The sequence below is a fragment of the Vidua chalybeata genome, chromosome 1, assembly GCF_026979565.1.
Source record: "Vidua chalybeata isolate OUT-0048 chromosome 1, bVidCha1 merged haplotype, whole genome shotgun sequence".
Taxonomy (NCBI): Eukaryota; Metazoa; Chordata; class Aves; order Passeriformes; family Viduidae; genus Vidua; species Vidua chalybeata.
In genome coordinates this window covers 17,960,234-18,092,008 of record NC_071530.1, presented here as the reverse complement: position 1 = coordinate 18,092,008, position 131,775 = coordinate 17,960,234, and the positions used below count along the sequence as shown (strand labels likewise).

The 131,775-nt window shown below is 41.6% G+C and overlaps 3 protein-coding genes and 2 long non-coding RNA genes across 12 annotated transcripts; 3 read left to right on the top strand and 2 right to left on the bottom strand.

The window, feature by feature from the left end:
* Positions 1-10,136: 10,136 nt before the first annotated feature.
* LOC128801086 (uncharacterized) lies at positions 10,137-18,018 on the bottom strand. The gene is made up of 3 exons (XR_008435134.1): positions 17,755-18,018; positions 16,587-17,575; positions 10,137-10,286 (listed from the first exon to the last, which is right to left on the bottom strand). It is a non-coding gene; the product is annotated as an uncharacterized LOC128801086 (long non-coding RNA).
* A 91-nt stretch (positions 18,019-18,109) lies between these two features.
* On the top strand, positions 18,110-81,224 carry ARMC3 (armadillo repeat containing 3). Of its 6 annotated transcripts, none has more exons than XM_053964914.1 (20): positions 18,110-18,330; positions 24,807-24,850; positions 28,181-28,264; positions 29,271-29,319; positions 37,534-37,651; positions 39,651-39,776; positions 40,850-40,918; positions 41,248-41,423; positions 42,782-42,976; positions 43,630-43,813; positions 49,017-49,169; positions 49,298-49,403; positions 61,737-61,986; positions 63,141-63,277; positions 66,677-66,845; positions 67,720-67,820; positions 71,843-71,911; positions 76,712-76,909; positions 79,347-79,509; positions 80,983-81,224. In XM_053964914.1, the coding sequence occupies exons 4-20, from the start codon at positions 29,272-29,274 to the stop codon at positions 81,181-81,183; spliced, it is 2,463 nt and encodes an 820-aa protein (XP_053820889.1). In that variant the 5' UTR covers positions 18,110-18,330; positions 24,807-24,850; positions 28,181-28,264; position 29,271; the 3' UTR covers positions 81,184-81,224. The 6 variants fall into 6 exon arrangements, with proteins under 6 accessions (XP_053820889.1, XP_053820896.1, XP_053820883.1 ...); XM_053964921.1 differs by having other exon boundaries at positions 28,181-28,320; positions 42,782-42,892; XM_053964908.1 differs by having other exon boundaries at positions 28,181-28,320.
* Positions 58,471-62,748, bottom strand: LOC128800061 (uncharacterized). Of its 2 annotated transcripts, none has more exons than XR_008434906.1 (5): positions 62,660-62,748; positions 61,476-61,565; positions 58,991-59,100; positions 58,733-58,856; positions 58,471-58,622 (listed from the first exon to the last, which is right to left on the bottom strand). It is a non-coding gene; the product is annotated as an uncharacterized LOC128800061 (long non-coding RNA). The 2 variants fall into 2 exon arrangements; XR_008434905.1 differs by having other exon boundaries at positions 58,764-58,856.
* Positions 81,225-92,639: 11,415 nt separating the features above from the next.
* MSRB2 (methionine sulfoxide reductase B2) lies at positions 92,640-102,819 on the top strand. Of its 2 annotated transcripts, none has more exons than XM_053953320.1 (6): positions 92,640-92,813; positions 92,906-93,069; positions 94,056-94,162; positions 95,134-95,210; positions 99,160-99,307; positions 101,783-102,819. In XM_053953320.1, exons 2-6 carry the CDS (start codon positions 92,961-92,963, stop codon positions 101,888-101,890), a joined length of 549 nt encoding a protein of 182 aa, XP_053809295.1. In that variant the 5' UTR covers positions 92,640-92,813; positions 92,906-92,960; the 3' UTR covers positions 101,891-102,819. The 2 variants fall into 2 exon arrangements, with proteins under 2 accessions (XP_053809295.1, XP_053809297.1); XM_053953322.1 differs by having other exon boundaries at positions 92,892-93,069.
* Positions 102,820-124,894: 22,075 nt separating this feature from the next.
* Positions 124,895-125,988, top strand: PTF1A (pancreas associated transcription factor 1a). The gene is made up of 2 exons (XM_053952592.1): positions 124,895-125,592; positions 125,699-125,988. The coding sequence occupies exons 1-2, from the start codon at positions 124,971-124,973 to the stop codon at positions 125,899-125,901; spliced, it is 825 nt and encodes a 274-aa protein (XP_053808567.1). The 5' UTR covers positions 124,895-124,970; the 3' UTR covers positions 125,902-125,988.
* The last annotated feature ends 5,787 nt before the right edge of the window (positions 125,989-131,775 follow it).

Genomic DNA, 131,775 nt, shown 5'->3' with positions numbered 1-131,775 from the left:
TATGAAGCAGAACATTTGTTCCTCAGATTTGGACAGTGATAGCTTACCACATTTATGAATAATTCCTTAAATTTTTTATCATTTTCTGCCCCAGCAGCTAAATTAGTTTTACAACTATTAATTGAATTGTCTAACTTCACTATGCACTGGGTGATAGAAAGGATTATTAACTCCACTTTACAGATAAGGAAACTGAGACAGGGAGAGGAAATTATTAACTGGAGATCACACAGGGAATCAGAGACAGATAAATCCCAGATCTCTCCATCCAATGTGTTAAGCGCTGAACATTGCTACTTCTCCTCACAAACAGCCATCAGAAATGAGACACATTTCAAACAGAAACAATTAAAGCAACATTTCATCAAAGATAAAAGCTTCTGAAATTCATCCTATGCTGGTGATCCCAAATGTTGTTCTCTTTTGTCTCTGTCACATTGTTTTAAGCACAGATTATCCCTCCTTCCTTGCTTCCTGCACCATTAAATAGGCCAGGATGTGCAGCATGTGCACTTCCATCTCTCCTGTAGCCCCCCTGAAAATATCTGCTCTACCTACATACATACACTGCTGTGTATGCACATAAACACCATTTCTATTGTACAAAAGCTGATCATTCCTTAGCACTCTGGTACCTGAAGCACATCTGCCTCTCCAAAAGGGCAGACTCTATAGAGATGTAGGACATTCCTTCTATTAAGAAATTAATGGGCAAATTTAAGAGCAAGTTGTGCCAGGTTCAATTCTCTGAGAGGATGAGAAGTGAGGGGTAACAAACAAACAAACAAATAGCAATATACCTTATACATCAGAGATTTGCTTGGCCTGACCTCACTCACACTCTGGGTGACCAGGAGAGCTCTGGCATATTCAGCTTGTACAGCACTTGACAATTTCAGCTATCACTGCTCTAAATAAGGTTCACGATTAAACTAATTAAAGTGCTGCTTGTTAGCTGACAGCCATTAATAAGCAAGCTGGTTAAACACTTGCCACAATGTATCAATCAACAGATTAGAATTTTCTTTGTTTTACTGTAAGCCTACATGTCTTTGTTATAATTACCTTAGTACTTAGATCTAATCCTGAAATTCCATAAATCAACAGTATGTTGCCATTAATTTACACAGGAAAAACAATAGGATCTCTATTAAAAACTATTTATAAAGCACTGAATGTAAGCAAATCAGGTGTCTATATGATTATGGTTTTGAAGAACTTTCGTTTCTGGCTTTAGCACTTCTATGCACACTCTTGTCCCAAATTAATACTTGTACAAAAATTCTTTGCTCTGTTTCTAACAGAGTGAATGCTGTCTAATGACTTTCGTTTAATGGGTCAGGTCTATGCCACTGAAGAAGACAACAAAATTATTACATAGCAAACATTAGGCCAGGTGTGTTGATTCAAATAAAACAAAATATTCAAGAGATAGAATTAACTATTCAAAAAATCTTGTTTGAGCTACAGTATTTTGAAAACCATTCTTAAGTTTTGATGTGCAAGTTTGTAAAAATAGAGTTTCCAAATAGCAGCATGGATCAAAAATCATTGTATTTTTAAAATAATTCTTAATGATTGCTATTTTCGGGTGGAAATAGCCTTCCAAAATGTTCAAAGTTACAAAAAAGTATGTTTGTCTGGATTGGTTTCAGACAAACCAGATTGGATTCAGACTGGAATCACTGGGAATATGATCTGATCAACAACTTGCTTAGTACTTGAAGATTAAGCTTCAAAAAACTATCTGAAAATCAAGAAAATGCAGATAAAATTAGAACAACTTAGTAATCATTACTGACACTACAACAGTTGTCTTTGCCTATCGCTTTCCATAATTATAAGTAGTTTTCTACTGGATGGTCCTGATGTCTCATACAAGGCCCAGAACATGAACACATTCTAATTTACCTATTACATTACTTAGCTAAAAAGTATAATGCATTACATTTTAATATTTGGTCTAGATACATAAAAAATCTTTCTTTTGCTTGTGAGGTGAATATTACAGCTATTGACTTATAATTATTCTTGGGACCAGATATATTTTGTTGGAACAAACTATAGTGTGTAAAAAATGATAGATGAACACTTTTAAAAAAGCCAAAGTGAGTGTGGTTTATAATAAGATTTTTTCCGGCTATCTAGGAAAAAGAATTTGTAATTGAAGACTTGTCTTCTTCATAACAGCTGTAATAGTCCTTAAACTCAAAGCCACCTGTTTAGACTTTAGCTGTAGGCCATTACACATCTGTGACCTTCTCCCACCAGCGGTTTAAGAACTTTCATATTGAATCTTTACCTAATGGCAATTGTGTTTTCAAAAAAAAGCAACCCCAAAACAAAAAAAAAAAAAACAAAACAACAAATGCAACCAAGCAACCAAACAAAAACCCCCACCCCTGTACCCAGAATTCTGGAATGAAGCACTGCCCTGCTTCCAGAAGGCACTGCCCTTGTTCTTTCAGGCTAGAAGGGGCTCAGAACTCCAGGAAGTTCTTCCATCAGTGTTATTCTACAGAGGGAAAAATTCATGGTGTATGATCTCATTAAATGCCTAGGGCTGTGTCAAGGCACTGGATTGGCACATCTGGACACAGATTAATTTTCAAACCCATCTTCAGAAATCCTTCTCATCCTTGCCTCCCAAGTCCCAGTGCAGAGGCTTGGTCTGCTTCAGTTCCATTTTAGATGCCAAGAAGAATTGAATGTTCTGCTACAAAATCCAGGCTACAACTGCATCTCTATTAATGCTGTGTTTTGAGGCAATGCAATTCCTGCACACTGGTGCAATCCACAGAACAGTGTTTATGCTAACTGGGTTTCCTTTCAGGGATATCTAACCTGGTGATGGTGCTCCATATGGCCACCAGTTTCACTTCAGCCCTGCTGGGGACACATGAGACTGTAACAGTTCCTGCTTCTCCAAAGCACCATGACATTGCAGTGAGTCAGCTCCATCAAAAGTGTGTGTTTGAAGTGGATCTCCTGGCTGCCCCACTCTTTGATTTGCACCACAGAGGAGTCTCAGAGAGCCTAAACTGGATTCCTTGTAGGTGAAACTAAACTAGAAAATGTACCTCAGTTTCACCTGGGGCACTGCAGCTATTAATGGACATTCAATGTGTAAGATCAGATGAGATCCAGTTTGAAATACACCCTCTGAAACACATAGAGTGTGGTCCTCAGCACTAGCTACTTCCATCTGCAGGCCTGCTTTTCTTGCAGCACACAATCTGCTAACTTAGAGAGTTTCAGCCTCAGAGAGTTTCAGACTGCACCTGTGGTCATGATGATTATGGGGGTTTGGCAGCCCGACTTCAGTCAGCTGCACAGTAAAACCCCTGGACTGCACATAACGTAGATGTACAGGCCTCAGAACTGTTCTGCTCAATAACTCTTCCTTTTATTGCACCAAATTACTGGCTAATGTGGACATAGTAGAGAGCTTTTTGCCATTAGACAGTAGCCTCTGTCACGCAAACCAGAGGACAGGTATTTTAGACCTGTGAAAAAATATATGCCGTGTTATCACAATTGTTACACTTGAACACTTATGCTCATCTCTCTGTTGCTTTAACTGTATGGCACTACAGACAGTAGGGTTGCAAGCAGGGAGAGGGTGGAGACCTGCCATCATAGAGACCCTGAATAGGGTTGAGGACATTGCTTTTCATATCTCTGCTTAGTTAAGACTAAAATTCCATCATGCAGCTTTTACTGATGGTTTATTTAAATCCTGCAAATGCAGTTTTATTTTATTAATGTACTGTATATCAGATTAAATTTTGAGTGGTTTTTTTTTCCGCTTGGTATATCACCTAGAATTAAAAGTAGAGTCACTGAAATATAAATAAATACATAAGTGAACTCAAATCCACCATAATTCTGCTGGTCTAATTCTGATTTTATGCTAGCAGTAATCAGAACTAAAACAACTGAAAAGAAATACAGAGTGATATACTTCCAGAGCTGGTACTAGTGCACCTCACAGAATCAGAAGTGCACCTAGCAGCACAGCAACTTCTGCTGTTGTAGATTGCAAATACTAAATGAAGAAAGAAATCATGATGGAGCCTAAAATTAATCTGATGCAAAGCCCAAGAGAGATCCTCCATGGTACTTGTCAAAAGGGAACATGAAAGATTCAACAAAGTATTACTGGTCAGGAATTAAAAAGTGGAAATGAAGGTTTCCACATACCTCTGACTTCTGCCTTTTGATTTCAGTCTGCAATACAATCAACATACAAAAGAAAATAAATTATGACAGAACTACAGACAAAGACCAATTTAGATTAAGTTACATTAGGAATCTGCACCATCTGTTTTGTATTGAAAAAGAGCAATATTTTAAGGCATGTTTATTTCAATATACTAAGCATCTTAAAAGCTCACATAGTCCTTTAAAATATATATTGAAATTAAAGTCGAAGTCCAACAGTGGAAACTGAGGGTCCTCAGCATCTTTCAAGAGACATTCAACAATTTCACAATAGCACTGTAAATGGAAAACAAGCCTAATATATATGATTCTTGCCTGAATCCTGTCAAAATAAACACCATTAGTTATACTGTGCTACTCACATATTTTACATTCATATCCTCATATCTGGAGAATAATCTCCAGTCATAATATTTACAGATAAAGTTGTTATGCCATTTTATGGAGAATTTTATAAAACAAGATATTTGTTTCTTTTCTAGTCATGGATGGACCGACTGAATTTTCATACACTAGACTTTAGATAAACTGGATTTAAAATACATATGGCTTTTTATTTTTTCACTGGATAGAAAATTCACTGGTTTTGTTGGTTTATATAACTTTTCTCTTATTATTCAGACTTCACAATGTCCTTGCATTGTATGCCTTGGTGAATTCCCTAACTCCAGGATTTGTTAGCAAAAAAACAATTGATGTATCACCACATATTATCCTTGAGCACTGCAGTTACAGTTTCCTTTAGACAATTTAGGCAACTCAGCCATGCTAGGACAACTCTCAGTTGTCTTTTTAAATGAGTTATCCAACATCATGATAGATATAAAAGGGCTTTTTTTATCTGGGGCTTTTTTAAATGGTTCTCAGAAACTAGGGTTACAAAGATGACTTCTCTGCAGCTTCCCTCTTTCCAGGCTCTGGCTGTCAGTGCAGCAGCAGTGCTGATGCCATAGTGGCTGCATGAGCAGCAGTACAGCCTCCTGGCTCACAGAATGGAGCAGGCCCCTCTATTTGACACTCAGGTCCAATTTTGGCAACCATAGCACAAGGACAACACAGGCATACTGAACCAAGTCCTGCAGACAAATGTTTAAGGGACCAGAACACCAAGATGTTTAAGGGATCAGAAACACAACATACAAGAAAAAGCTGAGTATCTGGGTTTGTTCAGTCTGAAGGAGAGATTACTAAGTGGGAATCCAGTTTCTGCTTTCAACTGACTAACTGGGTTTACAGGAAAGATGAAACCAGGCTCTTCTCAGAGCTGCACAAGGAAAATACAACAGTCAGGTTGCAATAAAGGGAATTCTGAGTGAATACAGAAAAAAATTCCTCTGTGAGAGTACTAAAGGACAGGAACAGGTTTCCCAGAAAGAGCAGGAACCCATCCCTGAAGATACTCAGACTTCAGCAGGACTACCCACAGTGACCTAAAAGCCGATTCTGCTTTGAGCAAGGGGTTGTATGTGGTGCTATCACAGTAATACTTCCCATATCTAGCTTCTATATCTACATCTATACACTAAATCTGTCATCTAGATCCTCATAATCCTCCATCCTGATTAATTCAAAACTGCTGCTTTCAGGCCATCTGTTATACATATTCCTTCCTGCCCCCCCCTTCCATTGAGCATAGACAAGATACAGTGGTTATGGTATTCCCTGACCACAGTTCTGACATTACTGCGTTTTTGTGTCTCATCACAGCATTGCTTATCTTTCCCCCACAGCACAGCAGATTTGCTTGCCCATTTGTCAGATTCTGCCACTAGGTTCTGCTTGTGCTTGCAGATCTGCATGGCAAATCGCAGGCTATGACCAGTCCACTGAACTAGTGCATAAATGCCTTCCTGCCTTCCACATTCTTCTGCACAGAGTTTAATTATTGAGATTTTTTGAAGAAGCTGCCAGATGATGCATAACTTGAAGGGTCGCAGTGTTTGTCAGTAGCTTTCTTTAAAATTATGTGATACAGATTAGAAGATTAAGGAATGTGCAGAATATGCTATGTCAGAAATTACATTCAATTAAATAATTACATGGGTCTAGATAACAATATAAATAATCCCAGCAGTTTTTCAAAGTATATGAGTTCCCACAGATATGGGACCTTTTTGGCAAAGAGTCTAGGCAACAACAATAAAAATGCTGCAAAGTCTCTTAATTAATCTAAGCTCATTTTCAGTCCAGTATTCTTCAGGCATTTTGATGGTTGTGTTTCTGGAGAAGACTGCAGGATGTTGTGCTCTATATAAATGCATAATTCTGCAAAATAAAATCCATCACAAAGGTCTGATTCACTACTTGTACACAGGCACCTGGTGATCTCAAAGATGTCCTAGTTTCTTGCAAACCCACCAGGGCCTCTGTCCAGGTACTATAGAAAAAGAACTAATCATACACTACATTTGGCAGCTACCTGAGGATTCCTGAGATCCTCTGGGATGTCTGAAAAGATATGGAGTAACTTCAAATACAGGCAACTAAATTGGAGGCCTAAGTCCCCAGCTTGTATGTAGCTTGTAAAATAATAGAATAACCAAAGAAATAATTCAGCAAAATACACTGAAATTATTAAAAGAAAATTGCAAGGATTCCAATGGAAAAAAAAAATCACCATCAGGTATTCCGTTTCAAATGTTGGGTGTATTAGTACTTGGCATGCTGGAATGGAAAGTGCTTTCAGTGCTGGTGAGTTTGGTCCCTGCCATCATTGGCACAACCTATAATCCTCTCCAGACCCAAGAGTTTTGTCCTTGAGCACATATCACCTGCTCTGCCAACTAACAGCCAAACCTGGTAATCAGTTATAACCCCTAGATATATGTGATACAAATATGCATTATATTTTCCTGGAAAGATCTACATTTTGTTTGTTTCTCACACTCTTTGCATTCTTTTGGAGTGTGTTTAGACCATGATTTTAAAGAATTGTCAAGCTGGTTATCAAGCTGCAAATTATGGAATTATACTTGCTCCAACTATCTGACTATAATGTTATTAGAGAAAGTAGAAATACATTCTAGACAACAACCCTGTATTTTTCATGTCTTTTGGATAAAAACTACAAATAATGATCTCCTTTTGTACTGCCTCTGTCCATTTTGGACAGAGAATTATCTGTCTAAAAACTGATGTTTGGTTTATATTATTCCATATAAAAAGAGAATAATTAAATTCAGGACAGATCAACACAGAAAAACAAAATCCCCATTTTCAAAGTGGTCTGACAAGCAACAGCTTCTGTAAGGGAAGATTAGTAATGCAACTAATAAATTAGGATTTTACTGAACTCTCTACCTAATGGGAAGTTAGAAACGTTTGTGGCTGGACCTCAAACTACACAGTCAACAGAGGTCAAACACACTGACTGGAACTGAGATGTGGATTTGATTCACTTCACAAAGGAAGGGAGCACTGCTAACTTCCCGTATTTTGGTCATCTTTTTCCTTGAAACTCCTCACTGGAAAGTTCAAAATAATGTAGAGGAGGAGGACTACAAACTAAATGTTTCAACAAAATGAAGGTAGTGTTCATCAAAACTACAGAAAGCCTTGTCTACCAGACAACTATGAGGTCCTAGACCATAAATAACTGCATAACTCTGTGAATATAACTACAGGAAAAATCTTTAATAATACTGTCTACAGTGGTCAAAATATTTGCATATTAAATCCACCAAAATACCCCCAAATGCATCCACACAATCATTATTCAGCACAATATATTAATTACAGATTGAACTTGACAGCTATGACCAGTTTCATAAAAGCATTCTGACATGAAGTGTAACCTCTCATTTTACTTATAGTAAAAGATTCTTTTCTGGATTTAGGTGACTTGTTATAAGAATCTCTATCTTTTTTTTTTGGGATCTAATTACCATATGCTCTCTGTCCTTAGCAAGAAATTGAAAATATGTGATGGTGTTCATTTTCTTGCTGTATGTTGCTTCTGGCATAATAAACACAATGTGGTTACAGCCTTCTATCTCTTTTATCTAAAAGATGTGAATGAATGTACAAGATGCTAGTCTGTGGTAATCACATCCATTACATAACTGAATTTAGACTTCAGACCTGCCAAGTATTTCACACAGCTTGCAGGGCTCCCACAGTTGGCTCCTGCCTGGCCTTCTCTTGCAGCTGGGGATCCAACACACACATGTATTCAGCACTTACACAGATCCTTTGATTTGGTCCATGAGATCATGGAGCAGGAATGAAGCTGTCACAAGCCCATGCCATCTTAATGGAGCCTTCTTCTCACAGAGGTCCTTCTAGGGGATGTGCTCTCAGGGTGCTGCCCAGTTTCCCAGCTGCATGTTAGCACATCACTCAGCGCTCCCTCTGTCCCCTGGCCTCACACAGCATTCTCACAGGTACTGAAATAAATAGGACTGAAAGAACCGATATCTGATATCATGCAATGCACAGAACTTGCAGTTTATTATTAAGCAGATAGTGCAATAAATCCCTCTGTATTATATTTAGCAATGGTATGATTTGTGTCATTCAGGAAAGTGATCTGGATAGTTTTGTAAAACCCCACGGCTTTGAATAAATCACTTCCAGAGTGAAGTATTTGACTGATGAGACACTAACTGTCCTACAGTGAGAAAATTATTCAGGCTGGGAAGATGACAGGTTCAGAGCCTGAAAAACAATACGCCATAGAGAGGCTGGAAAGAACAACATGTACAAAAGACCAAAGGGCAATTGTCACTATCCCTGAGTAATGACCATAACAACAGGTGCTAAACATACAATACAACTATATAGTACTAGCCAATTTCTAAACTGGCAGAAAGCTGAATAGCCAAGTGAAACCCTTTTATAGGCAAGAGAGTCTCATTAGCACATTGAAAGGGACAAATAAAAATGACTAGGTTTTGTTTGCAATACCCATTACAGTCGCCTGCAATGTGAAAGAACTTCCTGTTTTCTACTTATATATGATCGCCCTATGCCATATCTAATATAATGGTTGCCAAGTGGAAAATAAGTAGAATCTGTTGTTAAAATTGTCTGTGGCCTTGTAATGGTTATATTTTTCCCCATCTTTCTTTCCAATGAGATCTCTGTCTTACAATATACAATATATATCTATTCCAATTTTCCTTCTCAAAGATGTTTATCCTTTCTTATCTAGCCTGCCTGTCATATCTTATTATAATTTACAGAAATCTGAAATACACTGTTCTGATAAACCTGTCAGAATAATAACAGAAACACATATAGTTAATCATTGTGATAGGGTTTTCATATTATTCTGGGAAAGACAGAACTCAATATTATGAATAATGCTAAATATAATTTATATGAATATATAAATCCTTACCAGTGGTTTCAATTTTCTAATAAACTTGAAATTTTATTAGATACTAATTGCTAATAAGCGTGATTCATTATGACTTACTCTGCACAGATTTACCATTTGTGACAGTGAAGTAAGACAGCAGACATGGGCACAGATTATTCCTGAAAATTTTTAAAAAAGTTATCTATCTATAAGTCTGCCTAAAAAAGTAGCTATCTATAAGTCTGCCTAATATAAAATACTTGTTCTAAAAAATGTCAATATGTCTGTGTTGGTCTTCAGTAACTACATTACTCTCAGCCTTTTTTTTTAATATAGAATGCAACCAGGCTGAGGTAGCTAGAGATAAGGATTGGCATCAAGCTGTCATTTGGGGAACTACTGCATCTAGATTCTTCAGGTCCAGTCAGGGAGACCTGAAGGGAGATTTATCTTTTCCCATAAATTGCTAATGACTTCAACATTTAATTCACAAATTCAGAGAACAGAAAATATAAACCCCAGAGAATGACTTTTTTTGTTTGAAAGGCACATTAGCTGTAATCCTAAGCAGATGACCCTGCCCCCTGCACAAATATAGGAAAATCCAACAGAACAAGCAAAACCATTCTTTGATTTATTTCTCTGACTGTTCATGCTCCAGCTTTGTCATCAAGCAATCCATTTCAGCCTCCTCTGTGCACCTTGCATGTTTTCTCATTTTGCTGTTTTTCACTGCAGCTCTTCTTGCTGCTACTGTCTCCTAAGTCACACACAAATAGATTTAGTCATGAGCATTTAATGGCAAAGGCCTTTGAAAATGATAGAACTAATTTTTTTTTTGTCTAGTTGCTAGCTTGCAGCACCAAACAAAACAGAATCATTAAATGGTTCAATGGACTAACATCAAAGCCAGACACCTGTAAGCAAAATCCTCTATTATCCTTTCACTGTCAAAAGTAATTGTTGCTAATTGAACAAGTTTGTTTAATTGTAATATAGCTCAAGAGACCATATCCTGAGCTGCTGGAAATAGATCTCGTTCTGCTGAAGTCAGCTCTGCTAATCTATAGCAACTGAGGAACTGTCACAAGGAAACAGTTAACCCATTGCTTAACTGCATGGGCTGCGTGACCAGCTGTTGCAACCAAAAATGTCTCAAAAGTTGGGCTGAACAAGAAAAAGTGGTCACATTAATCTTTGCCTAATTTGATGCGGGAAGCTATTAAATACACACACAGTAGAATGAAAAATGTCCAATAGAATTTTATGAAGGCCAAATTTAAAATATGCCAGCAAATCTGCAAGCAGACACCAGCAATCATTTTGTAAGTGCTTTTAAAATCTGATTTCCCTTTGCAAGCAAGTTTCTCTCCCACCTGCTCAGTTTAACACACCACCACAATAAATCAGCAAGCAATGAAAAGCAGTGCTAGTGTACAGATTTAAACCTTTAGAAAGCAAATAATCATAAATCCAACACATCTTCAAATTGGTAAAAAAGGGAATGCTTCTGAGTACCCTGTTTTGAGTGTGCTCAGCGTCATGTGTCTTGTGTCAGGAACTAAAACCCATGAACTCTCTGGCTTGCATCCTTCCCCTTCTCACTCCTGCTTTAATTCTGCAAGACAGTCCCTGAATGTGAATGGTGAAAAGAACAAGATCCTGGGGTACCACAAAGACAGACCTTATTCCATCTGGGTACATCATTTGTGTATCTCACTAATCATAAGGTAGGCAACAAAACACAATTATATATCTAAAAGCCTTTTCCAATGCCATTACTCTCTGCATTGGAAATCATATCCTCAAGCCTGAACTTCCCAAGTTCTTTGAAAAGTTTCTGCTCTGCTCTAAAAATGAACCATGTAAGGCAACTGACTTAGAATTATTGCTGTTCTGGACAACAGTGATTTTGCAAAACCACACAGCTTTTAGTCCTAGTCCCATTTAAGTATTGCAAAAGGTGCATTGGTACGTATCTACTCAGAAATTAGGAATGGGCAAGTACAAAAACTGCAATTCTTTTCGAGTCAAAGGGAGTGCCAGATCCAATGACACCTAACTGAACACAGGAAAAGCAGAAAACAAAGGAGGGCTGTATTGCAAGAAATGTTAGTTAGCATCTTATTCAATATCCTAAATGAAATGCAGCTCTGAAACAATTCTGTGCAGAAATCCTACCAAAACTCCTGAACGCACCCTGACAAACACCTCAAATGGCTGGGCTGATGACCAATTTCTTAACATACAGAAATATGGAGCATTTTGGTAGGCTGAAAATATGCCAAGGTAATTTTCAACACAAATAATGCCAAACCAAGAACTGGATAGTAATCAACACAGGAAATGTGTGAAATTCAAAATAATTTCAAATAAAAACGAGAGTCTCATGCCACTGACTAAAGCATGGCTTATCGTGCTTTTTGTGCTCCTCTTCCACTTTGTCTAGCATTTTTTGGGAATGAAAATATAAGAAGAACTTGGCTGATCTAAATCTATATCTAGATCTAATTGAAAATGTGAATGACACTATTCTAACAGTAAGGCCTGGCTCTGCAACCAGGTAGACAGCAGTGTTGGCTCCTTCCAAGTTACCCATTCGTTAAGCAGTTGGCCAGCAAGATGCTGGGCTCTCATACTGGTGGGAGTCTGGCAAAAGCTTTCCAAAACAAGTGTTTGTAGGGTGTGGGAACAAATAGGTGCACTGAATCTTACAAAAGTTCCACTAACTGAATGTGATGGGAAAAGGGAAGAAAGCAGCTTGAAGATATTTAGATATCCCTAAATACAGTATCTGACTTCTTGCAATAGTAGCAGACTGTTGATATACTCTCACAACTTAACATCAGAAAGGACAACAGAGAGATACATCCTAGGTAAAAGTAAAGAATGTAATAAATAATGATTAAAAGTAATATACAGACTGACAAATTATTTTAAATAATATTGGTTCATTTCTGAACCCATTTTCTAGACATAAAGGGAATTTCCAGTTTAAAAAAAAACCCAACACAACGGGACTTTCATCCAAAGTAGTATCTTTCTTGGGAAAATTTATTTTTATGACTCATGTGCATAACCTCAAGCTTTAAAATGTTTGTTTATTTCTGTCTTCTGAATTTAAAAATCCAAGCCCTATATAGGGGATTTTTTTTCCTCTCAGCTGCAGTGATATTTTGCTTTAAGATTTTAAAAGTTGCACAGTAAGAAAATATAAAATGCAACTGTAATTGTGTACTCTGCACTGTTTTTTGAGTTGAGAGAGTTATGTAAATTACAGAGCAGATTAATGAAGAGGAACTGAAGAAAAGTGAAAAATTTGCTCAATTTCCCCTATGAATCTGAAAGAAACGCAGGGAGAAAAAGAAAGGGACCAAACCCTCAAATTCTGAGAATTCTATATCTATAATTAAAAGAGCAAAGACTTTGATAATGAATAATTTTCATTCTGAATGCTGCAGTATTGAATCAACTTTAAAATATTCATTAAACTATCTTCTATATTTTGTGACTCTAACCTTCAAATGCAAGATAAGAACAGAAAACAACACAGCCTTGCTGAAACACAGCCTTTGGCAAGACTTCAGAGGATCAGTGATGCTACAAGAATGGAAACAATGCAGCACAATTTGTCCTGAGGACACTACAGAATATTTCATTTTGAAGAATGAAGCTGTACATTGAAATTTGGGCAAGAAAAGTCTTGGGCTTTTTAAACATAATCAGTGTATTTCTTCACTGGCACAGGAGATTGTGGTCTCTGAGAACACCTGATATCAAACAATCTGTCCAGGATGACACTTAACAGTATCCCTGAGAACTGATTCAGTTTAGCCTTTAAAAGGATCTATGTCTTGGGAAAACAAGGCTTAAAATATATTTGCTAAGAGATGTGAAAATATTTAGGCAGAATTATCTGATCTGTGTTAGATATAAGGTCAAAAGTTTCTTTAGTTTCTTCCCTTTTTTCAGTCATTCCTTGCAATCATCCTTCAACTTTTCTGATAATATCTACAGTTTTCAAATACCACTTTAGATAAAAACCATACTTGTACATGTTCCTTTATATTAGCTTACAGTGGTCACTCCTAACCTACTTTTACAAAAAAATATGAGTCATGGTGTCTCTTATTTTCTTGAGATACATATGCCCTAAGAAATAAGTGTGCTACATATTGATTTCCCAGGTAGCACTCAAGCATCTCCTTCCTGATTTTGTAATGTTTATGTGCTGCAGCAACAAGTTTTGAGGACCATAATGAATTTCGTCTCAAAACACTGTATATGATGAGACCTTCAAAAGTCCCCAGTTTCATTGGCAGAAATTCACCTACAGAAAGACTAAAGTATTTGGTCATTCCTGTTAAATAACTAAATTGTTTAATTTTATGCAGTTTATTCAAGATTACACAGAAAGTTCAGTGGTCACAACTCCTGGCTTAACGCTTTCACTGGTGAACCACCTGTCCCTCTCTGAGAGTCTCAAACTATTAAGTATACTATTAAGTATACTAATATAACTTTTAGCAAATAGCGTAACACTATCACCTAGAAACTGATGACCTGCAGCCATACCTTGTACCTAGTGCTGGTCATGCTATGTCACATCAGCGCATGTGTATACTTAACAGTACATTAATGTACTATTACTTGCTAAAAGTTATAATTCATGAATTTAATTTTATTGTTTTACAGAAACAATATACATTGGGGGAATATTTTTCAGTACTCCCATACCATACACTTGTTCAGGCAGGGTGCCTATGAAAAATGAAAATTTACAAATCTCACTTGCAAATTGAAAGAAGGAAAGGCTTGTTCTCCATTTTGATTTCTTTTTTTTTTTTCCTAGAGAAAGAGGTCCATTTACATTGATATTGAGTAATTTAATATGTGAAGTAATACAGAAAACTGAAATGCCAAGCTGATGTGTTGTAAATTCATCACTCCTTAAGCCAGCTGCTTCTTGACAGAAAAGGAAAGTTCCTTTTAAGTGTCTTTTGAGACTGATATGAAACATGTTATATGACAAGACTGTTTGTACTGTATGTCATCAGGTATTTCTAAAAGCATAAATTATGATTTTTTTTTAATGGAAAAAAAGAATTATTTCATACAAGCATTGCAGCAAATAGCAATTCTACTTCTGATGTTTCAGGAAATGAGAAATTACTCCCCCAGTGGCACTTCCAATAAAAGCAGAAAGATAACTTCGAACACTTTACCATGCAAACTTCCAACACTTAAATTCAACAAGTACTTTCATTTGGCAGTAGCTTATTCATTTAAATCCCTTTTGAAATTAAATATTTTAAATGTTTTAAAATGTTGTTCCCCAATATTCTTTCAACTATGTTTCTAATTCATACTTGAGGAGTGTTTTTTTCAGAACCTTTAAATTAATCAAACTGATTGGCTATGTCCCTTCATAGGACAGCACAAAAATTCTATAATGGCTTTATCAAAAGTTTAGTCACAATATTTCAGTAAAATGTGTAGCTAATAAAGCTCTTGTAGTTATAAGTCCTTTTTCACTCTATTAGGGATTGAGTTTCTAGGAAGTTCTTTTATTTCATAATCTCCTATCTTTAATACAATATGTATTATTTTGGTTTGTATATTTTTTTGCATTAGAATAAATTATATTTCAATAAAATATTGAGTTCAAGAAGTGTTTGGACAATGCTTTTAGGCCCATGCTGTTATTCTTGGGGCTTCTTGAGCAAGGCCAAGAGTTAGACTCAATGATACTTGTGAATCCCCTCCAACTCAGAATATTCTGTTATTCTGTGGATTCTGTCATTTCTGACTCTTTTCCTGTTGTGAGTTTTCATGGCATTTTGTAGCTGTTCTCATTTGTTCTCTCCCTTTGCTTCCTTATTAGTAAGTTGTTACTCAATGACACATTCAGAAAAATTTCACAAAACTAAATTTAAAGATCTTTTTCTTGATATATTTGTATAATTTTGCCAAAACACAGGTAAAAATGCTGCAATTATATGTCTGTCACACAGTGTTTGCCACTTCTCATGGCAAACACAGATGAAAGTAAAAATACCAAATCTTCATTCTGTCTCTGCAGGCTCAACTTTCTCCTGGTCATCTGCTGTTGTCCATCTTCCTTTCTGTTTCACGAAACAGACTCACATTCTTCACAAAATTTGTGAAAAGTCCTGGCTACGAGTCTGAGAGTACCTGTGCATTTCCTACCTGTAGAAGACACTTTAGTCTTCAAGGACAACTGAGCCCATGGTTCCATGTGAGTGTATTGAAATGCAGGGTGAACACGCACCTGAAAACCACATCCCTCCTCTTTCACATGGACTCTGCATCTGTATATCTTTTATGTGATCACTCATATGAAATACAGAAAATATCTAACCAGCTAGAAGTTGGCCAGAATTATGTTTAAAATAGCAATAAGAACTACCATTATTGATGACAATAAAAAGACAAGCTTTCCCCAGTAATGGATATTGTGTTTGGGATAAGGAGATCCCAAGCAGCAACTATGTACCAGTGGGCTGCTTGATCACTGTATCTCCACACCCACAGCAAGATGAGGGACAGAATTAGAAAAAGAGAAGTGAGAAAACAACAAATGGCTCAAGATAAAGACTGCGTAATAAATTAAGAAAAAGTTTTTAAAAACCCCAACGATCTGCAAAGACTTAGCACCTCCCACCAGCAGGTAAGTGCCCAATCCCCACACAACAGCTACCCTGAGAAAACCACCCTCTAGCTTTACTGCTGAGCCTAATGTGATTGGGCATAAAATCACCCCTTGGTCAGTTGGGGTCAGCTCTCCCAGCTGTGTCCCCTTCCCAAACTCCTGCCCACCCCCAGCCTACTCCCTGGCAGGGCAGCGTGAGAAACAGAGGTGGCCTTGACATTGTGCAAGCACTGCTTAGCAAAAGTGTAATTGGCACAGTTTTGGTCACAAACCTACAACGTGGCAACATACAAGCTGCTATGAAGAAAAGTATCTGCAGCCCAGCCACACCCAGCACAGAGTTAAACCCAAATTTTTGCCTTTACTAGTTACAATCATAGCACCTACCTGTTACTGTGGTGCCTGTTTAGAGAGAAGTACATGAAGAAGTTAGGGAAGCTGGTGACTTGCCTCTACCAAAAGGTTTTGCTTCCTTTCCTGCCAGGGTGAGACTCTACTAACCATTGTAAACCTGAGACATCCATTGGTCAGGCTTGATGGAAAGTCAGTCAGTCACAAAGTCTGTGAAAACAAAGTATGATTTCCTCTGTCTCCAGAGGTACAAGTTAGTATAAATTGCTCTTGACTTGTCATGGCAGTTGCTTTCCAAGGAAGATGACTATAAATCTCCATAAGTTTTCTATAGGCGTTGTGATGTTAAAAGTGGAAGGAGATGCCTTCATATGTGTCTTGCCTATGGCTGAAAATGTGCCACTGGCTCTTTTGTTATGATGGTACACATTTGTCATGGTGTGAGGCCAGAACATGTTTCTGCCATGATCTCAACAGAATAATATAGCTTACAGAAATAGAACTAAGTTTATACTTGCAGTGTAACATTGTAAGAAATCTGGGAAGAAAGCAATGATATTTGTGATTAAAAGGAATCACAGGAGAGAGATGGTAGCAGCTGTAATTTCTTTACCTATTGCTACCTGACTTTGAGGCCCCCAAATGATTATATTTGCCTGTTTTCTGTTACTCCTGCAGCTACTGATAGCAATTATGCTGCATTTCAAGTAGAAAATGTTATTTGATTTCAGAATTCATTCCTTCCAAAACAGCCCTGGCTGGCAAAAGAGAACACTGTAATGAATTATTATTCTGAGACTAGCAGAATTCTCCACACGGCACAGCGTCCTCCATCACCAGCCTAGAGCTGAGAAGAGGAGGTCGCCCCTCGGGCCCCTGCTGTGCCTCTGTGCTGATGTTCTGCCCACGGGGCTCTGCCAGAGCTTCGCCTGCGCCGTGCTCTACCTCGTGGAGAGGTTTTACCCATTTCTCCTGAAAACTGCTGGCTTCCACTTTTCTTTTTTCTTCTTTTCCCCATGAATGCTCTGAAAATAAACATTGAAACAGGGTAGAGAAAAATCACGAAAGTAAGGTGTGAACAAAGAAACTTGCAATTTTTTGACAGACTGCACGTTTGTTAATTTTCAGAAATTGTGTCTTTGGGTGAGTAAGTAGCCTTTTCCTTTAGTCTGCAAAAATAACTGATTCCTTTTTCCATCATTACCCAGGGCCCATCAGCAATAACGACTTGAAGTTTCCCTCAAAGCAGCGTCACCGGCACTTCGGAGTCGGGATAAACTGCGAAGAAATGGATTTGCATGTGCCACGGCGAAACGCTTCCCCGAAGGCCGCTGGGAATTCACATGAAACGCTCGAAGCCGTCGCCCAGGGACAACTGGGAGAGCGGAGGGAAGGAGGCGCGGGGGCGGCGGGCCCGGCTCCCTCAGGCCCGGCCCCCCTCAGGCGCGGCCGCCGCCGTCTCCCGGCAACGGCGAAACAGCGGCGCGGGCGGCGCGGCGCGATCGCCCCCGGGCGGCGCGGGGGGCGCGGGCGCTGCGCTCCGCTGGCTGCGGGGCAGGGGCGGGGAGCGGCGGCGGCGCTGAGGGCAGCTGGGCTCGGGGCAGTGAGCACAAATCACCGGGTACAGCCCCCGGGTCGCGGCGGTGCCGGGGCAGCATCGGCGGTATCGGGCGGGCGGTGCGTTACCGGCCGGAGTCCTCGGGCCGTGCCCCGCTGCCGGTGGGTCTGGCCCCTCGGCACTGCCAGTGAACTGAGGGCCACGTGTCTGTAGACCTTCAAAGTAAGTTAAAGTTTTAAAAGGTTTTGTGGGGTTTTTTTTTTGTTGTTGTTGTTGGTTTGTTTTTGGTTTTTTTTTTTTTTTTTTTTTGTGGTAGTATCCTTCCAAGTACCGGAAGAGAACTTAGTGACAGGATAGATAAGGTCAATGCAAGACTAATTGAAAGAGAGTAGGTTTAGATTAGATATTGGGAGAAAATTCTTGACTGTGAGGTTGCTGAGGCACCGGAACAGGTTGCCGAGGGAAGTTGTGGATGCCCCGTCACTGGAGGTGTTGAAGGCCGGTTTGGATGGGGCTCTGAGCCACCTGGTCTAGTGGAAAGTGTGCCCTGCCCACAGCAGGGAGGTTGGAACCAGATAATCGTCAAGATTGCCTTCAACCATCATTTTAAGATTCTATAATTTTTTAAAGGTGTACATTGAAGTTTCCTCCAACCACAACCAAAAAACCCACCAAAAATGGACTGTCTGCATGATAAGGATATCTACCCCTTTAAGAACAGAAGTGGCAATTGCAAGATTTATATTAAAGTTGTGGTGTTTAATAACAGCTGAAGTGTATCAGTATGAACATAAATAAAATTTAAACACAGATAGAGAATAGCCTGCACTGAAGGGCTTCTCACACTATTTCATATTAGAATCTGGGAGTTTAGGAGCTGGTGTCAGCAATTGGTGGACGCATTCAGCAGATCACTGTACAGTATTTTTAGATATGAATTGGGAAGCAAGAACTGAAAAAGAAATTTTATATAAAAATCTAGATAGATAATATGGAAAAAGAAAAATAACAGTTCACTTCAGGTGAGACATGGAATTTCTGTGTGACAGTAACATGAAAGGTGTGAAATCTAAAATTCTATGGATTGGAGATGAGAATAAAAAAAACTCAATACAGAAGTTTTCTCTGAAAGAACAGTAACAGGTGATTAGGCTATTAGGGGGAAAACCTCACCTTATTTATTAATATTTCGAAGGTTTTGGGACTTTTGTAGTTGGGAATTTCAAAGCAAAATATGGATCAGCTGGTAGAGAAGTATCATCTGTAGTACAGAACTCTAAATTTTAAAGTCTTGGTTATCTGAAATTATCATCTATATGAGATAGTCTGATACTTATGGTAAAGATATCTGCTTTCTATTGTTCATTGACAGACAGCAAGATCACTTTCATATTTATTGATGGAAGCAACATTTCCTTTTTTAACTTCCTTTCATTTTTGTGATTTTTATCATGTTGCCATTATCTAATATTCCTCTAACACAATGAATGCCAACATGGGCTTATATGTCCACTGTTGTCCTTAGGTTTGCAAATCTGCTACCGGCATATTTGTCTTAAACTGCAGCAAATGTCTTTTTTTTTTTTTTTTTTTTATTGTAAACATAATAGAGCCTGGTAAATGAGCAGTTAAAATGAAACAATTGGGCTACCCTTGCAGACATAACCATCAAAATCATGAACGTGATAGTAACACATCTGAGACAGTTCCCGTGTCAACAAAGAAGTATGAGTACAATTTTGTACAAGGCAGAAGAGGCTTCATGTGGGATGTTCAGCAGAGGTCATCCCACTTTCAAAAGGGATTTCATCCCATTTTCAAAAGGACTTAAAAATGCTTATGAGGATGATCTTTCTAAAGCAAAAATTCAGAAAAGGAAACAGCCAATACATTTCTTTGAAGATAAAATTATTAATAGAAGCAGTTTCCATATCCCTATATTCTTACCGGGTCTTGGAAAAGTAAGGGCTAAACTTAGAGTTTATCTCATTTCCTGGGGTTCTACTTATGTTGTGGCATTCTTTACTCATAATTCATGTGTGTGTGTGTGTTTTGTGGTTGCTGTCTTTTTTTTTTTTCTTTTAATTGAGTCCCCTTTACAGCTTGCAGAAACTCTTTTGTTGCCTTTGCTATGTTGCGTCACAGCCATTTTTCAGAGCCTATTTATACTGTTTAAAATAACTTCATTTTCTGAAAAATACTTCATACTCTTGAGCTATACTTTAGTTAACCGGATGGTGACATATGGCCATGTCTCTTCTTGCTCTTTTGGTTGTACATGCATAAACTACATATTTGCAGTGGTAAACTTTTTTACCAAGAAAGGAAAGAACATAGGATTTCAGTATGTGCAGTGTGAGAAATCCTTTGATTAAGAGTGCAGTTTTGCATCCTTCAAATAGACAGAGACTATTATATATGTAATATAGATATGGATGAAAAATTTATTATAGATAACATTATTATATATTTATTATGAATTAAATAGAGATGAGGAAAAACATTCTTTTTGTGTTTCATTTAGGATTTTTATTTGTTAAAAGCCTGACTAATCTATAAAATTTCACTATAAGATATAATCATTATAATGTTTTACAATTTTTATTAAAATGTTATTCAATAAATAACATGCTGCTGGGACATGATTTTTCTTTCTAAATCAATCTGAGCACTTCGGTCAACAGCACGTGTCTTCAGAAAGTTTGCAAGGCTTCTTTTTTGATCATCTTTTTATGTAGATAAATCTTTAAACATTCTAGTTGAATTTAGATACATGTTTCTGTAGTTATTTATATTAAAAGAGGCCCTGGGGAAAGATCTTGACTAATTAGAGGATTGGGAAATTACCAGATGTGAAATTTAACAGGGTCAGGTGTCAGGGATGGGACAACTCTGGATGTATGTACAGGAAAGGGACCTGGGGGTCCTGGTCAATGACAAGCTGAACATGAGCCAGCAGTGCCCTGGCAGCCAGGAAGGCCAGCCCTTTCCTGGGGGGCATCAGGCACAACATGGCCTGCAGGGCAAGGGAGGGGATTGTCCTGCTCTGCTCTGCTCTGCACTGGGTGGCCTCACATCAAGTGCTGGGGGCAGTTCTGGGTGCTACAATATAAAAAAGAGATTAAACTGTTAGAGTGTCCAAAGGAGGGCTGTGAGGATGGTGAAAGCCTGGAGAGGAAGCCGTGTGAGAAGCAGCTGAGGTCACTCCTCTTGTTCAGCCTGAAGGAGACCAAGAGGAACCCCGTCTCCCCTGCCCTCACAGGGAGAAGTGGAATGTCAGGCAGTGGTCTCTTCTCTACGCCAATCAGTGACAGGACTTGAGGGAATGGCCTCAAGGTGTGTGAAGGGGGGTTTAGATTGGATATTAAGAAAAATTTCTTCCCCCAGAGGGTGGTTGGGCAATGAAACAGTTCCCCAGGGAAGTGGTCAGAACACCAAACCTGACAGAGGTCAAGAAGTGTTTGGACTCTCAGGCACATGATGTGACTTTTGGGGATGGTGCTGTGCAGGGCCAGGAACTGGACTCAAAGATCCTGATGGGTCCCTTCCAACTCAGCATATTCTATGAGTCTGTGTGGGAAAAAATTATTCAATTTTTTGGAGGAAAGTAGAATTCTTCAGGCTAACAAAATGAAAACTGAATGGGGATAGGTTTGTTACCTTCAGATACAGGAAGGGCGTGATCAGAGGGCTGGAGTACCTGTCCTCTGCAGACAAGCTGAGAAGAGTTGGTCGTTTTCAGCCTGGAGAAGAGAAGGCTCTGGGGAGACCTTAGAGCACCGTCTAGTACCTAAAATGAGCCCACAGGAGAGCTGGAGAGGGATTTTTACAAGGCATGTAGGGATAGGGCATATGGGGGAATGGCTTTAAAAATCCAAGAGGGTAGGTTTAGGTTAGATAGTCACTCAGAGGTTGGTGAGACATTGGAACAAGTTGCCCAGAGAAGTTGTGGATCCATCACTAGAAGTGTTCAAGGCCTTCTTGCATGGTTACCATGGGGGTTTGAGCAACCTCGTCTGGTGGAAGGTATTCTTGCCCATGGCAGCAGGGTTGGAATGAGATGATCTTTAGGGGTCCTTCCAACCAAACCATTCTAGGATTCTAAATGTATTCTGATTCTAAATATGTAAATATATGTGGAATTTATATAATATACTATATAGTATGCATAGAATATAGTAAATATATATTGTATAGAATAAATATTTACTATAAATAATGTTTTCATACATGCCAACAAAGAAAGTAATTGAAGTAATGGAACAACTTTTTTTTAAAACAACTTTTTAATGAGAGAGGTGGGGAAAAAAATCTAAGGTTTTTAAGATATAGCGTGGTAAGTGGTCTGTGATGGGGAGGGGGACAAGTCCACTTGTTCAGAATGTCCCTTTCCCCCAGTGTCCCTCTGAAACTGACAGGAGGAAGCATTCATTTTAATTCATGTAGATTGTCACAGCTGGCTAAAATCTTAGGAGTCAGACCATCTTTGCCTTCTGAATGGGAAGTGTCCTGCTATTATAGCTCAGATAGTGGTTGTGTAACTACTGTCTCTCATTTGGTTTAGATTAAGTCAATTTTTCTTTAGTCCATTTCTCATGGGATGAGGGATTTCACTATGCATCTCAGACATTTAGAATCACACATGAAAATCTCCTTGATTCATCTTGTCACAGCTTGGATTCTCCAAGGATAGATCCCAGGTCTGATGTTATTTAATATGTTCATTATCATTTGGAAATTAGCAATAACATAGAGAAAAAATATTCTGGTGAGATTAAAATAATTTGTTACAACTAAGAAAGACTTGTAGAAACTTCTGAGAGATCTTCTGCAGTTGGGTAAACTAGTAACACCATGAAATAAGATCCATTTTTGATGAAAGCAGTGTAATTTATACTGCCAGGAATACTTGGAACAATATACTCTTCAGTAGTAAATCTAAATTAATTGTGGTTGACTGAGAAAAATGAGCTGTTTACCGTATGTGGATAACTTAGTGAAAATCTTCACTGAGGAAACTGGGTAAAAATAAATACCCTGAAAGTTACAATGTCACTTGAATAAGTCAGTAGTGTTCTAGAATTGATTATAGTATTTCTTGTTAGGTACATAATATCTGAGAAAGGTTTAACAGTCACAGAGGGACTCTGAGACAGGAAACATACATGTCTGGAAAAGCTATATGGAAAAAAATAATTAAGACAGCTTAGAAAGGAGGTAAATCAGAATGTGCAGTGACTTATAAAGGAAGGTAGAAAAGATCAAGTCAAAGCATCTGGTAACTAAGGTTGGAATATAAGAACGAAGGGTTATTATGTTGAATTGAATAACACACTTAAGCTATTTACATATTTTTAAATCTAAGGAATAGTTCCTTATACAGTACACTTGACAATTGAACCTGTGCTGTAGCATGTCTAAGAATGAGGAGTAAAAGGATTAGGCATTTATGTGGACAGTAAAAATAGCTACTATTGTTAGGAAGAACATAAAAACTTTAGGAGATCTAAACCATGGTACTTTAGGGAAATAGAGATCCTGTAACAGATGGAAGAAATCTGACTTTCAGGATTAGTTTCATGCATTTATCAGAAACACTTGTCTGTTGTCATTCTGGAGCCTGGATACTGATCAGCCATGTGGAAGACTGTTCTTATTCACAGAATCACAGTGTGGGTCAAGTTGGAAGAGGCCAAAGTGGGTCATCTGGTCCAACCTCCCAGAGCACATTGCACAGGATTGCATCCAGATGGTTCTTAAATATCTCCAGTGAGGGAGGCTCCACACCCTCTCTGGACAATCTGTCCCAGTGCTTGATCACCTGCAGAGTAAAGAAGCTTTTCCTCATATTCAGGTGGAACTTCCTCATCATTTTTTCAACAAATATACACATGCACACAGATAAAACAGTGGAAATTCAAAGGCCTTGACTTAATTGGTCCCCCATATAATGTATTATTTTCATATGGCACAAATATCTATATCTGCAGGAACTGAATATTAAATTGGACCTGCTATCTCTTTTTAACTCTCCTATTATATGAAGCCAAGTTTTTTAATAGTGTGGTAATGCTTGCACTGTCATGACAACACAGGGAAAGGGAAGTCTATTGATCCATATTTAAGGAGCTGGGCAGAAAAAAAGATGAAAGGAGAATTTGGGAGAAGGAAAGGAGTTTCAAGACTATTCCACATTATTCTCTTAATTAAGATGAAGCTATCTGAGAATGATGAGGATATTTAAGCTGGTATACAGAGGACATATTGTTTTATGGACTCAAGAAAGGAATGAGATTGTCTGCTGATAATATGATTATCTTTTAATTCCATTGGAGAACAGCAGCACTAATATGTCTATACAAAAATCAATTGAAATAATCAGTGATAATGACTGATTTATAGGCAATTTATAATGTTATCACAAGAAAAAAAAAGTTTCTCTGAGACAAAAATAAACAGCTATATTTCAATTAAACTTGCTCAACTAAATTGACATTATGTAATTATTACCTGTAAGGCAACAAGAATCTCACTTGTGCATCATTTTCAGTAAGAACCTGAAAATCGTGGCTAGGTTGTAGTAACATGTATTGAGACTATCTTAAAGTATTGGGCTGTTAATGTGAAAGTGGATCATGTAATAAACAACTGGTTAGAAGCTATTTCTGAAACCTTCTCCTTGCATTGCTTTTCCACAGGGGTAGTTGCTCTCAGCGCAGACCTCTGCTTCCTTGACTAAGAGGTAAGTTCCACTGCTGGCAGTGCTTTCAACTTATTCCTGTTCTTTGACTCAGCTCTTGCAGTATGTGCTGGGTCCTAGGTTTGCAACTGTTGTTTAAGGTTTTAGAAAACAGAGGATGCAAATGGAACAGGAAGTGTTTTCTAAATGTATTGTCTCATTTAAACCCAGGAAATACTATGTTCTTTAAGTGTATGCAACAGGACTCTAATAGGGCAAAGGAAGTATTTGTAAGACTTCAGTGTTTCAAAAAGAAAAACAATCAGAAATCTTTCCTCATATTTCAAAGTAGTATTTATAGATTCTTTCTTTGTTAAAAGTCACTTGCTAGCCATCATCTTGTGTTTTTAAAAAATAAAAAGTGTAGTGACTAGAAATAAGTGGGTATCTCAAATTTGCAATCTAAGAAACTATTCACATTGAGAAAAGCAGCTATTCACATTAAAGCATCACAGTAAAAATAAATAAGTACAGGGATCAGGGCCATCATTATCTTATGATCTAGTACTTGGAGTCTCCTCCTCTGAGCAGGCATCTGCAGCAACTCTTTCAAAAATGAAATAAATTTTCTGTATTTTATTTGACATGGCAGAGATGCCAGTTCCTGATAAAATAGTTAAGAAGTTAGAGGTTTCCACTTTGAACCAAAAAATCCACATTTGTGACCTTCAGCAAAATAATTTTCCACTCACAGGGTAAATATTCTGGTTATAGAAATATTACTGGAGATGTGCCTGTTCCTGCAGCCATTGCAAAAAAGACAAGGTGGCTGTGTTTGTATGCCTGGTTCTGCTAGTGTTCAGTCTGCTATGATAGTGTCTGCCAGACCTAGCCTGGCATGTGGATTCATGTGGAGAAATGGGGTAATAAACTTAGTTCACAAACTTAGATGTCAATGTAAATACATGAGCTAACAACTCTGGACTCTGGTCTTGGTCCAAGGAAAAAGTAGTTATTTTTAAGGTGCTATTCCATTTTAGATACCTCCTTTAAGATGAATCTGCCTTAAGAGCTATTGAATATGTTGACTAGATATCCATCAATTATCAAGCAGAGTGATTAACTTTAGTGCTGATACTTACTTTAGTTTAATGGACACTACTCATAGATTCTGGATATGGGTTTAGCTTAGGATGCTCACACCGGAGTGGTTCTGGTCCTGTGGGAAAGCTAATGAAGTTCAGAGTGAAACAGGGAAGTGCATACTGAACTAAGGCACTAAGAATAGCCAGAGCTGAGGGAGAGCTTTGGGGATTGTGGTTTTGGAATGAGGATTTAGTTAGACATAATGACTGTCCTACTGCTTGAAAGACACCACCTGATTGCACCACTGCACTAAAACTAGGTCGGAGAAAGAAAAGCAGGCTAGTTTGTCTACTACTGAGGCAATAAATTCCAGGTGAAGGACAGGAAGTAGCATAGAATGATAACTTCATGGATTGCTTGGCTATGTATTGGCTACATCTGTTAGGTCAAAGTACTTTATTACCTTGAGCTCTACATGATTTAAAACAATCAACCGTTTAATCTCAAAAAACATATGTAGAAAAGGCATGCTCCTATGATTCTAGAAATGTGCAGGGCATGAAGTAGAGGATATTACTCAAATGAGAATATTATTTTGTCTTTAAGATTTAGAATCATTTAGTTTGGAAAAGACCTTTAAGAACAAGTCCAACTGTTAACCTAACACTGCCCAGCCCACTACTAAACCAAATGTCTTAATACCTCCAGGACTGGTGACTCAGGCACTTCCCTGGGCAGCCTGTTCCAATGCTTGACAACCCTTTTGGTGAAGAAATATTTCCTAATATCCAATCTAAACCACCCCTGGCACAACTTGAGGCCATTTTGTCTTGCTGTATTACTTGTTATGTGAAAGAAGAGACCAGCCCCCACCTTGGTGCACCCTCCTTTCAGGCAGTTGCAGAGAGCAATAAGGTCCCCCTGGGTCTCCTCCAGGCAGTGTTAACCCATCCAAGCCATGAGCAGCAAGTTTGTCCAGGAATTAATTAATTTAATTACATTTACATGTAATTATTATTAACAATTTAAATTTTTATAAGTTTTACAGGTGACATTAAGCCAGCACTTCATAGATATAAAAATTTAAGTCCTACTACAATTGGTTTCCAAATTCTAAATATTTAGATTGGTAAACTGAGAATCAGAAATAGGCATACTGTAAACCTACTATAAAAAGACAGCATGCAGTTATCTTGGAGGGAAAGGGATTTGCATAAAGAAGCTCTTTTATGGGTCAGTAGCATTTCAATACCTGTACACGTTGATTATCTGTGATAATTACAGTTCAATGCAGAAGATACATTTTTAATTGTCCGTAAGCCAAAGAATTCCATGTCCATCATTCCCTCAAGTCAGAGAATGGCCACTGAGTACAGAGAGTGTTATGGAAACAAAGCTCACACCAACACTTGATGGCAGAGTGTATTGAAATCTGTATTAGTAACTGCAGCAAAATAGACTGAGGGGAATAACCGACAGTACAGTAATTGACCTGTTCTCTCTGCTTGTTGCCACAGATGACACTGCTTTTTTTTAATGAAATTTTTTAAGGGACCAAATATTTCTGAACACTAAGAAATATGTAAAAGTTTCTTAAAAATATGCTCAGAAATTGGATGTATTTATACAGAGTGAAGAAATATTTGCCATTAAAAGCCTTAGTTATTCTTGGTCTTGAAATATATATAATTTGAATCTGAGAACATTAATTATATAACATTATAAATAATTTTACATTAATTAATTTTTTAAATTAGTTGGTTTAAACTTAATTAAACTCACTCAGAATTAAAATTGCCTTTTATGACTGCAGCTTAATTTATATCTGAAATGAAATGAGCTGAACTGAATGATTCTGAATACGTGTCCATATCTCCATACCAGCATTTAGCACAATTTAAATAACCCAGGTTTCCTGAATGTCCATCTAAATCTGGTTCTTGCATGTGTGCATGATTCTTACTTTCTACAGTGACTGCATAATTCAGAGGGTAGTATGTCCATCACACCTGTTGAATATACTGTCAGTAATTTGTCCTTATGCTTTTTCTTATATAAATTAATTTGTCTCTGGCCAAATCTGTGCTTTCTGAAACACTGAATCTGTGTGTGTGTGGTTCATACATGTGTGTGTGTAGAGATGCAAAATGGTAAAGCAGATTGGAGCTGAAAAGTCTTTGGCTGTGTGGATCTTCCTCTCAAAACTGTAATTAGTGACCTGCCTATGAAATTTTAAATTTCAGATCTTTTTTTAGGATGTGCTTAATCAACTGCTTTCATTAGTGCTGTGTTACAATTTATTTGTAGAGATTGGTAGAGGAGCAGTACCTGGAAAATTCAAGAAGACCTGCAAATTTTTGTTGAAAACAACGAAGAATAGCCTTGACTTTTGTAAGCAGCCAGGCTACAGCTCATGTTGCACTAGAAAATAATCTCTTATACCAGAGGTAGGCTCTCAGTAAACTCTGGCTGAGGGTGAATGTGTGGTCTCCCTTTGAGAACTAACTGAGGAATTAACAAGGGGGACTAACAGTGCACATTTCACTTTTACACAGTGTTAAAACAAACTTGAGTTTGGCATAACTTGGATTATGTTCTATGCGTAGCTAGTGCTAGTGGCTCATGTTGCCCTTTACTTTTGCCTGTACCTTAACTGGAAGGCTCTGCTGAAGTTTTGCAAGCTACATGAAATTAGGTCCACATGAGGTATTACATCCATATGCTTCAGAAGCTGCTATTAGATGCAGCTGAGAAGGTCTTCTTGGTTATGTGCATGTGTGCTAATACAAAAAGAAAAATAAGACAAGCTGGATGGTGTGTAAATAAATGTAACTTTTTAAAATCAATACAATTTATACTGTACAGAACTGTTTCTTAATACCTGCAGATCTGATTTTTGTCTCCTGTGAAATATGAACAGAGAATTCAAATTGTATTTGAACCATGTTTTCAAGGTAGAACTTATTTGTACATTCTGCAGTTGTATGGAATGTTTGCCAACATAGGATGTATAGACAAACAAGGGGAAATACCCTAAAAGGACTTTCAAGTCCATATATGATTTATAGATGCAGATAAAACTAATTTACAGAAAGGGATGTTCTATGTATTTGTACCACATTACAACCTGAGCCTGTGCTGTCTGAGGCCTTTTTATCTATGTATGTTGTTGACATATGTATTTTACCAAATGTGTACAAATGTTAGAAAGAGGGACTACTTTCTCTACAGAAATTACTATGTCAAAGAAATTTTCAGACTGATTTGGTGGGTCAAATGAATAAGAAACTCTGTCTTACAAGGTTCCCTGAATCACTCGTAAACTGGTTCCTAAAACACAGAACAGGGAGTTTGTTTGCCTGTTTTTATTTTTGTTTGTTTATTTGTTTGTTTTTAGAATGGGTAAAAAAGTAAAGAAGGAAGCAGAGTCTCCACCCAAGGATGTGGTAAGTTTATAAACTGCTATGTGCTATAAAATAAACATTACACAATTACAGGCCCAGCTCTACCATCCTTACATAGTTCCTTATTCTCCTAGTTTACCCACTTTATTCTAAAAATGGCTTTTAAAGATGTCTCTGTTCCTGCTTTTCTTGGACAGCATACAAACCAGAGTGACTGGGCATGTGTAGTTCTTTGTAGAGATTGTTGTCTTTGGCAGGCATTGCAAACAGTTATGTATGAAACAATCCAGGCTTCTTTTTATTTGAAGAACAGTGTTAGCTTTCTCTTTGTAAAAATCAAAGGAGAATGGAGAAGAGCAATCTGAAATCTGCCTGTCTTTTAAACTGTGAATACATTCTCTTTCTTTAAGGATGAAAGAGTTAAAAGCCTAGATGGATCTGTGTTTTTTTTACTGAATACAAAATTTGACAAATATTTTGAATAATACTACATACTCTGTCTCTTTTGCAAATACATACAGTCTTAGGGGGCAGTTTATGTTTTTCTGTTGTCATTGGAAGTACAGTGAAAAGTACAACAGTTGAAGCCAAATATAGAATAATGGTGATAGGGAGACTTTTTTTTCCAAAATATGGAGGTTAAGGGTCTGACACTAGCACACTTTTCAAGAATTCCTATAAATTCACAAGGTATAAAGAGGCCCCCAAAAAGATATTTGTTCAAAACATAGATATTTTTTAAAGTTTAATTGTTTTCTTCAGAAAGAAGTAGAGGAAATACAGAAACATTGAAAAGAGTACAGTATAAATTTTGTGTTAAATAACAACCAAATTAATGAAAATGAGACCCTCAACGAGTCCCACAGAGGGAGTCCCATTCCCTCAATGAGTCCCACTAAATGCCATGTTCTGTACACTGTTTTAAAAAACCCAATGGATTTATGTCTAAAGAGTTGTGGTACTGCAAGAGCTTTTTCAAAGGTCACAGAAAAGTTAGCAAAAACTACATTGCAGTTTCAATATTAAATAAGCATAAATAGTTTTGACTAAGAGAGTAATATCCAATAGCCATGATGTCACTGAGACGCAGCAGTTGACATCAGGTTTACCCAGCTGTTCTGTGGAGAGGTGAATGTTACAAATGTAATTCATAACCTTCAATCAATAATAAATCCTTATGAAAGTAAATTATATAAAACCTCAACTTCTATCTGTATAAAATAACCTAGAAAACCAGGAGTCACAAAGAAGCTGTATGTGGGTAAGTCTAAAACAGGCCTGAAGAATTAAGACTAAGTATCTTTGCAGCCTAAGAAAAGGTTTGACATGACAACACATTTAAGTCATACAGATGAGCTGAAGTGATAAAAGTTGGCTTCTTCAGTAAATAGCTAGCAAATCAGTAGATGCAGCACCACAAGTTCTATATCCAAAATATACAACTAGATTTTCTGGAGAAAATGGTGGTACAGCATGCTGGGTACTACAATAAGCTGTGAATACACAGAAACAGTCAGTAAAACTATCAAAAGGAACGAATTGGAAAGAGTGAATTCCAGATGGCATCTACAGCTTTGGCTTAGTTTTTACCCTTATTGTACTTCAGGCTAGCATGTCTATTCTGACAGTCGTAGCAGGAGAAATGTTGCATATCAAGACAGTATTAAACATGAAAATAGATCATTGTAACGATTAATTAAGAAAATCTTACCATAATAAGAATTTTGTTTATAATGATGGTGTAAAATCAAATCTGAAAACTTTAAAATTCACCTGGGTGTTTCAGATGGCAGGAAATGAGATGCAGACAAAATAAAAGATGTATTAGCTATTATCTTGTGATTGATAATCTGTTTATGAAAATGTCAAGTCCAAGAAAAGAAGCCTTGAGATAATGTAGATGGGCTTATAAAAGAAGGCCTTTGTGCATGTGGAATGCTCTGAGAATATATGGTACTGCATATGACCACTAATTTTTTATAGATTTCTAGGAACAGGTGGGAAACACATCTCTTAGCCTAACCATTGTTTATGTGTTTCAGAACGTATTCTTGAGGACTCTGTTTTCACTGCCTTTCATAATTTGTGTTTTAGTATTCTCTGTTCTGAGAATTGGTCTCCAAGAAGAAAAACATTGCTTTGAGCCTCTATCTCTATATGAATGACCTAAGACAGTAATTCAGGCAGATAAAATATGCTAACTTTGACATAGATTGATAGAAACTTTTCACATGATATCTACGTTAGGTTTGGTCTAGACAATACTATTATTTGGTCATCACCTAGGTCATGGACATTGAAAGGGGAGCCTAAGATTATCCCTAGAGAAAATACTGAAGTGTTATCACTTGAAGAAAGCTATAGATACCTGAGTATTTTTGAAAATGGCTTCATTCACAAGACTGATGTTAAAAAAGTGGAATGTATCAGCTGGCAGGGTCAGCTCCTGCAATTGTCTCCACATAAACACTTTCTTTTGATTAATGCCTAAATATTAATTTGACTTGACTTTAGTGAGTCATTCAATACTGCCTCTTGTAACATCCTCATAGGTAAACTGGTGAAGTACAGATGAGATAAGCAGTGTAAATGAACCAAAAGGTAGCTGAACTGACAGGCTCAGAGAGTTGTGATCCTGTTAGAGCTCAGGCACTCGTGTTGTGCTCCAGGGGTTGATCCTGGAGCAGATGCTGTTCAACCTCTTCCTTAGTGACCTGAATGATGGGACAGAGTGCACCCCCAGCAAGTTTGCAGAAGATATGAAAGAGGAGTGATTGACAGACCAGATGGTTGTGCAGCCATTCAGGGTGACCTCAACAATTTCCTAGAGAAATAGGAAATTGGGAATTTAATTAAGTTCAATAAAGGGAAATGGCTAATTCCTGCACCTGGGGGAAGAGTATCCGGAACAGACTGGGTGAACACCAGCTGGAAAGCAGCTTTACAGGAAGGAACCTGTTGGTTCTGGTGGACATGCACCAGAAGTGGGAACTTGGGACAAAGAAAGCTAACAAAATCCTGGGCATTAGGCAGAGTGTTGCCAGGAACTTGAGAGAGGGGACTCTTGTCTTTCACTGAGTATTGGTGAGTGAGACCACACCTGGAGTGCTGTATCCTGTTCTGTGTTCTCTGGTTTGTGAGAGACAAAGCCTTACTGGAACAAAGTCTTGGAGCATTTGTCATAGGAGGAGAGACTGACAGTTGGGACTGCTCGGTCTTGAGAGAAGGCTTGGAGGGGTCTTGTCAGTGTAAAAATTGCTGATGGGAAGAAGTAAAGAAATCAGGCCAGGCTCTTCTCAGTGGTGTCCCATGAAAAGATGAGAGGCAGTAGGCACAAATGAAAATGCAGGAGGTTTCCATTTAAGCATAAGAAAAAAAAAATCCTCTTTTACCTTAACAATCATGGAGCATGGCATAGGTTGTCCAGGGAGCTTGTGGAGTCTCCATCCTTGGGGTTACTCAAAATCAGACTGGGCACTAGCCCTGAGCTCTAGCTCACCCTGCTCTGAACAGAGCAGTTGGGCCAGATCATCTTTGGAGGTGCCTTCTAATATCAACTGTTTGTGATTCAGTGGAATATATTGGGATTTATTGTTAGTACAGGAGATCAGACACTCACAAAACTGAAATAATTAGCATATCCAGGTATCTACTAAATCTGTTTTTCTAGGTAAAGGAAAAGGGATTAAGAATAGTGAAGATATCTGTAATGCTTCTGAAGATTCTATGAGAAGTTAAAAGTTGAAACTGACCTTAAATCAAATTTGAGGGATTAAAAAAAAAAAAAAAGAAAAACCAGCATGATTAAGCAATAGAATAAGTAGCAGATAAATACATTCTTCAAAAGGTAGAATTTTCATCCAAATGGAAAAAAAAAAAAAATGCTTCCACTCCCAAATGAGAAGTAAAAGCACTGTCACTCTGCATCAAAATATTTTGGGAGAGAACTAGCAAAGATACAAAAACTAGCAGTAAAGCTTTTTCATATTGACTAGATGCATGAAGCTTCTTAGGCGGGACACTATTAGGTGATTGCAGTCATGAAAGAAAAGCGAAATTACTTATTGTTGTGTCAAAAGGCAAAGCAACGTGGTAATCACTAAAATAAATGTGATAAAATTGCCCAAGTAGGAATAAATAGTGTTTGCCCAGGTCTTGTGCTAAATGAAAAATATCTAACATCTGAAAATATGTTACTAGAAGAATGGATAGAGGAAAATTTTGTTTTTGAGAGGAAATACAGCAATAATTACATGAAGTTTTTCTTCTGTGCTGTGTCAATTGGTAGAAACAGTTCTTGAAAAAAACAAAACCAAACCCATGGATAAATATGATAATAATGGGGAAGAATCAATAGCGCTTGTGTAGAGGAAAGTTCGAGCTATGAAATCTACTTGAATTCTTTAGAGGGGTCAGTGAGCAAATGGATAATGGTGTTCTGATTGATACAGTTGCTTAGCTTTTCCAAAAGTTTTCAGACCAGGCTTTTCACTCTCATAAACATGAACAGGTAAAAAGAAATTTGCATGCCCTGTACATGCACATGAATGCCATTAACAGTTCTGGTGTCCCATCTCAAAAATGTGGAGCTGAACTGTAGAAAGATAACAGAATGAACATGACAGAAAGATTTTTAGCTAAACTATAGAAAGACAAAAGAACTAAGAAAGACAATAAGAACAGACACGGTGGCCTCTGTTTTAGGAAAGATCAAAGGAAGTAGGTTTCTTCATTTCCAGAAGGAATCACTGTGAAGAGGTGTGGCAGGAGCTCTCTGGCCACAGAGAGCAGGCACAGACTTTCCCAGGCATTTTCCTGGGGAAGGCTGTGAGAAGATCAGAGGAAAGAATGAGGAACAATTCTTACCTCCACTTGCACCTGCTGTTGTGCACATGTGGAATGTGTCATGGACATTTGTTTACCAAAGGGTGATTTCTTAATTGGACACTGTTTGGATTAATTGACCAATTAGGTCAAAGCTGTATTGGACTGGCTGGAAGGGCTACTGAGTTTCTTAATAAGTATAGTATAATATAATATAGGATGAAATAATAAAGCAACTGATCAGCCTTCTGCAATCATGGAGTCAATGCTAATTATTACCCAGCTGGGGGCCTGCAGCGACAAAGAGTATCACAGAAACTTACAAAATTATGAATATACAGGGAAGGCAAATGAATGTAATTTATTTCACCTTTTGTTATAGTGAATTAACTGTGGAGGATAAATAAAATTATTAGGTGGTATTTTTAAATCAGAGACACAGTTATTTCATGACTCTTTAACTGTGATACATGTGTCTCAGAATATTAAGGATGTTAAAATACAGATGTCTTCAAGAATTATGTAACAAATTTTTCTTGGATTTTTTGAACACAGAGATAAAATCCCTAGGCTGTCCAGTTCTCTAGGTTGCAGAGCTGGTATCTGAGTGGGAACATAAGTAAAATTTAATAGTCTCTTTGCCCTTTTATGTGGCCCTTTTCAGAGACAGGATGTGGGACTAGGTGAGTCTTTGGTCTGACTGGAAACATATTTTGTATTAAAGTAAATTGCAACTAAATTAAGCGGATGGAATAAAAAAAAAAAAAAAAACAAAAACCCTAAAGCACCAAAACCAAAACACCCCCACCCCCCAAAAAAAACCCCTAAAACAAACAAACAAATAACCAAACAAAAACAAACAAAAACCCCAAACCAAAACCAAGCCCCAAATACTCTTCAGTTGCTAATGGCTTTGAGGTGAAACATATACAAAAGTCTAGATCTAAGACATGTTATAGCTTTCTTTTTCATTTAACTTGCTGTTTTCTTAATACAAACTGAATGATGGAAATGTTGTTGCTTATAAATTAGTTAAATTTCTGTGTTTTTGTCAAGGTTGTTTGTAACTTCAAGTATATTATTCTAGAACATAATGTCTTGTATGTGCCATTACAGGAAGAGTCTGCAATGATATATTAAGATTTAGATGCAAGTCTTGGATAAAAAAAAAAAACAAAACAAAAAGGTGGAACACTAGCTATGCTGGCATAAACATAAGGAGAAATCATAACCAGTTCTATGATAGTTTTGATGAACAGTGTTACCTCCCAGCAGATCACAGAGTGGGTCAGGTTGGAAGGGATCACAGTGGTCATCTAGTCTAACCTCTCTGCTCAAGTAGGGTCATCCTAGAGCACATTGCACAGGATTGCATCCAGATGGTTCTTGAGTATTTCCAGTCAGGGAGACTCCACACCCTCTCTGGGCAGCCTGTTCCAGTGCACAGTCACCACACAGTAAAGAAATTCTTCCTCAATCACTCACTTGCTCAGGCCTCTGATTCTTAAAGATACATTGATTTCAGTGACTATTTTCACTGTGTTTTAAGCACCAAAGTGCTTTTAATAGGAAAGTGCCTATTGAATATTGCATACAGTAATAGCAGATCTAATGTCTAATGAAATGGGTAGAGATTAGACTAATTTCACTGTGCTCATGTCAACCTGTCATTAAATCCCAGGAATTTTCATTGAGTTGGGGTTTATACAATTATTTGTAAACATGAGAAACGCTGAAAACGGAGCAATGCAATTCTGACTTTGGTATTACATCAGTGTGTAAATAACTGAGATTTGAAACTCTTATTTCATCTTTCATTTCTTATTGAACTTCATCTAAGATCAGTATTGGTGTTTATTTTTCTCTGAACTACCAGACTTTTTTAAAACTTGGAACTTTATCCCATCGCCAAGTATTTGATCAAACTCAGGAGCTATGTCTGTGTTTAAATAATAGCACTTACCTGGGGATCGTGTTCTGTCCATGCAAAGACCCAAATGTGAAGAAGTAGAGAAGTATGAAGAAGCTAAAGGGACTTTCTATCACCTCTAAATTCTCCCATAGGTAAAATGAGCAGTGATAAGCTGGATTGTTTTGCCTCGTTACAATCCAAAAAGAAAATTCCTATAAATGATTCCATCATTTTAGGTCCATCCTTGCACCTCTATGCTATTATTTGATTTAATTCCCATTGTGGAGTCATTATTAGGCAAAATGACTTAGGTACAGTAAGCAAGTCAGAGAAGGGAGAAGAAAAACCTTTCTCTGTGTTTATTTTTCTTCTAGCACACTCATAATTTTTTTAAGATTTGCTCCCCAAAATTTCCTTGCTGACAACTGATTTGTATGTATCTTCATACCTTGATTGTTCAGTATGTGCCTCTGATGTAGCTATTAGAAGTTTGATTAATGAAGTAAAACAAATTATTGACATTTGTAAATATATATGTATATATATTGTAATAATATTATAAATTAATTTGTATTGTGATCTTGTAATCTGCTGTATTTTAAAGATAAATACATTGGTTTTGAGAAACTGCATGACTCCAGTATCTAGTAGTTTCTGTATGTAACACAGATTACTGTATAGGCCTGAAGTGGGAGGATAGAAGACAGTTTTTCCATACTAAGCAATTACTTTAAATACAAGGAAGCTTAAAACTTTTTAATGAGTAAAATTTTCAGAATTCCTTGAGTCTTCTTAGGAAACAAAAGGCTTTTTAGAGGATTCCCTTGCTCAAGTGATGTTAGTCCTAAGGAGTCTATTAAGAGGGTGAAAACTGTCCCATTTGTTGGAAGATTTCTTTCTGCATGAGAGAGCTCAGAAATGGAAATGAAACCTTTGTATCATTTCTGGCTGGGTGAGCAGGAATTATATCTTGGAAGTACTTCATCTAGTACAGGATCATGGTGAGCTGGTGAACTGAGCTGACAAAGGCACAGAAAATGTTCTTTTATTTTTCAAGCAGCCGCAAAGTGATATTGCCACAGAGTAACCAAAACCTCTTCCTTGTACACCTGCTGAGTCCACGGGCTCTGTGTACAGCTGCTTAAAAAAGACTTCTCATGTCTGGTTCTGAAGTCTCAGAATGCTCTTACATGTATAACAACTACATAGCTTGTTATCTTCAAAACTTTCTAGATTTGCAGGGAAGCATGAAGGTTTTCCCAAAATCTTCATATGTGATAAAATAATGGTTATATTTATTTGGAAGTCAATTATTCTTTCTAATTTTGCAACAATGACTCTAATTATTATTTTAAAAATTGGGTTTTTCCAAGGAAACAGCAACTCATTAACATTTCTGATTCACTGTAGATATCAAACAAGATTTTATTTTATTTTTAATGAAATGTGGGAGTCTACTGCAGCACACAGGAAGACTCAGTATAAATCAAACTTTTCTTTCCCTTTTGTTTTGTTTTTAGTTTGATCCTTTATTGATTGAAAGCAAAACACCAGCAACAGTTGTGCTAATGCTTAGTTCTCCTGAAAATGAAGTTTTGGCCAAAGCATGTGATGCTCTATATAAATTTGCATCAAAAGGTTGGTATTTTTGCAATGAGCTTTGTTTTGCACTGCTTAGATTTTGATAGTAGTTCACAATTGTTTTGTTTCCTGGCATTGAAATCTTACTTTCTCCTCAAAGGCATCTGTTGAAGTTTGGGGGGTTTTTTGAAATTTCTGTCCAACATGTAGTTGCAGTAATAAAGAAGTCTTGTAGTTTGCATGAAGGAAACTTTTACAATTTTGTTGGAGAATTTTATATTTACTGTTTAATAGAGCTCGTTTTAAATATAAGACAGATAAGCATTTTTATAAGCAACAGATCTGCAGTTGAGAAAGAATTCTTTTATGTTCTTTTAATTCTTTATGTTGGAGTTTGAAACATCTGTACCAGTGTAGTAATTTTAATATTCAGTTTTCAGTAACAAGAACTTTGTAGCCTTTTTCTGTTATTTTTACACAAAGTTGATGTGTTAGTATTTCTGTGCAGGTGATTCATTGGAGCCTGCTCAGCCTCCTTTATCAAGCGTATTTCTGTATGAGTTGGGAATCTAACAAGTCTCCAAGATTCCAAATCTTCCAAAGGTCCCTGTATAATCTATAGCTAAACAGCATGTTCAAGGTGCTCAGGAGACAAACAACTGTGTAACAAAGGCTCAAATTTATGTAGCACGTAATTTCCTAAGTTGTCTCCTACTTATTCCATGTTATTTGATGTTAGCCACTCACATTGGCGTACACTGGTAGTATTCTTGCTCTGATTAATCTGGTTTAATTTTAATTTCCATTTAATTTGTCTTCTTTAAAAATTATGCATCTATATGCTGATTATTATACTGATGTAAGTTACCAACACTCATGAAGTTGTGAGAGAAGAGCTGAAGTCTTTGACAGCTGGCTAGGGGTCACTGGATTCTGAAAGATATTTAGTTTCTGCTTAATATGGCAAGCTTGGTTGAGAGCATGAGATCAAATTCTGAATATGTGAAGAAACAATGTGGACTGTTGGGAGACAGCTACAAACCATAAACTCTTGCTGGCTCCTTCCCTCCTATCCACAGTAAAATATGTCACACTGCATGAGGATAGATGTGTTACGTCTTTTATGTTTATACTAAAAGAATAATCCTTTAAATTATTTATGTAGATATTCCCATAATCTTCCAGAAGACTAGACTGTAACTTTGCGGTGTGGCACAAGAGAAGAAGTTGTTTTCAGTTCATTAAGTGCAGTTAATCTATCTTTTTGGAGTGATGCTAGTAAATAAAGTCCCATAATAAATAATACTTCCTCCATTTTAATCATGTCTTGGCCTGAGAATGAGTATAGATCTCCAGTTTCCTCTCACATTTCTCACTTGTAGCCAGGAAGGGCAGGCGTGGTTCATTAGAAAATTAATTATAAAGCTGTTGTGGAAACTGAGAATAGGAGTAGGATGGGATTTTGTTTCTTGGGGTTTGTGTGTGTTTTGTGTGAGCAGGAACAGAAGGCTGTAATCATACTAAACTCCTCTGTTCTTTGCACGTCCAGCACCTAATCAGCTACAAAGCACTTCATTCTCAGGTGGCAGAAATCTCAGGTAGGAATTAATGATACAAATCCTGATAGTTGCTTCCCTTGAGGCATAGTAAAGATTTACAGAATCAGTGAAATGTTATGTTGAGGAAAATGCAATTAGGAGGCAAGAAAGGAGGAAAATAAAATGCGTTCACCTGACACTTTTCACCTGTAGTTTGCTAAGTAGAAAGCTTTCCTTTGTACTTCCACTGCAGTCTCCAACAAATGAGTAGTGTGTCCAATAGACAGAAGCATCCTTTGCTTGAAAAATGTGAATTAATCTGAGATACTATTAATCCTTGGAACTATTTGACACATATTTATTAGGGGTGTAAATCAGATGATCTTCAAAGGACCTGTCAGGCCTCTGTTCTTTGATTCTTCTGTTCAATAAAAGATTGGTAGTGGTTTTACCTTGCTTCATTAGAACTGTGAGGTTGCTGGCCTTTTCCTTGGGCTTTTAACCCAGTTCCTTTTCAGGTGATGAAAACAAAGTGACACTTCTTGGTCTTGGAGCATTGGAACATCTGTATAAGCTCCTCTCACACGAAGATCCACTTGTACGCAGAAATGCCATCATGGTATTTGGCATCATGGCTTCTAATAGTAAGAGTCTCAAGGTTTTACTATTTTTCAGTGCGTGGTCATCAAAACAGGAGGTTGATCATGTGAAAAAGTCCTATATTAATGGCCCAGAATAAAGTGATGTAAAGTTGAGTTTCAGTGGCTGTTATTTTTATAGTGCTGTATAGACCTATATCTGAGTAATGTAATTAAACAGGTCTTCATTTAGTGAATATTTTACCCAGTTGTCTTCCATGAGGATATCCCAACCACACTCGAAGTCTTTTCAGCAGCTGCTACCTGCTTGTCATGCTGCACTGGACCTTACCCACTTAGATGACTTTTAATTTGGCATTAGCATATTGTCAATGGTGCTGCACAAACACGGATTTGAATGAACAAATATGTCCCTTTTATATTCACATCTTAATTGTTTTTTTATTTAAAAGTAAATTAAACTCATACCTTTTTTTCCTCACATTTCAACATATTGAATATGTTGATAATAGCAACACAGCCTGTAGAATCACATGAAGTCTGTCCCAAAAAATATTATTTGATTTTTCTGTCCAAGGGTTAGAGTTTTGCTACTTTGCCATTGACAACGTTAGAAATGCAATCTGAGAGACTTTACTGTGATTTTAGTAAGACCTGTGTAATTCATGTTTTCCATTTGCTGTGTGGACTAGTGTTAGCATAAAATTGTGAAGTGATGGCTTGAAAACTAAGTAACAGAAGGATTGCTTTTAATTTGATAATATTAACCACAAATAATTTTAACTATTGGGGTATGACTTCTTTGGCAACAAAAATCATGCAATATTTAATCAGAACTTGCTAGATGCAAGTATTTTGAATAAAGTTTCAATGAAATATAGAGGAACTTCATGTGTATCAAATGTCAAAGGATGTCATCTGCAACTTGAAAGTCTCTGCTTTTTTTCCTGGGCCCATTATGATCTTGGTCTAACTTTAGTTGTGTGCCTTTCACAGTCAGGTCTTTTTGTCACTCAGGGGATAACCATAAGTAAATTTTGGTTGGAGCAGATTCTTTTTCTTTACTCAGCCAACACCGCCAAATGGAAGACTACATGTTTGTATTTACTTCATTGTAGATGATGTCAGGAAGTTACTGAGGGAACTGGATGTCACAAATTCACTTATATCACAGCTGGCTCCAGAAGGTACCTTATAGTATTCATTCCTTGTGCAAAAGTATAGTCAGAAATAATTTATGATTGCCATTTTATCAGACAATTTAATAAAATCTACCCTGTAATGTGATTTTTCCTAGTACATGTTAAATAGGTAAATGCTTTTATAGGAGTAGCTCTGTAGCTCACTAAGTAGTGTTTTGTGTTGTACAGATGGAGCAAGATGTTTATGGGCACATTGGGTATGGTTAACAGCTATTATTTATTGACTTCAAATAATGCTTTAAACTACTGAATTAGTGAAAATATTCTGTGCTGAATAAAACTTAATTAAAATGTGTATTTTTTTTTCCCCACAGAAGACGTAGTTATCCATGAGTTTGCTACTCTTTGTCTAGCACATATGGCTGTTGAATATACTACTAAAGTAAAAATATTTGAGCAAGGTGGTTTAGAACCACTTATCAGACTGCTAGGTAGCCCTGATCCTGATGTTAAGAAGAATTCACTGGAGTGTATCTACCTTTTGGTACAGGTGAAGTTTGGTCTTGTTTGTTGTCCTAAACTTCAGAGGCAGATAAGCATTTGCACCCCCACCCCTGACATTCTCTGTGGATAATTTTAAAATATTGCTGTGTGTAATTTTAAAATATTTGCTTCCTTTACTCCACAGTGTTCATGGATGATTTTGGAACATTGAGTCCTTGCACCTGAGTCCCTGATTGTTAAATTAGTTATGAATATTACTGCTTTTTAATTCTGTTGAACTTAATGCAGTTGTCTTTGGTGTAGTGCAGTAAAAGTAAAATCAGTATGAGGTTCAGATTTTTAAAACTAAATAATAATTTGCATTCTGTCTTAGTTGAAAAATGTTAATCTCTTAGTAATGACAGTTGTAATCTGTCTATCCAAAAGGTTGGAATTAACCTGTAAATTAAAGAACTACCAATTGCATTGTTTTTTGTTTTGACTGGCAAGTCCATAGCACAATTTGGAACATCTTTTTAATGATAGGAGAATGCTGTCAACAGCTACTTTCCATACTGTGAGGAATAGATTTGTTATTGGCTACTTCCACTAATGTCATCCATATGCTTCTTAGCAAAAGAATGGTGCATTTGTGTGGCAGTTCTTTCCCATGGCTTAAGCGAATCAATTCAGTAATGAATTCAGTTTATAACTCTATCTCTTTTGGGGCATCAGAGCATGTCTATTCAGAATCACATTTTACTCTTTCTCCTTTTTTACTATCTCGCTGTCTTTGTTGCAGGGTATATCTGGATAACTGCACCTGGTGCTTGCTTATATTGATAAGGATAATTGCATGCTGCACATGTGCAATAAGCTATTTAAAAGGAAATTGTAATTTATTTATTTATTTTCTTTTTTAATTTAATCAACTACTGTCTTTTTATTAAGCTGCACATTCACTGTTTAAAGTTGAAATTTTAAATTGTCATTTTATAATTACTAAAACAAAAGAAGATATAACCAGGCAACAGCAGCAGAGTGCAAAAAACTGCTTTCCTCCCACTGAGGTAAATAAAAATTGTGAAACTAAATTTTAAAACTTTCTAAAAAAACATTTATGTTGAGGCAAACATGGCAAAATCAAGAATGAATAGGCTTTTTTTAGACAGGACTAGATTTTGTGATGTGTACTTCAATCATGAAAACCCCTAGAATTTCAGGTTCTTGGAGCTTGATTATATTCAGTTTGATTCTTAGCTTAAAAGAAAGAAGACGGCTGAAAGAACTGGAAGCTCTGCAGTATTGACTCATTTTTTAATGTCTGAAAACAGATTTTTGGTGGGGTTTTTTTGCAAAGTGAGAAATTGATGTATTGTTATATTCTCTATCACTAACATTCTTTGTTGGAATATTTTACTGCAGGATTTTCAAAACCGTGCTGCAGTTCGTGAACTGAATGTAATTCCACCCTTGCTGGGACTACTGGAATCTGAATATCCGGTCATTCAGTCATTGGCCCTTCAAACCTTGGAAGTAATTAGCAAAGACAGAGAAACCAGGATATTACTGGGAGAAAATAAGGGATTAGATTGCCTTCTGAATATACTGGAAAACAATGTATGGTTTACTTGCCCTAAAAGTTTTTTTGTTCTTGGTGCTGATGTTTGTATGACTAATGAGAAATAATACTTATTTTATGGAAGAGAGATATAAGAACAAAGAGTTACTTACTTGGAGGGATCTTTGGTAGAAATAGGATAAGCTAGCATATCTAGCTTACTAAGAAAAGAAGCAAAGACATTTCCCAAAGTGTTTATTATTCAATTTTTGAATTGAGTTTACTTTATATAATGGCTTTAGACACAATATCCTATCATGTTATGTTATTATGAGACTCAGTGCTTCTGGAGTTCAGGTGTCACAATGGAAAATATAATGCATAGAGATATTAGTGAAGTTTTTTAAGTATTAAGATCACAGGCTCATTCTGAGTACCTGTCTAGCCTGCTTTGATGTAAATTAAAAACTTCTGGGGGTTTTACTATTTTTAATAAATCATGTTGAATCCTAAGTCATCATCAAATAAATTATATGAAAATATGAATTTGTAAATATGTATTTTGCAGTATGGATAGAATGTCCAAAAGAAAGTTGCAACAATTATCCTACGAACTTAAAAGCCTAAGATATTTTAGTCCTGATTTCAAGGTTGTTTGGTTTTTTGTTTGTTTTTGTTTGTTTGTTTGTTTGTTTTTTAAAAAATTTATTAGGAACTCAGCAATCTACATATCGAAACTCTTGCTGTGTTGGGAAATTGCCTTGAAGATGTGCATACTCTGCAACAGATTCAGCTGACAGGAGGCCTTAAAAAACTAATTTCATTTTTAGAAGTCTCTACTGTTCCTGATATTCAGAAGAATGCAGCAAAGGCAATTACCAAGGCAGCTTATGACTGTATGTGACTTTTTCAAGAATCCATGGATATGAAATTGTTTATGAAGTAAATTTTTATCCAGAATCTTCTCTGGTTGAGGGTAGTACTTGTGTTGAGGAAAGCACTGGCAAGAATTAATTACAGTGATGAGTCTTGCCAATCAGAGCAGCAATTCGATGCTAGGAGATTTTTTATTTATATATATGTATATATGTATATGTATATATTTGGAAATATTATGGTTTTGCCTCAATTTCTTTTCAAATTATCTTTATTATTTTATTTTAGTATATTCTTGTAAAATGCTGTCCTCAAAGGGAAATGGAGCTCTGAAAATATGATCCTTGTCTTTTGTTTAGTGATGCCAGCTGACTGCCATCTTAAGCCACCTTTGCTGGCACTGTTTCTGCCTCTATCTGTTAAGACTTCATTGCAAGCTGACTTCCTTTTGCATTCAACTGCTCTTCTAAATGTCAGGCAATTTCAAATACAAATTCCTTTAACAGAGGCATGAAAGGAAACCTTTCAAATGGCTTGCAGATTAATATTCCCAGGGGAGTTAAATAGTTTCATTGTAATCTTTTTATAATTATTCATCCTATAGTTCTTTTTTATATACTTTTCTTTAATTCACTGAGGAATTCTGAATTAGGCAGAACATGCTCATCATTTATGCCCACAAGGATGCTCTTTTAATCAAACTACATTTGAAATTCCTTCCATACATTGGCTACTGAGTTGCAACATGTGCCAAAGTAGTGTTGTATAATAAAATGCAATGTAACTAATGACATACTTCTAACTATAGATTTTACTTCTGTGAAGGGATATTTATGACAGTAGAATTTAAATATTTCATTCATAATTCTGGCACCTTGTGGTTGAATTGTGGATTAATGTGTATTTTAAAAATAGGTCATTTAATTTAATACATGGATAAAATAATCTCTCCTTTCTGCCATATTTCAGACCTCCTTTCATCTCCCCCCATGCTATCTTTCTGATTCTTTTCTCACCTTGCTTAGTTTGATATCCTGAATATTTGTAATTATTTGGATTGAAAATGATACACAGAAAGACTGTCCAAGTATTCTGTGGGTTTTTCTTTGCTTTTGTCATTATCTATTGGAAGCTTGGCAAGTCACTGAAAATTGTTTTCATTAATGTTCAGGTATCAAAGGCAGGAAGGGACCTTCTTATGTCAGTATTTTCTTTGTGTATTTTCCTGTGTTGTTATTTTATTACGCTACTTAGGACTGTCAGTATCATTTTTATAGTCCTGTGACAGGCTTGTAAGTTGTATGCTAAGCAGATTTATATTTGCTCCCACTGCTTTCTACTGCATCTTCCTCCTTTATCATATTTATTTTCAAATAAGCATAGCCTTCTTTTCCTCTTTCACACTTTTTTTTCAGTTTTTGTGGCCTAATATTTTAGCAGCTGTTAGTAGAAGCATGTCTGAGCACATTTTTAAAGCGCGGTTGCAAGAACCACACATAATATATTACAGTACTGCCTATGATCTTATATCATGGGATGTTACCGTCAGTGAAGATGCATCTTCTTGTCATGCTTCTTTACAAATGGAGTCAATGAGGTTTCATTATAAAGGTTTGCTCTCTTCTTCAGCCTATGACAGCTAGTATGGATGGAGCAAGCTGGGAAAATACATCAAAAGGAGATTTAAAATATTTGCTTTCAAGCTGTAGGATTTTGGTGACACCCAGTTGACAATAGGAAACTTCTTGTCCTGGTGCAGTGGAAAACACCACAGTCCAGAAAACTTGCTGCTCAATGTAGTCCCCAAAAGCACTGAAAATTTTGCAGCTACCTAAAGATACTGGTCTAAAGTCAGCCTTGCAGTGAAAAGAAAAGGCCAGTATAAGAAACAGCCCAAGTGCAAAAAGAAAATGGAAATATATTCAGTTTTTGTTTTTTGATTGGATTCTGATTGTAAGCATACTAAACAGCCTATCCAAAATGCCACACTAAAGTATACTATACTAGTATTTGCCTTGATGTGAATCCAGTATAATACAAGACAGCTCTTAGTTCTATAGTGACTTTTTCATTAAATTTGCTATAGCTATACCCACATTCTTCAGGTTTGATAATCATGGTTGCAATTTACCACCATTTCCTATTTACTTGGGTAAAAAAATACTGCTTTTCATTGGAATGAAAAATGTACTTTTGCCATGACAGAACATGTATCTAGCTGTTTTTTAATCCTGGCAGCTGAGTATACAACAGTATCCGTTTTTGAAATTATTGTTGTTGACAGATGGAATTTGGTTTTGGATTGTTTTTTTCCCCTGATAGATGTGATCATAGCAAGCAGTTTTATGCCCCTTCCAACCCCTTGGAAAGGGACTCTTGTAACTGGGTGTTGTTGTTATAAGATATATTTATCCCTTAAGAGTTATTCTCAGTATCAGAATAAATTACATGGTATAAACATGATATTCAACTTTAAATAGCATCTTTAGGATGCTGCTTGGTTTAAGTACATTAAAATGGATCATATTTCTATGCATAATCATTATGCCTTTGTCCTAATTTTTTTTTTGTTCTGTAACATAATTTTGAATTTCATATATTAATTTATTGATTATTTTGTTTTGTGTGCTCAGAATTACAGTGGTGAATTGTACTGTGATTCCTGCCTTGCCTGCCAAATAATGCAGTCATTTCAGAATGCTAAATTGTAATGTAATGCTATAAATTATGGAATGTCTGTGAGTGGATTATCTGGACTGTTGATTAAGGAGAGCCTGATTTTCTCCTGACAATGCCAGACACACCAGCAACAACAAAACACTGTGGAGTGTATATGGAGAAAGTGATGATCACGCTTACTCTGCCAAACTTCTGGTTTGAAGCTCTCCACATTCTTTCTGTGTATCTCAATTCATCTCATGCTCAAAGGGAAGCACACTAAACATGCTCTGTAGCCTGATTAACAAATGCATTTCATAATACAGATCTTTTTTTTTTCTCAGCCCAAGATCAGTGGGAGGTTATGATACTATTTAACATTAACTTTTTTCATTTGAAATTGGTATAAATAATTCCATAAGGTGATGACAGTGACCTAAAAAGTAATCAGTAGAACTCAGATCATGATTTTGGGGTAAGAGGGGGAAGTAGGAAAATATATTGAAAAATAAAGATTGTCTCACCATGGGGTCAATCCATTAAAATCTGGACAGAACGGTTGATACTCCAAACTCTTTTAGTTGTGTGTGCTTGATTTTCCTTCATGTTAAATCAAATTACAATTAATTAGGGTTCAAGAAATGAATCACTGTATAATTGGTGTTGGCACTGACATACGAAGTACTTCAGCATAAACTATGCTTTTCAGTTGTGCATTCTAGTCTGTAGTAAAGGACACAACGCAAACAACTCATACAGAAAGAGAGAGGATCAGCAGAAAATGTTCATCCCTTAAATAGAATTGGCACCTGGATATTGAAATATTAATAATTTTCATTGATCTAGCTACATAAATATACATACATACATATATATACATTCAATTTCAATATGTTTTTCTACATTATTATAATTTTTTTTTCTGTTTAAAGTATTTTAAATTACTATTTTCGCTCATTCAAATTATTTATTCTTATTATTATTTAGTATAGGAATAAATTATCTTTAAAATAAATGCTTACCCATCGTCATAGCTGCTTTTAAAAGCAAGAATTATTTTTAAGAAAATCTGTAAACAACTAAGTAACTTGCTGTACAATAAACAAATTAATGAGGCATGAAGAACCTCTAGAGATCATTATTAGGGATTATGGACTACCTTGGCAAGTAATAGGCCAGCGACATACTTGACAACTTGTCAAAACAGTCTCTCATCCCAACTGAGGCCTTCTCTTGAGAGCTGGCTGATAGGCATCAAGGTTGTGGCCAAAGTTCTGCTGACACTTAAAATCCTCTCTGTTTTATTTGTTGCATCTTTGTTTTGAGATTCATTTGCGTATCTGAGGATTCTAAAAAAGTTTAAAACTGAGCTGAAGAGGAGAAATTGACTGCACCCATCTCATCTCTATGCTTTGAGTCATTTCTACTCTAATTACATTTTCAGTCAAACTTGCTTTTCATTGACTTTGCAGACATGTATTTGTTTACTTTTATTCACTCCAGAATCAGATTTATCTAAAAGAATACTTACAATATTTTTTTCCCTTTAAAATTTTTTTTTGGGGGGACAACAATCCAAACAAGGGACTGATCCCTCAGAATGGTAGCATGCAGTGGTAAAATTTCTAAATATTTTGAAGTCCTACTGACTTCTCAGTTCCTGAAATTCTTTAATACATTCCAAATTCTGCTATGTAGATATAATTTCCAGCATGCAATTACTCTGGTTTAAATTATGCATATGGTTAAATGTTTATTGACTCTCACTGTAGAGCTTCCGTGCTCTCCAGCGCCTTTCTGCATGAGAAAGTTTCTTTCAGGGATCTTTCTAAGAAACACCTGCATTTCTGAGCTCATCAGTTATTGGTATCTACATACAGATGTCTGTAGATATTTTGTGGGTGCTGTGTGTTGTTACTTGTTCAGAGGAAGGAGCATCTCTCCTTCCGCAGCTGCTGCTGGTCAGTGCAGTGTAGGTCAGCAGTGAACACTGTGCTAAACTACAAAATTCAAATTCTCTGCAAAGTGGGCGGAAATTTTTTTTTTGTAATGCTCCTTGCCTTTTTTTGGCTATTTTAATACATTGAGTGGTATTTCACCAAGTTCAGTTGTACCTTCACTGGTATGTTCTTCAGTTTTATGCATTTGGACTTTGTTAGCATAAACTGAAGTTCAGCACAATCCCGAATAAGTATGATCTCTTGCATTGGAAAAGCTGTTTCCATCAAGCCTGTATGCATTCTGTGGTTTTAAAGTCTTGCAGAGAACAAACTTTGCATTCTGTTGGGCTGTGTATGTTTATACTGTGTTTGTCATTATTTGGGCTTGGTTCAGAGTTCGGTGAAACCTAATCCAGGAGCTGGATTTTGGATGATCCTTGCGTATCCCTTCCAACTCAGGATATTTTATGAGGGGATTTGGCTCAGGTCTTTTGTGCATATTTCTTAGTGGCTGGTGCCTCTGTTACCAAAATATTTCCAACAACTAAATGAAATCAAATTAATGTCCTTTCACTGATTTGGAAAACAAATGCAGATTAATGCTATTGTTATTTCTCATTTAAAGCTGAAATACGAAAAATCTTACATTGGGAAGAGGTTGAGAAATTTCTCCTAAGCCTTTTGGAAACTAACAGTGATGAAGTTAAAATTGCTGCTTCCCAAGCCATTTCTGCCATGTGTGAGAATATGGACAGTAAATGTGTCCTTGGACTCCAGGGTAAGTAAGGTGGGAAAGGATGAAATGTGAATTTGTGGGGTTTTTTCTGTTTATAAGGAGAATATTACAGTTTTGCAGACTGCCATGGTTTATTTAAATGTTCATATATGTAATTATTTCTTTCAAAGGGATTCCTCAGCTAATACAGTTGCTAAGCAGTGATAATGAAGAGGTAAAAGAAGCTGTAGTGACAGCATTAACTAATTTGACAACAGCCAGTCCTAGAAATGCAAGGTGAGTCTGCAATAATTAAATTATTATTTTAAACTCTAATCTGAAGTGATAATATTTTGATTTTTAAAGGATGCCTCATCTTGTTCTTATCCTACAAGGCAGGTCTGTTTGAATTTGACTATAAGGCACTTTTTGGTGCTTATGAGTCACCTGGAATAGCTAGGTTCTCATCAGTGTTACAAGAGTTGTGCTGTCTCTACTAACATTAGCGTCATCAAGGAAAGGTATGAAGCAGATGTAATGGAAGCAGAGTTGTAAATCATGTTTTGAAGAGAACATATGAGCAAAATATGCCTTATAATCTAAAGCATTTGATGTGGAGCTCTTTTTTTATAATCCAAAATCATTGATACATTTTAAAACTTGATGATTCATACAACCTTTTTGACTGATCTAAATCCATTCTTTGAGGGAGATTGATCTTCTGAACATTGGCATTGTTTTGCTCTTCCTTTTTTAATTATTTCCCAAGTAATAGAGAAGGCTTATAGTGCATTCTCTGAAAGAAAAGAAGTGTACCTTCAGAATCCAAAATTACTAACAAAGGTAGCAATGATTAGCTCACTATATGTTCCAAAATAATTGTTCTTTTATCCCAACTCTATTAGAAGTCCTCTTCAGGAAAAAGTAACAGAACAGTGTGATGTATATGAGCAATCACATGTAACTTACAAACCAAAAAAAAAAAAAACCAAAAAACCTTCAAAGTTTTCTGGAATATACTTAAAGAAGTTGTAATAGAGTCACGGGCATTCTTTGAAGTGAAAAAGTAAAATAACTCACAAAACAAATTGTTTCAATTTATTCATTCAGCTCTAATAGTCACTTGTATTCACTTAATGTTACCAGATGGAGCAATAATTTGACACAAGAGAATAATACTCTGTTCTCAGATTCACATAGTACATTTTTTTTTTGTCTGATATTCTGTTCTCCTCATGTGCTGGACTCTTCAGTTGGTGTCAGTGGGAGTCACACACACATAAAACGAGCACAGTGCTGGAGTCCAGAGGTCAAACTTTCAGCTCCACTACAGCTGGTTTTCGTAGTGCAGCCCTTTGAGGTTTCATATTGTGAAAAGGGCATCTCTGGAGAGTTTTGAGTTGGTATAGCAGCTTTTGCCAACTCATTCCATTTCTTTTGCTAAGGAGATAGTCAGGACATTGTTTAGCTCAACTGCTGGAACAATTCTCTGAGACCTCAGGCAGGGAAATAGCTGTCTCTGTTCCTCTGCAATTATAATGAAGTCCGTATTTGTTTCTTGCTGGGCAGAGTCAGGAAATTGCAAAGGTGGCTTACATATACTTCTCTCTCCTCGCAATCCAGCTTCAAGTACAATATGGAAGCACCAGATAATCTAATCAGAGGTCTTCTGTGAAAATCAGGAAGCAATAATTTACATTAAATATGTATATTGGATGAATTCCATGTGACTATATAATTACTTCAAAGCTTCATTTCTAAATCAAAACCATTAATAAGTCACAGAAGGGTCTGAGTGTGACTAGGATCTATAAATGAATATATAGTGTTGAACCCTTAGCTGATACAAATTGGTATAGTTCCAGCTCACTGACTGACTATCAGACCCATATTTATTTTACATTCACATAATAGGAAAAAAAAATAGTTTGGAGAAAATTCATTCCATATTGAGTTACCATAATCATATTTCATACTAGAATGTTTCATTTGTATGTCCTGTAGACCACTGAAAATAAGTGTATAAATAATGAAGATGCTGATGCACTTTTATAATAATGTGACTTTGCTGTGTGATTATGTTGACAATATTCTGATCTCAAATGAAACTGATGAGACTAGTGCCCTTTTATCAGTTATGTATTAGATTCTTGTTATAAACCCTCCAAGAATATAAAATCAGAACGGTAGTAGCAGCAGGTGGACCTTATGTGGCAAGAACAAAATGGGTCCAGTGATAGGGAAGACAATTTGCTGTAAGTGCTTTCACTTTTTACTGGCCAGTCAAATATTCAGCCTTGTTGAACTCATATGCATGTGTTCTGCTGTATTTCATGTCATAAGCATTTTTCTATGTTACCTTGATTGAAGGATGTGTACCTTGTTCTTTTGTTTGGTACGGTATATATTTGAGGATATAAAATGAATACAAGATGTTACTATTTTTGCTGGAGATTTGTTGTTCTTGTTAGGAATATCAAAAAGTACTTCCACCTTTTCATATAGTACAGAAAAAAACTCAAAGCAATAGTGTAATTAAAACTCCCAACATAGGTAGCTCATAAAGTGTTTCACTGATTAATAGCACAAGAGCAGCATAGGCAGTGGGCAATACTACCCCCCACTAATGTATATTAACCTTGACCTTTAGGTGCTTCCCCACAGCAATGAAAGGCTAGTTCTATACCCCTACCCAATCAATCCTTTGTTCCTCAACTGAGACAGCTAATAACGGTGTCAAATATGGTGGAGGTTTGGTAATTAGAACACCTGTTCACGATGAACGGGACAGAGACCAGCTTGTCATTTGACACAAGTCATCAAGCAACCACAATTTGGCAAAAATTAATAAATTAATGAATTACTCTGCTTCCTGTAGTATTTTAACAAAAAATCTAGAGTAGAAGAGGACATGAATCCCATATAAGTGGTTTGAGTATTCAGGTTTGCTGGAGAACATGGATTTTCAACAGGATCTCCACCAGAACACATAGCAGTTAATATAAATAACTTCTAAAATATTTCAGCGTTTAAGTTTTTGCTGCAGAGCTGATGTTGTGTCCCAATAGCACAATAGCGCATAGGAAAAAATATGGTGGTCAAATGCCTCCTTAGTTTATAGACTGACATCTCAGAATATGCTTTTGTAAGAATTTTACCATAAAGGCAGTTCTAATCTGATCAATATTGATGATAAATTCTTGTTAATAATTAGGCTCAGTAAAAATAAAATTGCAAAGTACATTGCAGCTTAATATCTCATGTGCTTATTCTAACGTGTTATGTTACTATGTGTGCGTAGCTCTGAGGTCATCCTTGATAATACATATCAGAATTTGTTTCTGTGGTCTGCTTCTGGAAAAAAAGAGAATTATGTTCAGCTGGTTATTTGCATCCGTCTTATCTATCACATTTTTTTAATCCAGAGCAATAATTTGCTTTATTGAAAACAGATATTTGGGCAGCAGAATGCCATTTAAAGAATCCCTGAAGCTCTCTGGTTTTGCTGTGTCCAGGCACCGGGCAGTGTGGGTGCAGTCACTCCAGCAACGGATGTGATGCACGAATGGAACAATTGCACACGAACAAAGAAACAGCAGCGTCATCTGTTGGGCAGGAAAATAAGTGATTCTGTGCCACACATCTAATCCTGGAACAAATGGCTTACCTCAGCCTCTGCCTATTTTTTCTCATTTAAAGTATAATCAATTATTTTCACTTTTCATGTATTTAGGATTAGATAATCATGTTAAATATAAATACGATAAGAGAAGTAGCACATAGAAATAAGCTCTCACGTATACCAGTTAGTCAGACATGAATTTGACCAGTTCTTTCCTTCAGTATTGTCATAGCACAAATGCCATTTCTAATAGCTGCCTTCAAAAATCTGGCAATGTCTGAATTCTGGGCACCTAATGGATTTGCCACTAAAGGAAAACATATGCTCTGAAATTATTTAGAACTTCATGCTGGACATGAAAACTAATTTTTAGCCTCAATAATATTTGTCCTAAATTGTATATTTTAACATCAAAATTTATAGCATTCGCTTAGAATTTGGTCTGGGGGAAGAAGGAAGAGGATGGTTTTTCTTCATTTGTACCAAGGACTGCAGAAAGTTGTGGTACATGACAGACTTATGACAGGATATTTCTCCTGGGGTTTATAATAAGTGTCATGTGACAAAATTCTGTTTTATTTCTGGATTCAAGATAATAAAGTATCATCCCAAAATTTACAAAGTCAGCAAGCTTGATGTTATTTAATTTTCTAATTCTTAAATTCACAGGAATCAGAGAACCTATTTGAATTCACAAAGGTTATATCCATATAGGCAGTTCTATGCATTAGTGCAGCATCTGAATACATGCTTTCTCAAATGTATCAAGATTGTAAAGATTTGAGAGCAGTTTGGGATAGGAGGAGAGGTTGGGAACTCATTGGTTATGGACAGTGCCCAGTGAGGAGAAAGTGAGTTGTTCTCTTGACTTTAGTGGATGTTATATCTATTATTCCAAACTGAAATTCATACACTGATCTAATGACTCAAAATACATCCTCAATCTGTTTCACCTGTGGTGAGAGTGTCTCACCTTTTTCAACTGAGATTTTCAGTACACAATCTATTTTTTAATTGTTTATGAGTATGGCTGTCAAGGAATAAATTTGAAGAACATCCAGGTTTTTTTACATTTCAAATATTGTTATTATTAGGAAGTTGGGATTACTACCATTAGGTAGTAATGTCACTAGGTAGTAATCTTCTCTATTAGAAAATGGGAAACTTAGTAATAGCTTTTCTCTTTCAAGACTGTAGATAGAACCTAATTCACATAAATATTAAAGCGTCGATATTATGTAAGATAATACATTTGTATGAATATATGTATTAATTTATGAGAACAGGAACACAAATTTAATAGCATAAAAAGGTGACAATCCACTGTAGGTTTTGTCTTTTTTTGTGGTTTTAGTTCTTTATGACATAAGTTCGTTTTTCTGAAGGAGGAAATCAACAATAGAATGCTGACTGTATTGTGTAGCTGTAATATGTTTTAATACTGACCCCTAGTGACGGAATTGTACTTTTGAGCTGATGTGCTGCAAGGTAAAAGGATGTTTTTGAGTTTTTTGGGTTATGCAGTTACTTTTTTACATTAGCATCCACGTCTACACTCTGTAAAATACAGTTATCTCAGGCCAAGAACAGGTTCCTCTTTTTCCTTTCTCTTACTCTATATCCATATTGTGGGAGGAACTGTATTTAAAAAAAAACAAAAATACAACTAAGTCATTATCCACTACCTAAGAGCTCACAAGCTTTTCCCTGCAAGTTACATCTTGACTTCCATTGAAAACTGCAAAATATTTTATGACAAATTTTTCCCTTGGCAGAAAAGCTGAGTTAAGTCCTGTGCCTGGGTTGTCATTCAGAAATGGGTTCCCATTAAGACTTTAACATCACATCAGATGACTGATACACAACCCATGGGTCTGTGCCCTGCTGGCAGTCAAAAACCTTTAATACAGCCAGCTGTTGTATTTTTCTCTTAGATTGGGAAGGTGTGGCTGCATGGGAAAGTCCTTCTGTAGGCTCAGACACTCTTAACTGTTTTCTTTCCAGTAGACTTCTTCTTTCACAAAAAAAAAAAAAAAAAAAATTGTCATGCATTCTCCTAGGGTTTGGGTGTGGGTTTTTTTGGTTTGGTTTGGTTTGGTTTTATTTTTGTTTTGTTTTGGTGGTGGTGGTGTTTGTTTTTTTTTTTTTTCCCTTGGTTGTTGTTCTTTAACTTTGGGGTTATATTCAAGACAAAGACCAATATAGAACATTTATCTCTATCTAACACAGATCTCATGTCACCACATCTTAAAGTGCATGGAAACCTAAGTAGGTCCAAAATAGTTTCAGACAGAACACAGAACACTTGTGACCTGGGATGATGATAACTACATAGAAATTTTACTCCTTGTAGATACTGCAGAATCTTTTGACCTGTTTGTACAACCCTACTTTCAAAGCCTTGCAGTATGATCACTGTTTATCTTAGCTGTGGACAGCTGGCATTTCACTTAGAGCATGTTTGTTGTCACCTGTAACTTCCCATGATGGATTTCTATGGGATCAGGTGAAAACTTTTTCTTCCTGGATGGAAACTCCTAAGCCTGGGAGAGAAAACTTCCTTTTGCATAGTGGCACAAGTACTGTGATTACTCTTGAGTGTGTATCCTTGCAATGTCATTCAGTGATATGCACTGAGATAAAATATGCCTTTTATTAATTAAAAGTGGCAAGGGTTATTCTACGTATAAGTAAATATTTCAGACAAATGTATTGGTGCTTTTGCATGCACATTTTCTTTGTAGTAAATTTCTAAATCAAATTATTTAAGTATATATTTTAACTTTAAGTAAGTGAAGTTGTTTATTTGTTTATTTAAAGTGTGAAGTTGTTTATCTGAACTAAGGAAATTTTTCTGTGAGGAAATTTCAGGGTTATGACTGACCATGCAAGCTTAATTCTGCCCTGCTGTGAATTTAACCTGTGCACTGACTATGGCATGTTGGTCACTTGGACTGTCATCTGGTAAAAATAGGGTTTCACAAGTAACTTTAACATTTTGACATGCAACCTTAGTAATTTTATCATAATACAGTCATTTATGTGTATTTTCTTAGAGATGTAATTTAAAGAGACAAAGCTAAAAGCATAAATTTCTGCACCCTAAATCATCATAAGAGCTTGAGCTTGTAGCAAGGCAAAACAGACAGCTGCTGTTTGAGATATATTCCCAGTTGTCCAGAAAAGAGTTATCCAGAAGAGAAAGCTGAAGTTCACAATCCAAAGTACTGTGTTTAGAGACTGACTTGGCACAGCTCTGTTATCCTTCCTCAGCTGGTGCTTCCAAAGAAGAAGAACCACAGGATATTTCAGGAGCAAAAGGGGTTTCTATTGTTGAATTTTAAGCCTTCCACATAATAGTGGAAATACCAGAAATTCTTTAGAAAGGTTGCAAATATTATTATAACAGAAAGTCTCAGGCATCAGGAACAGATAGTTCATTACCAATTCTCATGTAATATTTTAAATTAGGTATACTACAGTTTTAGAACTGAGATCTCTGTAACTTTGCCAGATGAGTTCAATGAGAGACATTAAAAGATCTCTGTGAATTGCTAAATGAGAGTCAGGTATTACAGTCTCTGCTAACCCAGACAGTTTAAGATTTTATTGCATCCAGACTGTGAGGTTTATTAAGTTTTGGGTTTATTACAGTTTTAACAAGATACTTGTCATTAGAAAATAGGAATAGAGGCTTCAGTTCCTGAAATAAAAAATTAATATGGTTTGTTGATATTATCAATATTTTTATTGAAGCACAAAGGGCCCCCAGATTGTAGATCAGAGTCTCTTGTGCTAGATTCCCTTATTCAGAATAAACATACTGACATTAATCTCCCTTGACTAGTGAAGAAAACGGAAGTAATATTAGTCTTTAAATAAAATACGAGTGACTATTTACAACATTCAATTGCTTTTGAAAATAATTAAATCACAAAGTGAAATTTTTGATAAGTGCAGAAGACATTTATTGGATGTGATTATTCTGATGGCATGACAAGGCTAATGAAGAATATGAATACATTTAAGGAATAAAAAAGGAAGCTATTTCTTGACGCTTTTTCAAACTTCTGGTTATGATATTCTTTCTCAGACAGAAATTGCATAAGAGAGCTGGATCAAAAATGCCTTGTGTGAAAAAGAAGTCATACGATTTAACACAGATAGAGTTGATTTTAAAAAATGTGTGTAATTAGATGCATAATTCTTATGCATAATTTACATGCAATTATGTATGAAAATCAGCTATGCACAGGCATAAATGGCTAGCTAAGCACCTCACACACAATCACAGTAATTTTGCACAGAAATTAAACATGCAGTTGCAAACACATTTGAAAAAAATGAAGTCCAGTGAAGAGGAAAAATTTGAATTTTTTTTCTGAGCAGAAATTGTGTCAAATCCTCAGTCAGGAAGGGGGGGAGTAAACAGCATAGAAGTGAATAAAAATATAATTGATTATAAACCAGTTTATGTTCAGTCATGGTAGAAGAAACAAAACCAAACATACTTTACCATTTTTATGAAGTGTCAATCTCACTAGTGTAAATTTAGTACAATCCTGAGTAAACAGTGGTGTCAAGCTGTACAGCTCTTCTCCTCTCTCCCCCCTCCCCCAGAGGTTGTTTAGGTTGGGGGCTTGAGGGGCAATCTCAGTGTTTTCTGAAAGCTCTTTGAACACTCTTAGTTGCTTTCTCCCTTAGGCTAGATTTTCTCTTCAGGAAGAAAAGCTAGCTGGACCATTCCTGATGCTCTAAGTAAATAATCTGTTATTTTTCTTGCCAAGGCTAGAAGGTTTGGTCACAGAGCAGAGCTTTTACTGTCCTGTGATGCCAACAAAGAGGTGGTTCTTACTGCAGAGTGCTTATAGTACTAAAAGCAAAATGAAGTATAAAAACCCCACAGGATTTTAATCAAATTTTTACTGCTGATTGTTTTCACAACTCCCAATATCTGAGCTTTCCTCCTGCACCCCAGACAACTAAAGCAACAAAATACTCACTTCAGTGACATCCATACACATCTCCAAAATGTCTGTTAAAAAAAAAAGTTTGTATTGTGAAGTTTTTGGTAATGATTTTGTTGTCAAGTTTTAATTTATTTTTGCAGTAAAAGCAGTAAAGAAAATGTTTGGTTTTCCTCAGTCTCTCAGCATTTATTCTTTGAGTCTTGTATTATCTCTTAGAAAATTTTCAAGAAAATGTCTTAACATTACAATGTATATTTAAAATTAATAAATTAAATATTTATTATATAAACTTTTAATCCCAATGACGGCTGAAAAAAAAAATAGCTATTCTTAAATACAGTAATTTGAATCCAATTGTAATCAGAACTTTACTGTTTCAATAAAGAGCATGCTTAGGGTCCTTAGGGTACCTGAACTGTATATACCTTGATAAAGGTAAATGCCTAACCCTGTTAGGTTAGGCATTTTAAGGATCATAATATGTGCTTATAATTCATAACATTTCAAGTGTTTTAACTTTAATTTAAACTCTGCAATTCCTACACCTGTTTTGTCTTTTTGTTTCTTCCTGTTTGTTGTTCAGAATAGGCTGCTTCCACTTTTGAGGAAAAAAATGGTGATGTGGCAGATGTGACATCCTTTTTTTTTTCTTCACTTGTTGTCTTTCCTTTTTCCTAACCCCTTTTCTCTTTGTTTAGGAAAGTATGTACATTGAATATATACAAAACACAGAGGAAAAAACTTGTGAATTTATTTAATTTACTCCTTTTCCACATCAAAAAGTGTATACTTCTTTTCAGCTAAACCAAGGCTCACTTCTTCCTTGAAGATATAGTTCTGTAGTGGAAGCACTGATAAATTGCAGTCTCAGTAGGATGTGTCTGAAGCAGAGTCTTCTGGAGGCAGGGAGAGTCTAGTGCTGATCTGCATTAAGCAAAGACAGAGCTGGTAAAAGCATTCTCTGACTTTTGTTGCCTCATAATAAAAAATTTACACAGTGCATGTCTCTGCCCGAGATAAAAGGGAACAAGGACCTTCATACTTAGTGTTGTGGTATTTCAGCACCTTAAACTTAACCATGTTCATCCTCTCAGCTCCCTTCTGAGGTCAGGTTCTGTGGCCCAGGATGACAGTGCTATTCCTGTGTTCTCCAGAGGCCTGTGGAGTAGGAGTGAGTTGAACTATGGATTCCCCATTCTTCTTCTTCTGTGTGCATCTCTGTTACCAGGACACAGCACTGGCCTCAGATGTTCACGCCCTCTTAAGAACTTATTCTCAAAGGTATTGCTTACCTTCAACTCTTGTTACCAGCCATTGTCACTTGGAACAAATTCTTTTTGCCTTGTGCTCAGATGTGCTACTTGATTCAACTATGTGCATGAAACTGGCATTCAAAACGAGTCTGAGCAGAAGTAGAACACAGGATAGAAATAAATATGTATGATCTTCTAAATCAGTGGTTCTCAACCTGTTTGAAGTTGAGTGGCACTTGAGAAAATTGGCTGTGCTCTGTACCTTGCTGAGGTCAGCTCTGAGCTCATGAGGAGCTGTCACCTTGCTCTTTTGTTAAGTGCTTGTTTACTTGCTGGTTTTATGGAAATTATTGTAAATCTGCTTATGTTGTGTGCTACGTCATTCAGTGCTGTGTATCATTCTGTAGCCAGTCTGTTAGGGCCTATATGTTTACTAAGAGCTCCAGTGGGAGAATATGTGAATTCTTGGGTGTACTATAGGAATAGTAAGTCCTGTACTTACTGCAGAATTATTGGATATACTACACCTGTGAGATGCAGTGCTGCATTTTATGAGTAGTGAATCTGTCCCATAAATCCTGGAATTTCTGTGTATCCATCGTAAAGAAGAAACTGCTTGATTTTGCTTTTGGTTTTTTTTTTTTTTTTTTTTTCCTTCCTGGGTAAAGTGAGTGTGTATGCACTGCATGATGCAGTAAGTCTGATAGCTCATGGACACACCTCACTGTGTGTGTAGTGTGGGTCTCACCCAAGCTGTGCCAGCAGGTACCTCATGGCATTGTTACACATGCTGTTAATGTGATGTTTTCCAGCAAGCCTGTAATACATGTGGTGTACAGCTCATTCTTACATGTGCAATCAGCATGTCCAGAATTTCTTCACATACAGCAGCCTGGATAGAGCTACAACAGTCCTGAAGCTGAAAATTTGGATAAAATTTTCTTGGGCAAGATAAGACAGTATTAACCAAATAAGTATCGTGGCCTTACCTAAGTAAAAAAAAAAAAAACAAAACAAACACAGGGATAAAGCCACCCAGCAAATAAAACATTTTCAGCTCTTCTTGATCTGGTCAAGTAGGAAAGGGGAGGACACACAAAGGGAAATCCAGCTACTTGAATGAAGACAGAGGGGTGCAGTGTGGGACATCTGAAAACATGGGATTTACTTCTGAATGGAGACCAAAGTGCTTGCATTAAAGCTACTGGTGCTCCAGGAGGGTTAATTAGGCAACACCAAACTGACCCTGTATTTTAATGCTGCACCTTCCGTCCCTGGATTGCTACTTTTCCCCTGATTTTCTAAACAAGTAACTGTTGTCTGCATGAATTGTTACATTCATGCTCCAGCACTGCTTGTGAGCTGCCACTGTCTTGCACCTGAGGCAGAGATGAGAGTAACAAATCCCATTAGGCTCTGGTTGTTCATTTCAGGTATGCTCAGGAGCATCTGTATCCCCCTCTCTGACCATGTGGAGATACTTGCACTAAGATGAGTTCACAGTAAGACCTACATCACATTGCCCATGTATTGGGATTATTGTAATAATTATTATTAGTGGCACAGGTTGGCATGTATTCTACTTTCTGTCCTGTTTGCATAGAAGTGTGACTATCAGCATTCCTCATGGGTTTTTTTGTTTGATATCAATGCCAGCAGTCTTTGGTAGTATAGCGGTTTCTTTTATATGTGATACTTCTAAGCTTGGTTTATATTGTAACTGTGAAAGTTATCCAAATATTAGTCAAATTTTGGTACGGTACTGTTACAGTAAAGGATTTACACATACAGATGTCTTTTATTACTATGTTCACAGAAATTCAGCAGAACTTATAAAAAGTGTAAACTCTTTATTTGAAGATTTTTTAATGGTTTTGATGTAGACAAAATGTATTAATAGAGGGTATAAAAAGAAGTTGCAGTGAAAATTCAACTTGCCATCTGTGCATTCTCAATTCTAATAATATTGCCAACTTTTGTTTAACAAAGAGATTAGCCTTAAGTAAAATTATATATCCTCTAGTAGTACAGCTCCTTACACCTTCTGCTGTCTCATGCTCAAAGTTGCTATTTCATTAATAATGCTTCTTCAGCTGTTTTTTTTCCCTTGACTGTTCTCTAACTTAGATCTATGAGATTCTCCTTAGAAAAAAATCCCAACCATCTTCCCCAATATTATTTGAAATAACATTAACATATATTGAAATAACAATAAAATAATAGATTATTTTGCACGTCTATCTTAGGACTTGTCCACAGGAGCATTTGTTCCAGCACTGCTGAGGGGCAGCACCCTTCAGCCATGGATGCAATATCATCTGGTAACAGAGGAAATATGTAAACTGCATCTGCTGTTAATGCACTAGTTGATCTGGATACTCTGTTCACTATAATCCTCATTAGTAGTTCTAGAATGTTTATGGGGAGAGGTGGTAAGAGGCTGCAGAAGCATTTGCCTGGAACTAAAGATACTGAAATTCTGCACCTTTGAAAAGATGCAGAATTTAATTTACTTGTTAAATACCTCAGAAAGAATCCATGTCCTTGTAAGTTAAAGAATCCAGAAGTTTGTGACTTGATTTGTCTGCTGAGATTGTGCCTCTTGAACTTCTCACTGTGAGTCACATAGAAATCACGCACACACACAATTATATGTACAGATGACCACATATGTATATATGTAAATCTTGAATTGTAATACTAGTTTAGTTGGTAAAAACAGCATACTAAGAAGAAAAAATGGTCCTAAAATAACAAATATTTTTCCCCTTTTTCATTTTGCTAGTGTTGTAGCTGAGGCTGAAGGAATTGTGCCATTAATGAACACCTTGAATGCCCAGAGAGATGGAGCCATTTCCAATGCCATTGCAGTGCTAACAAATCTGTCCCTGCAAGAGCCATCCCGTGTCAGTATCCAGAGCCATGGCATCATGAGTGCCCTTGTGCGGCCACTGCGCTCAACCAACAGCCAAGTGCAGAGCAAAGCAGCATTTGCTGTGGCTGCCTTTGGTTGTGATGCTGATGCACGAACTGAGGTAAAACTACTCTTTGAGGTTGTGTTTATTGATGATGTTTCTAGATCTGAGGTGGGAGTTATATTAACCAGATTCTGAATTAATCAGAATCTGTTGTGTTTGACCTAGAAGTCCTGAGCTTTCTATGTAGTTACGTATTTTTTTGATATTTGTTCTGCTAAATATAGCTCAGTTTTTTAGATTTTGGAAAGGGTTTTCTTCAACTTGAATTTTCACTACTCTGTATGCTTGCACCAAATTACTGTTTTTCAGATTTTCAGTGACTTCAATGAGCTTTAACCAGGGCTATATCTCGATCTGTATATTTAGAAGCATTAAACATCAAGGTTTCTTTCAGCTGAACTTTGAAGATGGGAAGTTCAGTCCTCTTTACTCTCCCTCAGTGTTCTGTTGCCCATTTTCAAGGCCTGAACAGCAATGTCTGACCTTGATTAATGAGATACTGGATGTGCATGGAGTAAATGTATTTCAGACAAAACTCAAAATATAATTAATCCTTTCATCAGTGACATCCAGCAAGTTGAACTCTTTGCTGTTTATGAATTGGTCATAGTATTTTCTTCTCATAAATAAGAATGATGCTATGTGCATTCATAAATCATAAGCTGGGCTTTTCTCATGGGTCAAGGCTATTAATTAGGACATGAATAAGGGGCATAGATAATTAATCTACCTCTTTCAGTGTCCTTAAAATGTCTTTCTCTTCAAAAATCCAAATGAGCAATATTTCCTCCAGCATGTATAGGAAAGATACTGTAGCACACAAGAGAATAGGATGTTAATAAGATTGTCATACCTACAATACAAATTCAAATGTATTGTGATGTAAATTAGTTGCTAGGAGGCACCAGAACACAGAAAACGCTGTGTAACTCTCTGTGGCAGTCTTGGGTTGCATAGTCTCTTTGGGTTCCACACTGCAGCCTAATAACTGAAAAGCAGGGCAGAGCCAGAAGGGATGTCTGCCTTGTACCACTCTTAAAGCTCCAGCCTATGCAGGCTTCACAGAAACACAGAATTCCCATAAATGACCTTTATTCAGCCCAGTGTAGCTTTTATACAAAGCTTGAATGTTTTGGGAGGTGAATTTCACAGGCTATTCTTGCTGGGATAGGTGAAATATGTAAGTGGAAATGTTTTCGCTTTTTTAATAGTTAAGAAATGTAGGTGGGCTGGAACCACTCGTTGAATTGCTGCATTCTAAGAATGAAGAAGTCAGAAGAAATGCCTGTTGGGCTGTTATGGTCTGTGGAAGTGATGAGCTAACTGCTGTTGAACTGTGCAGGCTAGGGTGAGTACAAATGGTATCAAAAGTCCAAAGAAATTTTTTCTTGAGAGATCTCAATTTAAGTCAATCTTTGCATATTTATAACAGAGTAACAAAGTTTTCTGATAAGCTGAAACTACTTTTGCACCATGGTTGTTACAGATGAAATGGTATTGATTTTAAGGAACAGAATCTTCGGACAAAATATAAGCCTGTTGGGAGTACTGTCTAGAATTATAAAACATTTATTGTTTCTGTGACTGAATTAGGCTTTATATTGAAGATAGCTTGTATCAGTCAATATTAAGGACTACAGTGCCTCATACATTTGAAAGTGAAATAAAGGTTTCAGACTAAGTTTAATATACAGTAAATTGTACTCACTACACACAGGCTAGATTTGATTTAGAAGCTCTGGTTAACTGCAGGTATGCTGAAGTGTCATGGAAAAGTGGCTCTGTTTTATTCTTTCTTAGGAACTCCCAGGTCCATCTATTAATATCTGAATTACGAAAGCTGGTTTAGGTTATAAGAATTATGACACGGGACTTCTCAGGCAAGGCGACTCTTTAGTTACTGTTAAATTAAAATTTTTGTAATTGCCCTGCTCCCTCTGCTGGGCACTTCTCTGGTGACTGCACAGATACTTTAAATCCATCTATGAGGGAATTTCAGAGACTCTCAGAAATTCAGATCAGGAGGGGACCTCAAAGGTGATATTATCCAGGCTGTAAGGCTGATTAAGGTACACTGACATATTTTGGCTTGGGTAAATTTGGATAAATACTGATCCTGCGGGAGTTTCACAGCTTTCTGAGGTAACCTGTTGCAATACTGGAATATCCTTACACTTAGAAGGGGTTTCTCATTTTTAAATATCCCTTAAAACCAATCATGTTGTCCTGTTTCCAGTGAGATTGAATAACCACTTTTTATAGGAATTTAACTCACTGAATTTTCTCATTTTTCATGTCCTGCTTGTTTCTTTTTCATGACAAAGTAAAAATGTTAGACAAGTTTTGTTTGTATCATTTCATCACACATCTCTGAATTTCTCTAATTTTTTATGCCATTTTGAAGTACCATCTCCCAGCCTGGATGAGGTACTTCAGGTGAGGATATACCACCATCAAATAAAGCTCAGTAATTATTTTCTCTAGCCTGCATATGGCACTGTTCTTATTTAATCCCTTTTGTGACAGTATCCAAGCAGGACTCCAGTTTATGTGTCCTTCAAGTTTGACAGCACATTATTGACAGTAATACATTAAGCATAGTTTTTCATCTAGTCAGGCACTACTTCATGTTATTTTCACATAGATCATATTTCCCTAACCTGCTCATGAGTATCCAAGTATGAATAAGTGAAAAGACTTAAAAAAGTCAAAACATGTCTTAAATCAGCTCATATCTCACATCTACTTCTTCTGCCTATATGTTAAGTCAATTGCCCTGTTGCAGCAAGGATTAGATTGACTTTTCATGATTGATTCTTGACAAATATGTAATGGTCATTTCTCATCTCTTGTTGCTTGCCTACCGATAGTTTGATAATTTGATGTGGTGTTCTTTGGATGCTGAAATTTGGCTGAATCATCTCTATTTTGATTTCCTTTTTCATAGTTTTTTCAAAACTAGATAGTATCTTTGCCCTTCTCCACTCTCCAGCCATCTAGCCTAGAATTTTCCAATACAATTATAAATAGTTCCAGTGTTGCTTTTGCAAATTCACAGAGTGTTTGAGGTAAGTGTCCTCAGGGCCTGCTAACCTTTTCTCCTCAAACTTATCCTAGACATTTTAAGACTATTGTTTCTACCTCCTTGTTAATATTACTGCCAGGCATCTGCTTGAAACCTTGCTATGAAAACTGAAGCATCAGTTCAAACAAAAAAGGCATCAGACACTTCAGTCTTTTCTGTGCCATCTGTTATGAGTTTTCTTCCCACATTGAGTAATAGACCTACATTTTTCTCTCTTACTTGTAGCATGTGAAACATTTTTTTTTGTTTCAGTCCCTGAATAGTTGTGTCTCACTTTGCCTGTTCTTCTTTAAGGTTTGTTCCTTACTTTTTCATTTTGTTGGAAATGTCAGTGTTTCCATTTCTATTTGATTCCTGGCATTCTTTTTTTGCTTTTCAACTCTTCACAGAATTTTTTATGTAGCTGTTTTATTTGTCTGGTTTTGCCTTATCTTTCTTCCATATGAAGGTAATTGTGCCTGTAATGCCATTTGATTTAGACCCTGCTGTACATGCTTTTTTTACATGCTTTTCTTTATTCATTTTCCCCTTTAAAATTGTTCCCTGTGTTACTTGCTGATTATCTGCAATATGCTGTAGATATACAGCCTGAACTGCTCTTCCACTATTTTCTCCCACTTCTCTCTTCTGTAAGAAAAGGATGTCATTTGCCTTGCCTGTAAAACTTGTTCTCTGGAATTCATCTGAATTCGTCCCTTCAGAAATCTACATGGTAGATGTCAACAGCTGAGGCTCCCTGTGTAGCACACAGAAATACATATATATTGTGTATATATAAAATTGATTCCTTGGGACATGAAGAATATCTGCATGTGTGCATAGTCACACAAAGATATTTGAATATGTACTCTTAAGATACACATGAGAATATATAATCCTTTCTTCCTGGTGTTTTTTTTTTTCATTGCTGAACAGTCTTAGAACTGCAGTATGTAATGTTTTCCTGATTCAGTTTCCTTTATTTTCTTAGTGATGTTTTCCTAAGTTTTTCAGGTCAAAAGTTGTCACTTTGTGGGTTTCAGCACTAGAAAAAGCTTAGGAAATTAATTTCTATCCTCCCTTGTCCCCATGTTACTTTGTTTTTATGTCCACGTTGCAAAAATCCTGCCATTCTGGTGGTGTTGATACAACTCCTTGTGTTTCCATGCTTGTTCATGTTTAGCAAATATCTGCCAGCTGTGTTCCCCCAAACACAGGAACAGTGCTAGACCAGAAGGATTCACACATTGCATAATGCACAACTGAATCTGCAAATTGCCTTGCAGCTGAAAAGAGAGAGAGAGGGAGAGAGGCTGCCTGGACTGTATCATATGGTCAGCTCTGATAATTACTCCTTTTACATGTTTTTTCTCCCAAGTTCTCTATGGTGCTCTATAACATCCTTCTAGGTAAAAAGTTGTGGCATCTTGTCTGCATTTCTTTAGGTAGCATTTAACTACCTAAAGGAATTGCTTTTGCTTTTGAGCACTGCACGGTGTTTTCCTTCCCCAGAGAAGGAATTCTGTGTGGCACAGCCACTCCTTGCTGGCCCAGAGGGCACAAGATCAGCACTTGGAAATGAATCCATCTTGGCCTTGGTAATGCTGAAAACTAACTCTGAGCTGTATAATAACATTTAATTAGTATTTAATGACTAATTAGCCTTTGTATTTTATTTATCAGTGCTTTAGACATCCTAGAAGAAATTAATCTGTCAACAAAGCGTAAAAGTGAGTTTAGTGAAGCTGCTCTGGAAAAGCTACTTGATAACAACCTTTCCCAAAAGTACAGCCGGATGGGATATTTATCATCAAGTAATATCATTACTAACGGATTCTATGATTGTGGTCAGGTAAGCTATTCTAAACAAATTATTTAGAAAGAGTGACATTTTCCTCTTAATTTAGAAAAAGAACTGTAGCAACAGCCAAATTCTGGCTACAGAAAATACTTTGTTTTCTTGTCCTGAAATTTCACAGCTGTTATACAGATCTCTTTTGATTATCTTTCTTAATGGATGAAATCATCTTCATGGTATTCCCTAGTTGTGTTCTTCCCAATCCTATCTGAGCTGTTCAGACCCTTCCAGATTCTTTCTCAAACTTTAGTTCTTCTTTAGGTCTCTTTCCCTGCACTATACTTAATGCTAACTTGACATTGTATGACCTATGGACACTTTGTTTGTTAATTTTTACATAAGGAGGCAAAGAGTTCATATTTTTACCTTGGTCATGACCCTTTCTCTCACAAAAGAAGTGTTTGTGTATAAAGACTGACTCCAGTATCACTTATTAGTGCTGTGCTCAATTTAAATCTGAGAAGGACTTTTCAAAATACCCCTATAAATTAGAAATACCAGTCTTACTGACAATCAGTGAAATAATGCTCCTAAAGCACTTTGTTGCTTTTGAAAATTCCATCCTATGTTGTAAAGCCTTCAGAGGCAGGAACATTTCCTTATTCTGGAACTGTTTGGAATGCTTCAAACAAATAACTACAAGCTAAAATATTTATAAACAATCTTTTCTAAGAAAACTTGATGAAGAAAATGCAAATTGAGAAGAAAATAATTTCAGATATTTTGAATAGCTTTATAAGTTCTCACACAGTCTTTGGTTTAGGATTAGGAATTTTAAATTACTGTTTAAGTATCTTTTAAATATATTTTTTACTCTGCTTCTTTAACTGAACAGAAAACCTTATATTTTATGCTAATTTTCTTGTAGATAAAACATGGAGGGAAATTTTTGTCTTTGGAAGAGCTAAGCAAGCAAGAGCTTACTGACCGTCGGGCAATAATCTTCATTAATGCTAAACCCCAAGAAAAGTGAGTCATGTTAGATCTACTAGCATTTGTTGTAATAGCTCATCTTTTTAATGGTTTTCACTGTTCCAGTAAAAAATCTGTCTATCTGTCTATATATCTATCTATTCACACACACACATATAAAAGTAGAGACATCTATTTTATTCCCAGCACAGTGCTTTTATGTCCTAGGAGGCAAAACATTCATATTTTATAAAATAAGAATTTGGAAAATAGCTTATTCAGTTGAGTTGCTTTATTTATCTTAGCCTTGAAGACTCATTCATTTAACACTCTTTGATTCCTGATGATGGGACACACAGTGTTTTATTAGTTATAACAAAGCTTGTCATCTGGTGTAATAATTATGTCATCTGAGCTGAATGTCAACATTCGACAATGAAAGCTATGATTTGATGGCCCTCTTGTACATACAAATGCATGGAATTTTAAGCACATCATTCCAAGGGGTGGGACAAAGCCAAGCATTAAGCTTTCAGGCTTGATAAAGAACCTGTGTCCATTTCTTCTCTGTTTAAGTTGAAGGCAGCCTAACAAATCTTCTTAGATTTGAATGCAGGAAATTGGTATTGGGCTTGTTTAACTGGGAGCCATTTCCTGTAAACAGTCTCACAGATCAAAGATCGCTCTACCAATATTTTGCAAGTCCAAAAACTTCTTCTCTGTCAACACATCACATATTTGGGTTACAGTATCATTAGCTTCCCTTTTAAGCTTGTATATGACACCATAAAGATGTCTGGGAATATCTGTGACAAATTAGACTTCCATGCTCTTTGTTGATCCCTAGAGCTGTCTTCAACTATCAGGTCTTCATTCTTTGACTTTAATACAGCGTCTTGCTTTTGCACGTTGGCAGCAGCCTTATTGCCCAGTTACTTTTGTGTTCATCATTGGCATTCTCAGAAGAAAAAAAGGAGCTGGCAGGGCTCACTGGCCTTTAAACCAGCCTGAAAAGGGGAAAGGGACAAAGCCAGGCTGGCCAGTGATGAGTGATGGGATGGTGTGTCAGTACTTGAGGAAAGGAGCACTAACAGGATCCCTCAATCTGTTTCAGGAGGGTTTGCTGCAATGTGCCACACCTGAAATGTGTCCACACTTAATGCACCCAGCATGAGGGACAAACAAGGGGAATCCAGGCTTTGGCCCAGTCCCAGAGATTTGACATTGCTGGCAGAAGTGAAACCTGGTGGGATGGATCCTGTGCCTGGATCCATCCTGTGTTGGATGGTTACAGGCTCTTCAGGAGGAACGGGCAGGGCAGGAGAGGTGGAGGGGTGGCACTCTATGGAATAGAAGGGGTCGAATGTATGGAGCTCACAGCTGGCAAGGGCACAGGTGAGAGCCTCTAGATAAGAATCAAGGGACAAACAAATAATGCAGATGCCATCGTGGGAGTCCACTACAGACCTTCTGGACAGGACGATGATGAATTGTTCTTCGAGGAACCAAGAGACTCTTCCAAGTCAACTGCCTTTGTCCTTATGGGACACTTCAACTTGCCAGAAATTAACCAGGATCATCACACAGCTGGTACAACCTGGGCCAGAAGATTCCTAAAACCCTGGATGACAGCTTTATGGAACAGGCCTGGCAAGATGCTCTCCTTGATCTCCTGATTGTCAACAGGGTGGATCTTGTGAGCAAGTGGAGATTGGAAGCCATTTTGGCCACAGTGACCACAAAGAGATCAAGTTTAAAATCTCTATTAACAGAAGGAAAAATGCAAAAACCTTGACTCTGGACCTGAGGAGAGCAGACCTCAGACTGCTCAGGAAATGAGTGGGTAAGGTTCTCTGGGACGTGTTTTTGGAGATGCTGGCATTCGTCAGTGTTGGTCACTTTTTAAACATCACCCCCTGAGTGCACAAGAGCAGGCAATTCCCAGATGCCAGAAGTCAAGCAAGTGAGGCAGAAGGCCATCTTGGTTGAGCAGGAATCTTCTCTTAAAAATAAGGCAAAAAAGGAAGGTGTATGCCCAGTGGAAGCAAGGTCAGGTGACATGGGAAAAACACAGAGTCTCTGCTGGCCAGTATAGGGAGAAAATTCACGTGGCCAAAGCTCAGCTGGAGTTGAAGCCAACCAGAACTTTGGGGAACAATAAAAAGTTTTTTCAATTATATTAATGGCAACAGGCAGTGTAAAAACAACATTGTCCCATTACAGGATGAGGATGGTCTCCTCACAAACAGAGACAGAGACAAGCCAGAGGTGTTTAACACATTCTTTGCCTCTGTCTTCAACAAGGATGATGGACCAAGGGTGCCCTGAGCTGGAGGACCATGACTACAAGAATGATCAATTCACAGTCAACCCTGAAACTGTGCAGGATCTGCTGCTCCAGCTGGATCCCTACAAATCTGCAGGGCCTGGTGGGATTCATTCAGGAATCCTCAAAGAGCTGGATGATGTTATTGCACAACCTTTCTCCATTATTTTTGAGCAGTCTTGGGAATACAGAGAAGTCCCAGCTGACTAGAAGCTGGTGAATGTCCTGATTTTCATGCAGTGTGTCAAGAAGGATCCCAGAAACTACAGGCCTTTTAGTTTCACTTCACCAGTGCCTGGTAGAGTTATGGAGAAGATTATTCTGGGAGGTATTGAAAAACACCTTAAAGACAACACAGTCATTGGTCACACCCAGCACAGCTTCATGAGAGGAGAGTCTTGCTCATCAAACCTGATTTCTTTTTGTGACAAGGTAACCCATGGGGTTGATCAAGGTGAGCCAGTTGATGTAATGAGATTTTTGGATTTCAGTAAAGCTTTCAATGCCATCTCTCACAGAGTCCTGCACAAGATGTCCAGCCGGATAAACACATCCTGTGACGGGTGAGCAGCATCGGCTCATCGGTTGGGCACAAAGGGTGACAGTGAATGGGGTGACCTCAGACTTGTGACCTGTCACTGGGGGGTTCCACAGGGCTCCATGCTCAGCCCTGTGCTCTTCAACAGCTTCATCAATGTCTTGGAACCAGAACTGGAAGGAGGCTCCCTTGTTGAGAGACACCTCAACAATCAGAGGGCTGGGCAATCACCAACCATTGAAGCTCAACATGGGAAAGTGCTGGATTCTGCAGCTGGGATGAGGCAACCCTGGCTGTACAGACAGACTGGGGAATGAGATGCTGGAGAGCAGTGCCATGGAAAGGGACCTGGGGGTCCTGGTCCATGGCAAGTTGAACCTGAGCCAGCAGTGCTCTGGCCAGGAGGGCCAACCCTGTCCTGGGGGGCATCAGGCACAGCATGGCCAGCCGGGCAAGGGAGGGGATTGTCCTGCTCTGCTCTGCTCTGCTCTGCTCTGCGCTGCGCTGCGCTGCACTGGGGCGGCCTCACCTCGAGTGCTGGGGGCACTTTTGAGTGCCACAGTGTCAGAAAAATATTAAACTATTAGACACCATTTAAGGAGAGCCACGAGGATGGTTAAGGGCATTGAGGGGAAGCCGTGTGAGGAGTGGCTGAGGTCACTTGGTCTGTTTAGCCTGGAGGAAACTGAGGGGAGACCTCATGGCAATTTACAATTTCCTCATGAGGGGAAGAGGAGGGTCAGGCACTGATCTCTTCTCTGTGGTGACCAGTGACAGAACCCAAGGGAATGGCCTGAGGTTGTGTCAGGGGCGGTTTAAGTTGGATATTAGGAAAAGAGGGTAGTTGAGCACTGGAACAGCTGCCCAGGGAAGTGATCATAGCACCAAGCCTGACAGAGTTCAAGAAGGATTTGGACAATGCTCTCAAGCACATGGCATGACTCTTGGGGATGGTTCTGTGCAGAGCCAGGAGCTGGATATGATGATCTTGATGGGTCCCTTCCAACTCAGCATATTCTGTCATTCTGTGATTCCATACTTCATTTTTGATCCCTGAACTAATGTCTGGTTTATTAGTACTTATGTTATTTCTTTCACTTATATACCACCTCTGAATATATTTATTGTACTTTAAAATCCAAACTCCATTTTCATAGCTTCACATGCAAATATTAACTCTGTAAACAAATGCAAAAATATCTTATTCTGTTTCAGTATTGTAGTACAAAAGGTACGAGATGCATCACCATCTGTTTCAGGAAGAAGCAGCAGAGAAAAGTCAAGGTATGGTTCTCAGATGTACTAGTTGTCAATGTTGTGTTACTGCTGTAACACTAGAAATAGAAGTCTGAGAAAACAGTGACAGATAGTTTCTGAATGGAGTACAAATACCTAAACACAATGTTAAATATATTTTTGGAGTCTTTCTTTCACCTCCTATATGCAGTAATTTGAACAGCTCACACTTATTTGCTCTTTTTTTTTTTTTTTCCTTCATTATCCCTTGAAAGCAGTGAAATACTGTTATTTTACAACTTAACAATCAAGACACAGGGAAATTACAGTAGAAGTTCCTTCTCAGTTTAGAACCTAAACCATAAAATGTTCCTACACTGCCTACATGCCTCCTTATTTCTAGATTAAATCTCTTCCAGTGCAGTTGACAGATGACTAAAAGCTGAGAAGAGTGTGCTCAGAGCTGTCCTGATTTTTAGACAACCAGGCTAAAAACGCTTCACTCTTGCAGCACTTGTCCTGATCCATACGATACACTAGGTACAGTGCTGCAGTCTGTCTCTTCATACCAAGTAGATCAGAACCTCTACTCTTGTAGTGAAAAATTAACTTCCTTCTTTTACAGAAAGAGGATTTGAGTCTGTCCCTCACACCTGCAGACAGCTGACCACAAGATATTTGGGGTTTAGCAGTCTCTTTGTGGTTTGTTGTGGCTGATCACTAACGATGAGGTGTAACGAACAGGGCATTTTACTTGAGCTGTTCAGGTACTTAACTCTCCTTACTCTCGCCAAGACAGGCTTTTAGTCCTTGTCTAATATAAAATACTTAACCTGTAGTTTGTTCCTGTGGAACGAAACTGAGCCATGGTCTCCCAGCTGCCCTTCCTGTAAAACAGCAGCACAGTCATGACCACAACAGTGCCTTCTGCAGAAGGCAGATGTACATGCCTGATTCCAGGGGAATCCAAAAGCAGTTCAAACAGAGCCTCCTCGCCATCGATGGAATGGTCTCTAGTTCTTGATAGGAATGTGATACAATCTACAATTGTCCTTGGCTTTTCTGATAGCTTCTGTTAGTTTTTTCAATAATTCAGGGGTATCTCCAATAGAGGAAAATTAGAAGTTACCTGGACAATGGTGTTCACTCAGCAAAAACAGCACCAGAGAAAAAGGCTTATAGTGTTATTCTTTGAGTTATATTTGAATCTATATATTTGAATTATATAAATTTGTTTAGAACAGACATGCAAATTATTAACAGATAATAGCTACTGACTGTGAGGTCTGACTTCCAGGTTTTGACTTAAATCAGGACCCAAATTGTCAGACTAGTCTATCCAAAAGTTGTTGACTTACAAGACAGACATTCCCGTTTGACTAGTTATTTGGACTGCAAGCACTTCTGAAATTCAGTTTAAATAATTTTATAGTAGATACCTGAAATGGATTGTATGAATTGCATTGTGGAAGGTTCCTGTTTCAGGATGCACCAGAGTAGATACAGCAGCTTGAGTGCCTTAGGAGGCTTGTCCCAGTTTCTGCCCCCTTCCAGGTCTTCCTGCTGCCCCACATGCCCTGCTCATGACCCACTGTGCCTATGCCAGTTTAGTCAAAGGGAGCAGAGGCAAGGGGAGATGTTGAGCCCCAGTTTTTTTTTTCTCTGCTCCAGTGGGGAGTTCCTTGGAAGATGCTCTAGAGTCATAGGCCATTTTGTATAGTCTCAGGAGCTGAGACCTGTTCTGACAAGATAATATATTTGTTTATTACAGTGTGTGATGAGGATACACTCGGATAGTTGCTTTCAAATGTAATTTATATCACTTACAGTGTAAATGACTGCTCTGTTTGCAACCATAACTCCTTCGAAAAGCAAAAAAATTTCTATAGGAAAAAACAAATACCTGACTCAATTTCCCATAGTAAACCTTGGAGGAGTACAAGGACTCCTTTCTTCAAGTATGAAATAATTGCTTTTGAATGTCATGATCACATTCTATGATTTATAACCCCATTGTCATTCATTTTGAATCCATAGTTCATACATCATTATTATTATTAATTTCTGAGATATATGGGAGTTACTTGAAGGTCAGTAGTTGACTCCAAGTCTCAAACATGCTTAGACTTTTCCTATGTATTTTTCCCTCAATAATATGTTTCTGTTCATCATTATTTTGCAAGGTAATACTGAACACTGTTTAAAATCATTGCTTTGAAAAAGTGATACTACTTTACATAAACCATAGTTGAAAGCCAAGAGAAAGGGCAGTTGTAATTGTCTGCTGGAAATGTTTGAACTAGGTGTGAGGAAGTGCCTAGTTGATTGTTTGACATATATTTTCATTGACAGCAACATTTTAAATAAGGCTGTTTCATGTCTAATATACACATTGATTGGGCTAAAAGATTGTATTTAATGTAGACTAATAAATGTGTATTTATTCCATCCTATGTTTCAGTACTGCATTTAAAGAAATACTTCCCAATACTTGTTTGTTCCTTTTCAAAAGAGAACCAGAGCATTTAAGCTATGCAAAATGGGAAAGAAAATAGGTGTCATGGCTGCTTTTTGATGGTAGACTATTGTATTAGCTGCCTTCTTCCTCCAGCTGATGCTCTGGTGACATGTTGGACTCTTGTACTAAAGTTGCAAAGAATCAGAAACAGCTTGGAGACTATTAAAGTGCCATGAGCTCTCCTTTGCAATATTCCTCTGCTTTCACAGCAAGTAGTCTCACAACTAGGAAGACAGCTCTGAGAAATGAGAGTGATTTTTTTCTGATGTCACAAATTCCCACTGGCAAGAAAATGGGGATTAAAAAAAGAGGGCAGGAAAAAAGACAGTAGAAGTCTCCTGTAGAGGTTACTGGTTATTTTATAGCACTGAGCTGTAAGACAGCAGCTCCACAGTTCTTTATGAGATAAAAATTAGACAGATATGATGAACTGAAGAGTTGAGGAGTAAGACAGAGAAAAGTGTGGAAGACAACCTTAAATCAGCTATTCCACCAAGGAACACAACATAGTCATACCTGAGAGAAATAAGCAGCAGCAAAAAACCCAAACAAATGACTGTTCAAACCCATCTCAGGTGTTTTGTTCCTGAAAATTGGAAGGGAGGAGAATAAGTGTGATTCTAGAGTAATTTGAATAGATAGGAATAGGAAACAAATTCTCCTATAGCACTGTAATTTAATGGTGCACTTCTCATAGAGAAAATGAAGTACTGGGAGGATAGAAGGGGAGAAGGGGGAAAAGGGCAAATGGTGGAGAAACAAGAATTATAGCATTTGTAAATGTTGTTCTTTTGAAAATCTCCTGAACTGGACACCAGAGAGTTGGGAATAATTCAAGATTTTTTAAACATGGTGTTTTTAACCATAATATATAAATGGATAAGTAGATAGCTACTTAATCTAGCATTCTGAAGTTCTCTGGCTATAGTTAGATAGAGTCAAATTAGACAAAGAAAACTGTTTGTCTGCTTTTTTCCAAGTGTAAGTGTAATTAATAACCAGAACAGTTTATTTAAGAGAGTGGTGAATTTTCTATAATTTAAAGATTAAATCTTAATTGGTTATCCTTCTAAAATAATGTGCTTTGTGACACCTATTTAAAGGGCTTTTTGTGAATATGGTAAATCTCAATAGGTTAAAGAAAAGTTTGCAAAGTATTCTGAAGACAAATTGCTTGAATTCAACTACTGATAATGATGTATGCCCTTTTGCTTTGTTCAATGCCTTCCATCTTAAGAGTGCTATTCATAGTATAAATTTTAAGAATAATTTGAAGAGCATGCAATAATGAGTGTGTCTTGGAGCCATGTACTTTAGTGGTCCTTTATTTCTTTTTTTTCTTTTTCTTTCCAAGATCACCAGAAGTATTACAGATTTTAAAAAATAAGCCAGAACTGTTAAATGAAAGAAAGAAGTTTTGTTGTATTTCACAGTAAAAATTTTTGGGATCTACACTGAAAAAAGGCACAATGCTTACAAAACACTAGTTTCACGTGTTCCCACAAATGAAAGATCCTAAACTGTCTGATTGTATAGACCTTAATAATACCTCTGGTAAAATAATGATTTTATAGTTGCTGCATAATTTGTCAAATGCACAGTATTTAATTTAAGCAGAACAGTAATTTCATTTATACTTCTGCTGGGTGCTTAAGATGCCTGTTTAGGATTGTAGTAATTTTTCAGATTCCAAGCATTACTAAAATATGAACCTTGTGCAATGAAAAAGAGTCAGCAAAAACACAGACTTGTAGCAAAATCTTTCTCTGACAAGCCATGCTGTAATTTGCATAATGCTTGAAGTACCTGAACTTGCAAGTACAGAGGCTGTCTTTTGGAATGTCCTGTCAAGATTTCAAAAGCTGTGCTTTTGATACATTTTTTTCCTTTATTTGAAGACCAGATTTTTATCAAGTAAAAACTCATTGGAGTTCATGTTTTTTATTTCATATCCATATAAAACTAAACCATAATTAAAAATATGCTCTATATGTATATAGTAGGTAAGTAAGTGTCTCCTCTATATAATCCATACATGGGAAAGGCATATCAGAGCCATTAACTAAAAATAAAATGAGAATTGACAACAACATTAATATGGAGCTAGTGGCATTTGTTCCTAACCACCTCCTGTGGGCATGTTCCACAAGTGTTCTCTACAGCTTTGTAGATTTTGGATTTTTGTTATCAAGAGAAAAGATGTCTCCTACCTTCCACCTCTCCCTAGACAATTTGTCTAAGTGTCCTGTTGGAAACTAATGTATTTGAATTTGAACTTTAGAGAATACAGTATTCTAGATAAGTGTATGATTTTTTTTTTTCTATGCAAGAAAAGGGAAGGGAAAAAAAGAGGAGGAAAAACCAAAAGAAGTTATTCAAGTTACACCTACAGTCCAGGAGGAAATAAATCTAGAAAGTTCCCATTGGCTACCACCACCTGACTTCATTTTAATGGATTACATTAATGATGCTTCCAAAACAATTCTACCACTAACTACTACCCGGGAACAGGTTGTGGCTCTTGCACAGTGAGTACCAAATTGTATTTCCATAAGCTGAATTGGTAAAATAACTGTTTTCTTATCCAAAGTCAACTTTTTCAAAATAGTTATTTTCCCATGCTTAAGTGGAATTCAAATCAGCTTTGGCCCAGAATGTTGGCATATCTAGATTTTAAGCTTCTTGTTTCTAATTTTGTTGCAATTAATTTAATGTATTTTTAAATAAAGTATCACTTGCAACAAAAGAGTATCCATTTCTCATTAAAAAAAATATTCTCATAGACAATTTCAGGTTATTTTTCACATTTATTGATCTGTACTGATTCCTTCCAGTGAACACATCAGCTGCATATAGCATCTACATAATCAAAGAACCCCAGAGTCCCAGGTTTTACAAAGCCTAAAAACATGGTTAGAAGCCAAACCTAATAGTTAAGATAGTTGCTAGTTATATATATCATGTCTGTTCTTTCTCCTACCATCTTTCCTGCCTACTTGGTTTTAGAACCCCTTGGGACAGCAGCTCTGTTTATTTTGTTTTCTGAAGAGCTAAAAGCATAAGACAAGTCTCCTAACATAGCTTTTAAGTGCTCTTGTAATTAATATCCTGATAATTAATAGTGCCAGAACATTGCAATAGTGCATGTACAGACTGTTGGTATCAATGTGTGATTCATTGGTTACACTGACTGCTCAGCCTGGGCACCAATCACTGTCGCCTCCAAGCAGTGTGTCTGCTTTCATCTTCTCCATAGTTTAACCTTTATATCTTAGCAGTTTCCAAGTTGCCTTCTCAATCTGGAGAGTTTGGCATCAGACCCCACTTACTTTCACAAAATTTGTTACTTTTACTAACTCTCATTTTTAATGAAGCCGTCTAATGTGATATGAGGAATGAATTTTCCATTGATTGCAGGATTTGACAAGACAGATATTCATCCTTATCTATCCAGCTGTATATAAATCATGCTGCCTTCTTCAAGGTGGAATGCATAAAATTCTCTTACAAATCCACTCTTCTAACACACCAGTGAAATACTTGCAGACACACAACCCAGTGAAACAATCATGGAAAGTTTAAGTAGAATGTTTTCTGTGGGCATTTTCCTGTCTGTGTTCCATTTCAGGCACCTGCCTGAATAGCGTGTGTTAAATAGGGAGTTGGGGAGAAGGCAGCTGCAGCATCCCTGATCAGCCTGGCAGCCTGGCTGGAGGTCCTCTTGTGCTCATTGGGAGGGGGTCAGGCTAGATGAGGGGACATCAGTAATGCTGGATGTCTCCTTTGAAACAAACACAGCACACCTTTGCGTAGTGGTGATCACGTTGGCTGGGGTAGCATTGCTCTCTTTAATGAGGGCTGGCCACGGGCACACACAGCACAAGGGACTGCCTCGAGCCCCACACTTTCTCAGCTTCACCCAGTAATTCCCAGCTTCAAGATACCCTGTCTGACACCCTTGGTGATAGCTCCCTGTGCCCATGCTATTGCAACCAATGCTTCTTCAACTCTAAATTTTGAGAAGTGAGTCCTTGGAGGTTGCCTTGCTTGTGCTGGGCAGAGGAACATGTTCACTGCTTCTACAGAGGAGGGGATGCAGGTTTTAGCTCCCTGTCTGAAGTGATGGCTTGTGATTTTCATGTCAGCTATGCAACATCTTGTCCAGAATGAGAGACCTCAATAACCCTTGTGCCTGTGGCTGAGACACTGAGGGGAACAAAGGTCTTTACATACAGTGATCTGCACTGGGGAGATGAAGGTGTGTGTGTATGGGGAGACTTACAAACCAGGGCTTGGTCCTGTGTGTGCACAGTCCCCCAAAAGACATGTTTTTGCCAGAGCTTGCACTGACAGTGAGTTCTGATCTGTTTCTGTTCCTGAGGCATTTGTTTAAATGGATAAATACCACTCACCCCCAAAATACTGGCTTCAGTATAAGAAAGCACATGTAGAAGATGAGTACCTTCAATTAATACAGCTGCTTTTCTATGTTGGGATCATTACCTATGGCTTTATTTTTGTCATGCATATTCTCATGCCTTTATTACTATTTGAAACAAATGACAGGTCTGCAGACTGTAACATGTAACTCACCTAATCTGTTACCTGTAAACATGATCATCAGCTTCTGTAATTACTTCCTCAGTAATTACACTGTTATTGATGACTTTTTCTGAGGACTTTGTGCCTATACTGCACCTCTTCAGAATCTCTGCTTTTGCACCTTTGTTTAGGTCTGTGACAAATATGAATGATCTGAGTTATGGTTATCTGTATTTATCAGTAAGCATATTTAAAATACCAATTATTAAATTTTAAAAAATTAATTAAGCAAAAGTAGAAAAAGTATTACAGTCTTAAAGGTCATTCACTTCCTGCTTGTATATGTTTTATTGTGCTACATTTTTGCAATAAATACAAGAGGAATTAATAGATGTCATTGATCCCAGTATGCATTTGGAACAGGTTTGTTGCAGACAAGATGGGTGGCACTGTTGAAAGAGAGCAACTACATAACTTCTGCTGGGAACTTAACATGAGTGAAATAGAATTTGAACAGAAAAGCAACATTGTGCCTATCGCAAAAATCAAAAGAGGGACATTCTATCACAGAGCTTTACTTTTCAAGGTACATTATCATTTATTTTGCAACATAACATACTATTGTTAAGTGGATAATCTAAACTAAAGTATATTTGCATAAGTATAATACATTATTTATATTCATGCAAAATCTTTTGTATATAGTTTCCTAATTTTTCAACAGCAAATTGATTTCCCAGTGAATGCAAGCCAGCATCGCTTCTTTCTGTAAACATTCTTGTTGTCATTAAATTGTCTTAAGTGATATCAGCAGAATACTTGATAAATGGCAAAAAGCCAAAGTATTTGAATTGGAGTCAAAACATTTCACATTTTTTGTAAACTGTAAAATACTGAATTATGCAGCTTCCTTCTTTTTCCATGCTGCACATGTAGACTTGCTGAGACAATTTTTATTTGGTATCTGTCCAGTAATCTGGGATAGTATATAACAGCTTCTATGTTCTAGTTTCTTAGAAGAAACTGGGAAGTTTTATTTCATCTTTCTTCATATGGAGATGTACTGGTTACAGCCAGTTATCTGCAGCCTGGTTATCTGTCCCATCCTTTTTCCTTGGCTGGATTTTTATCTTTCTTGATTAGAAAGAAACAGAAAAACAAGGGCCTAGCACATTAAGCAGGAAGGACCTAGGAAAGAGTACACAGGAGAAAGAGTATGACCCTAAATTTATGGTATCCACAGGGAGAGAAAGTTTCCAACTTATTTTATGACATTCTGAGGGCATGAATTAATTATGCTCCACTGTCCTAAGAAACTTTATAGGGACAGGTCATCTCTCTTAAAGCCACTGCACTCTAAGCAATGGGTATCTATCCATTTGTAACAAGTGAAAAATCTTCCAGGATTTCATTCCTTCACAGCAGATGTGTGTTGAAAAAGCAATTTGGTAGCTGGAAACCATTATAGGTCAGTCTGTGATAGTGCAGTCCAGAGGAAAGGCAGGTGTTTCATCTAGCAGACACTTGCCTCGCATTTCATTGCTTCCCACATTTCCAGGGCTGGAAAGCAAGGACTGTGCTTCAGAGTGAAGCAACAGTCCTAAACTTACACTGATAAAAATGTTACATTTTGACACTTAATATTTCATACTAGCTATATGTGTGCAGTGTGCCTACACCTCATCGCTTGAATATCCTTCAAAATGTTGTTCAGAAGTAAGTCTTCCAAGTAGACAAAAAACATTGCTGGGTACTGTGGGTGTTGCACTTTATTTGAGATATGAAGGACTGGCTGATAAATGTATCACTGTTTGAAAAGAGTTAAAATGAAAGTTTTTCATGTTGTGCATACGATATGCGAGAAAGAACGTTTAAAAGCCTACACTTTCTACACAAAACCAGCAATAAAGCTTTGAAGTTTGGAACACTTGAGAAGTTTATAAAGTCTGCTTCAAGAAAGCTTTGGGCCTTTTGGGTTTTGGTTTTGTTTTTTAAGCATCACTGGGCCTTGCTGTATATCACAGAATCTGCATGAATGAACTTTTTGTTTCTTTTTTAGGTGATAGCAGACAGAATCGGCATTGGCTGTAGTTTAGTTCGTGGCAAGTATAACAGAGCTTGGAATGAAGTTAAATTGGTTGAACGCTCTCGCAAAGGGCTTCTGCTTCCTCCTCAAGAGTATATTGTAGATCTAATGTTTGAACCAGGCTGTTTGCTAAAACAAGGAAGTGCAAAGGCTGATCAATACAAACGTATTTAATCATCTTGATGAATTTCACCAAAATAAATATTTTAAATATGTTTGCAATGCTGTATTTATGAAACATGAGGGGGGTCATATCCAACTATCAAAAAGAAGCGTATGTGGTATGTTGTTTTAAAGGTTTAATTAAATGTGGTTTTGATATCTAGCTTCAGTGCTTAGAAATTTTGTTAATCTGTTGGTAGTATTTTAAGACTGAATTGCAAAACTGCAGATTAAAATTTGGTAATCAATAATATTTGGTGTGTGCTAACATTACAATGCTTATTAAATAGGTTAAAAACCAATACAGCATATTCTTTTTTTTTTTCCCTTCAAATCCCATGCACACTTACAGGAATTTCATGTCCATAAAGCAAAAAAAATTGACATCTGATGAAATGACAAGACATCTAAAAACAACTGGACAATTTTTGTGTGAAATAACCCAAGAACTGGGAACTAGAACTACAATAACAGTATACTTTCATCCTCTGTAGAAAAAATCCCATTTATATTTCTTAGAACTTGGCAGAGTTAATATTTACAGATAATAGGATACTCTGGATGAAAGTATATACTGTTTGTCCTGGCACAGGAAAGACAGATGATTGATAAGTTAGTGCTTGTGATCTGTTTAAGTTCTTTATTTTTGACTTGAAGATAAAATGGACTCCGAGAAGTCAGCAGTTTCAGACAGGGAATTTGTATTTCTTGCAGTCTTGGGTAACATGGTGTTGCTGAAGACTGGTGGCGCTTTTGAGAGAGGTAAAATACGGGCTAGAACATTCTGGTAAACACTTCCTGGTGAAACTGTCAGGAATGTACTGGAGTATTTCAGAGAGCACCACTATCAATTGAGATTACTGTGGAAAACTGAGAGAATGTACTGTACAGCAGTTAGGCCAGTGCAGGCCTAACAGAACTGAATTTCAGTAGACCAGAACACCTACAACAAGGCATTTACTTCCTGCCTACCAAAAATGTGATTAAAAAATTTGGGGTCTGTGTTCTTTTAGCTTTCTAATGTTTGTAGAAGTACAGTCATTTGCCTTGACTGCTTTGGTTGAGGAGGAGGTTTGTATCTGTTGTATTCATTACTGCTCATGAGCATGATCCCACCACTCCCTCTCATTCCTCCTCTGATATGCAGCATGATTTCCTGGTAGCTCTTAGGGTAACATTTTATCTAAATTTATGTTGTAAATTTGCTTATATGCCCTCATGTTCATTTTTTTTAGCCTTATGTTTAGCAGTCCTCTAGACATCAGAATGAAAAAGAAATCTGGAAACAAAATGCAGGATGTGCTGGCAGAACTGAGAGAAGGGTGAGGATGTGTTTCTCATCATTGCTATGTAGCAGGTAGGAGACTGATGGAAAGTCATATGCTCTCACTGACAGGTATGACTGGGTATAGAAACCCACAACTTTGAAAGTCCAGTAAATTGAAGTAAAATAAGAATTAATTTCCTGCTAGCTATCATTTTGTATAGTTTTCTTACATTGGAATTTCATTATTTTGTATTGGAACCATAATGTTAAAGTATGACTTACTGTGTTTGAGGAGGTCTTGAAAAGAAAGCAATTTCTGTTGTTTCTAATAAAAATCAATATTAAAAAAATAGTCAAAATACAGTTTTTCAAAATAAAAATTGAGACATTTCTAGACATATAAGCTCACCTTACATAAAATAATCATCTAAACAAATAAAACCAAATACTATACTCTGCATTGTATAATGTAGAATTTGATGATCCAGAAATGTAGGATCCAAAAATGTTTTATGTCTTTCATAGTTTTGAACTTTGTACTGTCTGAGTTCTTTCACTTCAAAATTGTAATGCACTTGGATGTCAGAATTAAGATCTAGGTAGAATATAGACACTTCAGTCTAGAATGATTACTTTGAAAAACTGCACTTTATTTGTCAAGTACATCAAGAAATGCCACACTTTTTTTATTTGATGTTAATCAGGGACCTGTAATTGTGTCCATGGCCTGGTGAAGAATCCCCCCACCCTTGATAACAGCAGCTCAGCTCACACTCATTCCAGAACTTAATCAGAAAACAAAATGTTTAAACATTTCTACAGGGCTCAGCTGGGTGAGTATTCCCAGGACATGCCCAGCACACACCATTTGGCTTGGGCTGTGCCTGAGGGAATTGATCGCCTCCTTCATTTAAGGAGCAGATGGGGAAGGGCTCGTATTTCCTTTTACATAATAGTTCACTGGGCAGATCAGTCACACAGAAGGAGTCAGGCTTGATGCCTTCCTAAGCATGAACAAAACAGTCTGCAGCTACCTCATTGCAGGATCTGTTCTGGCCACTAAGCACTCTGCATCCCTTTTTGAAGATCTGCTATCATGCAGAAAAGAATGCAGGATTAATAGACTACAGAAACAGAAAAGTTGAGCAACCTCTTCAACTTAATATCTGGGAGTAGCAATTAGGCTTTTCTTTTGGGAAAAAATAGTCTGGGTCTTCACTATCCACTTCCAGAAATGTTCTTATATTTTACTGCCTAGACATGTAAATATCTACTGTAAAATGTAGAAACTGGACCCTATCTAGAACAAGATCCTCATAATTAGGTGCTCTCCTGCAAGGTGAAAAGCTGTCTTTAGCAACGGTAAGAACTGAAGCAAGGATCATTCCTGCAGAGCTGTAACCACCAGGCAATGACACAGAAATGGGCCTTATGGCCAGCAGCTGTGCAGAATGAAAACCAAATGAGATGTGCTCTGCTTCTTGAAAGTGAGGGCATGTAAATGGTCATCCCAGGACAGTGATGGGGACTGAAGATCCTGATTTGAACGAGGCACCCCCAAGTCATCCTCACTGTCATGTCTGTGCTTCTGAGAGAAGCGGGCCTGAAGACTCTTTCCTCCTGTTCATCGGAACTGCCCAGCTTAGTATTGACTGTGCAGAAATGATGAAGTGCCCTGCTCAGTTCCTGCATGGTCTCTTTCAAGGCATCTGCAAGTGGCACACCACACATGCACACACACACACACCCTGCTGCCCCCACTACTCATTAAAAAGAATTTTAGTTTTGATTTGGCATTGAAAAGCACAATGCTTAATATATAGCACATCTGCATATCAAGAAATACAAATCTGGACTGTCTTAATAAAAGCTCAGGTGTGATTCCTACCTGTCTGATGAATGTGTCAGTAAAGCAGCAAACCAAACTGATGGTGGTATCAATGGGATTGCAAGTTCCAGCAGAGGTTTTGGTATGAGTCTAATGGCTGTGCAAACCTCTGCTTTTGCTTGTTCTGTGTGTCTGGGACCATTGTGACTAAGGTAGTAATTCCAGGCTCTGCAGATGAGTTTTGGGCTGAGACCTGTTTCTGAAGGGTGCTTCTGGTAATCACCTCACTGCAGAAGTGGACTCTTCTTCCCCCAGCAGGCACCGAGGCAGTACAGATTGCTGGCAGCAGCAGCTCTTCCATGCTTCTCTTCTGTTGCCCTCAATCCTGAGCAGTAGGAACGCTGAGGTTAACTTACACTTGTTTTATCTTTATGCTAGCAAGGAACAACTGCAGTGTAATTTATAGATTTGGGACATTTCAAATGGTTTCTGATTACCCACTGTTAAACTAGAGCATTGGCTTGACATCACTCCCTTAAACCATGCACTCCCGTGCATGGAGAAATTGAAATGAACTCTACCTTGCAAGTGAGCACAGCAGACCCTGTCATCCAGCAGACCAGATGCTTGGGCTTCGCAGGATCTCTTTGCTTATATTGGAATAAGAGACAAAAAAAGCTCTTCAGCAAGAGCTGTTAGCTGTTTGCTGCTGGTTTTCACTCCCTTATCCATGCTGCATAAAAGTAACAAAACTCTCCCTAGGCTCCATAGTGTGCAAAAGTCTTTCCTTTTTGTGGTGCCAGTGTTGTCCAAGTTTGCTGTAAAATATGGTGCCAAGTTCTTGTGAAGCAGAAACTGCTCCTAAGTCACTTCATTCTTTTGTTGCAAGAAAGGTTGAGCTAACCACCCAACCAGAGACCTCAGTGCCTGCTGCTCCCACAGCTTGCAGTCTTGCTGTTGTCCATTTCTTTGTTGCTTTATCTTACTGTTTCCAGGAGACATCCCTAGATTTTCTTACTGTGTCTGATACTCATCTCTTGTGTTTTCTCATCTACATCCTGTTGTGGTTTAACATCAACCGTCAGCCCCACACAGCCTCTCATGCTCTCCTCCTCCTGTAAGTGGGGGGAGAAAATCAGAAAATTCAGTTTAATAGGTAAAACAAAAGCTGCACATGCAAGCAAAGCAATGCTAGGAATTCATTCACCACTTCCCATGGCCAGGCAGGTATTCAGCCATCCCCAGGAGAACAGGGCTCCATCGTGTGTTAACAGTGACTCGGTAAGACAAATGGAATCACAGATCACAGAACCAACTGGGTTGGAACAGACCTCTGAGACCACTGAGTTCAGCCTTTGACCAGACACCACCAAGTCAGTTAGATCATGGTTCTAAGTACCAGGCCCAGTCTTTTCTAAACACCTACAAGGAGTGCACCTCCACCAACACCATAAAAGACATCACTCTGAATGTCCTCCCCTTTCCTTCTTCTCCCCTCTGTTTTATATATGGAGCATGATGTGATATGCTATGGAATATGTCTCTGGTCACTTAGGGTCAGCATCCTGCCTCTGTCCTCTCACAGGTTCTTGTGCAACTCTAGCCCACTTGCAGGTGGAGTAAGAAGCCTAAAAGGCCTCAGTGCTGTGTAAGAGCTGTTCAGCAGTAACAAACACAGTCCCATGTTATCAACAATGTCTCCAGCACAAAACCAAAACACAGCCCCATACCAGCTGCTGTGAAGTAAATTAACTCTATCCCATTCAAAATCAGCACACCTTTTTCTACAGATCAGCAGTTCTTCCTAGTTATAAGAAGGATTTGAACAAAAACCCCCACACCATAGCATGTTTTTAATTCCTTTTTAGTATGAGCTTCTCTGAACAAGGTGCTTTCAGTGACACAGTCTGGAAGAAGATTCCTTAAAGGCCAGGTGTCAAAAATATATTAAAGAGTCAAAAGGCTTTTCAAAATGTCAAGTCATTAGTTTTAATTGGCATTAGGGAACATATTATGAAAGACTGGAGGTCTGCTCAGTGTCCCAAGATATAACAGAGGTTGGTAATGATACCTAATTTCCAAAGCTGGAGAATTCTCTGACAAATGGGCACTCTTAAGACACAGTTTATCCGTGGTAGATCATACAGAAGAATCACATGCTGTGAGTGCCAGTTTCTTTTCATTACGCTGTTTTTTCTGCAGACTTCTAATGTAAGTGGGTTTAATCTGAGATTCACCTGCTATTAATGGGAGCTGCATTACCAAAGAGAGAACTAGGCCACTAAAGACTGGCTACTAGGTATAAATAAGTGCAAAAAAGTCAGGGACTTTAAGCCCAAATATTGGGCTATTCAGTTACTAAATTTCTTCAGGAACTCCCAATGACGAGAGTATCAGGAACTGATGGGGACTTGGACTTTGCAGCACTGGGCCAAGTTTAATGTTGGGTCTAAGTAAGCTCACTGCAGTTTCCACAAGCCAAGAGCTGTGTGGCATGTGGTACAGGTCTAAAACACAACTAATGTGAAATTCAGGGTGAGCTCAGGATGCAGTGTTCCATTTACCAAGGGTCGCACTGGTCCAATGCTCTGCTTCTTCAGAGTAAAACCTCTGGTCAGAAATATGGAGTTATTTACACAGGGTTTAGTCTGTAGCATTTGTTACCATGGGATAGAGGAGGGATGGGAGTCACAGAATCCTAGAATGGTTTGAGTTGGGAGGGCTCCTAAAGATCATCTCATTCCAACCCCCACAGTGGGCAGGGACACCTTCCACTAGACCAAGTTGTCCCAAGCACCATCCAACCTGACCTTGAACACTTCTGGGCATGGGATATCCACAGCTTCTCAGCGGAACCTGTTCCAGTGCCTCATCCAGGGGCTGCCACTGATTCAGTGCATTGTTGCCACTTGCTGTGTATTTGCTGACCACAGAAATTCAGCAGTAGAGAGTAGCACAGGTTTCAGTCAGGTCCATGCTCAGTTTTGATACTGAAACACTGCTGGACATTAGGTATGGTGGGGAGGTATCTTTGCTTGGCACTCAGAAATTAAAGCAATTCACTAATAAATGGGCTAGCAATACCTGGCCTATCAGTATTTTTTCTTGGTAGACAAATGACAGTATGGTGTAGAAACAAGATGAAACCATGTGAAACCTAGAGCCTGCTCTAGTCCTTTCTACCTTCTTCTTACATAGCAGATATGGACAAAAACATCTACCACAGCAGCACTGACTCAGTACACTCTGTCTTTTAAAAAGCTCCTCACCTAAGGTTCCCACATAAGTAGGTTTTCTGTCGGAATCTCCCCCAGATTGGGGTGACTCCGGGTGGTGGTAAAGTCTCTCCTCCAACCCGTGCCTTCAAAGAAAGACTCAGTAGTCTTCAGTCGTCTGGTCTCAAGGCAGTTTATTGCATGTTATCTCAAGGCACACAGACTTTCTGACATTCTCCCTGACTCCTTCTCCCTCTGCATCTCTCTCCGTCTCCCTTCGTCTTCGTCTCCATCTCTCTTCATCTCCCCGGCCCAAGGGGCTGGTGCCATCTTTTATATCACACATTACGTATTAAATGTTTATAGTTTTTCCCCAATGCCTATTACCTATATTGAACAGTGGCTTTCTACTCTAAACCAATCTGTGAGTGCCAACACCACCAAGAACATGGGGAATAGGAAGGAGAAAGAAGGAGGACAGGGCACGCCCAAATCCCTCCATCTTAGAACCTCTGACCCCCATGTACAAAACTCAGACCCCTCTGTACAAGGCCTAAAACCCCCCTGTACAGCACTCAAAAATCCTACCTTTTACTTTGTGATTACTTCTATTATAATATCTAAACTTTTGTGATTTCTTGTTCCTCCTGCAAAGTTGGTAAATTGTTCCATGGGTCAAACTCAAAACCACAGGGGTTTCTGGCTGCCTGCCAGGGTCTCAGAGGCTTCTGCCCTGGACCCAGAACATCCAAGAGTGTCTGAGGGACACCTTGGGTTTCGACAGTTTTCCCCACAGATCTGGCCAGATTTTATATCAGATGAAGCTGGAGAAGTTTTTGCTCAGCTCAGAGTTGCTCAGACAGGTCCTGGAAAAGAAACCCCAAATCCTGTTCCAGTGGGAGCAGGGTGTGCGGGCCAGATTGCCACCAGGCACTTCATTTTCATGAAATGGAAAACCAGCTCATGCCTTGAGAACAGAATGCTAGTTTTTCCAACAAAAGTAAGTCTTTGGGGGCTCACCTAAGAGAGAAGGAAAGAAGATTCATAGCTTCACTTACATGAGTCCCAAATTTAAAAATACATATAAGATGAATGAGTGGGAATAAAACTCGTTCTAGCAAGCCTCATTCCTCAGTAATTCCCATTTGTTGGGAAAAAGGCAAACTCTGTTATCAGGAAAGTCACTCTATGGAAGAGAGTCATTTTCCTAATCAGAGTGTGAAGCATGCCCTACTCTTAAATCATTTATATTTTACTTTTTTATGATGCAATCATGAATTAGCTTTTTCTGTGTTTGTAATGAGAGAATAGAACAGATGGTCAGGGCTTAGTTCAGGGTGATAAATCCATTAGGATAACCTACAGAAAGTTGCTGCTATGGCAGTTGCTGCTAAATAAGTGTTCATTCAATCTTCTGTTCAGGCTTTGGGTACTGTGTGGAAGAACCATCTCAGTTCTTCACTACCTTGGGATAAAAGGGATAAGAAATCTCACACAAATTTGTGTATTGTATTATTACTGTCTATATGGCTCAAGGAACTGGATGGTATGATATGGGGGATGCATAGAGTAATGCAGGAAATAGCCTGGATCTGTTGCTTCCCAATAGCTGTCCCTGAAGATACACATACTCCATACCAGACTGCATGTCTACTTTTAGCTGAACCAATGACTCAATTGCAGAGTTGAGTTTTCTATTGAGGAGTGATTGCAAACTCCCATTTAACTTTGAATTCATGCCTTCACTTGTTATGCAAGAAATTTCTCAAAACATTTAGAAACATTTAGTATAATTTATACTGGACAGGACCTATGGAGGGCATTTGGTCTAATCCAACTCAAAGCATTTGTCACAGTGGACCAAATCCATAGGTCTCTTCCAACTGGAACTATTCTATTCTGTCCTGTTCAAATTCTACCCTTAGACTCCAAGAGAAGGCTCTCACTTAAGCTAGCCCACAAATATGACCTATTACTTTCCAAAAACAAAGGTTAAAATAATCAGATATTCTATAGCTTATGATTAGCAAAAAGAGATATTAAACCATAAAGCAAACAAAGTGAGAAGTTGTGTGTTCATTGTTTCTGATGATGTCTTTGACCTGAGTCACATCAGGCTGCTCCATAAATGAATCTAAGCAGAATCTATAGATGAACTTCAGGAGGTTCAGATCTGCATTCAGTCTCTGTGTGTCTCTGGAAACCAGCAGTACCCTTTTCCAAGGTACTTTGACACTTCTGTTTCCAATAATTTTTGCCAAAATCCCTTTTCATCACTGGAATTCAGCACCAGAGCACTACCACATATCTTTAGATAATGTTTCCATGTGGAAACAGTATCTCCATATACCAAGAGCTCCATAGTTTCGTCACACCTGAGTGGCTAGAGGCTGGCTGTGGAGCTGTATCAAGTCCATTAGAGGAGAGAGAAGACTCTGCTGTGGAAGGATGTGGAGTTCCTGCAGTATCTCTTAAAAAAGCTTTGAGGGTTTACGTGGAGGAAACAGAGCCCCCCACAGATACGAACCCCCACAGAAGGGCTTATGGCAGACCCCTGTCCTTCACTCCCCGGGCACCTGGGCACACAGCACCCCTACATATGACAGGTCCAAGACAAATTGTGGCATGGTGAGCTCCCACGTGTTTCAGTGGAAACACCCCACAGGAGGGGACATACATTAGGTCTGACAAAGAGAGCAGAGGAAAACTGATTGCACACAAATGCATACAAAATAAAACCACCACAATTTCAGTGTTTTCTTCCATACGTGGTAATGTCAAGGGGCTTTATTAACAAAAGCTGTGTAAGCAGAGGTTTGAATTTGAACAGGGTTTTTTTTCACTTCTGCATCTTGTTGCTGCCTGGCTGAGTGCTCAGTATCTGCCAATGCAGGCACTACGTGATGCTCTGCTTGTCCCCATGGCCATCAGTCAAGACAGAGCCTGAGCTGGGAAATGGCTGGAACCCCAATAAATATTAGGAGGATAGTGTGGGCTGAGACTGCTTCCCTCTTCCCTTCTGCTCTCACCTACACTTGTGGTGCTGCTGCTGCCTCGGCACAGAGCCACACTACAGGAGGAGCTAAGGAGCTTTTCCCCATCTACACATGTCTAATGGGACACTGTGCTTTGGATGAGTGGCCCTTCCCTGAATGCAGTTTGTGCGTATGCTGGAGACAGATGACATTTTTAGCAATAAATCTGCTGAATTACAACTCAGGGAGAATTTACTTGAAAATTTACATATGTAGTTAGGGGAGATTTTTAAATGCTTCCCCTTGTGCATAAGGGAGAAAAAAAAAAATAGGAGGAAAATTAAGTAACCATTTAATTGGCTTCCAGAACAGTCTATGGGGAGAAAGGCAGGCCGGATGTCTGCCTAGCTACACGGCTTGGTGTGTGCTGTAACCATGGGAGGCAACATTACAGGCATGGCAGGACAATGATTTGGTTTTTCAGCACTGAAGATCTGAAAAATGAATTACCTCCAGCTGGGGGGTTGTTTTCCACTTGAGGAAGACCTGTCATGCTGGTTTGGATGACTGCAGGTCAGGCTTCTGTTTCAGGGGAAAATGGAGTATTTTCTCCTGCTCTGCCATGCACCACCTCAAATGTGGATCACAGCTGTTGGGAGGAATGGGATCTGCCTCTTCCACCACCCCCCTAATTTTAATCAAGGAGTGGCTTGTAGTGAACTGGGTAACTGAGAGGATGATGAGGCTTGGGCTGATGAGCCTGATGCCTTGTGCTCCTTCGTGCTCCCACTGCCCCCCCAGACCCCTACTTCCCTCCTCCAGAATCTGAGGAAAATGGTACAGCAGCAGACCTGTGTTGGTTCAGTTCCCACTGCCTCAAAACTGCTGCGTTTTGGGATGGCACCAGTAACAGAGACCTGCAAGAAAGATACTGACAGTTCATTTTTTATTTAATTTTGTCTTTTAAAAAAGCACCAGTTAAATCAATGTCAATTACATGAAAACATGCAAGTTTCAGGACTAACCACTTTCTCTCACCCTCCTTCATTTCTCAGGTAATTCAGGGAGAACTCTATTGATTACCTGTCCTCCTCAGGAGCAAACACCATCTGAGTGAGATTAAGACCAGGAATGTGAAGGAAATGCCTCTTTTCTACAGCTGAACTGGAAACAGAGGCCAGGAGTCACATCATCACCTGCTACCACTTTCTAGCCCTAAGCCACTTGCCAGAATTGGGGAAGTGTCAGATTGGGTCTCTCCTCACCAAAGGCTCCCTAACCTGTTCTAACTCCTTCCTAAACCATGGCTAAATGACTGATATAAGATGCCATAGGGATAAGCTAGAAAGTGTTTGGAAAGATCACAGGATCATACTTGCCAAAATGGCTGAACATGGAAAAATGTTGTCCCTCTGCCTATAGTGTGGATGCTGCCTTCTGCCAGCACCAAAGGGGTGGCAAAGCCCTCTCCTCCCTGCCAGCAGCACTACTCTGCTAACATCCTGAATCACAGTCCTGCGGACTCACAGGCATCACATCTCCAGGGTTTTTATCCAGGTACTCTGGCTTCATTCCACCGTGTCTTATTACACAGCAGAAAGCCATAAATCAGCTGTGTGCCCCACTCCCCCCTGCCACTGCAGACAGTGAATGCACCATGGAGGAGCCTTGCTGATATCCTTCCTGTGGTGCAGTACTCTGGATCCAAGCAGAGACAGTGATTACAACCATGGTACTGATCGGATGCTGTGTTGGATGTCCTCAGCTGCCACGGAACTCACTGTCTTAGGCATAAGGATGGTTCAATACAAATGTGTATATACAGGACTGATCACACAAGACTATTTTTTAGCTTTTCAAATTAGGCTAGAAGAATGAGACCAAAAGAAAGTAAATTTGTATTAAACATCATTATTAACTTTGTTATCCAATGCAATCAAAACACTTCCTTCCAAACAAAATGATGAACTAATTCAAAATCAAAAATGTAACTATTGGAAGAAAAGCAGACCAGTAGCATTAAGGCTTAACATAGAAAATTAACTTGTGTTTAGGTCTACCTTTCAAGGACGGGCTGCCAGACTAACACACGTGTCCTGTTACAGGAATATTTATAGGCCAAGCCAAGGCAGCTGTGACTGCAAATCACCCCATGAAAGCAGGAAACTCTCAGATGGCACAGCGCCTTTGCCATTCCTTGATCCAGGACACGCATCTAGGACAGCAAGAGCGCTTTTGCATGCAAGTACCAGACCTGTTCTCCTTAAAAACAACCTAGAATAGCTGCAAGCAAATGTCTCAACAGGATTTTGTTATGTTTACGGCTTCAGCGAGTATTCATTTTTAAGCTGGTCTCGGTAAGAAGTGATTGAAACATTTACGTGCAAATACTGCATCGGCATTTAAGCGGGTGCTTTACTCATTGCTTTTATGAGATCTGATTCTTTAGGTGGAACGCAGTGATTACACACGGCCGGCGTCTGCCCTGGTCCCGCCCCGCCGCTATGGCGGCTCGTCCGCTCGGGAGGATGCTCGGGAGCCGCCGCCTGCTGCTCCTGCTCCGCTCCCCGCTGCCGAGCGCCGGCTGCGCCCGCGCTGCGCACAGAGGCACAGGTACCCCCGCCTGGCGCTTGGGGAGGGGGAGAGGATCCCGTGTTCGCCGTCTTCTGGCCACTTAGGAAGGGCTCCATTAGCATGCTGTAGGTTTTTGTCTTGAACTGGCAGGCTAAGCTCTAGGTTTTTTGGTTAAACTATCATTTTAAAATTCATTTCTCCCTGCCCTTACCCCCCCCCCCCCAGTCTCACCTCTACCTTGCAAGAGATTAATTCAGACAAGCATTCGTTCCTCAGGAGCTGATTGTTTTTCAGGGATCCCATGCTGATGGGAGATAGGCTAGCAGGTAGTTCCCCATCTCAGACTTTTTGATTAGGAAAGTATTAAACTCGTTTACTCGCTGTTTTTCAGCCAGTCTAATAATTCTTGGCCAATGCTGTACCACCATAAGTGTTCTTGGTGTGTACAGTCTCACAGGATATGTTGCTGGAGGTTTGCACCATGACAGGCGACTTCTGCTCTGCTGTTGTATGTCCCTCACTTAACTGTGGCCCCATTTCTCTTGGGCTGTAGGTGTTGCTTTCTCCCAGTCTTCCTTCTTAGCACCACTTTTCACTGGGGCCTGTGGAAGTTGTCAGTGTTCCACACCTCACAGATGAACATTACTTCTGGTTTCTGAGGGTTTCCAAGAGGTTTGCCAAACCTTTTAGTGATATCTGGGGCTGAAGGAGGAGCACTGGCAGACCAGCAGTTATCCTGAGCCAGGGCAGAGGCCTGTGCTGGGAGAGTGGGAGGTACCTGGGGTCATAGGTGCCCATTTCCTTTACAAGCCTTCCCAAGTGGTTTGCTGGAGCTGCTCTCTTGATGTAGCACACCAAATGGAAAGCAGATGCAAAGTCCTGCACATGCCCCTGCTCATGCCCCTGAACTGCCCTCTGTGCTTTGTCTGTACCCATAGAAACTTTTGGAGAACTGAGATGATGATGGAAAGCATCAATGGAATCTAAGCTCTCTTACTAAATTATCTTTCTATATCTAATTGAAGACACAGACCCCCTCACTAAGCAAGCTGAAGCAGCTGCTGCTACAGACTGGAAAAAAAAATTGACTCCGGAACAATTCTATGTAACGCGAGAAAAAGGAACTGAACTGGTGAGCAGAAGTGCTAATGCTGTCCAAGGGTGAGCCACCTCCTCTGCCTGCTGGCACAGAAAACCTGCCCTGTGGAGCTGTCACCACTCAATTTCTTCACAGGATTTCCCCTGCCTTCCTGTGGATGAAAGTTAGACTCAACATACGGAACAGGGTGGATTTTGTTCTGACCCAGACTGTTTTGCAGATGAAAAACATTCTGCATTCTTTTCATATTTTATTGGTTCTTTTTTTCTGGGATACTTTCCTGCCAGATCAACTGTTTGTGTGGTGGGAGTAGAGGCCTGTCCAGAGGACAGGGAGATCCTCAGATATTTTTATCCTGTAGTCTCCTTTTTGTGACCATATGTAGATCAGCCATGGAAATCTTAAACATCGCGCTCCCTTCAGGAGATGGGTTCCCCCTCGGGTGCCAGATCACCCACCCACTTGTCCCCACATTTCCTCCTTCTGTGAAGGAAGCCATGTAGCATTGTGGGTGGAGTGCTGGTTGTCCCTAGCCCAGAGACAGGACTTCTGCACATGTGTAGCATGTACCATGTGATCTGTGCCCAAATCCATATCTATAAAATAAGGATCCCAGTACCAGACCATGCAGGAAGGAGGAGAGTCCGTTTGTAAAGCCACTTTAAAGTTGTGGCAATCCATAGCAGAGCCCTGGCCTTTGGGATCCTGCACATTTCACCAGTTTCTTGGAGGTCATGACTCCATCCTTGGTACCTGGGTGATTTATGCATCTGACTGGTCTCAAGGTTTGTGGGGGTAGGGGGTAGTCTTCACTACTAACCCAAAGGCATCCTCCCCTTCGTTTCTTTGGGCTGCTAATGTTTGTTCTTCAAAGGCCCCCTGCAAAGCCTTCTTTTTATGGTTTTTCTCCTGTTTTGAATCTGATTCCTACATGCTTCTTCCAGATGGTGAGCTTTTAAAGACCTACATTATTAACTTCTCTTTTTTCCTTCCTATTTTAAAAGCCATTCAGTGGGATCTATCTGAATAACACAGAATCAGGAATATACTGCTGCGTGTGCTGCAATGCCCCCCTCTTCAGGTAACATCCTCTAGATTTCACAGCGTCTTTACCATGTACTGATGGCAGAAAGGGCAATGGCTTTTAATGAATGGCATAGAAAGTGTTGGTCAGAAGAACAATCCCTTGATGCCCAAGTGCTGTGTGTAAATCTTCCAGGATGCCTGTGGTGACACAGATCCATGGTATGCTTTTTCCTTGAGCTGATTGGGATTGCCTGTGCCCAGCACACAGCCATCATGTCCTAGTCTGCCTGTTTCTCCTGACACACTTCTTTTTAGTTGATAATAATTCTCTGTTTAAGAGTCCTTAAGCCACAAGCTGCTGCAAAATACATGTATTTATGCATGAGTATCACTGTGTGTTTGCTCTGTTCTTGTGCTCCTCCATACTCATCTTCTGCCACTCGTGCTGCTGAGCTAAAGAGACCTTGGTCTGCCTTTGTCTACTGTTGTGATGTTCTCATTGCTGGGTCCCTCACACTGCAGCTGAGACCTTCTCTTCACCCCCACGCCCTCCTTGTTCCCTAAATTAAATTCCACTATTCTTGCCTTTTTGGTTACATCTACTTTTTAAAGCCTGGCTGCAAATAATTGCCCAGTTAACCTCTGTGCTCTTTACAATACTATATATTTTGCAACTTCATTAACGTCTAAGTAAAAGCAAATAGAGTGCCTTGGAGTAGGATGTGCAAGGGGTGTTCTGTTCTCTGTAACTGAACCAGGAAAGACAGTTTCTCATATTTTTGATCTAGAAAATAGCCCTTATTTATTCCCAACTGAGAATTGAATGAAATGTGGCTGATTTAAAGGATGAATCACAGATCAGAACTTCAAATGGGATGCTGAGGATCAAGAGATTTGGATAGTAAGAAAGGAGGGGAAAATACAATGGGTGTATTGAAAATAAACCCAGACTAGGCAATTAAATTATAATTGTGTACAATTCGTTTTTCTTTGGCCAAGTGCAGAAAACTATTGTTATGCAAACATGCATTTGCTTAAATGTATAATTTTCCATAGAGATTTGCTAATGAATACTTCTAAATAAATTAATTTCTGATGTTAGCTCAGCATTACAAAATATTCTGAAGAGAAATATAAAACCTAGAAACACCTCTGGAAAATTCAGATAAATTAGAGAAATTGTAAAGTACTAAGCTTTCCTTCCATTCCTTCAGAGTTCCTTCCATTCCTTCAGATTTTCCTTCAGTTTCAGCATCTTTTATATTAGAAAATTGATATTGACAGGCCAACATGAAGGAGACAAACACTGGAGGGAATTGCTTCTGTTGTTGAACTAATAACAAAACAGCAATATAACCAAACGGTTAGGCTGCCCTTTGCACTATCCAGCTCTCAGAGAATATAAGCACTTTTCTTTGCAGCAGAAGATAATGCTAAGCCTCACAGACAAAAAAAAGCCAATTTTTCAGGGAAAAAAAAAAGGCTCATAAGAAAAAAGGAAACTATTAAATGTGAAAAATCGCCTGAAAATATATTTTCCATGGAGATATTATGCTGTGGAGAACACAAGCAATGACGGGGAGAAATCATATTGGATAAGAGATTCACTCATCATGTTTATTTCCTAGTCCATTAAACATGTTCTTGGTTTTTTTTTTTGGTTTTTTTTTTTTTTTTTTTTTTTCAAGTACATTAGATCATTAGCTACAGGTAAATATGAAGTATTTCTTCCTTTCTTTGAAACATGTGTGTATACATTTAAATCAGAATTTAGTACCTCCTGCTACCAAATACACATTTGAAAGAGCTGAAAATACATGGAACAAACCCCTAACCTTTACATATAGCAAATTGTGGTGCTTTAATGAAATCTCAAACCTTCATCAAACCATAACCTACAGCTGAGATTCATACAGCAAAAAAGCACTTTTTAGAATTATCTGGATTCTATCCAGGACAACTGAAACAGGGATCAAAGTAAATGACATGTGCTGGAGGAATGGTGTGTCGAGGTCTAATCTAATGCATATGTTTAGGGAAAGTCCATTTATCCATAAATTAAGTGGTGAAATACTTCAAAGGACAAATATGATCTTGAACAGCAATATGTTTGGGTACTAAAATGTTTCTATTAGGGCATCTAAGTGACATTACTGTTAATAAAACCATTTCTGTTGAGAGCTAGTTTAACAGCTCAAAAGATTGTTCCTTTAGCAGTGGAAAACATCTACAATAAACTTAAGTATTGTGAGTGGCATGTAAGGGACAGAGTCAGTCAGGGTCAGTCAGATGCAAAACCCACGCAGTGTTAAAGACCTTCCTTGACTCTGTGGGTTTTCAAAGAGGATCTTTGTATCTATGTCTGAATAAACATAAGGATTCCTGCATCAAAAATTAAAGAGTTTTGGTAAAAAAAGAAACAGAACAGATGTATGTCAGGGAAGCTCAGAAGTCATATACGAATATGTGTCCCTCAGGTCCTTCTTGGGGACTCTGTGGCTGGTAGGGACAGTATTCATGTGGTTTTGTGGCAGGTAAAGCAGGAAGCCTTTAGATGGAAAGAAACAGGCCTGGAGCCCTAAGGACCTTGTTGTACAAACACAGAGTCTGCAAACTGCATTTGCTTCAGAGCAGGCTGCTCCTGTGCTGTGTCCTATTTTTCTAGTTTTATGGAGAGGAGGGGAAGGAGAACATTTCTCATGGCTATCTGTGTGTTGATGTAAATTACTAAGCAACAGCCCACACAAAAACTAACCTTTGGTCATTCTGTGCTAGCAAATCTTTACTTCCACAGCTGCATTACTCAATGACAGCCCTGTACAGATGATTATAAAAATGCTGACTCATGCACTGCTCTTTGGGTTGGATTTTTTAAGCTTTTTGTCCAGTTTGGTTGCCTTGTCTTTCTAAAAGGCACTGCAATTAAGATTTTCAGATTTTTCTTCACCATGTGAACCACCCACCAAAATATACATGATATATGTGACATACTTTGTTTAAAATTCTGTTGTAACTAACGTTTCGATCCCCTTGATCGAGAGCTGCTAGTGGTGCTGATGTCTCCATCCACCACTAGATGCCAGTAAGAGCATTGGGTTTGCGAAACTGGGAAAAAATCATGAGAAATCATGAGGAAATGGTTGTGGTGAGTCTCATCTGAGAAGTATGTGAACCTATCTTCCCTTCTTGTTCTAACTCACGCTAGGTCCCTCTTTGATAAGAGAAGGTTCATATTGCTGTCAAAGCTTGCACAATTTTAAACAAGAGGGATTATCTAATTTCTGTACCAAATCCCTAAAATATATTTTGATCATATTTGCCAACACACTCTAGGTTTTAATCTGCAGCTAAACAGTGCTGGTCACCCTGGATGTTAACAGGAGGCACCCACAAGCTGATAGTCTGTTGTACTGTTTCTTATGGCTGCGATTATCTCTTGGGAAAAGTAGATCTTTGGCTGTGAGGATTTGTCATTGGTTGATTGATAGTTTGAGCAAGGCTCTGTTTGGTTTTCCAAACCAGCTTGATGGCTGACTGCAAGACAAAGCCTCTATCATCATCAGGCACAAGCCTGGTCTGGTGGGCCGGCCCAGCTTTTGTCTATTCTTTGTTTCTTCTTGTAAACTCTCTTCTCTGAGATTGCTGGATTGAGCCATGCTTCAAACTGCAACAACCTGAAGGTGTAATTTGGCTAAACACTATAGCATAATATTAGTATAGCACAGATGTCAGAAAAAAACCCTTTTCTCAGCTTTATAAAATACAACCTGACACTGAAATAAAAACATTTTGAGGCAAAATCTCCTGTTGTGAGATGACTGAGAATTCCCTTTAAAAAAGAGTTTCCAGCACAGTTCAATGCCAATGAGAAAACTTCTACTGTGCCAAATATTAATATTGGAACAACACAGAAATGAGGGAAGAAGCCAGAGTTCTTAACAGAAGCAGACTCTTTTGTCATATCTCTGTTATTAACTAACAAGAAGATCTGGTTTCCACTATAGCTCAGAGAAGAAGTACAATTCTGGGACTGGATGGCCATCTTTTTCTGAGGCTTATGGTACTTGTGGCAGAGATGAAAGTAATACCAATATTGTGAGACGACCAGATAACTCACTGGGGTCAAGTAGAACTGAAGTCATCTGCAAACAGGTATGTTTATTTTGGAGATGATACACAAAGACACAAAACTTAGCAGATAAGTTTTCTTTGTGCCCATGAATGAATCTACCTAAACACAACAGTGAGAATTACAGTATCACTGGAGCCATTCTTTCTCAGCCAGAGGTGAAGAAGAGTATGTGACTGTGGAGAGCAATTGTGTATGTATAGCCAAAGGCTGGAGCTTACACAGAAAATTTACTCAGAGAGATGGTAGAAGAGACTCTGAGATAGGATCCATGCATTTGGCCCATCTCAGGCACAGTTCTTCCTCATTCAGCCTTGCTAAATATTTGCTGTAGATGTTCTTAAAATATTCAGAGTGAGACACCAGCCCTCAAACCATTTGCAGCCATTACTATTTGCCCTGTGGGGTGGTAGCTGTGCTCTGCATCTCCACAAATATTTTCTGTGGATTCTCTTGTTTCACAGAAGCTACCCTTCTATTTTTTCTAGCTATTTTAACTCCCTCAGTAATCTCTTTTCTAGACTAGAAAGGTCCAGTTCCTTCAACTGTTCCTTTTTATGCAGTGCTTTTCAGTGTGCTCACCATCCCGTTACTGTGTTTTACTTCCTTCCCAATTGACCCTTTTCCTTGTAGTAGACTGCAAGGTTGCACATAGCACTGCAGCTGGGCCCAGCCTGCAGCAGGGATTAGAGGTTCTTCAGGTGTGTTAGAAATGGTTTTCCTGTCCTTACACCTTTACCTTTCCACAGACCATGTTACACAGACACATATTTATTTTGGAACCTGCTGTAATACCCAGGTTCTTTTTCTAAAGAACTGCCACTCTTAACCATTTCTTCCCAGCCCTGAATCTGTTTTTTACTTCTGTTAAGGTATAAAAGTATGCAATTGAATTTAATGAATTGCGTCTTGGATTTGGGTTTTTTTATGTCCATGTGTGTCTGTTTTTGTAAACTGTTGAGATTGTTAATGCTGTCCTTCAGTGTGCTTGCAGCAGCTTAGGTACATCTGCAAATGTAACAAGAGTTTGCTGCAGTCCATTATCTTGGAAGAGTTCACATTTACAGCCATATGTAGCAAGCACCTCCAAGAACCCCAGCTGAAGACCTTCCAATTTTATAATGTCAGTGATAGCTATACTGTGTCTAATATTTTCACGTCAGTAATTTGAGAGGGGAATCCTCAGTTGATCTGTGAGAATGACCTACAGTGACTTATTAACTTGAAATTTTCATGACATATTGAGATGTTAGATCCTCTCATTTATTTCCTATACTTTCTGGCAATAATACCATTTGAATTTCTCTTCTGGGATCTGCTTGTTTGGGGGCAGATACTTGCCCACTGACAAGATGTGATTCCTTGTCATCCCCAGGACTCTCCCACTCACACAACTCAACAGTGATTTAATCATGGGAGTTTCTTAATTCAGGATACCGCAGTAGGTACCAGCATAATGTTGGTCCATAATTCCAATGATAACAACATAATGACAGTGGTTTCTGGTCACCAGTGGTGCTCCCCGGGGCTCAGTGCTGGCACCAGCTCTGTTTAAATCTTTATCAATGACCCACATGAGGGGATCCAGGGCACCCTCAGTCAGTCTGCAGACACACCGAGCTGGGTGGGAGTGTTGAGCTGCTGAAGGCTCTGCAGGGGGAACTGGACAGGCTGCACTGATGGGGAGAGGCCAGAGCTCTGAGGTTCAGCAAGGCCAAGTGCTGGGCCTGCTCCTGCCCTTGGGTCACAACAACCCCTGCAGCTACAGGCTGGGGCAGAGTGGCACGAAAGATGCCTGGAGGAAAAGGTCCTGGGGGTGCTGGTCAACAGCAGCTGAACATGAGCCAGAGAGTGCCCAGGTGGCCAAAAGGCCAATGGCATCCTGGCCTGGATCAGCACCAGTGTGGCCAGCAGCACCAGCGCAGTGACCATAACCCTGTACTCAGCACTGGTGAGGCCACACCTCAAATCCTGGGTTCAATTCTGGGCCCCTCAATTCCAAAAGGACATTGAGGTGCTGGAGAGAGTCCAGAGAAGGGCAATGGAGCTGGGGAAGGGTCTGGAGCATAAGTCTGATGATGAGAACCATTTGAGGGAGCTGGAGGAGTTTAGCCTGGAGAAGAGGAGGCTCAGGGGTGACCTTATCACTCTCTACAACTGCCTGAAAGGAGGGTGCAGCCAGGTGGGGGTTGGGCTCTTCTCCCAGGCAGCTGGAGACAGGACAAGAGGACATGGCCTCCAGCTGCACCAGGGGAGGTTCAGGCTGGGCATCAGCAGGAATTTCTTCATGAAAAGGGTTGTTAAACATTGGAATGGACTGCTGAGGGAGGTGGTGGAGTCACCATCCCTGGAGGTGTTCAAGAAACCACTGGACATGGCAATTAGTGCCATGGTGGTGATCAAAGATGGACTCTATGAATGAGAGGTCCTTCCCAGTCTAAATGATTCTGTCATTTTGTAGCAATACAATAATAAAATGGTAATCATTTCTGTTGCAGTGTGATGCCCATCTAGGCCATGTGTTTGATGATGGACCCGCACCTTCTGGGCAGAGGTTCTGTATCAACAGCATTTCATTAAACTTCAAACCAGGCTCTGGTCAGTGAGAAGTGGCTCTCTCTGACTTGCAGAACATTCTTTCTTTGCTTGTACAGCATGCTTTTAATACATAATTCAAATTTTAGTATTTGTGCTGTAGTAGCTTTGTTTTTCAGCTGTTATCATTGTTGATAAAATACATATTTTTGTTTTAACTCTTTGTCAGTCTGTCTTTTCATGGTTAGTGTAGTGTGTTGAACTGCTTATTGTATTTTTTAATTTAAAAATCTGTGCAATAGTTCACATTTGCAGCTATCATCATTAACTGTATTGAGGCTGCTGAAATGAGGTGCTCTCCTGAACCTGACTGCCTATTCTGAGCAGTAGTTGTGGCACTCAGGAACACAGATGTATATGGCTGATCATGGTAAACTTATACTTCTATAAAATCATCATATCCTTCTAAAGGGAAGCAAAAATAACATGAATCTTCAAATAAGGTCTGAGGGGTTTTTTTTCCCCCTGATATGAGAGACCCTTAGCTGAGCCAAGTGACTTTTTTGTGAACCCATAAAAGCAAAGTCCTGAAGGAGGACCTAATTAAAACTATTTCAGGCAATGGAACCAGTGGAGACATAAAGTCTTTCTTCTTTTAAATCAATTATTTTGATTCTGTATCCAATAGCAGAGTTGAAATAGGGTTTGCTCTAGAAACTTCTCTTACTGCAATTATATGGTAATAATGTAATGGTATGTGTAATATTTTCAGACTTCTGTTATCACTTGTGTATTTCAGAATCCAAAAATAAAAATGAATATGCTATTTACTGTATTTGGGGGAAACAAATCAGCATAAAAAACCAGGCTTGGTAAAGTGTTGCTTTTGATGCTTGTTTGTTCTTCCTTGTACAAGTTTGTAAATACTTCTGCGTTCTCCCAAGCATTGTCATTACAGTTTGCCCTAACAGCAAAATAAATCCTATGTCTGTTAAATTGAGCTTTCCTTCCTTCAGAATTTTTTCCAGAGAAAATAATCTCTGACTCAGAACATCAGCTTCACTAAACTGGCTGGGCTCTAATGCTTCCCTGCTGAGAGTTACTAGGCAACATCTCATTTGGCTTTACCTATAACAGCCTGTTTCCACTCTCCCCACTTTGGTTGCCTCAGTGATAAAAAGGGTGTGTTCATTTACTAGTGTAGTCTTAAAGCTGTTTAATGTCTTCAGAAAATGGACCTCTACTGCACTGAATTTATTTCTGCTCCTTCCATCTTGGAGCTCTGTGAGTTTTCATTCTCCTCTGCTTTCTACAGGGAACTCTACAGTTCCCTGACATCATAGCTCTACAAATCCAAAAACATCATAGAAGCAATGATCACTACAGCCAACCTAGACCAGAATGGCACAAAGCCCACCAGAGGTGTGAAGCAGCATGAGTGAAGCCAACACTTGGTGCTACTGATTTTATGTAGTGTCTCAGCTGGTGCCAGTCCCATTGCCATCAGAGGTGTCTGTTAACAGCACTAACACGCTGCTTGCTGTGCCTGTGCTGCATCATGCTCTGCCTCTCAGGGTTGCCCTTGCATCACCCACTGTATTTTCTGTCTGCTCTGGCCAGGCTGTGCATGCCCAACCTGCTCAGGTCTCTGCTCTCAAGGGCCTTCACAAGTTGTACAGAAATCACAGTCTTTGCACTGTCTGAATTCATGTGCCCCCTTATCCTGATATATTTTCATCCACTGTTTGTATCTTTGTTTGTCTTAATGTTTAAAGGTTATTTGACCTTTAAAGGCATTCTTTAGTTGGGCAGCCTTCTGTCCTCTCCTCATGTTTCCTAACAGAAGAGGGTTCTCTCAGAAAGGGGGAAGGTTTTCCCATGAGGACTCCTGTGTTCAGCCAAGTGCTGGTGAAAGAAGCCAGCACCTGCCTTAGAAGAGTGACATTTGGCTGGGATACCAATGAAAATGCTCCTCACTTCTGCAAGTGACCTAAAGTAGAACAGAACTGGCAAAATACCTGTTTTTTTCCTGTCTCCAGAGATTCCAGGTCTTGCTGACACCTTTTATGAATGAAAGTGTCATACAAACAAAACAGACCATGAAGCAGACCATCCACACAGACCTATGTGCAAACAGCACTCAGTTTAGTACCTTGGATGGATGGACGTGGTTGGTGGAGATCAGCTCTTAGTTAACTGGCAAGTTAGTACCTACTACTCACAGAGGGAGCTTGCCAGAGCAGAGAGCACATTTATTTCACATCTACAAAGATCATTGTATGCAACTGGACATTTGGGGTTAGCAGCAGCTGGTGCCTCCTCACTCATGGAGCAGGATTACCTGAGGAAAGAGTCCTGGAAGGCCCCAGTTCAGCTTGTGCAGTGTTACTGATACATAATCAATGAACACATCCATAGCTCCAAGAACAGCACCTGACCTGCACTACACTGGTATGTCACCAAGCAAACACAGCGAGGCTCCCACTGAGGGGGGAATCAGACACTGAGATAAGCAGCCTTCTTTTGCTTCATATGAAACAGGGGAAAGGGGGAAATTTGACCATGGGCGTAAAATCAGGGCAATGATACATCGCCTTTCAGTGCAATGTAAACTGTTGGACATGTGGGATCTCTGACCGAAGGCTCTTTGGGGCAGTGCCCTTCATTGTCTTCTGTCTCTGAGGTACCAACCACACCAGGACAGGTCCAAGCTAAAGGCCCCTAGTGTTATAAGATCATGAAAAATAAAGACCAATCATAGTGGAAGGCATTATCAAGGAGTATCACAGGCTACAAGAATTTTCCTCGTGTATCTGCAATTACTTTGTTCCACCGTAGTGAATAAAGAGCAGTTGCTTTTCCTGGCAGAGTGGAATATACTCTGCCAGGCAACTGCAGATTTCTGTTTCATTCTTCACATCTGAGGAGTTTTACCATGGTTATTTCATTAATTAGTTTCAATGTTGATACTTTTTATGCCACTGTGGTTTTAAATAGCCTTTTTATAAATCCTAAGTGAGGTTTCTACATAACTCTTATGAGATTCTTTACATCTTAAATATACTATTTTATGACTTTCTTAGTCTCTACAGCATCTCTACAAGGCAAGTAACTATTCCCTCTTTTGGTGAGGGAAGACTTGATGAGAAAAAAATACTGACTTGCTCAAGACTTCAAATTAAATTTGCAGTCAAGCCAGAATTAGACTCTGCATGGCTCATGACAGCTTCCATATCTTCATACCCTACTTTTTCAAAACTCGTCTTGGTAATGGATTGTTTAGGGGGGAAAGGGTGTAAATTGCCAAAAAAGAGGAAGTAAACTTAGCATATGTTTTCCAGCTATGGTATTAAAACCAAATCTAAGCCAGCACAGGCAACTTGGCTCATAAAGAGAAATACTTGACCTCTTTCTCAGAGCAAATGTGATAAGGGCTTGGTTAGAAATTAGAGGGGGGGGGGGAAAGAGAGAAAATAGGAAAGAAGGAGCAGATTATATTACTAGAAACTTCACTCAGAAGAAAATCATAATGGGCAGAAATGGGCAGAAATCATAATGCCCATACTTTAGCCGTGTATCCACAGAATTATAGTGATGCTCTTTTCTACTGCACAATGCTGCCAATCATTTGGATTCTTTTTTATGCTTGTGGACAGCCTAGTCTGATTTTGGTCAGAACAGGAAAAGAAGGGAGACTATTGTCAGTGCAAATACAGGATTTTTACTACCCCTAAACACCTCCAGCGTGAGGTGGCTCAGGAGGTAGCCTGCATGAGAACAAACTGAAAAAGTCTCAGCTTGAGTTTTTCTTTTTTTCTGAGGATTTAGCTAGTACTCCTAAACATGTTCATATTTTATGGTCTTAAACCTTGGCCCTACTGTGTAGAAGAAATAAGTCCTGTGACATTAGTCCAATGCCTCCTCTTTCATTCACTTTATGAAGTTTTGCACTGGGCAGTGAAGTGTTTTAAACCACACTCCAGGGCCTGCCCCACCTCCTGCCATACCCGAGTGATGAGCTGATGGTAACACTACGCTTACAGCATGTCATGTACTGCTCAGCACCCGTCACCCTCATGGATTTATTTCACAGCTCTTCACACACAAATGATGCCTCACCCCAGCCCTTTGAGGTAGTGGTAAGCCACACGTCACAGAATTGGAAGCTGAGGGACAGCTGTGGGAAGTGACTCGCCCACAGTCCCCTGGGGCAGGGCAGGGAAATCTGATTAAAGAAAGGGTTCTCAAAAGCTCTCCAAGTGTGAGCTGCTGCCAAAATTCACAAAGGCAAAGCAGTTTAAAAGCAAAGCACTTTATTGAAGAAGTGCCCAGATTTTTTCAAGACTAAAAGAATTTGTCTCAAGGCAGGTGTGTCCATGGGGACTGGTTTTAGTAGCACTGAGGAATTTGTGTGGAAGAGATTGGCAGCTTGCCATGGGGCAGAAAAAAAGAGAAATGCATGCCCATTATTGCACTCCCTTTTACTGTCTTCTCTTTTGTTGTGGTGTTATTTTTTTCCTATTGCTCTGTGGTATTCTTCCTCGCTCCTCCTCCCTGGGCTCTGGCTTTCTTGACTGCACTCACCCTTACCTTGTGCCTGAACCCTTCTAGCTCCACACTCAATTCGCTCCCCTTGATGCCCGAGAGGTGAACAAGCACACGGTCCAGCAGCCACGTCCGGGTCAGCAGCTCCCTGCCTGTGCCGGGGCTGACTGCGGGGATCCAGCTGGCAGGCTCCCGGGGCTTGGATCCCCTGCAGGCTCCGGAGCTCGGATCCCCTGCAGGCTCCGGGGCTTGAATCCCCTGCAGGCTCCAGAGCTCGGATCCCCTGCAGGCTCCAGAGCTCAGATCCCCTGCAGGCTCCGGAGCTTGGATCCCCTACAGGCTCCGAGGCTCCGATCCCCTGCAGGCTCCCGGAGCTTGGATCCCCTGCAGGCTCCGGGAGTTGGATCCCCTGCCAGAGCAAACCTCGACTGTGCTCATTCTACTCGCTTGCTTTGCACACACAGTTTGACAACATTTACAAGGCGACTTCCAGAAAAACTCATCAAGGGCAGAGGAGTTGCCACAGAAATCAGGAAAAAGATAGTAAAAATGTCATGAGGGATTCTTGCACAGCCTGCTTCATTCAGGAAACAAAGGCTGTGCTGCCCTGTTGTACTACTGATGCATGAGCTGTAGAAATGTGGACCACAACCAGGTCACCTTTGCTCAGGTGTCATTTGTGGAAGATCAAAAGATGGATCCAGACATCTTGTAATAGCAGGAAAAGGAACAGGAAAGAACAGCAACTGTTGCCCAACTTCTAAGGAAGAGTCAAAGGCAAAACAGAGGAAGGTGCTGGAGTCACGGACAACAAAAATTTGTGTTTTCCTTTTCAAAGGAGTCAGCACTGAAAGATGATGACACAGCTGGTGGATGTCAGCTGAAGAAATGTCTGTGAGCTCTCAGAAATGGGAGAGCTGAGATCAATCCTCCCTGGTGTGAAAGTCTATTGGGGATAGTTCTGACAGAGACATGGGATGCCTATGCATTTCCTGGGATTACTGAAGGAGAAAACCTTGTGAAGGGCTAGGATATGAGCAGTGCTAGAAGCAGGTGTTCATGCTTGGGAAGTTCAGGAGATTGACCTCGCTGTTAATCAGAATACCAGGTGCAAAATGAACCCGCATACATTCACTGCCCCAGGAATGACCCTATCCCAATCCAGAAAATGTTCCCTCCCTATTTCAGGCTTTATATTTTACCTCTTAGTCCTGGGCCTCTCCTGAATGCACTTGGGTTCACGCTAGGATCCATTATGAACAAAGATTGTTAAACCTTGTCATGTACAATATGTCTAGCTGGAGTTTCCTTAGGCCCCCAAAGAAGGAAAAAAGGGGCCTCCATGACACCTCTCCTTGGCAATAGCTAAAATAGTCTCTGCCTCTGGGCTTAGTCTGTAAGAGGGGCATTTTCCAAAACTGGGACACATGTAACTTTCTATGACCTTGTAGCCTTCACTTAAGTTTTATGAATGAATCTCTATTAAAAGCAGGGGGTAAATGTTTTTCCTTTGTCCCTCTTTCAGTTTACAAATTTGTCTTCTCCTATAGCCAGCTGTTAAAAGATTGGTTCTGCCCCTGCTTTCACCTTTCCTGTTTTATCAGCTGAGACGTCAAACTGAGGGCCTGACCACTTGGTGTTAAAGATCCATGGCTTTTTTTGTAAGGCAGTGGCCTGGCCAACTCTCTAAATGCTGCCTTGTCTTACAGTTTGAGTTAGCCTCTCATACCCTAAATCACGAGGCATGGTTGCCTTGAGCAATGAACAGCTTCTCTCTCCTAATTCAGGGATGACAGCAGTTAAGCAATAGGTGAAAGAAACTGCATCTTTCTGGTGTTTGAGAGGCTTGATTCTTTTAGCTCTTGAAAATTGTTTGACATGCACAGATGAAGAGGGCTGTAGAAATACTTATGATGGCTTATTATTTTGATCCTGTTGCTATTTTTATTTCTACTACCTCTGTGCCAATTTATTTTTTTCTGCAAAATTTCACCTTCTTGCTCTACACCTGCCTCATGAATAGCCAGAAATTGCCAATTGATAAATGTTGGAGGAAGCAGATAAACTTCTCCAAAGAGGCAATAAAATTCCTCTGCTCCACCCATACCACAATATTTAACAAAGTCCCTTAAGCACCTCTCCACAGATAACTACAGCTGATCAGAGGTGTACGGTTGTGCTTGGGATGACTTCCCAGCCTGTGGCAACCACTGCAAGGACTTATCCCTATCTGTCATCAGAACCACTCTTCTGATGGAGAAAGGAAAATAAAGCTATTTAATGGAACCATGGCAGGGTGAGGGGGGGCAGCCTGTGCATGCTGTGGAGATGTGATGCAGACAGGATGATGAGACTGGGCTGCTCCACAGCAGGAAGACCTCACAGGGTGAGGTGTGGTAGACGGAATGGGTGGGAATATGAGGTGGAGGGTGTAGCATGAAGGAGGTAACATTCTGCCTGAGAAAGATAACAGGGTAGAGTTTTGGGATCCTGCTCTATGGAGGTATGGCATGTGGTTCGGTGGTTGTGGAGAGAGATGGACAATGGCTACTGAGTCTCACATCAAATAAATCTAATATTCCAAAGTGTTTTGACAATTTTCCCTCAAAACACATTGTGACTCAAATGACTGCTCTGCCGTGACTTCTAGGGCAAGTTTGCTTTCAAACCTGCTGCAACATTCAATCACCTCAAAAAACAGCTTCCCCCAAACATATTATATGGATCTACTTTCTCTTCTAGGAGTGGCTGCTTGTGCCATTGCCAGGCTGAAAGTCCTTCTTCACATAATGCCCTACACAGGGCATGAGAGAAGAGAGAGGCTTGTTATCTCCAGTTTGCTGGTGCATCAAAGGAAGTTGCAGATGGTCTGCATGAATCTGATCCAACACTCTTTGAAGTCAATGAAACCCCTTCCCTCGACCTCTCATTCAGTTCTCTCTCAGCTCCTTATGCAAATCATAGTCTATTTTGTGTGTCTCTCCAACAAAACCAACGTGTTCCTCCCAAGCATATCCTTTTGTGGAACCTGATAGCAAACCTTTCAAAATTCTTGGTGTTCTCTTTTTCTGATGAAGCGTGACTTGAAAGTAGATTGATGCTATCCAAAGCAGGGGGAACGAAGTAAGCCCCAACCCTACAAATCTGTTTAAGTACTAATTATGGACAGCTATTATCACTGACTGCAGCAGGACTGCTCACCTGGGTAACAGCCAGGAGGAATAGGCTTCAGAGAGGAACCTGATGAAAATCAGACACAATGCCAATGAATGCAGGCCACTTGATGCAGAAGGTTGTCAGGAAGCCAAACTGGAAAGTGCTGTCCAAGCCTAAAATGAAATTGACTGCATTTGCTACAAACAAACAAACAAACAAATTGATGGATGGAAGAACAGAGTGCATAAGTCCTAGAAAAATCAGGAGGAAAATGTTGAAAAATTAGACAAAATTCACAATGAAGGCTAAACCAAAAATGGGCAGCCCTAATTGTGATGCCTGGGATAAAATCCTAATGCTTTGTGCCTTACAAGATAGTCCTCATGTATTCATGTGCCAACTGCCCCCCCCAGCCCCCCCCTTAACAATTAAAAATCCGGGATACGGATTAAAGTGATAGCAGGTGGCAATCTAATTACTATCAATCTTACATCTGAATCTCATTTGTCATATAAGCCCAGCAACAGCTGGCTCTCAACCCTAGTTATCCTCGTGGCTGTTACAACAGGTTCAAAGAAGGTACGGAGGGATGGTCCCTCATCTGCAGGCTGCCAAGCAGCAATGGGAACAGGGGATGTCCAGGTGCTGTGACGAGACGGAAGGAGCATCAGTTAAACCCTTTCACTGGAGCCGCTCGCAGCGGGACTCGGCAGCCGCTGCCTGGTACCAGCCCCAGCCTCCACCCTGAATCAGTGCGGGCTGAAGGGCATCGCCGAGCCTGGGCTGCGGCCGCAGACGTGCAACTCGCGGGGCAGCAGCGCAGCAAATGAAAGGCCATTCTCAGTGAGAGCTAGGGAGAAAGAAAATGTCCAGTTTTCAGGGCCGTTTCAGTCGTATCACGGTGCTCCAGGCGGCGGAGCCATCCCAGCGCCGCTCCCGGCCGGCTCCGAGCGGCGTCACGAGGTGGCGGCAGAGCCCCGAGGCTCCCGCTCCTGGCCGGCTTTTCCCGTGGGGAATCTGGAGAGCAGGCCTGGGAAAAGGTGGAATCAACTATTGTGTTGTGAGTTTTGGGGATGTCTGTGTTCGCACTTCACGGAAACTTGGTCGATTTTTGCAGTCAGGTACATCGTAGTTTCCTTCTGAACAGGTCACACTTCCATACCGGAGTGCAATCCAGGCATAAACTTATTTATAGTCTTGAGAGCTTTGTGTGGCATTTGACCCTGGAATTAAAATGTAGAGGCTGGCAGCGCCATCAGCATCTTTTCTGCCAGCATTTGGTGAGAGACAGTAACCTTTGAAATGAAGAGGGATGGATCTTGGGTAGGGAAGGAGAAGAAGGAGCAAAAGATGGTGACTCCAGGCACAGGAGGGGAGAAAGGGAACAAGGTACCCACTGAAGTGAGGCAGCATGGACAGGGGTTTCAGCAGGTAACTGGAATGAGTGAAAAAAGAGACTAATTCACTCATTCACTGGAATGAGTGAAAAAATAGACTGGTTTGGGTTGGAAGGGACCTAAAGGATCCAATCCTCCTGTCATGGGCAGGAACACCTTTCACTACACCAGGTTGCTCTGAGCCCCATTCAACTTGGTACACATCAAGAGATGGGGCATCCACAACTTCTCGGGCAACCTGTTCCAGTGCCTTACTACCTTTACAGTAAATAATTTCTTCATAAAGTCTAGTTTAAACCTTCTGTCAACTTACAGCCATTCTCTCTTGTCCTAGCACTACATGCCATTTTAAATAGTCTGTCTCCATCTTTCCTGTAGGCTCCCTTTAGGTACTGGAAGGTCACAATTAAATCAGCCTTCTCTTTTCCAGCCTGAACAATCCAAACTTTCTTAGCCTTTCCTCATAGGTGCTCAATCCCTCTAATAAACTTCATGACCTCCTCTGGACTTGCTCCAACAGGTCCATGTCTGCTGGGGACCCCAGAGCTGGATGCAGCATGGCAGGTGGGGTCTCACCAAAGCAGAGTAGAGGGCAGGATCCCCTCCCTTTACCAGCTGCCCACGCTGCTTTTGATGCAGCCCAGTGCACGTTTGGCTCTCTGGGCTGTGAGTGCACATGGCTGGGTCATGTCCAGCCTCTCACCCAGCAGCAACCCAAACCCCTCTGGGCAGGGCTGCTCTCGCTCTGTCCATTCCCCGGCCTGTGCTGACACCGTGGATAACAGCATCTCTGAGGACTCCTCAAAGTGTGTTACCTGGATGTGTCCTGTGGCTCATGCTATTGTTGCTAACACGACCCTTAAAAGACGTGGGGATATGTTTACCAGGTAAACTCCATTTGCATTTGATAACAGTAAAGAACTGGCAATGTATACATTAAAATGTGTTATTGTCTCTTGGCTGCTATTCCTAAACAATTGCAGTCCCCAGGGATCCAAAATAAAGGGAGGCAGCATCTCTGCCCTCTAAAGAGAGGACAATCTGGTGTGTGAAACACCAGGCAAAGCCCTGGGAATGCAGCTGAGCCGTGAAGACCTATGGAGGATTTGCAATGCTGGCATGGCAGAAGGAGGGCACTGAATTCACACGCGTTGCCCTAAGCCTTTGTGTGCCAGTGTGCAGGGCCAGCTCTCGCTGCCCAGTCCCACAGCCATAATTAAGGGATTCCCACTTGCCATGAACAGGTGCAGCCCCACCCAAACAACAAGGCTGCAGACAAAAGATTACAAATAAGGCCTAAATCCCTCTACTGTACATTGCAGTGGTGAAGGGGGGACAGGTGGCCTAGGGTAATTCAGGTTCAGTCCCCATGCTGCGGTGGGAAATTGCAGCAGCTCATATGGATCTGGTAACTCCTTGCTGGCTCTGTTGATTGGAAAGCCGATGGAGGCATGGATTAAACCAAACAGCCTGTAAGATACTGGCAGTGGAACTTTTCCTACAGGTTTCTGACAGCTTGCAAATGAAGGCACAGATGATGGAGAAGCTGTTTTCTCAAGCTATCTCTTTCTCACACATATTCTATGTCACTTTTTCATTCATTCATTAAGCTATAATTGATTATAAAAACCTTGTACGTCAGATGAGTTTGACTGAATACATGCAGGGCATTTGCAGTGCTCATACACCTTTGGGACTTGCTATGTCTAGAAGAGGTCTTGAGAGTTTTGGTAACAAAAAAAAATTCAAAATATTAAATTGTCTGATGTGATATTTACTGTTTTCCAAATGTATTGCATATGTCTGTTGTATATTGTTGTGTTAGGCATGTCTACAGACCAGTGTCATGTCTGTAGATTTCGAGGGAGGTGTTACCCAGCTCATGAAAATCTCCAGTTTCTCAGTCTGTGCTACTTAATGCATCTGTCTTGGGTGCATGTGGCTCTGTTACCACAGATCAGAGAGCCCTGCAAGCTTTCCTCTGGTTATCCTCACCTGAGAGTGAGTGAAAGGCTGTTTTCTGCATTTAGTAGGTAGGGCTGTGTGAAACCCTGGCTTCCTCTGATCAACAAAAAACACCCAAGCTAAAGTTTAAACAGTGCAAGTTCTCTTCATAGTTGTTAGTTGTTGCATCTTTACAAGCATGTAAAGATGGTCTAGAAGTAATTTGAAGTAATTAGCTTCCTACATGGCATATCTTCAGTAGTGCTGAAAAATCAGCCAGCCTAAGTATGGGCCAGATTGAGTGCAAGGTGCTTGAGTACTACAAAACTCTTGTTAGGCTTTTAAATAATTTAAATGGCAGAATGCCTTGAGAAACGTCTAGATGCATAAATATTAGTACTTTAACTTGCAGGTAAATTGTTTCAATTCCTTCTGTTGCCAGTGAGCCAAGAGTGGCATCTTTAATGGCCACCAGACTCCACCTCAAAAAAGTTCCCTCCTGAGGGTGGTTTGTTGTACCCATCTTTTCCCCTTGACTATTAATGAACACCTTATACTTAGGAGGGCAGTTACATTAACATAGATGTAGATGCCCTGTCCTGTTCTAAATGTTCTCAGGTATCTCACAAGGATAGTCTGCATGGAAGTTCCAGCTGAGCCTCCAGAAAGGTGCAGGTCTCCTGCTGACCCTGTGTCGTATCTGCAAGCCCCAGGTTTTGGATACTATGTAGTACTTAACATAGTACTAGACCACATAGGTCATTGCTCTGTGTGAGGGACTGAACCCCCCTCCTCCAGAGAGTCCAGCTCTTCACTGGGTGAAGTTAATGAGGACTCACACCCTAAGTTACTTGGTTAAGGATGTTGATGCCAGAGGCATGTGTTTACAAGCCTAAAAAAGAGCAAAGAAGAGGGTCCTGGGAAATATAAATCCATCAGTGTAAACATGATAATGAGAGTCAATTATTAATCAATTTGTAAGCGCGTAAGTGATAAGAAGGCAGTAAAACATATCAGCATGGATTAATCAAGAACATAAAACTTCAAATTAATTCAGTGTTCTTATTTGAAGGACTAACTAGCCAAGAGTTAAAAGGCATGTATGTAATATAGGTAAACTCTGTTAGTGTCCAAAGCCTTTACTCTTTTTATAAATAAAACCATTTAATGAGATCTAAATAAAATAGGGATTGAAATGAGCGTATAATGTTTGAATCATATGAAAGTGCTCAACCACAGTTTACTGTCAAAGCTGGATGTGCCAAGTGGAGTCCTGCAGGTGTCTGTTGCAGCTCCAATGTTTTCAACAATAAATAGGCTACAGGGAAAGAGAGTGCTTAATTCAACTCCTGAGAGCACTGGCTGGGAGTGGTTGATTTGGAGAACAGGATTGGGACTCACACTGATCTTCACAGATTGGAAAGCTTGCCTGAAATCAATAAGCTGCACTGTAATAAGACAAGTACAAAATGCAGTCTTGGGAGAAAAGACAGATCAAATGCATGAATTTGTGAAATGAATAGCTGATAAGGCAGCAGTAGTGCAGGAATGGATCAGCTGGCTGTTGTGAACTATGCACTATGCAAAATGGGAGATGCAGAAAAACAAGTGTCATTTGAGGGTACACTAACAGCAGTGTTTTGGGTAAAACACTGAGGTAATTATTCTGCTCTACTTGGCACTGGTGAAGTTTAGCCTAAGTACAGTTTTGGACACTACACTTGAAGAAATGGTACAGGGAAATTAGCAGCAAACACCATAGAAATGTGCTTGAAGGGATATGGATTTGCTTAGTCTCAGGAAAAGGTCATTGAGAAGAGACATGAAAACAATCTTTGTTGTGAGAAAGTTTTTCATAGAGTGGAATGAACAATGTTCTCCCATGCCTCCCAGTAGGCGAGCACTGGAGAAGAGCTACCAGGCTAAGTAAAACAGTACTTTCAGTGTGTGGACAATTTCCAAAGGAAATGCAGCATCTCCTTGTGTAGATGTTTTTCGTGTCCCTGACTTGGTTAATAATTTGCCACAAAGATAAAAGCTTCAGGGCTAAATGGATGCAGAGATGTGGTTTTGCAATGCCTAAATTGTAGGTGCTGGGCACGCAGCCCCAAGGCTCCTGGTATAGTGAGAGGCAGGTGATCAACAAAGAATGTAGAAGAGACCCAGTGGGCTCAGTAGGGAGCCAAAAAATCTCTAACTCTGGGTTGGACAAAAACATAACTCTACTGAGAAGTGGGGGTTGAGGGATCTGCAGCAGAAATCCTTTCCTGGAATTGAACAACCATGGCAGGTCAGCCATTCTTGTGAGAAGTCATCAAGATAGTTTTAACACCCAAGACTACTCAAAAAACCATCAACAATATAGAGTATTTCCTTGCAAGAGGCACTTGTGAGGCTAGGTGGTAGCTGATGGGAGATTCCTGAGGAACGTGGACTTGTAAGGTGCTTTTAAGCTTTGGTTTTTCCTGCATCTCTAAGCCGTATCTCTTTCCAAGACAGGAAACGTCAATTTAAAACTCAGTTCTACTAAATAGTACCTACTATTTTTAATAGAATTATTTTAGTTTTAAAATCCATTAGACAAGTTCATGGAAGGGAAAGAGAGGGAAATGTATCAAAAACTCTTAGACACATGCATCTATGCCATGGCCCGGGATAGTAATCTCATTGCTCTTATGGACAAAACATAAAATTTTTCGGGAAGAATTGTAGAACAAAAGAGGTATTGTAAACAATATTTGTCAGTCATGGAGGAGGAAAGGCATCCCATCGTGGAAGGTGCTTGAACAATCATCAAAAGAAGACTAGGACTATGAGAATCAAAGTGGCAAAGAAGGAAAGAAATCCAGTGTTAAGAGGTTGCACCTTAGGCACGTGTGTTAAGAACATGTGCTATAGCTGTGACTTGATAGTCCTTGCCAGAAAGAGGAGGAAAAAGACCTTGAGTCACTAGCTAATGACGAAGTGGTCATGAGCCACTGAAGGAACATGGCCATGAAAAAGGTAAATGTAACCTTTGCAGTACAATGTGAGGGATTTTGGCAGCAAGGCAAATGCAGACATCATTCTCCAAGGAGGTGTGAGAACTCTCCTGGACAGCTGTGTACCATTACGGTTCTGGTTATCCCAGAAGATTAAGTTATATGGAGAAAAGAGCAGGGAAAGGTGATAAAGAAAGGGGAATCCAATCCTGAGCTTCCTTGGCTTGCCCTGGCAAAGTGAGAACTGGGAAGGAACGTGTGTATATAAACCTAAGGGAAAATCCCATGGAGATGGAGATCTTTCATGGGAACCAACACCCACACTAGAACAGATGGGCATAAACCAGGGAGGAAGAATTAAAGGGAGGAGGACAGAAAATTAATGGAGTTTCTAACCAACAGAAAGGATCAATGACTGGAAAGCTTCATTTCTATGTAATCTAGAGCTGGTTTTATTTATGGAAGAGATGACATAACACAGATGAAGAATAACAGAATGAAGAAGTGCCCTGTTACACATTGGGATAGGACTCTTAGTTATTGGAAATTGTCAGGAAAAAAAATTGAAGCTAAATCACAGCGCCTCCTGCCAGCTGGTGTTGGGGAGCCTTACTGCCCTTGTTACACCGTAAAGGAAGTCACTAGTGTTCCACCAGCTGTGCCCTGCTCTGCTGTGTTTCAGCGAACCCTTTTGCACTTGTGGGGACAATCTTGTGTAGTGTTTCAAATGAGCGATCCTGCGTCAGAGCAGTGTTGTCAGGACACGGTCTCAAGAAACCATTTCGCCTCCTCTTGAGTGGTTTTGTGTCTTGGAAGATAAGATACTGCTTATCAAATGTGCTTTTTACATACTGCTTTCCTCCAGTGGACCTGTTTATAGATTCCCCATGGGGGAATGGGAGGGACACCACACAGCCCGTACGGCATGGCATGGGCGGGGGGCGCCGGGGAGAATTCTACCGGGGGCTCTGGGCAGCCCGGGGAGCCAGCCTCTGCTCCCAGCCTGCCCACGCTTTCTGGGGCGGTCACGGCCCCTTAGAGGAGCCCGTTCCCTGCGGGGACCAGTTGGGTTTGTTGCGGTCTCATTCCGCTGCGCTGCACTAAAGGAGTCACTGCGCCGTCCCCGTCCTGCAAAACCGGCGCCCGGCCGACATCCTCCACCCTGCACCATGGCTGCCTTTTCCTCTGGCTTCCCCGTGCCCCGGGCCTGGCAGAGCAGCCCCGGCTGGCCACTGCCGCCCCGCTCGCACCTGAGCAGCTCCCGCAGGAAGAGCCGGGCAGCAGCCGCGGCCCCGCCGCCTCCGCAGCCGGCAGAGCCTCGAGCACGGCCACCTCCGTTGATATTAACTTTAAGCCCTTCTATTAACGGGTCAATTTAGAAGCTGATGAAACAGCAAATTGTTGGTAGTTTTGTGCCTTGCCAAGCAGGTGCCTGGCGGTTTTAGTCAAGGATTGGTAAATTTACAAGAGCGCAGTGAACGTGCCCTTCCCGGGCTATTGTAAAATTCAGGGGCGAACAAAGGAGAACGTGAATATTCACACAGCCGCCTTTCAGCGTGTGGCATTGCTTCGCAATTTTAAAGCGCCGAGCTTTTTTGTTGTTGTTGTTTTGTCTAGGAAAAAAACTACCAACACTCCTCCCCCCCGAATCAGAAAGTACCTGTTTGCGTTTTAAAGAACATGGAAATCATCCGTGAGCAACCATATAATTTGATTTGCTAAGCAATCTGCGAGGCGATTGCACATCATTTATAATGTTCATTGAGCATTTTGCTTAATTGTGTCTCTTTTTGTAAAGGAAGCACAGCCCCCTCCCGGCTGCGGCCGGCACAAGTGGCCAGATTCCCATGGAGCCGCAGACAACCGCCAGCCCCGCGCGGCGTTTTTCCCAAGAGCCGTCCCCGTACGCACGTCTGGGGGGCGAGAAAAGGGCTCAGGTACGAGCTCGCTGTCTGAAACCCCTCTGCTCACAGCCCGCGGCTTCGGCAGGTGCTGCCCGTCCAGGCTGGCGGGTGCCCGACTCACTTCTCGCCGGGGCGGTGCGTCCCGCAGGCGGCGAGCCCCGGGAGCCACAGGTGCGGGACGGGCCCGGCGGCAGCGATGCCGGGAGGGGCTGATTCCCTTTGCCAGCCCCAGGCCCGGGAGACGAGCTCGGAGAGACCTGAAACTGGCATCAGAAGAGAAGGGAAGACCTTTCATGCCCGACCTTGCTGCGGTCCGCCCCCGTCCCGTTCCTCCGCACATGCTTTGCCGTAGTCGGTCGCGCCTCCGCACGCCGGGGAGCCTGCGCGCAGGCCGGCAGCGCGGCCGAGAGGCCGTCGGGCCCCTCGGGGCGGGGAGGTACCGGTCGGGGGGAACGGCGTTTAGCGGGACTAGGGCGAGCCCCTCGCAGCCGGCGAACTCCTGCCTTTCAGGCCCCGGTACGGAGCGGCAGGAGAAGCCAAGCAGGGCTCCGTAGGAGCGTAGCTGGGGCTGGCAGCCCCTCCGCTCTCCGACCGCCCAGCCGCACCATATAATTTGATTTTCCCCCGTGCCCGCAGATCGATTGCAGCTCATTTGATACATTCAGCGGTTCCTCGGGACGGGGAGGGGGGAGAAGGGCGGGCCGAGGGAGCCGGCAGCACAAGTGTTGGGATTCCCATGGGCTGTGCCTGCTCTCCAGCTTGTCGCACGGGCACCCCGGCCCGAGCGGCCGAATGAGGGGGGTTTGCAGACACGGTGACCTCCGCGATCTCGGTTTGAAAGAGCCTGAAAGGCGGCCCGCTATGGTGCATTACCAGCCCAGCGCCCAGGTACGGGCTCGGAGGGGAGGGCGCACAGCCGGGCCGACCCCGGCTGCAGGTGCCGCCTCCTCCGCCGGGCGGGCGAGGCCCGGGGCCGCCCCGCCGCCTTTGTGGGGCCGCCGTCCCGCCGCGCCGCGCTCGCCCCGGTAGCGGCGCCGAGGGGGGAGATCTTTTCCCCGCCTTATTTATGGGCCTCACGTGGTGGAGGGGGAAGGGGTGGGCTCGCCGCGGCCTGCTCTGCTCCTCCGCATCCCCCGGGCCAGTCACTGCTCCGGGAAAGCCGCCCGGGTCCCGGCACCTGCCTCCGGGGATGCTCGGGTTACAAAGCCCGGGGGTGCTGTGGGCTGGTGAGGTTCTGCTGGCCCGCGGGAAGCAAACGAGCTCCCACAGATGTCCCTGAATAGTGATTTTGGGTCTCCAGAACCTGGCAGCTCAACCCTGCCTGGTGCCTGGCGCAAGGGACTCCTCGCCGCGTCTTCAGACCAGGAAAGTTGTGTTAAAGTCTATTACCATGAAAAAGACAATGCCCCAAGGTTGCACTGAACAAAGTTGGATTTCAATTATGCTTTCAATGGTAAAAAATTCCTAGAAGTTGATCAACAAAGTGCCACTTTGTAACGTGAATTGCAGTAGGGCTTTTTTTTTTTTTTTTTTTTTTTTTCCTCACGAAACCTTTCCTGGTAAATATAATTTGCATAGATACTGGGCATACTCTGGTCCCGTCTTTTAAAATATTCTTGCTTCATTTCTCAATCAAACATTGTAACTCTGAATAACTGCAGCACGCCAAGGAATCCAAACAGGTGAGCTGTTGAGTTTTATAATTTGAGGATAAAATGATCATACTCAGAATTTACTCCACTGAGACTTTATGGACTTCAGACTTCTTGTTTAATCAATCACTGACTGTGTGGGTATGAAGATTTGAGAAGAATATTGGGTAGAGCCTGCATAGGTGAAGGTGAAACTCCTAACTTGTCTTTCTATGCCCTGTGGAATGACGCCCATGAAGGGTATTGGATCAACAATAGAAGTCAGGAAAATTTTGCAGGTAATATAGGAATAAGAATTGGATGGGAAACCAAACCACACCTGAGCACTTTTGGGGACCTGGGGTTTTGCCTAAGCTTCAGCTAACAGGATTAGTTATTCTGGAATATCACATGAGTTTGGAGCTACTTCACAAGACTCTGGACTGAAAGGCAGTGTGAGGGGTGCGGATCTCGCCCCTCACCCGTGTCTCCCCTTCACCTCGGACTGCTGCGCCTTTAACGCCACCTGTTATCCATTGTCCGTGTCCCAGCTGTTGGGTGAAACGTGGCAGAAAGTAGAAGCCGAGGTACCTGCGGGTTGGGGCGGCTCGGAGGCAGCGGAGGCCTGGCAGCTCCTGCCCGCCATGGGCCCGCTCCCCTCACGCAGCACCTGTGGGGACAACAAGGACGAGTGCTGCCGCTTCTCACCCCGGCGGAGGGGCTGAGGAGCAGCGCCCGGTGCCGTGTTCCTGCGTGGGTGCCCGAAGGGAGACGCTCACCGCTGCGCCCGCCGCTAAGACGGCCAGGACATGGGCGGGCGAAGGTGTTCGTGGGGATCGGAGCAGACCCTTGGGCAGTGCTAAGCCCGCCAGGGCCCGAACCCTCGGGCCCGGCCCGACGTGCTCAGAGGGGCAGGCGCTGGGACAGCCAGTGAGCCGGGACTGGCAGCCTGTCGCGCTGAGGGCAGAGCATAGCAGGAGGCCGAGTGCTTTGCAGCCCCTCCGGGGCGAGGGACTGTCCCCGCTTCCCGTCCCAGTTCCAAGAGGCCTCGAGGCGAAACCTATCTGTCAGTGGGAAGTGATTGGTGGCGGCGGGCCAAGCGCGTCTTCTTGCCCTAGAGAAGAAGAGCCTCACTGGACTCCCAGTGGCGCTCTGGGGACCCCGCCCACGGAGGAGATCTTTACCGTCTTCTCGAGCCAGGGTCGGGCCCCATCTCTTGATGAGGGCTTGGTTTACTGCGCCGGGCGTGCACAGGGCCGAGCACCCCAGCAGAGTCACGGCCGAGAGTGCTCCAGGTCCCTTCAATGCAAAGTTCGCACCCTCTCCTTATTCCCACGGCGAGGGGCTTTGCGTGGGCCCGTGGAGTGTCGGGAGTGGGTGCTGGTGGGGCAGATTCCTCAGGCAGCCCTGCGTGGCCCCATGTCCCGCCCTATCTCTGGACCTTTGCCTAGTCCTGGTTCCCGTGAAGGTGGCTGCCAGCTAGACTTGTCGTGAGATCATTGACTCTGAGTGAAAGACGATGCGCCTTTGGCGTGTTGTTCGTTGTCCACCCCCTTCCCCCTCCCCCTTAACACTTGTTACTGCCCTCGGTGAATAGAAATAACGAAGTATCAAGCGCTGTTCATATGTTTTCATTGCTGAAGAGCGGTGCAGGCAGGTGTCCTTCCCGAGAGCAAAACGGAGCCAGGTGAGACATCCGTGCTGGACAAATATTGAAAGAAGGGAGTTTGCGACACAGGCGGTGGTGGCCAAGTGCGGTGCCGCGGCCCAGGCTCCGCTTGTACATGTTCCTGGTTTTTGTAGATTTCCTTTTGTAATGTATTAGGCAACCCGAGAGGAACCTTCCCGCACCTCAGGCGGTTCCTTCGGAGACGGCACTCATCTCCCAGAGGCGAATGTACAAAGTGGAATCGTTCATCTTTAAAGCCATCACTGCCGCAGGGGCGAGGGCTGAGTTCGGCACAGAAAGGGAATCGCTTCTGCCGGGTGTCGCATCGAGCGCCGAGGAGTCGGGGAGCGATGTTTCACTGCCTGCGCGCCCCAGCGCAGAAGCAAAGCGCTAGCCATGCCTGTCGTGGGGTTCTGCCTGCATCGCTTTCCTCCCTGGGGCACTGCTCCCAGATTTTCCAATGATCTGCTAGGTCTGACCGGTTTCAAGACAAGCTCCGAGCCCCCAACAGTTTGGAAACAGTGACTTCTCAAAAAAATCCCTCCGCTTCCCTTTGCAACTCGCTCCCTTCGCCGTCGGTCCTGACGGAGCTGCCTCTCAGGGACACACAGACCGCACAGACTGACTTCCCAGACTACCTGCCTGAGTTTTGTGGCCCGGTGGTGTCGTGCCACCTCCACTGTGTGACATTCGCATCCTAATGCTGCAGGGCTCACCCCGGCTGCGTGGTACCATCGTGCACCAGAGCTGAGCAGGCACCGGCAGCCCTGGGAAAGGGAGAAAGACTGGCATGGTAAATGAACTGGGCTCCCCAGTCTCCCTGGGCATATATTGTTCTTAGATCAACAGGAGAGAGCCTCTTCTCCTCTTTCTCACCCCTTAAGACCTTTAGTAAAGCTGTCGGGAAGATGCTTCACCACTGCGTTAACGAGAGGTACCCTGGCGCCTCGTCACGCTCTCGAGGAGAGTGACATATCGTGGTCAAAACGCTGCGCTGGGAGAAGGCTGATGGCAGAGATTTTTGGAGGAAAGAGCCTGTTTGGGGATGTTACTCCCCTTCAGGATCTGGCGACACTTAGCCTGTCTGACCGGGGGAAAACTTTGCTAGGTGGGTGTATGGGGTAATGGAGTCAGGGGTCACTTTGCTCATCAGCTTTCAAGTGTCCGGCTCCAGCCAGAATGTGGCAGGAGCAAGAACTCGCCACCGCATAGGTGATGACTCCTTGGGCATGCAAGGAAGGGAACAAAGCCAGCTCTGTGGCCAGGAAATTCCCCCGAAATCACCTCAGTGTTGCTAGGGGTTTGCTTTCTTCGTTTTCCGTGTGTTTTGCGGTAGGTGTGGCATGGATTTGAGAGGGATGCACGGTATATGTTAGATTTATATTTGTGTTTCTAGCTATGGTGCTCCGCCCGTAGCGATCATTCCCTGGCTGCACTCAAGTCCATTTGATTTTGAAAAAGGAGATTCTTCTGCATTGCGCGGGGCCAAGGTGGGGAAGGAGCAGGCTCCCGTTCAGGTGTGTCCCAGCGGGACAAGAGGGACAGCGAGCTGAGTCCCTGTCCCCCGGGTCTGCACAGACCTGGAGCCCGGGCTGCTGGAGGTGACCAGGTGGCGCGGGCACGGCACCTCGGCAGAGCAGCACAGCTGTGGGACCGGCTGTGGATAAACTGGCGGCTCCTGGGGGCCGTGGGACTGCAGGGGTGGCCGTGGACTCTCCCGGACTACCTGGCCTCTCCACTCCGCACAGCAGCCTCAAGGGCTGCCCTCCTACCAGAGCCTCACACCAGCTACCGTGAGGTCGCGAAGCATTTAACCCACCCAGCGCTGAGGAGGGCAAAGGAGGGACAGGGATGCTCGCAGTGGATGGGGGCAGCGCGACCCCCGGGGAGCCCCGGGGCGGGGAGGGGAAAACATCTCTGTTCGTGCAGTGCCGAAGCTGTGTTTGCTCTGCCAGGTGGGTCTTTCGGCTCAACGGGACAGGGCTGCTCGGGAAGAGTGATCTGAGGGCGAGCAATGCCTCTGCCAAGCTACAGCTGGGACGCCGAGGGGCACTCCTGGCCGCAGTGCTCAGTGCCAGTCGGAGCGGTGCCCACCAGGCACCGGTGGGCAGCGAGCTGGGCGGAAGCCAGACGTGTGCCCCGGCTGCACGGAATGCCAGCAGCAGCTCTGAGCGGTACGAACACGGTCACAGCCCAGGGGACTGAGGGAAGGGTCGCACTCGACGCTCGTGAGACCGCATCTAAGACTTGCGGGCCGTTTTGGGAGAGCCAGTGCAGAAAACAGTCGTGAGGGGCGAAGGGCTGACGAAGCAGAGGAAGCTGGAGCAGCTGCCTGGGGCGGGAAGGCTCCCCTGGAGCGGGGCTGGCTCAGCCTGGGGCAGAGGCAGTGTCGGGGGCACCCCGCAGCGCTGCGGAGATGGGCATCCAGAAGCCTGGCTCTTGACAGAGGTGCGTGGTGAGAGATTGAGGGATGGCGGGCGTGAATGGAAACAGGACGCACTCATCCCGGTCTTCTCCGAGGTCCCTGGTCCCGCCCCGCGGGTGGACGTGAACGGGGAATTGCATCGCCGTTGCATCGCCCCTGTAACGGGACGTTCCTTAGTTTCCCCTTTCCAGGACGGTGGGAGCAGTCCCACGGCCACGCGTGGGCGCTTTCCTGACTTCGCGCAGAGGTCTCCGCCTTCCCTTCTCGTTTTTTTCGCGTGGACCGTCTGCAGGCGGGACTTTCTAAGAAGTGGTTCTTGCAAAGCTCTTTGTTCCCTCCCGTGACTCACGCGTTTCCCTGCCCTTATCACGGCGATGTCAGCGGCTTTGAAGTCCAGTCATTTATTACCTACCCGGAGCTGGCCCTGTCTTGCTGTGCTGATAGACCCGGGTACGCTTCCACGAAGAGTTTGATCTCTGCCCGCGCTGGTGGCACGCTGGAAAGTCACTTTCGATAAACCTCGACGGACTCTGCCGGACAAACTATTGCAGCGCTAATGACAGAGATAATCCTCTCCTAATCTGGCGGGTAATCCATTTTACTCTAGTGAGAATTTTTAAGGCTTTAATCAGTGAGAGTCTGTTAGGGAATTATTAACAGAGCCTCCGCCGAGCGAGCCTGTCCGGAGAGTAGCAATGGGAGTGGGAAAAGGGAGAACGCAACGGGGCCCGATGAGGTCAAAATCGATGCACGGCCGGGCTCAAGAGCTGACGTGATGTATTTTGATGCTGCGATAGAATTGTCTTCAGTTCGAACGCCATGAAAAATCCGCGCCATCGATTCCCCCTATGCCCGCTCTGACAGCGGCTCTGCTGGCGGCGGGGACTGGCAGTCCCGGGGGAGCGGGAAAAGAAAAAAAAAAACGGGGGTAAGATGCGCAGGGGTGACGCTTCCCGGCGCCGAGAGGGAGGCTGCGTCAAAGCCAAGAGGTGCGTTTCGGTAGCGGCTCGTGAGGAGAGGCGCCGAGGCGGTCGGGGGCCCCTCGCCCGACGTGCGGGGCCCGCCGTTGCGAGCGGCCGCGGTGGGGCCGGGCGGTGCCGGGCGGGGGCTCCGTCGGGTCCCGCCCGCTCCCCCCGCCCCGGTGCGGCGGCGCCGCCCCCCGCCCGCGCGCGGTGTCCCCCGGCGGGCGGCCCGGCCCCCCCGGCGCGCCCTGATTGGCTGGCGGCGGCGGCCGGCGGCACGCGCCCGGGGATGTCGTTATAAGACCCCTCGCGTGCCGGCCCGCGGCGCCAGCGGCTCCGGCCCCTCCCCGGAGAGCGGCGGCGAGGCCCGGCCTCCCGCCACACAGCGGCGGGCAGGGCAGGGCAGGGCAGGGCGGGGGCGGCGGCCCCGCCACCGCCGGGGCGGCTCGGCCAGCGAGCCGGCGACAGCGGCTGCGGGCGCGTCCCGGCGGGGCTGCCCCCCTGCCCCGTCCCGTCCGCGCCGGGTCCGGGAGCAGCATGGAGACTATGCTGCTGGAGCACTTCCCCGGGGGGCTGGACTCCTTCTCCTCGCCCCCCTACTTCGACGAGGAGGACTTTTTCTCCGAGCCGCCTCCGCGGGACGTGCTGGCCGCGGACGGGCTGCTGGAGCCGGACGTGGATTTCCTCAGCCGGCAGCTGCAGGAGTACTACCGCGACGGCGGCGACCCCGAGGGCGGCTACCGCTGCCCGGCGCCGACCGCCGCCTTCCCGCCGTCTCCCGCCTCGCCCGGCTTTGCCTACGAATGCTGCGGGGCGGCGGCCGCGGTACTGTCCCCCGGGGGGCGGCTCCAGGCGCTGGGCTCGGCCAAGCGGCGGCGGCGGGTGCGCTCCGAGGCGGAGCTGCAGCAGCTCCGTCAGGCCGCCAACGTGCGGGAGCGGCGGCGGATGCAGTCCATCAACGACGCCTTCGAGGGGCTGCGCTCGCACATCCCCACTTTGCCCTACGAGAAGCGCCTCTCCAAGGTGGACACGCTGCGCCTGGCCATCGGCTACATCAACTTCCTCAGCGAACTGGTGCAGTCCGACCTGCCGCTGCGCAGCGCCAGCAGCGAGAGCCCCAGCCAGCCCAAGAAAATCATCATCTGCCACCGCGGCACAAGTAAGTGGCGGGCCGGTACGGCCCGGCGCGGCCCGGCACCGCGCTCCGCAGGAATGCCGGCCCCAGCAATAACCCCCTGCCTTTCCTTTTCCCTCCTGCCCTCCAGGATCTCCCTCTCCGAGCGACCCCGACTACGGACTCCCCCCTCTGGCCGGTCACTCGCTGTCGTGGACTGATGAAAAGCAGCTCAAGGAACAAAACATCATCCGGACAGCCAAAGTGTGGACCCCCGAGGACCCGCGGAAGGTGAACAACAAACCCTCCGTCAACGACATAGAGAACGAGCCCCCCTTCGACTACGTGGCGTGAGGCGCCGCGCGGGTGGTCCCCGCCCCCGCCCGCTCTGTACATGCTGTATGTAGAGACCTATATTGTAAATGTAATTTAAGATTCAGACTCTAAGGGCAATCAAATTTATTTATCTATTTATTACGGAGTAGTGATAATGAGGTAGAATCGTCTGTTTTGAATATATAATTTATATAATTTATCTTGATTTTTTAAAAATATATGCAATAGGTTTATTCCACCAGCACCTTTTTTTTTTTTTTTTTAATGGGGGAAATATGCCAGAACCTGTGAAAATAATTTATTGCCGCACGTGGACTCTCCTTGTGTTTGTTAATAATAAACCCGAACTGTACGTTGTAGAGCAGTATATTTGTGGGAAGCGGCTTCCGAGAGCCCCGCCACATCCCGAGGAAGCCTTGCAAGAACGCCTGGATCGGTCTCCAGGCGGAGTGAGCCCCTAGACTCAGTGGCACCCTCAGCTCAGATGCTGGCCCCACTCTGCCCCATCGCCGGCTCGGGCTGCGTTTATAGCGCCGGGAGGGGGAACGGGGACGGGCGGGGACACACTTTCGCCTTCTCTCCACCCCTTTTGACGTCCTCTCCTGAAGTGCTTCCAACTGATGTCTTTGTCTATCTCTAGAAGGTCCCTTCCTTTCAGTGTCTGAGCACTGCTTGTGGTTTCCAGCTGGAAGATCCGAGCCCCCAAACACAAACCTTGCGAGGGTGTGTGTCCCCCGCCTTGTACCCCCGACCGCGCCGCCGTGGGAATGGGCGCGCTATCCACAGCCACGCAGAGCTGTTCCTGAAAGTTGCCGGGGAGGGAAGGACAAGGCTGGCGAGCGGACAGGCTTGGGGCTCTACCGGCTGCCCCTAGCCTTCCGCAGTTCTCCCACCGGCCGCGCCTTGGAAACAGCCCCCGCGCTCCTCGCCCTGGGGCTGCCCCTGGGGGCCGGGGGGGTGGGGGGGGGCGGTTACGTGGATTGAGAAGCCATCGTGCAACTGGTGGTAGAAGCGCTCTGGTAGCCCCAGCTCAGCGTGCCCGGCTGCGGAAGGGACGGCTGGGCTGCACCTGCCCGGGGGCGAGGGGTGGGGGCGGCAGGGGCCGGTCGGACCGGGGGCTGCAAGTCCTCCGGCGGGAGCGGGGGGGCGGCCCCGGGCTGGAGCGGGGGGCTCGGCTCGATGCCGCAGGTGCTGATTTTCCCGTGGCACCCGCGGCTCAGCCCCGACGGCTCAGCCCCCGGCAGAGTCCCAGATGCCCAGCCCGGCCCGCGGCCGGAGCAGAGCTGTCCCCGCGCGGTGCCCAGGCGGATGGGAACGGCCCGGGTGAGCCAAGGTATAATTATAACTCATCATATATTGTACATCTCTCCTTCTCCTTATTTTTTTTTTTAACTGCCTCGAAGTGGGAGCAATATGTTGCATGCATGCTAATTGCATTAACCTAGTTAAACACATTTAGTTCCCTAGCGCGGATGGCATGGATCTATTCCAATAGCAATTAGAGGAGCTACTTACACACACAAACACGCCGGGCCGGGGGCTTCATTGCTTATTTATTTGCTCACTTTTCGTGTGATTCTGGGCTGCGGCGGGGCTGACCGGCCGCAAGCCTCGCCCCGTCGGCGGCAGGCGGGCGGTACCGGTGTCATTGAACTTAAACGGGGCTCTTTGAGAGAAAAAGAGCCGACCTATAATTCGATCTTGTCCTGTATTAGGACCTCATTAAACACAGAAAGTCGCTTTTTCACAAATGCTTCCATCAGGCATGTAATCTCATTACACTCATTAGAAAGTCAAATGTTAGTCAGACTTCAGTTTAATTATAAGTTATGGAAGTGTTGTACCGTTTCCTTCTGTGTATAGCCTCGTTCGTCTCAATTGGCTTTGGTGATGCGATCCCCCACAATTAAAACACTACAATCATTGTTATGTGGCACCTTTTCTTTGGCGTGCCACTTTTTTGTGATTCAATGCTTCAACACATCCTTTAGTATGGTGCAGATGAAGCGGAAGAGCCGGCCTTCGCATGTAAAGCACCAGGGTCTCTATCTTGTCACTCTCCCGTCTTGACTTGGCAAGTCCCTTTAAACGCAATCTTCAAAGAGACTGACAGCTCCTTTTGACTGACTCATCATCCATTCACCCCAGCGTCGCGCTCCTGCGACAAAATCTGCCGCACAGGGCAGGAGGGAACCGCCTGTGCAGGTCCCCCGTCCCAGAGGGACCCGGCGGCTCACGCAACGCCGGCTCGCAGCTTTTGCTGCAGCTTTGGGGGGTTTGCTGGTGGGGAACACGGCTCGGCGCGTTACGGACCAGCGTGGGGAAGGCGTGACTGACAGCCACGCAAACCCAGTTCCCAGCTGCCTGCTCCCTCCTCCCCGTGGCCGTGAGCTGCACCCTCTAGCGCTGCCCCCCGAGGCCCCGTGGGCAGTGGCTCCCCGCCTCCCTGACCCGCTCCCAGAGCCCCCGCTGTCCTCCTGAAACCCCTCACCGGCTCCCGTGGGGTCACCCCTCCGCGCCCGCACTGCCCCGACGGCGCCCCGGGGGGGCGGGGGAGTCCCGTCCGAGCGCCGGGACCGTCCCGCCTCCCTCCGCCGCTCCCCGCAGCCTCACGGGAGCTGGAAAGCAGGGTAGGAGAGAACAAAAGGGGGGGTAAATCCCCAGCCCCGCTTGGGGTAGGAGGGAGTGTTAGAGGCACTTGCAGGCAGTTTGCTTCCCGCAGTCTCACAGGAGGGAGGTGCAGATTCTAGGTGTGCGGGCTGATGCTGTGCTTCCGGAACCAGCATCACTCGTGATGCCCCAGGTGTAAAGACAACTTAATTACCGAAACCGACAATCCTCCTTTAAAAAACCCAAACCAAACCAGAAAACCTAAACCCTAAACCCCAACAACAACCAAAAAACCCCCAGCCCGAAACAAACAAAACCCAAAAAATAAAAAGCCCCCCCCCCCCATCCAAAGGAAGGGAAGCATCAGACCGCTCGGCTGCACAGCCAGCAAAGGGATGGGAAGGCGTGCGTGACTTCTCGGCAGAGCTGTGCGCAGGCAGGGGCTGCCGTGGGCACTGTGAACCCGTCCCGCCGCGGTTCCCAGGGCCTCTCATCTGCCGGCAGTCGGGTGAGCGCCCTGCGAGGCGCGGGGCGTGAAGCCTCCCGAGCCCGGGATCTCATCCCTCTTTCATTCACGCATCTCTCGCTGGCACCGAGTACCAGCTGCGAGGTCGAACAAACACCAGTTGAGTGTCCCCTGGTAAACCTCCCGCTTTCCAAAGCATCCCGCAGCCGGTGGGAATGGTCCTAAATAACTCCACAACAAACCGCGCTGCCGAGACCTGGAAGCGTGGGCGGGAGGCGATTCCCACGACGGGGCCGGGGTCTGGCCAACAGGTGCTCGGGTTTGGCGGAGGGCGCCGGGGGAGCCCGGGGAGGCAAAGCCTCCGCTGCCAGAAAGCAGCCTGCTCCGGCGCCTCCGGCTTTACATGGCGTGGAAGCCGCAAACAATCGCAATGATATCTTTATTGCTAGGTTCATGTCCTGGGCTATAACATATCAATCCCTGTCGTGGTTCTCTCGGATGCACCTGGTATTTCAAACTTGTTCTTTTTGTGCTTCTGGGTCCTGGACTGCAGCTGCCTAAAGCGAGCAAAGAGAGAGGCCCTTACAATGTGTCCAAGACGTGTTGGCATGGTTTGCTTGTCTTTAATGTACCATTAACTATTGTCTTTACACAATATGGGAACTGTAAAGCATGACATGTGTTATAATAAAACACATTTTCAACGATACACTTGGACTAGGCGCTGGGATGCAAGCAAACAAACAGGCCCAAATCTTGTTTTGTCTCCCTCGCTAAGCCTACTGGCAATTAAACTTAAGACCACTGCTTTCCCCTGATCAGCCAATTAAATTTTATGTCTCCTAATTTTTCACATAGAAAAAAAGTCTCGGTGCCGGCCCCTAAAGACATTGATTTTCTTGCTATCACCTGGCGCTCAGACCTTAGTTCCATTTATCAAGAAGGGAAACGTCAGGCGTTGCATAAAGTGACTCTGTTACCATAAGGCTCTCACCATCCTGCCCTATTGTTTTCCCTTGTTAATAACTCATTACCAGGATTTAACAAATCAACCATTACATATGTTTTGTGTCTCCATATTTTGATCCGTACGATTAAGCAGATGTTACGATTGAAAATTGAAAAGTCCAAGGCTACTCTCGTCTGAAAGAAAGAGGGCAGCCTCAAACAACGAGCTAACAATGAGATTCAGAAGATCTTCAGAAAAACATTTACGACCAATAAACAGACTCCAACCTGCTCCATTTCAACCATTGTGCGCCTTAGGGGAATAATTAGGTTGAATAGGAAGAGGTCCGCGGGGTTTTCAATGCCAAGCCCACAGGTGCGGGGTGGCACGATGAATGATCCGCCTGATTTTTGCCAGGCTCAAGGGCCCTTCTCCTGGCCGGGCGAGCAGATACGAAATATTGTCATTTCTTTTAATTCACAGCGTTACTCTCAGGGCGAACAAAGGGGCGGGGGATGAATGGCTCCGGCTGCAGGCAAGGCGCGTCCGGCCGCCGCTGGCCTCTCCGGAGACCGCCCGGCGGGGACGAGCGCGCCGCCGCCGCCGCGCCCGGGGCCGGTCCCGGCGGGCTCGCGGGGGTGTCGGTGCCCCCCGCGCCGCCGCGCGCCCCCCGCGCCGCTCCCCTCGCGCGGCCGCCCCGGCCCCGCGCCGCCCCCGCGCCCCGCGCCGCCGCGCGCCTCGCCGCGGGCCGGACCCCGCGCGGGCGCACGTGCGCCCCGCCGCTCCCCGCGCCGCCGCCGCGGGCGGGAGGGGGCGGGCGGGGCGGCCCCGGGCCGGGGGCGGCTCCCAGCCGCAGCCCCCGGTGCGGACCCGCCGCCGTCGGGGCTCCGGCGAGCGGCAGCGGGCGGCGGCAGCGGGGCTCTCCCGCCCGCCCGTCCGCGTTGCGCATGGAGGTCTCCAAGAGGGGGCCCGTCTGCCGAGAGCCCCCGCGGGCGAGGGCGGCGCCGCCCCTGTGCGGTGGTCGCGCCGGGGGCGGCCCCGGGGGGTGCCCCGCGAGGAGCCGTCGCGTCGCGCCGCGGGGCCACGTCTGGCGGCCGCCACGCCGGAAGAAGCGGGGCTCCCCCCGGGAGGCCCCTGGGGCGGAGGCGCCGGCTCCGAAGGCAGCGCTCCACTTTGCGTCTGCGGGCGCAATACCCGACCGGGCGGCCGGGAGCCGCCACCCGGGGTACCCATGGGAGCGCCCACCCCCTGCCCTCCCCGGTCCCCACGTCCCCAGCTTCCGCCTGCCGCCCCGGATCGGCGCGGAGCCCCGCTTTTCCCGTGCACCTGCTCTGCGCAACCTGGAACGCCGAGCGGCTTGGAGAAGGCAGGGGCGGCCCGCCCCGCCGTGTCAGTCCCGCTATGGCGCCCCGCAGGACAGCACCGGGGCGCCAAGAGGCTCTTCCCGGCCCTGTCCGGCCCCACCCGGACGGACCGTGGCCGCCCCGGTCCCCCTGATCCTCGCTGCCCCGGGATTTCCAGTTGGAACGGCGCGTCCCGAGCCTCCGGCCCTGCCGGGCGGAGGCTGTCTGCTCCCCGAGGATTGGCAACGCGGCGGGGTCGCACGGGCGGGAGCATCCGCCGCCAGCGCCCCGCGCCCCGACGGGGCCGCGAGCCCTCTGCCGTCCCGGGGCGCGGTGAGAGGACCGGGCGGAGGGGACTCCTCAGCGGAGGAGCTCCGCACCCCCCGGGCGGATGAAGGCGGCTTCCCGTTCTGGGAAATACCTCCGCCGAGTGCCCCGACGGCTGCACAGGCCCCCAAGTTCACCGCGGGCCGGGACCTATTCAGAGCGGCCTCCCCAGCCTCCCGCGCTCCGGCCGTGGGCAG

Excerpts from the sequence above, each read along its gene's own strand:
- ARMC3 (XM_053964917.1), top strand. The coding sequence starts at position 29,272 with ATGGGTAAAAAAGTAAAGAAGGAAGCAGAGTCTCCACCCAAGGATGTG. Across the intron at positions 37,652-39,650 it reads ATATAAATTTGCATCAAAAG|GTGATGAAAACAAAGTGACA; the intron begins GTTGGTATTTTT and ends GTTCCTTTTCAG. Across the intron at positions 49,404-61,736 it reads GCCAGTCCTAGAAATGCAAG|TGTTGTAGCTGAGGCTGAAG; the intron begins GTGAGTCTGCAA and ends TCATTTTGCTAG.
- MSRB2 (XM_053953320.1), top strand. The coding sequence starts at position 92,961 with ATGGCGGCTCGTCCGCTCGGGAGGATGCTCGGGAGCCGCCGCCTGCTG. Across the intron at positions 93,070-94,055 it reads CGCTGCGCACAGAGGCACAG|ACACAGACCCCCTCACTAAG; the intron begins GTACCCCCGCCT and ends ATCTAATTGAAG. Across the intron at positions 99,308-101,782 it reads CTGAAGTCATCTGCAAACAG|TGTGATGCCCATCTAGGCCA; the intron begins GTATGTTTATTT and ends TTTCTGTTGCAG.
- PTF1A (XM_053952592.1), top strand. The coding sequence starts at position 124,971 with ATGGAGACTATGCTGCTGGAGCACTTCCCCGGGGGGCTGGACTCCTTC. Across the intron at positions 125,593-125,698 it reads CATCTGCCACCGCGGCACAA|GATCTCCCTCTCCGAGCGAC; the intron begins GTAAGTGGCGGG and ends CCTGCCCTCCAG.